The 137,762-nt window shown below is 50.6% G+C and overlaps 7 protein-coding genes across 12 annotated transcripts in view; 5 read left to right on the forward strand and 2 right to left on the reverse strand.

Annotated features, from left to right (window-relative positions):
* Positions 1-4,677: 4,677 nt before the first annotated feature.
* Positions 4,678-33,825, forward strand: ARPC2 (actin related protein 2/3 complex subunit 2). Its single transcript, XM_032354775.1, has 11 exons — positions 4,678-4,772; positions 4,990-5,071; positions 12,838-12,872; positions 14,197-14,309; positions 18,599-18,644; positions 22,199-22,385; positions 23,013-23,106; positions 28,575-28,701; positions 30,162-30,262; positions 30,694-30,794; positions 33,367-33,825. The coding sequence occupies exons 2-11, from the start codon at positions 4,998-5,000 to the stop codon at positions 33,389-33,391; spliced, it is 903 nt and encodes a 300-aa protein (XP_032210666.1). The 5' UTR covers positions 4,678-4,772; positions 4,990-4,997; the 3' UTR covers positions 33,392-33,825.
* A 1,344-nt stretch (positions 33,826-35,169) lies between these two features.
* Positions 35,170-40,941, forward strand: GPBAR1 (G protein-coupled bile acid receptor 1). The gene is made up of 2 exons (XM_032354781.1): positions 35,170-38,042; positions 39,696-40,941. The coding sequence occupies exon 2, from the start codon at positions 39,741-39,743 to the stop codon at positions 40,731-40,733; it is 993 nt and encodes a 330-aa protein (XP_032210672.1). The 5' UTR covers positions 35,170-38,042; positions 39,696-39,740; the 3' UTR covers positions 40,734-40,941.
* Positions 40,942-41,084: 143 nt separating this feature from the next.
* AAMP (angio associated migratory cell protein) lies at positions 41,085-46,029 on the reverse strand. 2 transcript variants are annotated; one of them, XM_032354777.1, is made up of 11 exons: positions 45,825-46,029; positions 45,212-45,367; positions 44,421-44,540; positions 43,765-43,904; positions 43,358-43,502; positions 42,992-43,075; positions 42,773-42,888; positions 42,530-42,633; positions 42,289-42,379; positions 41,981-42,135; positions 41,085-41,557 (listed from the first exon to the last, which is right to left on the reverse strand). In XM_032354777.1, exons 1-11 carry the CDS (start codon positions 45,943-45,945, stop codon positions 41,482-41,484), a joined length of 1,308 nt encoding a protein of 435 aa, XP_032210668.1. In that variant the 5' UTR covers positions 45,946-46,029; the 3' UTR covers positions 41,085-41,481. The 2 variants fall into 2 exon arrangements, with proteins under 2 accessions (XP_032210668.1, XP_032210667.1); XM_032354776.1 differs by having other exon boundaries at positions 45,212-45,370.
* A 210-nt stretch (positions 46,030-46,239) lies between these two features.
* PNKD (PNKD metallo-beta-lactamase domain containing) lies at positions 46,240-107,334 on the forward strand. 3 transcript variants are annotated; one of them, XM_032354778.1, is made up of 10 exons: positions 46,240-46,459; positions 47,188-47,356; positions 100,943-101,058; positions 101,234-101,346; positions 101,962-102,020; positions 102,753-102,845; positions 103,191-103,354; positions 104,054-104,140; positions 104,981-105,096; positions 105,398-107,334. In XM_032354778.1, exons 1-10 carry the CDS (start codon positions 46,393-46,395, stop codon positions 105,569-105,571), a joined length of 1,158 nt encoding a protein of 385 aa, XP_032210669.1. In that variant the 5' UTR covers positions 46,240-46,392; the 3' UTR covers positions 105,572-107,334. The 3 variants fall into 3 exon arrangements, with proteins under 3 accessions (XP_032210669.1, XP_032210671.1, XP_032210670.1); XM_032354779.1 differs by lacking the exons at positions 46,240-46,459; positions 47,188-47,356 and adding an exon at positions 86,057-86,420; XM_032354780.1 differs by lacking the exons at positions 100,943-101,058; positions 101,234-101,346; positions 101,962-102,020; ... (3 more) ...; positions 104,981-105,096; positions 105,398-107,334 and adding an exon at positions 48,472-48,869 and having other exon boundaries at positions 46,352-46,459.
* Positions 49,599-66,043, reverse strand: TMBIM1 (transmembrane BAX inhibitor motif containing 1). Its single transcript, XM_032354782.1, has 12 exons — positions 65,952-66,043; positions 57,170-57,411; positions 55,638-55,738; positions 54,778-54,842; positions 54,548-54,601; positions 53,978-54,028; positions 53,448-53,487; positions 53,176-53,213; positions 52,909-52,996; positions 52,486-52,581; positions 51,437-51,490; positions 49,599-51,016 (listed from the first exon to the last, which is right to left on the reverse strand). The coding sequence occupies exons 2-12, from the start codon at positions 57,369-57,371 to the stop codon at positions 50,870-50,872; spliced, it is 936 nt and encodes a 311-aa protein (XP_032210673.1). The 5' UTR covers positions 57,372-57,411; positions 65,952-66,043; the 3' UTR covers positions 49,599-50,869.
* Positions 107,335-117,577: 10,243 nt separating the features above from the next.
* On the forward strand, positions 117,578-124,150 carry CATIP (ciliogenesis associated TTC17 interacting protein). 2 transcript variants are annotated; one of them, XM_032354783.1, is made up of 10 exons: positions 117,578-117,866; positions 118,029-118,121; positions 119,158-119,358; positions 119,677-119,732; positions 120,404-120,490; positions 120,683-120,850; positions 121,919-122,043; positions 123,091-123,167; positions 123,452-123,540; positions 123,737-124,150. In XM_032354783.1, exons 1-10 carry the CDS (start codon positions 117,842-117,844, stop codon positions 123,965-123,967), a joined length of 1,152 nt encoding a protein of 383 aa, XP_032210674.1. In that variant the 5' UTR covers positions 117,578-117,841; the 3' UTR covers positions 123,968-124,150. The 2 variants fall into 2 exon arrangements, with proteins under 2 accessions (XP_032210674.1, XP_032210675.1); XM_032354784.1 differs by lacking the exon at positions 119,158-119,358.
* A 10,883-nt stretch (positions 124,151-135,033) lies between these two features.
* SLC11A1 (solute carrier family 11 member 1) overlaps positions 135,034-137,762 on the forward strand; it is a 9,178-nt gene continuing 6,449 nt past the window's right edge. The window contains exons 1-4 of one of the 2 annotated variants that reach the window (XM_032354786.1): positions 135,034-135,290; positions 136,056-136,192; positions 137,012-137,134; positions 137,456-137,575. In XM_032354786.1, coding sequence (XP_032210677.1) covers positions 135,284-135,290; positions 136,056-136,192; positions 137,012-137,134; positions 137,456-137,575 — 387 coding nt within the window. In that variant the 5' untranslated portion in view covers positions 135,034-135,283. The remainder of the gene's footprint in view (positions 135,291-136,055; positions 136,193-137,011; positions 137,135-137,455; positions 137,576-137,762) is intronic. The other variant, XM_032354785.1, reaches the window with a different exon arrangement.

The following is a 137,762-nucleotide window of genomic DNA, read 5'->3' on the forward strand; positions in this document are numbered from 1 at the left end:
ATTATAATTAAGATTCAAGAAAAGTGGGTGGTAGTACAAAGATGTATCACCTATTAGTCATAAATTTAAATAAACCAAAAGCGATAAAGAGATAAAGCAAATGGAAGAAAATCCATATCAAAAGTCTTTGGGGGACGCCTGGGTGGCTCAGTGGGTTAAACCTCTGCCTTCGGCTCAGGTCATGATCCCAGGGTCCTGGGATCAAGCCCTGGCATCCAGCTCTCTGCTCAGCAGGGAGCTTGCTTACTCCTCTCTCTCTGCCTGCCTCTCTGCCTACCTGTGATCTCTGTCCATCAAACAAATAAATAAAATATATATTTTTTAAAGTCTTTGGCATTCTAAGTCCACCAGCAATCAAGGGATTACCCCTTTCCCACCCCCATCCACCCCACTTCCACCTCGTCCTCTACTACCACCACTGAAGATTCATTTTCTATAGACTCTAACCCAGTGGAAGCCAGCGGGAAGGCACATGGTTAATAATGAGATTAAGGGGAAGTCAGCATTCTTCCCCATTCCCACACACTCTGGGAATGTTCACGGTCAAATTTATAACCCCCAACACAGCTGGAGGCTCCTTCTCTGGTGAAAAGACCTCCCAATATTAACTTTGTGGGCCTCCAGTGAAGTCTGGCACACCATTGGTGCACCTTATAACGAAACCCATTAATCTAGGGCTTCTCACAATACGTGCTTTTAAATTACCCGGTGATCTTGATAAAATGCAGATTCTAGAGGCTCTGGGTGGCTCAGTCGGTTAAGTGTCTGCCTTAGGCTCAGATCGTGATCCCAGGGTCCTGGAATCTAGTACCATATCAGGCTACCTGCCCAGCACAAGAGCCTGTTTCCCCCTCTCCCACTCTCTCTGCCTGTGCGCTCTCTTTCTCCCCTCTCCGTCAAATAAATAAATAAAATCTTTTTAAAAATGCAGATTCTAAATCTGTAGTGTTTAATGGGGACTTAAATTTTGCATTTCCAAAAAGTTCCCAGATGAAGCCAATTCTGGTGGTCCCTTCTGAGTAGCAAGGTGTTAGTGAACTCATCTTGCCCACACACTGAGTCTCCCTTTAGCTTCTTAGAGTCTCATTCTTAAATATAAACAGACTGCTAGAGTAGCCAGACTTTAGAGGATAGCCATTAGCATGAAACAAAGAGACTTAAATAAATGAGCATTAAAAATTACCCAAAGAAACATATTAAAGCAGAGAGCAGAAACAAACACACTATAACAGCTCAGAGAAATAGAAGATATTCCTGTCCATAAAACAAAGATAGAATAATATGAGTTTGGGTCAGTCATTAAAAAGGTCTTAGGAATTAAAGACAGAAAAGCTGAAACTTAAAATGGCTGAAGATAACGACAAGGAAAGAAATATCTCAGAAAAACAGGACAACAAAAACCAACAAACACTGGGTAGAGAGTTTCTGTTTTGCAGGATGAAATAAGTGGTTATACAACAATGTTAACATTCTTAACACTACTGAATAGTAAACTTAAAAATGGCCAAGACAACAGATTTTGTGTTATGTATATTTTACCACAACTAAAAATAAAAATCAGGGGCACCCCACTGCCTCAGTCAGAAGAGCATGTAATTCTTAATCTTGGGGTCATGAGTTCAAGGCTCACATGGGATGTAGAGATTACTTAAATAAATACAACTTAATAAATCAAGCAAACAAACAAAAACCAAGAATAGGAAATAGAAGAGAAAATTAAAGAATCAATCCAAAAATGGAACTTCTAAATAACAGACATTCCAGAAAGAGAACTAAAAAGATAGAGAAGAAATTATCAAAAAATAATGAAAGAAAATTTCCTCCCAACCTGAAGTACATGAGTTTCCAGTTTGAATGAGTGGTCAGCACAAAATTCACAGCAAAACACATCATTGTAAAATTTCCATCCAGTAGCCTAAAGAGAAAATTCTAATGCTTCCAGAGATGGAGATACCACATACAAAGGATCAGGAATAGGAAGAGGAATCAGACTTTTTAAATAGCACCCCTGGATGATTGAAGAAAATGGAGTAATACTTTCAAAATTATGAGGACAAAATTATTTTCAATTTGAAATCAATAACCAGCTGTTAAAAAACAAAATTTAGGGGTGCCTGGGTGGCTCAGTCAGTTGAATGTCTGCCTACAGCTCAGGTCATGATCTCAGGGTCCTGGGTCTCGAGCCCCACATAAGACTCCTTGCTCAGTGGGGAGTCTGCTTCTCCTTCTCCCTCTGCCCCTCCCTCCAGCTCGTCTGCACACCCTCTTTCTCTCTCTCAAATAAATAAATTTTTTTTTAAAAAATGTAACCAAGTTAAGTTAATTTGAAGATCTAATTGGCTTTATTAAATGACTCATGAATCAGGTAACATCCCATCCAGTAGAGGGGAGTTCTGAAGGGCTACAGAAAAGGAAAAGTTTTTTTTGCTTTTTTAAGTACGTTCCATGTCCAACGTGGGGCTTCAACTCATGGCCTTGAGATCAAGAGTCACATGATCTATACAGTGAGCCAGCCAGGCACCCCAGGAAAGGTTTATAAAGGCAGGACAAGGAAGTCAAAGAGAAAAAAATGGTTATTTCAGGTGATGTCACCTTCACTTGGGGATAAAGGGGTCTTAGTAGAGGATTAATTCATCTTCCTTTGGGGGATGGAGAGGGCCCATGAGATTGATAACCTTACTGGTGCTGACAAGAAAATTTCTGACTAATGGTTAAGACACTATTTCTGGAGGAGGCTGAAGGTATAATTTGATTAAGTATTAAGCCGAAGGTTGGTGAGTTGGCCTAAGCAACACCATTTTCAGTTTCTTTTTAACACAGTCCATATATAGTCCAAGTGTTAGAATAAAGACATTTTCATATATGAGGGCACCTGGCTAGCTCAGTCGGTAGAGCATGTGACCCTTGATCTCAGGGTCCTGAGTTAGAGCCACACTTTGGGTGTAGAGATTACTTTAAGGGGGGGGGGGGACATTTTCAAATATGCAGATTCCACTAACATATCCATTAAGTCTCTTCCTTAGGAAGTTACTAGAGAAGATACTTTAGTAAAACAAGGAAGTAAACCAAGAAAGGAAGCCCCTGGATCCAGGAAGTGGGCAAAATGGCCCAGAAAAGCAGTAAGGAAAATCCCCAAAAGACAACTGTACAGCAAGTCTAGGGAGCAGTCAATCCAGATTGAAACAAGAGATCTGGGACAAAGACTCCAGAGAAAACGTGCAACTTATGTATTTGAATATATGGAAAATATTGCTAGACTTTGACCGGGTCTTAGAGCACTTGGGAGAGGGGATGGGCAGGCAACTGTAGATAATACAGAAAATCTACAAGTAAGAGAGAAAAAAGGCAATAATTAAGTCTAAAAAAAAAAGGGTTGTGTAAGTTAGTTGGCATGATTGTAACGTACTTTGGGGCTTACTGGTAAGCAGCATTTGCACATGCAATAATTTAAATGCTGATTATTGGTTTCACCAAAAACCTCACGTAACTGCAGGAAGTCAACAGGTAATGCTTAAAATTAACAAATCGAGAATTAATATTACAAGCATTTGCTTCCATATATAGATCAAATCAGGAAGAACAGGTAAGAATTGAAGATACTGCCTTTACAAAGTAGGCCAGTGAACTGCTTTTTTCATTACAAGACATTTAGCTTGTTTTTGCACGGGGTATGTGCATTATTTTAGTTCAATAAACATTAATTCTAAAATATTAGCATGTAAGAATCTGTTTTAAAGAGCTATCTGGGCCTTGATGACAGGGGCTAGTTTTTCTTCATGTTTTGGATTCTCCCACTCCCGCCTCAAGAGTAAATAGCAGAAAATAAATCAATGCACGTAGAAGAAACTCAGCTAAGTTTATTAGATTCTGCCTGGAGGGAAAATACGGAACAAGGTTCACAGGCATCAGGTGCGGACTCCGCACCTTCAGGTATGAAGGTATGTCTCTGGCAGAGGTACTGAAACGCAAGGGTACCAAAGACAGAAATCAAATCATGTTCGTCGCACCCAGAGGCAACTCCCCAGGCACAGAGTGGAGGCATGACGAACCCAGGGAGGCCTATTCACCTAGGTGACTTATGCTTTCCTGCGTTGCTCCTTTAACTATTTGTAGTTCTGTAACTGAGACTCGGTTTTTTTTTCCTTTACCAGACTATAAGCTCCACGAGGGCAGGATGTCGTCAGTATCATTCTCCACTGCACTCCCAGCACAGAGCATGAGCCCGCTAAATATTTGTTGGAGAAATGAATTCGTGATGGTACCGCTAGACAGCCATCAGTGTGGCAGGAGTAAGGGGCACACGGACAAGCTGAGAGCCAAGGAGCCGGCTGGGAGAGGACAAGGGCGGGCTTCTCGCGGCGTCTCTGAAATGACACGACCGGAAGGGTGGAGCTGGACCTCTGCGACAAGCGGGAGGGAGGGGCTGGACAGTGAGGCAGGCATCGGAGAATGACAGCCAACAAGGAGACAAACTTGCAGGAGAGGGGGCTGAGGGGTGGAGGGGCTCTGCGAGAAAGTGAAATGGACCCAGGGTAGGGGTGGGGGTCGCGCATGCGCCAGCCCAGCCTCCGCGACGCCCCTGCGTGCGCGTGCACGAGGGGTCGAAGCGGAAATGGCGCCGCGGGGCCGCGCGTCCGGGCAGCGAGCGGAAGTGGGTGTGAGAGCGGAAGTGGCCGGCTGGAGCCGGGGGCTGGGCGGGGACCGGGCTTGTCGGTGAGGCGGCAGCGGCGGCGGCGGCGGCTCGGCAGGCGGGTTCAGGCTTCGGGGGCCAGGTCGGTCGGGTGGGTGGGTGTCTCCACAGCGAGTGCGTGCGAGGGCGAGCGCGCGTCTTCCCCTTCTCCCCCCACCCTGGTCCCTCTTCCCTTTCCCCTGACCTCCTACCCCACCCAACCCCCCTCTTTCACGGGGCAGCAGGGCCGCTCCCTCAAGTCCTTTCCTCCCTTACCCACCCTCACCCTCCCTTGTTTCTCCTTCCCCTGCCCGGGGCAGCCGCCGCCATGATCCTGCTGGAGGTGAACAACCGCATCATCGAGGAGACGCTCGCGCTCAAGTTCGAGAACGCGGCCGCCGGGTGAGCGCGCGCTTGGGGCCGGTGGGTGGCGGGGGAGGCAGAGTTGACCCCCGCTGGTCCTCAGTGTCGTTCAGTCCTCCAGACTTGAAGGGATGAGGTGGGAGACCTGGCCGGGTGTGGGGACGGACCCGGCCGGGTAAACGTGGGAGGCTACTGGGCGCGGTGGGGTGAGGGGCAGAGATGCGTGGGGAGAGGCTCGGAGGAAGGATGCGGAAGCGGCGAGTGGACCGGAGCGCGCGTGCCAAAGGGCAGGAGACCTGTGGGACGTGAGGGCAGCTGAGGCCGGAACTCCGGGAGGATCCCATTGCCTTCTGGAGGGAGCAGAGGATCCCTTCCCTCTGTATTCCCCGTCATTGTTCTGAACCCCAAGAAAGCCTGTTTGGGATTGGGTTGGAAGGAGTTTTCAGGAATTTCCAGGACTAGAGGAGGGAAGAAGATGCAGGCCCAGATCCCCACCAGCCTTCTCCCTCTCCAGCCCCACCCCCACCTCTTCATCTAAAGATGCTGGAGGCTAGACTGAAAGCACACCCAGTCTTGCAGCTCAGAAAAACGCGACTGGTCTGGTTTCCCTTCCCCGAAACCTGCTGTAAGACACTCTGGCCATTTTGTTAATATATTTCTCAAGCAAAGCTAAGTCTCCATATCCACACCCTTCCTTATCTCTCTCCTGAGGTTATAATTCTTTCTCCACCCTTTTATCTTTTAAACTCTTATACTATACAAGACCCCTGGTCTGTGATTTTTAATGTGGTAATCCTGGCCCAGGTACACATTTACAAGCATCCAAAGTCTATAAAGTTCTCAGATAACCTTTATTTACCATTGGCCTTTTTAAAGGTAGGTTAGCACATATTTCCAAGGCTGCCTTCTCTGTGAAACACAAGAATCGGTAGAAAACAACCTCCTACCCCAAAGCTGCTTTGCTTTTCTGATATTTAAAATGTGAGCCAGGGACCTGGTTTTAGCTTCTAATTTTTGGTGACCTGTAGCCAGTCCCTTTGCCTCGTTTCTCCGTTGCGAGGCTGGGGCTTTGCCTCTTGGTTGCACAGTTTAGGAAATGAATGCAAACTTTCTGGTGAACTGGGAACTAGTCATAGGAAAGTCACTGCTTGGAGATCTACAGAGGGGAAAGGATTGGTGCAGGGGAACTTCTAAGTGCTCATAATGAACTTGTGGTTTGGAGTCATTAAATAAAAATACTTCTAACCCACTGCCTGAATTGAACATATTTTGTCTCCGATCTCTTTTATAAGGACACAGATGTTAATCTGTAAAGTAAAGCATGGTTTTCGTTGAAGTAAGGCTTACAAGAAGCCTGTTTCCTGCTTGCAGTTGCTTATATTTTAAGCTAACTTACTTCTTCAGTCTCACTTACCAGTCCCTTTGCTTTTTAAATGTGTGAGTGAATCAGCTCAGAGTCTTATTTTGGGTGCTTGCTGGGTACTTTTTTTTGAGCAGTGTAGCATAGAGGAGGAAGTTAAATTAACTTCTGCATTTTCATAGCTGAACCTGTTAAGTGCATTCTCGAGTCCAGACTAGCAAAGAATGAGACCTCGGTGGTTATAAGCTGATCTACAAGATAAATGTCTGTTCATTTTCAAGTAGAAGCATGCCTTGTAGTGTAGAAGTATATTCATATCTATTTGTGATTCCAAATAAAGCCCATCATCCGGAACAACAGCTCTTTAACTTTTAGAAAATTAAATCTTACAAAGTACTGTTTCAGAGGAATTAAAATAAGCACTCAAGTCTGGAAGCGCAAGTTAGAACTTCTAGGACATTTTTTAACAAATATATGTTACAGCGATGTTGGTTATTGGGCAGGGCAGCAAGTTTCGGCTTTTACTGTGGCTGTCTTCCCTTTGAAGTGTGACTTTAAGTAAGGGGACTCAAAACATACTCTGCTGAAAAGCTCTCTGTAAATCTTTGAAGAGACCCTGATAGCAGGCCTGGAGGTAGGTGGGATTGCAGATCCCACCCATCAGAAACTGGCTTCTAGGCCTGCTGTGAGTTTCCAGGCATACAACGTGAGGCAGCAGTGAAGTAGTTAACGGATTTATTGAGGCGCATGCCTACTACACTAAAACTTCCAGCAAAAAATGACTAGTGTGATAATCACAAACATTTATAGGATTCTACCAGTGCTCAACACCAAGCAGAAACAGCGAAAGGAGGCTCAGAAGGGCACAGAGGAGCTAAAGGGTGAGGTGTGTGCCAGCCGAGATGGCAGAGAGACATTAATGAAGGGGAGTAGCTTGGAGGAGAAATCCTGGGAATTGGAAAGGCTTTGCCAGTGCGCGAACCTGCTGGGAGAGGGCAGCTGCCCCGGACTTTACGCTTCTCAGAGCAAACCTGTTGGGGGAAATCACGGTTCTGAGCAGCCTCTTCCAGAGTAAATCTCATAGCTCTGTGGTGTCCAGTATAATAGCCAGTGGCTACATGTAGCTAGTTAAGTTTAAAGAAGAAAGTAAAATAAAACTAAAATCCAGTTCCTCACACCAGGCACGATTCTAGTGCTCAGTTGCCACATGTCTCTGGTAGTGGCTATATTTGGACAGGACACATGTAGATCATTTGCATTATTGCAGAAAGTTCTGTTGAACAGCACTAGCACTGTTGCAGCTACTGAAAATGCAAGCGTGAGATAGTTTTAAAAATAGTTTTGTGGTATATGCTTCAGAATACAGTTGCAGTAATTTTCCTCCTGAGGGTTTTTTGTTTTTTTAAATGACACCTCAGACCATCCTGCTGAATCCTCTTGCCTGTGACATCCTACTAAGAGTCTAAACTTCTTTTGGGTAAACAGTTGTCAAAACTGTTGAACATTTAGGCATGATCACCTTTTAATTTGGAGGCAGTTCGGACAAAGCCTAAGATTCATTCCCAACAAATTGCTTTTTATTGTTTTCCTACCACACTCCTGGGAAAATGGCTTATTGGAACGGTTCATATATCGTCACAAAATGGTAATTATTGGTAAATTGTCTCATTAACAGCCTACATGCTAAGAGAATATGCTGATTAAGAAGCTGTGCTCGGCACTACCAATAAACTCGCACAGGTCTTGTCAACAGCATTGCCTTTTCATTTAGGAATTCTTACCCAGATGCCCAATTAAGACAGATGTAATCGGGCAAATTAATTTAATTTTTTTGTTACTGTGTACACTACAAGAACCTCAGCCTTAGAAGGTAGCCCATGAACTTAGAGCCTGGAGTCCAGAATTGAGGAAATGCTGTCACATGCGAATTGCTGTTGCTTTTAAGTGCATACTGGCTTCTTGCCACAGCTCTCCATGTTGTGGGGGCTCTGTGGTTATGTGAGGGGGAGTGAAGCTCAGTAAGCAAGAGGTGCCAGTTGGGGTGGGCAAGGACTGTGGGAGGAGAAATTTGAGAAAGGAATAAATTAAATCTTGCTGATACCTTGTTCTCATTCCTAAATATGCTGCATGTGTCCTCAGGGAGACAGACTGGTTTGAAGTGATTTGGAATTGGGACATTGTTCAAGAAGCATCTAGAAGAAATGGAACGGTCTGGTTGGTCTTTGTACAAGTAGTTACAGTTGTATAGGCTGTCTGCCTTCTGACCTTGGCACCACTTTGTGCGTGAAGCCCCAGAGCTACACTCCACGAAACGGATGACTCCTTAAGGGCAGGGCCTATCACTTTGGTCATCTTTCTTTCCCAGCATCCTCACTGTGTATATGGTTAGCTCAGGAACTAATTTCTTGAAGGAATGGATGAAGCCAGGTGGAATGAATCTTAATTTCTTTAGGTGCTTAATTTATCACTATTCTGATATTGCATGAATCAGCTTTTTAAAAAATCACTTTTTTTTTTTTTTACAAGAGATTTTATTTATTTATTTGACAGAAAGAAAGAGATCACAGGTAGGCAGAGAGGCAGGCAGAGAGAGAGGAGTAAGCAGGCTCCCTGCTGAGCAGAGAGCTCAGTGATGTAGGGGCTGGATCCCAGGACTCTGGGATCATGACCTGAGCCGAAGGCAGAGGCTTTAACCCACTGAGCCACCCAGGCACCCCATGAATTAGCTTTTAGATCATCTTTGTTCTCCATAGTTTGAGTCTGGCTTAGCAGAGAGTAGGGACCACATTTTTTAGTCTTTGCTCGAATAGGTTGATGGGAGCCCTATAGGGGAATTAACCGCAGAGTGATCAAAAACTTTTGGTGAGATAGCAGAATTCAGTAATTTTTCATTCAGCTCATAGAAGGGGAAAATAGAAGAGGCACATAAATTCCCAAATGGGGAATTGGATGCATTCAGGAGTAAAAACTCCGAAATCCTTAATGAGAAAAGAGGATTGGAAAATACAGTTGTCAGGAGTTCTTTATTGATTGGTGACATTCTAGAAACTTCCTTGGGAAAAGAAGAGAAGAAAATTTTTCCTAACGATTTTAAGAATAACTTTCAAAACCCATCTGAGTAAATTGAATATATTTTAGTGTTCTGTGCTATACAGTCAGTAACCCTGAGGACTTATCTAGCTGGTTTGTTCTAGGATTCTGGACATTACAGCACTGATACTCATGGGGTTCTCTCCTTGTAGTGCTGACCAGTTCCTGATTCTGGGAGTTAGCATAATCCCACAACTTCTCCCAGCTGTGACTTCAAAGTCTGGTGTTTTCTGACTCCACCTAAAAGAAAAACTAATTCATCAGTCACTGTCTGTGATATTAGACACTGTGCTCTAAGCTTTAATAACATAACTTCATTTGATTTCTGAATGTGCCTATGTGACAGCAGTTCCCATTTACAGTTGAGAAAACAAGGGCTTTTGGGAGCTATGGAGAGAGTAGACGTAATGCATTAAGCACTGTGCGGATACCCTTCACTGGTGACTTTTCTAACCTTACGATGGGTCACACACACAACATGGTATTTGTGTGGCACATTTGAGTGAATGGTCTAGCCTAGAGATCCTGCTATTGGACTGCCCTGAGGGCTGTGAGGATCATTATCTCAGCCTGTCTGTAGCTTAGTCACAAGACACTGGTTGGGAAACTGTCCTATACACATGTCATCTCAATTAGTCTTCACAACAACATTTTAATCTTCATTTTCTAGAAAAGGAACCTGAAGGCTCAGCAGTATCTGAGCAACATTGAGTGTGGTTTATAGCCAGTAAGTGACAGGACTTGAGCTGAATAGTCAACTCCGAAGAACTTGATTTTGTGCTTAAACTCATTCCCAGCATCTGAAACTTTAGCAGATGGTAAAATAACAACAACAAAAAATACTTAATCCGTTTATCTTTTCGTTTTGTTAAAGTGGTACACTTTCCCCCAGACCAGTCTTATTCCCTTCTAGCTCCAGGGTTTTAAAGTAAGTAACAAACACCTGGTCTTGGAATTGACACATCCTGTTTGGTATATTTCACTCTTGATCTGGTCTCTTTGTTGGGCACAGAGTTTGTAACTCCTACCTGATCTCCAGAAGACTCCTTTGGCCAAATGCGTTCCTCTACAGCCTGTCTTCTCTATAACCTACTGTGCAGCCATAAAACGTAAACTAAAGTATTAATGGTGGTGATTTGACAAATATTCCCAAGTCAGGCAACAAACCTTTTAGTATAGCTCTTCCTAAGCAACTTCTCCCAATGGGGATTTGTCCTTAGAGAACTTGACAACCTAGAGAAATTCAGAATTTCAGTTAAAATGTTTATAGATTGGGAGGGATGGGGCTGGGTATCTCAGTTGGTTAAGTATCCAGCTCTTGATCTCCACTCAGTTGTGACCTCAAGGTCATGCATTTAGGCTCTGGATTGGACTTCACGCTGGGCATGGAGCCTACTTTTAAAATTTTTTTTCTTTCAATGTTTACAGCTTAGAACCCTAAGGCTTTTTTATTTATACCTAATTTTTCTCCATCTTTGATGGAGTAGGAGAATGAAGAGCTCACTCCTTCCTTGGCTGAGTTAAAGCCTAAGGATTTAAAAAAAAAAAAAAAAAAACCCAAAACCCAGCAACCTACTAAGTGACGCCATGTGGACTTTCACAAGCCTCCACCCTGACGTTTTGGCATAGCCATCCTTCCCAGGGGAAACAGACTTCGGTGCTTCCTGCCATTGTGCAGCCTCTTCATGGTTCGTGCAAGTGAGCCTTAGATGAATGTTTATTCTGCTTCTTGCTTTGCTCTTGCTTTTTAGAGGTTGAGGAATTGTGGTTGGCCATTCATTGTCTTTGTCTCCTGGCTGTAGTTTCAGACAAAAGGTCAGAAGCAATGGAAGGTTTCATGTCGCTCTTTTCATTATATTCTGAACTCACTGATTCTCCATAAACCCATTCAGTGCTTTGATTCTTAGAGTCTCCCGGACTGGTTTTCCTAAACCGGACTGATTTTCCTAAATCACGCACGGATGGCTGTGCAGGAGTAGAGTGGAATCTGTATGTGACTTGTATCCGTTGATTTTTCAGCAGGGCTAGCACTTCATAAAAACCAGTTTCCTGGAAGAGTAACTGTGTAGCATCTGCAGCACTTTTTAACATGCATACACCACCCTGTGTTTTCCATTATTTCCCAGCAACCCGAGAGGGCAGCTCAGTTGTGGTTCCCTTACAGGTAAGGGAGCGGAGGTAGTATAAAAAAGATGTACTTGATGGTGAGGTCTTGAGCAAATTAGGCAAGGATAAATGTGGAAATGTGTGTGTCTTGTTTGTTGGTCCATAAAACAAAGTGGAATCATTGGAGTCCTAGGTCATTAGAGATAAAACCGTGGAGTCTTATTTTGTTTCCTACCATTGGGCTTTGAGGAGAAGTGGGGAAATCCCATAACGTTGCTTTCATGGGAGGTTAATTGACCATTATTGTTTATAGCTAGGATGTATGTCATGCCTTCTAGGTAATAACTCAGCAGCATTTATCAAGTGGAAGTTTCTGTACCAGGCTGAGCTGGGCGCTGCACAGAAAGTATCAGGCCATCGGTGTTGCCTTCCAGGATGAGTAGTTTGTATCTGTTCTCTTGCTTTATCTTTAGCAGTTCAGTGAGGTTGTATTCTCCAATTTTATAGATGAATTAAGACGTGAGAAATTCAGGCGTGCAGGTGTTAATTGGTCTGAAAACATGGTCCTGATGAAAAGCTAAGGCTGGAACCTTGGTGTCTTGACTGTCCCCAGCGATTTTGCAGTGTTATTTTGTGCTCCGCTTTCTATGTAAGTGCAGTGCAGGAATTTCAAAACAAAACTAGGGTAGAACCAGTCCGAGAGGGCTTCATGAAGGAGAGTGGTGAGAACTTTGGTGACGTTAAGGGAGAGGGAAAGACGTGTAGGAAGACTTACAGATTGTCTTTGAAATGGTATAGAACTTCCTGTTTTGTTTTATTGCCTGGAATTATCCCTTCTTTAGTGGATTAAAACCATTATGCATTCTGTTTAGCAGAATGTACTACCTCCACGTCCGTCACTACTGTCCTGTGGGAGAGACATTGATCAAAAGATGACATTTTATAGTTCACATATGCAAACATACATATCATAGTGTTAAGGAATTCTGAACTAAGCACCAGCTGTAGCAGAGATTTGACAGCAGCTAGAAAACAAAAACTGTCTGTCCTGCCGCTTTTCTGTGTCCTCTTAAGGAAGCCCAAAGGTTCAGGTACATGAGAAAATGAGTTGCAGTCTCAGGTCAGCAGTAAGCATAAGACTGGTCCTGAATGTTCTAATCTGGAACAGAGCTCAGGAGTCTGCAAGTCCCCTTGGGGACAAGCAGCAATACAGCTATCTTTATTGAAGGACTGTTCTTTTGTTTTGCAGTAACAAGCCAGAAGCAGTAGAAGTAACATTTGCAGGTAAGTGTCCTTACTTCATCCCTTTTAAGGCACAATATAAAAATAGAAAACTCATTCCTAAAATACGTTTGGAGATTTGGAGTACTGTCCCTTGATTGTCAAGTCTTCTCAAGGTCTTTGTTTTAGATGATCATTTTGTGGATTTATGGAGCTATGTGAAGTTACTTGCTGATATCTTAAAAGTTGGGGCTTAATGTTGTGTTATAAACTTCAGTTTAACTTGGAAATATTAAATTACTGCCTTCAAGTAGCCTTCATCTCAATTTGCCTAGCACTAGAGTAGTGGGGAAACATGGATAATACTAGAGGCCTGTTCAACAAGTCAGAGAGAGGTTACTGTTTTCTAGTCCCTATAAAAAATTAGCTGTTGATACTACTCACTTGCTTTGTGGACTTTAAGGAGTTAAACAATCACCCTCTGTAAAGTGAGGGTACCTGACTAGATTTTGGAAAACTTTTTGCAGCTCTGAAGTGCTGTGATTGGAGACCAGGCACCATCCTTGTCCCCTCCCACTAACCAGCAATGCCAGATCTCCCTAAAGCGATGGCCCTCAGCACCTGGTTTCAGGAACTACCCAGGGTTAAGTCCTCTCTGTACTGCAGGAAGATAGAAGCCAAAGAGAGGGGGGCCTGGATATAAATTAGAAGAAACTTAAGAAATAACCAAATGCAATGTGGGGGCCTTGTTTGGATCTAATTCAAATAACATGACAGTATTTTAAAACTTTTTTTTTTTTTTTTTTTTTTTGAGGCAGAATATTTGAACACTAGACTGGATATTTGACATTAAGAAGCTATTCTTAAACGTTTAGTCATGGCAGTGGTATTGTAGCTGTGTTGTTTTTTTTTGTTTTTTTTTTAATTCTTCCTTATCATCTGGAGATGCATTCTGAAATATTTATGGATGAAATGATGTGATGTCTCAGATTTACTTTAGAATAAATCATTGGGGTGACATCTAAATGAAAGATTGGCCATGTGTTGATAATTGTTGAAGTCACATGGAGCAGGCTAGGAGTCTATTCTATGTTCTATTACAGCTTCTTTAAAATATATCACAACAAAAGCTTTTTAAAAATATATATATATTTTTTCAACACCAAGCTGTAACAAAGGTAAGAATAGCTTTGTAATTTTAGAAGAGAACAAAGAGATCAGTACGTGACAGTTCTGTCCCAGTGTTTTTGCTGACTTTCTGCATGGATTTAAACATACACCTGCTTCCAAGGAAGACCTCCTTGTGGCCTATAACAAGGTTGGCAGTCACCTTGAGATCTTATTTCCCATTTCCAAGTTAAGCAGTTTTATTTACATTCCCTCATAGATTTCGATGGAGTCCTCTATCATATTTCAAATCCTAATGGAGATAAAACAAAAGTGATGGTCAGTATTTCTTTGAAATTCTACAAGGAACTTCAGGCACATGGTGCTGATGAGGTATGTTCCACATCATTTTCCTTGGGTCTCTTGTTTCCTCTTCACCTTACTGGCAGCTTGCCACTCCTAGAAGGTCTGTGGCAGTGACCACTCTGGACGGCTTGCTCACCTAACCAGGGACTCTCGACCCATATTACAGAGAAGGGTGTTTTTCAGAAAAAGCTTTGACTCTTTGCTTGTTGTTTATTACTCTAGAAAAATAAAGATGTTCCCTAACCAATGAAACCCAAAACAACTTTAGTTCCCAAAATATGCACCAAACAATACATTCTTAGACCAGTAAAAAAAATAGCTGTCACAGGGCACCTGGGGGGCTTAGTTGGTTAAGCATCCACCTCTTGATCTCAGCTCAGGTCTTGATCTCAGGGTCATGAGTTCAAACCCCACATTGGGCTCCACGTTGTGTAGCCTACTTTAAAAATAGCTATCTTGGGCGCCTGGGTGGCTCAGTTGGTAAAGCAACTGCCTTCGGCCCAGGTCATGATTCCAGGATCCTGGGATTGAGCCTGCTTCTCCCTCTGCTGCCACTCCCCTTGCTTGTGCTCTCTTTCTCTGTCAAATAAATAAATAAAATCTTTAAAAAAAAAAAAAAAAAAAAAAAGGCTGTCTCAAGACTGAGATGGGTTCCATTCTATTTCTGTAATATTGTGAAGTAGGTATATAGCTCTGGCCTTTGAAGTTTATGGTCTTAATTTCTCATTCTGGAAATTTAGGTACAAATCTACCCTTTAAATTTTTTGATTTAAACTTCCTTAGAGCTGGCTGCTTCAAGTTTCTCTTCTTCCTTATAACTACCATAGGGGAGATAAGAAAGGTTGTCCATGCATTTTGAAATTCTTGGTGGCCATGCCTTGTTTCACTAGCTTCTTTCTATAGCTTAAGTAGCAGGTTTGGTTCCTGTTGAACTGTATTTGCTCTGGGGAGAGCCATTTATGGAAGAAAGAAAATGCTGTTACACCAGTGTGCATACGTTGTGGTTGGGTCTCAAAGCAGGAAGTATGACTCAGTTCCTCAATCAGTTTTCAGATATCTTTTAGTTTTAACAAGCTAGGTTCTCCTAATCTGGTGAATGAAGATATGGTCATTTCTATTTTCTTTCTGATTAAGAGCTTTTGAAATAGTTAAAATTTATGCAAGAAAAGGCTGTTTGAGAAAAAAGATCAAAATCTATCTCAGTAATATTTTGGTATAAAAACTAAAATTGATATTAAACAACTGTGATCCCAAGGCCAAAAGCAGTCATTTCTTTTAGTTATTCCTATGCATTTGATCTGTCCCAGAAATTCAGGGGAAGAGCCAAAACCTTTTCTGAATTGCCTATTCAAGGGAAGAGGAAGTGTCTAGAGAATTTGTATTCGGGGTGATTTTACCTGAAAGAAAAGATTCTGGAGGAAGACCCAGTCTCATAAAACATAAGGATCATTCTAGAAAAGTAGCCAACTCCTCTCTTTACCAGATTAAAACCAAAAGGGAACAAGTGACTATTATAAAGTGGCCCCACTTCTGATTTACCATAAAATGACAACCTGAAAAGAATTGTTAAAGCTTTGAACAGACAACTCAAAATTGTGTAATTGTTCTCCACAAATAGTCCTCTCTTTTTAAGATGCAGGCCCAATGATAATAATCTTTGGAAGGGAAAGAAAGCGTTAGAGATAGATTTCTTAAATCTCCTTTCCAGTCTGTGCCTTCTGCACTCTGGAACTCCCCAACACAGTGCTATTCTGGTAGCTCCCACAGGGTCAGAGAACCAACCCCACCCGCCCACGTAGGTGGAGCAAGTAACACTCAGAGCTTTGGAGCAGAGTGCCCGGTGCATGGCTCTCTGGGTTGGTTAAACAGTGACCAGCCAGCGATAACCAGAGGAAACTTGCTGCTTTGCCCAGGCCCTTTTTCAAGGCAGAAAGCCTCTGCTGCTAGGGCGGAAAGGTCTGATGGTGAGGACCGATGGGCTCCACCCATCTCCTGGTGTCAGATTGGAAGAGGGGGCACTCGGTGGAAAATGAATCATGGTTAAAAGTGCAGGTGAAATCAACAGGGAAGCATTGGCTGGTTTTGCCAAGTGGAAGGAGCAGAGGAGTGAAACGGTGTAAGTTTGGCTCTTGATCTCAGAATATTAAGCTTGGAGTTAAACTAAATCTTCAGAGCTATATTTTTTTCTTCCACAATCTAATTTCCCCTTCCTCCAAGTACTCACAGTCCACCCAGTGCAGTACTGTAGCTCAGAGACCACATGCTAGTTCAAATTCTGCTGGGATGTGCCCATTATTCTTCCCGCCGCCTCAGAACTTTAGAAGTGGTATGTAGGACACCTGAAGGTGAGATCTCTCTGTGCCACCAACAAACTCTGTGACCTTAACCTCTCCCTTCAGTTCCTCTTCTGTAAAAGAGACAACCCTACAGCGGCATTATGGTCACCAGATCGGAACTGCGGGTGACATTACTTGTTGTTTGCCTGTATATGAACCAGTGTGCCCACACAGTCAGAACTGAGGCCTGTTCTCTTTCCATCGTTTGATATATAGATAGACAGAGAATTTCTTCCAGCTGTAGGAAAGTGGTGACATAAATGTGTGGAATATTAAAGAGTATTTAAGAACAGGAAGTAAAGAACTTCACTGTGTGATAATTTTTTCAAATAGGCCATACGTGGTTTGCTGCTGCATATTTATTTATTTATTTTTAAATACCTAGAGGGTGCATTGAAAGTAAGATTAGAAGAAAACCTCAGAATTCACTTGGCTCTGTTTACTCCCAATCCCCATACGCAGGCATGAGTGGGCTCAGGGCCTGCTCGCATGGGGCTCCCCTCTAGGCTGCCTACACTTGGCGCTGCTTTTCTCTGGTTGATGGAGTCCTGTAAAACCTGCATGTGTAACTCCTACAATTAAAACAAAAGTTCATGCTTCTGTTCACTTTTAATTTGGTAACTTGTCATTGATGAAGTATCCTTTTTTTTTTTTTTGGTATCCTAGAAAATTACAGAGGATCGTGAGTATGTTTGTGGTGAAGTAGTGTTGAGAAATTGACTAAGTATCTACAGACAAAGCTCGGTAGCCTGTTGTACTGCTGTCACATATATTGGCCTCTGTTTTCCTTTCTTGTGGAATAGCAATGACACCTTCCCTCCCTAAATGTGTTTTCAGTGAGGGTTAAGAATAAACCATGTCTGTTTTGCCTCTTAAACATATAAATACTACTAAATACCAAAAATGTGACTAAGTTCTGACGGCTCTAATGTTTACACATTTTCTATCCTCAGATAGCTGCTTTTTTACTGCTTACCATAGCCTGTATAACATTTAAATCTGAACTGGTCCTTCCAGAAGGTTTTTGTTTCTCAAACTGTCAGCCTAGGAGCAGTTTGTACCAGGTGAAGCAGTCACTCTGACAGAGAAACAGGAAGGTGTATAAAGGGCTCTTGTTTTATCATTTACTCCCCAAAGCTGGAGAGGAGCCAGTAGCAAGTATTTCAGGGTATAGGCAGGCATTTAGAGAGTACAGCCTTCTGTGGACCAACCAATATAAATAAATGGCTATGTGGTTCAGTGATCTCTTGTCTTTTGTCATAAAACCGATGAGCTAAATAATTTTAAGGCTTTCAAGATAAGCAGGCTGACTGGAATCTGTTCCCAGCAATTCTGCCTTTATCTCTTTACTTACCTGGGTTACTGGTTCGGCCTGTACTTGGTTGATAACTAACATAATCTATTCTCACTTGGGTTTGGCATCCTTTTGCATTCTTGAAAACAAAAGTGATTGTGTGTGATACATGGTCGGGAGGAGAATGGAGAACGTAAAACAGGTGTGACCAACTCCTAAAAGTTGAAAGATGAGCCTGGATTGAGAAACAGATCCTAGATTAACCTTCTGGATTTTTTTTTTAACAAGGTTTTGGTTTTTCTGTTTTGTTTCTAAGATTTTATTTATTTATTTGAAAGCGAGAGAAAGAGCATGAGTAGGAGGGAGAGGGAGAAACAGGACCCCCCCCCAGCTGAACAGGGAGCCTGGTGAGGGGCTCGATCCTAGGACCCTGAGATCGTGAACTGAGCTGAAGGCAGGTGCTTAACCAGCTGAGCCACCCAAGTGCCCCTAACCTTTTGGATTTAATCTTCACTCCGTGAGTGACTGGCTTGGTAGCTCAGATGTATCTGCTTCCCCTTGTATATCCAGTGTCCCATCCACCAAATGAAAAATTCTGATTTAGAAGGAGCTTGGCAAATATAGTGCTTTAAAAATAATGACATTATCATGACATTTGGATTAACATTTGTTTTTGTATTTTCTAGTTATTAAAGAGGGTGTACGGGAGCTTCTTGGTAAATCCCGAATCAGGTATGTAGTAATGCAACTAACTGTGGGGTGACATGGATAGAGACCTGTCCTGTTTGTACTCTGCTTTTTTTTAACCAAAGCATTTCATTTAAATACTGTGCATTCTACAAATATTTCTGCCTGAGCCCCGTTCGCACTTCAACTCTCTCCATAAAAATAGCTTGTAAGGGACTTTGCTTTGTCCAGTAATGGTACGCAGTGTGGTTTGCAAAACTGATGTGGGTCATTTTTAGTGTTTATGTGGTGGAGCCAAGTGACTTAGAACCAGTGGGCCCCTTTTGTTTGCTCATGGTGATTAAATGCCTTTGAGACTGAGCAAACATTGGTTTTTACCCCAGCCCCTAATAACACCATTTTCTGTACTCTGCACTTTTGGAGAAGGAAACATAACTGTTCTCACATTTTCCAGAAACAGAAATTTCAGTCCCTCCTTTTAATCTGTTCTTTTTAATAAAGAATAAATAGCCTCTTCACAGCCAGAGGAATTGAAAAGCACCATGGCCTTCCTTGATTACAACAGCTATGTTCCTGCTGTTTTACAGGAAATTTAAAGCAGAAAAACTGAACAGTATTTTCATCCTCGTGAATAAGTGCTGGGCTCAGATTCTGCATGTAGCTGGGCCCCCTGATGAGGACCAAGTAGTTAAGTTCTTTTGAACATATTACTCACATTTTGTTCCTGTGGTACTTCGATTAGCAAATTGTTCTAAGGAGAGTTCATCTGTCTATTCACAGCTGTTATTTTCACTAGCTTATTTCCTTCCCCAGCCTTTGTGTGGTTTTTGTTTGCTTATTTATTTTCATTTTTATAATGTGACATGCCTCACCAGTCCCAATAAAAGACCCTCCCCGGTCAGTCCCAATAGAAGACCTTCCCCAGTCTTCTGTATGCTGTGGAAACAAAATACCAAATACAGAATGATATCTTTGGGATATAACTTGTTACTAGGGATACTGTGGGTGGGAGCATTGACTACAGTCCATAAGGAATACTGGAATGTTTTCATCCCCAAATAGATGGTAGAAATATATCAAGAAATAAAAACAAAAAAAAACAAACAAACAAAATAACACTGTAGGCTTTAAGGGGATTCAAGGAATTTTAGAGAAGAAGAAAGAAAGGAAGACAGAAGCAGAACTAGACTAGAAAAAATCGTGTTGGAACTCATGGGCATGCTTGACATAGCTCAGATCTTACAGTCTCCCAGAACCACTGGAGTGTAACACAGAACTAATGTTTCTGTCCCTGAGCCTTTTCTTCTGCTTCCTGCTAAAAGCACAGGCCATTGCGAGATTGCAGACCTTGTGTTCATACAAGTGCAAAGTATAAATACATGTGAAAGTGATGTGTCTCCTCTTTTTCTGTGGGTTTATGTAGGCAACTTTGGGAGTCTTACCAGGCTCTACTAGATTTTTCCTTTTAATCTGTCCTCAGTATGTTCCTTTTCATCATATGAAAGCTTTACTTAGAGTCTGACTTGAGCTGTAGTTTTGTTTTATTTGGCTTCTTAAAACGAACAAAGCTCAACTTCATATATTTTCATTTTCTATCTAATTTTTAATCCTGTAGTCTGCTTCTCTGGTTTTCAGGTACCCAAAATGGAGTGATGACTGATATTACTTAATATTAGAGTGCCAGAAATATGCTCAGCACAATCTAGAACAGAGATTTAGATAGCCCATGTTCTCAGTGAAGCTCGATCCAACAAAAAACATACCTCCAGAATGCGCTTGGGGAAAAAATTAAATAGTGACAAAGTATAAATGTTCAGATACTCCATACGATTCTGGTAAAATTATTCCCAGCAGTTACCTAGAATATGAAATGACCCTCAGTGTTGTACAGATACTCTTGCAAAGCCACCTGTAGGCTTTTTGCCTTGTATTAATTGTTTGATTAGCTAATTAGTTTCCCCAGCCATGTTTGCTGGAACTCCTACTTGACATGCTGTAAAGAGGGAGAATAGTAGGCAGTGGTCAGCAGACTTGGCTTTGGGTCCCATTTATTGATGACCTACTGTGTTCTGGGTACTTTAAAATACTTACACGCTCTAAATATTCCCAAGGGCCTCCCTGGTATAGCCACCCTTTTTATTGTTATTTTTATTTTTTTTTTTTAAGGTTTTCTTTATTTATTTGAGAGAGAGAACAAGAGATAGCATGAGAGGGGAGAAGGTCAGAGGGAGAATCAGACTCCCCATGGAGCTGGGAGCCTGACGTGGGACTCAATCCTGGGACTCTGAGCCCAAGGCAGTCACTTACCCAGCTGAGCCACCCAAGAGCCCTAGCCCCCCTTTTTAAATAGATGTAGGAATTATAGAGGTTAGGTAGTTTGTCCAAGGTCTTGAAGTGGCAAGACCCAGGATTTGGACCCAGTTCTGTTCAGTTCCAAATAGAGTTGCCTGTACCTCTGTATCATGCTGCATTTAGCATGGCACTCTGCTCCTTTGAACTTGTTTTCCCTTTAAAATGAGAACAACTGTATCTGGCCTGCCTACTTCAAAGAATTCTTACAGAGATCAAATGAAGTAAAATATTTTAAAACACTGTGAAATTTTGGGGGGTGCCTGGGTGGCTCAGTTATTAAGCATCTGCCTTCGGCTCAGGCCATGATCCCAGGGTTCTGGGATCATCCCTGCTCAGTGGGGAGCCTGCTTATCCCTCTCCCACTCCCCCTGCTTGTGTTCACTTTCTCTCTGTGTCTCTCTCTGTCAAATAAATAAAACTAAAAAAAAAAAAAAAAAACCTGAAATTTTGATAGTATGTAGATATGAAAGCTTTTGGGGCAGTATATACATACACACACACACATTTAAATTTGTCCATACTTCACCACAAAAGGTTTGTGATGGTATGTAAAGGATTTTTTGTTTTGTTTTGTTTTTTGTTTTAATTAAAAAGCTACCCAGGGGGGTGCCTGGGTGGCTCAGCAGGTTGGGCCTCTGCCTTTGGCTTGGGTCATGACCCTGAGATCATGCAAGATCGAGTCCCACATCCCCACATCAGACTCTTTCCTCAGCGGGGAGCCTGCTTCCCCCTCTCTCTCTCAGCCTTCCTCTCTTCCTACTTGTGATTTCTCTCTCTGTCAAATAAATAAAATCTTTTAAAAAATAAAATAAAATATCTTAGTAAAGAAAAATAAAGCTACCCAGCTGCTGACTTTGTGTTAGCACTTGGCAGTTAAACCGTCAGAGAAAAATACATAACTCCTATTATTATAGCTTGATAGCATACACAGGTGCCCCCTTCATTCCTGTGTCTGGAACACTAAATTTCTACTCAAAGTTCTGAATTATGGCTGCTGCTTATTCCTTATTTGTAATCAGTCATCTTTGATATTGATTCAAATTTTTGCATAGCATTTGTTAATTAGATGTATATATTTACGGTGGTTATACAAGAATTAAAGTTTTATCTTAACCTTGAGAGTGGACAGCAATCTACCTGGGTTAAAAGTACAGACACTGAAACAAGATAAAATGTCATTAGAACCTGCAAAGTTTTTTGGTTTCCTTTTAAATATAACCACTTGTGGGTTTTTTTCCCCTCTCTAGGATACAATGTCTCTTTGCTATATGACCTTGAAAACCTGCCGGCATCCAAGGATTCCATTGTGCATCAGGCTGGCATGTTGAAACGAAATTGTTTTGCCTCTGTCTTTGAGAAATATTTCCAGTTCCAAGAAGAGGGCAAGGAAGGCGAGAACAGGGCAGTTATCCATTATAGGGATGATGAGACCATGTGAGTATAGAACCTGGTCCCAAAGCCGGGGCAAGGCTTACATGCCGTCACTGAAAGATACACATTAGGTCAGACCTTAAGCTCTACTGTGTGAATCCCCCTAACATGTCTTTCTCATAAAGTTCTTTAAGCCAGGTTGTAGATGACAGGGGGGAAAAGGGGGCCATTTTCTGCTCTTCTCCACAGATACCAGTAGTTGGCAAAAAAAGTGCTTTCCTTTAAGACACCACTATTGAAGGTCCCCTTTAGTCATATAGCCTGAGTGACAGGGAGAGGGGACCGTGTGTTCTCTGTGTTTGCAACTCTTGGATCATCTACATAGTAGGACTCTCCTAGTATATAAAGAAAGAAATGTTTTAAAGTGAAGATTCTGGAGTAACCCCAGATTCCATGTCCCACCACACAGACACGTCAGTACCAGCTCCTCAGGGTGATGGTCCTCTCTTGCCTCTCTGGGCGGGCATGTGTTACACTGACTCTGTTGGTCGGACATACTGAGTCTCCCTTGGCACACCTTGTTTTATGAACTAAGTGATTTAGGACTTACCGCCTCCTTCACTTGGAAATCAAGTTCTTGACAAAATCTCTTGCTGATTCTTCTTATCTCATGGGTTTTGTTCCCCTCAGGTACGTTGAATCTAAAAAGGACAGAGTCACGGTAGTCTTCAGCACAGTGTTTAAGGATGACGACGATGTGGTCATTGGAAAAGTGTTTATGCAGGTATGCAGCGGATGTCTTGTGGTGGGGCGGAGGGAGCACGGTGGCGTGCTGCTTTACACCTGGGCACCGAAAGCACACCGTGAGCATAGGAGAGAGAACGGGCCGCTCAGAGGGCGCCGACACTTGTCAGAGATTTCGTCAGATAGCCTCCACAGAACTCACTGCGTGTCGTTTTTCCCTAGTGCCTTTTGCCTTTTTAGCACTGGACTGGAGAGTGAATTGAGGATTAAACATACTAACAGTATGACTGAGTTTTAAGCACCCTTGCTGCCGTAGGGTCTTCATTTTAAAGCTTAGTCATGTTTCCTACCCTCTTGTGTTTCCTGCAGTTTCTGGCAAGGTCCGTTCTTGGCTTGGTTTAGTTCTTCTCAGAACTGAGTCTCTAGATTCCTGAGCAGCAGGTAGTGTATCAGTAGGGCAGAGTCGGGGGTCAGACAGGGAGGCAGATTGGCCAGGGTTTGTCCAAGGTCACCGCAGAGCGCCTCCCTCAGAAGGAGCTCACCTGCCAAGGAGAGGAATGGGGCTGAGAGGGACATTTGGTAATTGGATTTCTGGTACAGTTGGACTCTGGTCTGATACAATACCCCACTGTGGCTTTGTCCTGCTGTCTGCTAACCAGCTGCTCGCTCTGAGATAGGAGAGCTCATCGGTGAAGTGATATACTCAGGCTGATTTCTTCCAGGATGGCTCAGCATTCAGTAGCTAGTACGGCGGTTAGATTGTCAAACACCTTTTGTACATTCATCCTGTTCCTTGGCAGTGTGAGGAGATTTAAGAATTCTGAGACAGACTCTTTTTATTTTATGGGATATTTTATGGGTATCCTCTCTAAGCGGCTAGGGACATACTCAAAAGTAAGAGCCTCAATTTCATCCATCTCTGGTGGCTTTTTGTGTTTAGTTTAATTAATCAGAAACTCTAATTTTGCAGTCACTATGCAGAAAAAATTGGAATATTGACACTTTCAGCATTTGAGAGCACTAAACTTTGACACAGAGAGAGAGAGAGAGAGAGAGAGAGAGTGTGTGTGTGTGTGTGTGTGTACATACACACAGATGTATAGACCTATATCTTGGGTCCTAAATGTAAGCCTCCAGACAGGCATTTCATCTGTTTTTAGGCGTAATTGACAAGGGAATTAAATGCAGTAGCTTAGAAATTGGGCTGAATCCAGACTGACAAACTAATTTTAAAAGCTATGAAGTATATATTTAGATTTGGCTGGTTTTTTACCAGTCTTGTTCCATTTTATTCCCAACGACATCTTAACTTATTTTTATGCTTTAAACAGACCTTATCTTGGAGAGCTTACAGGAGATTTGTTCCTTAGGAGAATTTTGTGTGTTTTTTTGCTTGTGAATTTAAACTTCTCCCTCAAAGTACATGTGATAGGACACTGGTCTCAAAGGGAAGAGGGAGTCTCTGCATTTTTGCACTGCCAGTATCTCTAGTTAGTGACTGGCCTGGCACCAGGCAGCCCCATCTGGTGTCCAGGAATGTGGAAAGCCTGTGCTTGGGAAGCCATCTGCCTTTCTTCCATCTCCACAGAGTCAGAGGCTGGGACAGTTTATGTGAAATGACCTTAGAAACCTGGGCTTATTTTGCTGGATTTTGCTCCAAAATAAATTATCTGAGAATTTTCCTGGACATTGTTACTTTAAATTCCCAGAACAGCGGATGCCTAGCGCAGAATGCTGTGACTCTGGGATGCCGTTTGAAGTTCCTCCTGATAACTGACCTGCTTGCTGTGGGCCTTTGTGAGTCTCCCCCCTACCAGTGTGGACCTCCAACCTGGTTCAGAACATGATTGCTGTTTTTGTCCGTCAGCAGGCCAACTCTGACCGTTGCTGTCCTGCCTTTAAGAAGAAGACAGGAGCTTCCATTCCCCACTCACATGGATATTCTAGTGTTTGCCTTTGGTGCACTATCTTCATTGGCATGCAAGCTGAGCACTAGAGAAAGTCTGGTAGATATCATGTCACTGCTCATTCTGTGGCAAGCACAAGAACAGTACAGTTTTGGAGATTAGCGTATGGTGAACTAGAATATTTTTCATATTTTTAGATCTTAACATCAGCCCCCATAACCAAGAAAAGTTAAACATAGTCCACTGGTTTCTGTATGTTGGGGGACAAGACACAAGCTGTCTGCCTTCAAGGCAGGTGTGAAGGTAGGATGTTGAGGACCCTGTCTACCTGGATGCCTGTGTGGTCATAGCTGCAGGATATTTTCCTGAATTGGGAGCACGGAGTCCAAGGAACTCTAGTAGATATTGCCAGACCCTCCACGGAAGTTGTGCCCTTTTGCCTCCCACCTTCAATGCATGAGAGTGCTTGATTTCCAGAGTATGTTGACAGACATTCAGATTTCTGCCAGTCTGATGGATTAAAAATGATATTTATATACTCTTGGGAATGAGGTCCAAAATCTTTTCTTAATGTTGAAGGCTATTTATTTTTCTTCCCTTTGAGATGTCTCTATCCTTACCTATTTTTCTGTTGGGTTACTGATCTTCTCTATTTCTTTATATACTAGAGAGAATAGCCTTTTATCTATGTAGGAGTTGCAGATATTTTTTCCAGTTTGTCATTAGAGTTTGTGGGGGGGTTTTGCCCTCAACACAGAAGTTTATTTTCACAAAGTTCAGTCCATCCCTTCTGTGGCTCCTAGATTTTGAGTCATGGTTAGAAATGCCTTCCCTACTCCAGAATTTTAAAGAAATATACCTGTATCATTTCTTAGTATTTTTATAGTTTCATATTTTACACCTAATCTTTTGAAAGATGGATCCATCATTTTTTTCTGAATGGCTACCCCCTGGTCTCAATAGTCATTGTTTCAAGGCCTGTGTTTATACTACCAATTGAAGGTGCTACCTTTATCATATACTCCATTTTTGTATATATTTGGATATATGCTGTATTTGCTATCATAAATTGTGCTTTGGTGGAAGAGAGAAATAGTATTGTGGTACTCAAAAGACATCCTAGTTGGAGGAAAAAGAAAGGCATCATTGCTGACAGATACAGGACAAAGACCCTAACAAGAAAGGAGAGCTATTGGTGTGGGTTGGTTGATTGTTTCTGAAGTATTATTTAAGAGAACGCAGCAAGAAGAAACAAAGACGGGAGCGAGCCCCAAATCAGAAGTGCATTGTTAACCAGATAGAACGTGTGGTTTTCTGCACACAGAACCCAAGGAATCCGTGCTAATAAGTCACCATGGGTTTACATGCACCCCATCTGGGTTTGAATGCCAACAGGCACCAGTGATTTGGAGTCTTCGAGAAACTTAATAAACACAAGAAAATGCTGGCAGTTATTATCTGTTCTGTTTTCTCCCCATCCCCCAGGGGAGGGGCACTAAAGAGTGAAAAAAGAAGGGAGAAAACCTCCCAACCCTTTGCAGAATGAAAAGTAATGTTTTCTAGAGATGGGTAATCTCAGAAGCTTTGCTTTAGGAATTTCCATTTTAAATGATCTTGACTCCTTCCCTGCCTCTCCAAATATTTTTCATTTGAGGAACAAATTTAAGAGGGAGCTAATAACCTAATCTGGCTGTGGTAGTTATCTTTCACCAAGCTCTAGAAGCCAGGCAGTGCCGGCTCAGGAGGCAGCATAGGGAAACAGGCAAGATCCCAGACTGGGCATTAGAATGCCTCAGATGTTACCCTTCTTTTGCTGCTAATTTGTTGAGGGCTTGCTGCCCTGTGCACTTTCTTCCTGCCTACAGGTGGAAGCATAGTCCCTGTCCCTTCCTTTACAATGCAACAGCACTAAGTCAGCGAGGCTAGAAAGCGCTTGCTTTCATTCAGCAAGCCATGTGCTAGCCGGCCTCTTTGAAAGAGAAGTAATGGATACAGAGTAATAAAGGAGGATCCTTGGCATGTAGAACTTACAACCTGGTAGGGAAGCCAGACTGTTAGTGAATAATAAAGTGCCAAAGTAGAGACTTAGAAGACATGGGAACTGCTGACGAGACAGCAGCCAGCTGCCTGAGTATGCTGGAGATGGCAGGATAGAGGAGGTCATAGCTGAGCAGCAGCAGAGGAGCATCACAGACCGAACAGCCGTGGAAGCTGGTTTTTGGTCCTCCTGACACTCCGAGGCTTTACCTAGCCCTCGGTTCCATCCTTCTGCTATCATTCAGTGAATTTGGATCACCCTGTTCTGCCAGCATTGCTGGAAAATCTAGTTCTGTTTTTGCACATCTGGGTTGAGACAGGGATGCCTTGTATCACTTTGCTATGTACACGGGAATGTATGTGTTAGAAAAGCCTGTGGTTTGAAGATTAAAACATGTGAGGAATGACCTGGTTTTTACATCCTCATTTTCCTGTCCTTTGAAGAGGGTGGGGACGTTGTCTTAGGGATGATTTGCTCTTAGGCAGAGTGGTGGTGATTGAATTCATCCAAGACGAGAATTAACGGTCAGGCTTTAACTTCTCATGTTACATAGCCTTCTCTCAGGGATGAACCCTAAAACAACTCTGCTTCTTTAACTCCATTGTCTTCTGCCCCCAAGAAGGGCTTACATTTAGCCTGAAGTTCCATTTGGTGGATTCTAAACAGTAATGGTCTAAGATACCTCTGCAAAACAGGACTTAGGTGAAGGTCCAGAGCCCCGAAAAAGCCTGGTTTCAAGAAAGAGGAAGAAGCAGAGATGGGGCGGAAGGGGCGGTGGGGGTGGGTGAGAAATGGGCCAGCTCCTAACGGGCTTTCAGGCAAAGAGGAAAAGAGTTAAGATTTTATCTTGAGTCTTAAGCAAGCTAGAGCCTGGGTTCCATAGCACCCTGAGATTTTCAAGATTTCCTGATAAATACAGCCTCTCCACATGAAATCAAAAGAACCAAATCAGCAGTAGTCCTTAATCTCAATGTAAGCTGGTTCTCTCATGCTTTGCAGTTTGTCGTCTGTTTAGTCTCAGATGGACTTTTATTGCCTCTTTAATTGCCTCTGTCCCTGCAAAGCAAGAGAAAGGAAACGGGATTAAGAACGTTCTCATCAGAGGCGCCGTGGGTGGCTCAGGCGGTTGAGTGTCTGCCTTCGGCTTATTCAGGATCCCAGGGTCCTGGGATGGAGCCCTGCATCTGGCTCCCTGCTTGATGGGGAGTCTGCTTCTCCCTGTCCCTCTGCTCCTCCCCACTCTCTCTCTCTCTCTCCTTCCCCCTCCCTCCCTCCCTTCCTCCCTCTCTTTGTCTCAAGTAAATAAATAAAATCTTAAAAAAAATTTTTTTTTTAAATGCTCTCATCACATTTTGAAGATCAGCTTTGTTAAGGACTCCGTGGTCTCTGCTTTTTGAGTCCAGATCGTGTGGGTAGCAGGTGGCACTGTCCTACATCGTGCCAGGTGTTTCTTAGCCGTCTGCTGCTCTGGAGTGCTACAGAGGGCACACCCCATGGGGCCAGCCTTGTAGTGGAAGCTGCTGTTCTCCTTACGTCAGATTCTCTTCTGCTTGCTTTGTTCAGGAGCTCAAAGAAGGCCGCAGAGCCAGTCACACAGCCCCGCAGGTCCTCTTCAGCCACAGGGAACCGCCTTTGGAGCTGAAGGACACCGATGCTGCCGTGGGCGACAACATTGGCTACATTACCTTCGGTGAGCGGCGTGGGGGGTGCCTTCCCGCTGCAGGAGGCCTGAACAGCAGGGACAGGGCTTTGTTAAAATGTGGAAGGGGCAAAAGCAGGCATACCAGATCATTCTGTGCCAGTGCGTTAACTGTGGGAAGGAGTGCCATAGTCATCTTTTTTATTCCCCCTGTTTTTCTTAAATGCTGGGAGAAAAAAAAATCTAGCCCCTGGTGTCAGGTGTTAAGACTTGGGACCACAAAGCAGCTGGGTGGGAGGGAGTTCTCTGGCATTTGGCGTTTCTTGGTTTTTTGCTTCCTGAGCCAGCGCTCCAGCCATGATTCACTTATTCCACTGAAGAAATTCAAATCTTCCCTTATGGTTGTTCCAAACCAGTGAGCTGGCTCGGGATTATAGCTGACAGTTTGAAATAACCGCTTGTTCACACTTGGCACCGGATGCCACTGAGATGTTGCCTTTTGTGAGATTGAAGTCCCCTCACTCCTGATGGTGCACCTGTTGATTGGTGATGAGCCCACCAGTTTACCATGTTTCCTAAAATCCGAGCTACACATTTTCTGTCGTGTGACGTCTTTGAGGTTGGAATACAGCTTACAGTTCGCGTATGCCCCACGCTTTAGTTGGTAGCCTTTCTCTCTGTGGTGCATATAAACGGTCCGGTCGTTGGCATCTTAGATCCTAGGCCACATAGTTACCTCTGGTTCTGGTGTTTGTTTCTTCTCAGGGCAAATGGACACCGGGGTCCCACCCTTTCTTCTGAGGTATTCCTTTTCATGTTAGCAAAGCCACCTACTTGGAGGATTTTACTGTTACCGAGACCACTGAGTAGAGTAGGTGCAGGAGATGGGGAGGATTGCAGAAAGCTGAAAGGAGGGGTGAAGAGGGCAGAGTGGCTGCAGGGGGCTTCAGTGCATGGTGCCCTGGGAGGGGTTTTTCTCATGCCCGGCCAGAGCAGCTCCTGCTGCCTATTCTCATCAGGAAAGTTGAGGTCCTTGGAGCTTACAATGTTTAGTGTTCACAAGACCACTGAATCTTCTGGAACCAAGTGCCTCTGAAGGCCAAGTCACCATGGATGGAGGATAAGCAGGCTGTTTTCTCATGCTGATGTCAAAGATAAGGTGTTTTCTCCAAAGTCACCCCCACCCTCCCAGCCAGTGGTCCCACCTTCTCAAGAGATCATGACCTAGAGTGATGCCCGGCACTAAGCCCTTTCTCAGGGGAGCCCTGGTTTTCTGCCATCACCTCCTCCATTTTCCTTGACATAGCCTCCATTTGCACTCACTGGGACCCGCCCTGTTGTAGTACTTATCCCTTCCTTGTTGGAGGAGAACACCTTGTCAGAGCCTGGGCTTAGTGAAACAAGTGCATTCTCCTCAGGCAGGGAGAGATTGGAGTTGACTGTAGGCTCTGATCTTGCCGCCCTTTGGCCTTGATGTTACCCTGACGTCTTATCTGTGTCCCTGCCCGCAGTGCTGTTCCCTCGCCACACCAACGCCAGTGCTCGAGACAACACCATCAACCTGATCCACACGTTCCGGGACTATCTGCACTACCACATCAAGTGCTCTAAGGTGAGGCGGCACCTCGGGCCTGTGCTCCAGGTCATTCTCCACCGGAGTTAATGGCATAAAAAGTCATTTCTGCATGGGCTGCACCTGGCTGCCTCAGTTAGTAGGGCATGTGACGCGATTATGATTACGGTTGTGAGTAATACTGCAGGTAGAGTTTACTTTTTTAAAAAAAAGTTATTCCTATAGTCCAGGCTGTTGCTATGAACTCTAATGGTTCTGGAGACTTTAAGATACCATGGCCTTCCTTCCATCTCTCCCCACTACCTCTCTGCACAGTAGAGAGATGAACATATGTCTCCAGAAAGGGTTGCCCTCCGGCTTGTCTGCATGGACCTTTGTCAGGCCCAGGGCATATGTTCCTCGACCTTCCTGAAGGCAGAGCTGTCTTTCTAGGACATGACTGCTTCAGTACACATTGTGTTTGCTCCCAGGCCTATATCCACACACGTATGCGGGCGAAAACATCTGACTTCCTCAAGGTGCTGAACCGTGCACGTCCAGATGCCGAGAAAAAAGAAATGAAAACAATCACGTGAGTAGGGCGGTCTCACAGGCAGGACCACCCTCCTTTCCCGATTGCACCAAGAGGAAAATAGTGGATGTGGGTGACCTGGCCCTCCAGGTGTCTGGTAGCTGCTGCCTACATGGGAAAGGCAGGCAGGGTCGGGCCTGGAGCCACCTGACTGACCGAAAACGGGATGGACAGGTTTTCAGTCCTGAGTGGGCTGGGATGGATTCCGTTGTTTCCACATCTTTGTGAGCTAGCAAAATGTCAGCTAGGGAAGACAAAAAGGGACCTTTTTACTGAGATGCACTATGTTCTCTTTGGGCCTGAGTTAAGAGGTCAGTCCTCAGGGTCTTCCTGGTAAAGGGAAGAGATTTGCTTACAGACATTTAGCTGAGTTAACGGGCCTGCAGCCACCCCCTATTTTTATCCCCTGCTCTGCTGCTTGGCAGGAAGTTGCATGGAGACAGAGTTATCTTTCTCAGGGATGGAAATGCTGAATAGCACTCCCATGTGTGGCTCCGTGCAGGAGAGGCCAGCGTGGCCTGGAGCCTAGGTAGGGATTAAGGTCTTCAAGCAAAATGTCAGGTTTGGATGCCCCTTCTGGTGAAATTTAGGCGATCCTGTTCTCAAGGAATAAGTGCTTATCTGCCAGCTTCTGTGCCCATTAAACTCAGGTCTTGAGGTGAACTAAGCTTCTGCCCACCCCTCCCAGCCAGCGTATTTGCCAACACCAACTCCTCTCAGGGATGACTTTTGGCAGGTATGGTGTGCACAGGGCTCCGAGTTCTCCCCTGGCACATGAGGCCTCTCCTGCCAAGCTAGTTTATGCTGCCACTTGACAGGATAAGAGAGGCGCCTGACTCTTGGTACCGGAGCTGAGGGTTTTCAGTCTCGGGAACATCAGAGCAGTGAAAGTCACTCCCAATTTCCTTGGGTAGAGGCTTATAAAAGCAGTGGAAGTCATTCCCGATTTCCTTGGGCAAAGGCTTTAGAGGCTAGGTAGTAACTCGCTGTAGCTCCTGCCCAGAGCCTCAGGAGGGGTGTTCAGGCTGTAGTTGGGTCTTCTGCTTCCAGAGAGGTGTCCAGAAGCCATGGTGGTGAATTCACAGCGTCACCCCTTCTACTCCGCAGCTCTGTGGCAAGGCCAGACATGGGCAAAACCAACACTGTGGGGAGGGCATGTGTCCTGGGACACAAACGCTGTTTCCACCTCTTCTAGAACCTGGCCTCCCTCTTGGAGTTTCCAAGGTCCCCTGCCCCTCTGGCTTTCCATGGAACCGCTCTTGTCACTTTGGTGACCTCAAGCGTAAGGCAGCCAATGCTGTGCTGTTTCCAGGGCCAGTGGAGAGACTGGCTGGGAGGTGAACGGGCAGCTGGGCACAGCAGAAGGAAGCCTGACCCGTCAGTCCGTCACACACCAAATAGGAAGGCTGGCCTCGTAAATAGGCCATAAGGACCTGCCTGTGTCATCCTTAGCCCTGTAACTTCTCGTCTGTTCAGAAGAGCCCACCAAGGCAACCACCACCCAGTGTCTCCCCACAAGGGTTCTCCCCTGTCCTGGTAAGGAACTGGGGAAGGGTAGATCCTTAAATTGTCTGTAAACCTCCTTCCTGGGGCTTAAAAAGAGCAGCTCTGCCTTTTTCTGTTCTGTGACCTCTCTTTAGCAGAGATGGGCCCCAGAAAGGAGGAGGGGGAGGCAAACAACCATATCCAAGCTGAAAACCAGGTTGTGTTACTAAGGATGAGTAGGAGAAGCCAGGACCCCCACCCCCCACTCCCGGCAGCAGAAACGGGCTGCATGGAATAGGATGGTTTCCTGGCTTGGTGCCCTCTGCCGGAATCGAACACTCAGGAGCTTTGCATGGCGGGATGGGGCTGTGGGGGAAACACTACGGTTTCAGTCTGGGCTGGGTGAGACATTCAGGATAGGAAAATTTAGCCCCCAGTCTTTGCCCCAGTTTCCCATAGTTCTCAGCCCCAGCTTCCAGGCTGCTTTACCAAACGACCTCTGTCTTCAGGAGCTAGCCTGTTCCCAAAGCTGGCCCTTCCAGAGTAATACTGGATGGGACAGAAGGCCAAGATTCAGGAGCCTAAAGTCAGGCGAGTGTTCTGTAACCGAGTGTGTGGTCACTGCAAGGCAACACACAGCTCCTGTACTTGGAAGTTTCGAGCATCCTAATCCCTTGGGGACAGATTGAAGGAGCTGCTCTCTGTGAGCCTGAAGGGGTGTGAGCTGTGTAAGAGAGGCCCTGAGCTCTCGGCCTGGAAGAGGGTTGAGTCCTGACTGAAATTTGAGTAGGTCTAGGCCATCCAGACACCATGGGGCAGGGACTGTCCTGTCTAGCTTGGTACCTTGAATGTCCTTGCGGGCTTGGCACAGGTGCTCCCTGGTGTCCCCAAAGTGTTCAGCAGGAAGAAAGCTGATGAAGTCTCTCTGGGAGCTGGGGCTTATTCCAGGCCTAGAGTTCCCACAGCCTCTAAGGAACTTACTCACCTGTGTCTGCTGTCCCTGGGATCACATCCCCAGTCCAGGAGTGTGGGGCGGCAGGACAGGTGAGCCAGAAACTGGCCTTCACACTTCTCTCTGCTTTTGAAGGGGGAAGACGTTTTCATCCCGCTAACTCTCGGGAACAGGAAGAGGAGGCGGCTGGCAGCTGAAGGCGGGAACACTTGCTGCTGGATAATCGTAGCTTCTCAACGTTGCCCCTCTTCAGGTTCTTACGGGATTCTCCGTTTTGGTTCCATTTTTGTACACGTTTGGAAAATAATCTGCAGAAACGAGCTGTGCTTGCAAGGACTTCATAGTTCTCAAGAATTAAAAAAAGAAAAAAAGGATTTCCACTTGATCAACTTAATTCCTTTTCTTTACCTTCCCTCCCTCACTCCCTTGCCTTCCTCCCCTCTTCCGAGCTGTTGCGCTTTGCAATATGTTACTGGTAATGAGTTGCAGGATAATGCAATCTTAACTTGTTTTCTCCTAAGTATTTGAGTTCAAAACTCCTGTATCTAAAGAAATACGGTTGGGGTCATTAATAAAGAAAATCTTTCTATCTTACATGAGAATTTGCTGGGTTTCTAGACTGAATCCAAAAGGGGTGGGTGGAGAGTACACATGGCGCTGCCCTTAAACTACAGACCCAAATCTGGGAAACCTTAGACCACGAGTCCCTCAACCACCCTTTAGAAGAGAGGATGGCTGGTTAGTGAGCTCTTGGTTGGCGGTTCTGAGTAAATGTGAACGTGCTTCCTGTAAAGCCTGCTTGTTACCAAGTCTGGCTGGCTGTGGCCGAGAAGCTTCCGGGACTGCGATAGTCACGTAAGTGTTTTCTGGCTTTTTTTTTTTTTTTTTTTTTTTTTAAGATTTTATTCATTTATTTGACAGAGACAGCAAGAGAGAGTACAAGCAGAGGGATTGAGAGGGGGAGAAGCAGGCTTCCCACTGAGCAGGGAGCCCAGCTTAGGGCTCAATCCCAGGATTTGGGGATCATGACCTGAGCTGAAGGCAGATACTTAAGGACTGAGCCACCCAGGCTTCTCCTGGCTAGTTCTTTAATTATGGATAATACACAGGATTTCCCACAAGGAGTTCTGTGGCATGTGTTGTTCTGCAGGACATTGATGGGTGTTAGGGTGTGGGCCCAATGTAGACTAACTGGCCACCCTTTCTCTTCCCACACAGGATCCCATAAGACTGGCATTCCGCAAAATTTCCTTTGGAGAGATGCTTGCCTAACTACCAAGCCTAGAAATGTATGCTGGCCCCTAGCTAACACTGATCCCCAAAATAAAATCGTTCAGAATATTCAGTAGAGAATGTTAGGAGCACTTGAAATGGTCTAAGGGCCATCCTGGCAGTTTTTAGCTTCTTGTTTTCCCTTTTAACTTGTCTCCATCTAGTGCAGTGTGTTTCAGACTGGTTTTAAGACTCATTCGTGAACTGTGAGCTGTCATGATATTTTTGTTTCCTGAACTGTTATGAGATGACTGTAGGTTCATATGCAGCCGTTAAGAAATAATACAGAATTTCTGTGTGCCCTTCACCCAGCTCCCCCCAGTGGTAGCATCTCGAATGACTGTAGTATGGCATCTCAGCCAGGACCCTGTCCACAGTCTGCCCTGTGTGTGTGTGTGTGTGTGTGTGTGTGTGTGTGTGTGTGTGTTGGGGGGGCTATGTATTTCTGTATTCCTGTCACATGTGTAACTTCATCACTGGCCTTTTTTTTTTTTTAAGATTTTATTTCTTTGAGGAGAGAAAGAGCAAACACAGGTGGTGGGAGGAGAGTAGCAGTCCCCCCACCCCCACCACAGAGATAAGAGCTCAGTGCAGAGCTCAATCCCAGGACCCTGAGATCATGACCTGAGGTGAAGACAGAGGCCTAACCAACTGGGCCACCTGGTGCCCCAGCTTTTTTTTTTTTTTTTTTTTTTAATGGACTAGTATAGATGAGAGTGTATCACATTTCTCAAGGGTAAGTATTGATTTTGGAATGTGTTTTGGTTATGTATACACGTCTTGATTAGATTATTAAAAGCCCCCCCCCCTTTTACTGTGGGTCACAGTCAAGAAATCTGAAAGCTGTAGGTCATTCAGTCACCCAGTCATTTCAGACTCCACTGAAATGGGCTCTTAGTTGGGGACATAGCTCAGACCCCATCCCAGCAAACCTGTGCGCTGGGGAGGAGTGACCCCTTGTACCCCACTTCTGGTGGTGGCAGAGATGGAGAAGGCAGTGCTGGCCGCTGTGTCAGCCCTCTCCCACTACTTAGCAGTTGCCATCTCCACTCCCTTTGGTCTCATTGGAAGTGAAGACTCTTGGCTTCCTGAGGCCAAGGTCCCGGCTAGGCTTGTGCCCAGAGCCCTCCAGAGGCTCCCAAAGGCTTGTCTACTCTTGCCTAGGGGGGAGTGAAGAGTTGACAGTGGTCCCTGGAGGACAGCCAGGATCCAGAAAGCCCTGGAGCCACCTCCCTTCCACAGGTCCCATTAGCGAGTACCCCAGCCCCTGTACAGCACTCCCACCCAGCCCCAGGCCGCCAAAGTCAGCAAAGAGCTTCAAATAGGAGGCCCAGGAGGATTCCCTGGCAGGCCTGGGCCCCACAGTAGAGGCTCTGCAGGCGGAGAGGAGAATGGGGACCACAGAGGTCAGCCTGCAGCTAGAATGGAGGGTCTGGAAACTATCTGCACCACAGCCCTCCTATGGGCCAAGGGGAGAAGGCTGGGGTTGAGTCCACGCTAGAGATGGGTGAGGGAGCAGAGAAGGCCTGGATAGTCCAGTGAGGAGACAGGACCCAGGCTTCCTGGCCCCTGCTGCCTAAGCCACCCCCTTCGGACGTCATCCCACACACAGTGTTTAGACAAAGCAATGAAGAAGAAACACAGACATCCTGGATCCCTTAGGGAGGAGGCCAGGGCTGGGAACAGAAGGAGGTCTGTTTATTCCTGGCAGTCCTACATCTGAGGGGCCGCACACCCACTTCTGTCCAGGCCCCAGGCTGAACTCTCCCAGAGCCTCTGACTTCTGCCCGACCAGATAGCGTGGGTCCTCTGGCCGCCAGCTTGCTGGAGGAGGGGTTTGAGGCTGGATGCTTTCCTCTTCCCACTTGCTGTCCTAACAGAAGTCCTGTCTCCCCGGTTCCCCCAATCCTCTGCAGGATGGGCAGAGCTAGACCCTTCGGGTCCACAGCCTTCAGCTCAGGTCTCCTCTCCCTGCCCTTCCTCACCGAGGGCCCCGAAGTCCCCATCTCAGTCTACCTGCGCTCTTGAGCAGGGAAGTCTTTCCCCATGTCTCATCTCCAGCTTTCTTGCTGCAGTTGCTACCAGCTCCCTCACACTTCAATCTGCTTCTCTCTGGCACCCCAAGGCCTCACTTGATACAAGTGAAAATTGGAGCATCACACCTCTTGTCTCCCTAGCCTTGAACTTGCCCTTCTTCTCCTGTACCTACTCCACTCAGTGTCTCTGTGGAGCTGAAGTGCCCTTCTCCTCTTGCTTTTTGTGAGCTCTCGATCTGCCTTTCTCTACAGAGTTCTTAGAGGGGGCAGGTGGCTGGAGGGGAGCGACAGGCAGAGGGCAGGAATCCTAAAAATGTTAATAACAGCTGTCTGTGGGCCTAGTGTTCATCTAAGTCTTCACCACACATTAGCTTGGGGTTCGTCTCGCCATGGGTGAGCACAGTACAAGCCCCCTTCTACAGATGAGGAAACGAAGCAAAAGAACTTGAGTAATTTTCCCAAGTTCACACAAAAGGGGAAAAAAAAAAAAAAAGATTCCGCGATTCTAAGATTCATACCCAGGCTTTCTGCCTCCAACACTGGCTCACACCTCTTACTCATCACGGAGGCCTCCTGTTAAGTGTCAGGCTGTCAGGCACTGGGATATATAGAGTCACATGTTACTCTGTGATAGTCCCCAACACCCCAGAGAGGTGCTTTTACTTGTATTTTACACATGGGAAAATTGAGGCGCAGGAGTAGCTTGTCCAAATGCCACACCTCCTAGCCCAGAGCCACTTTTACCTCCTAGCCCAGAACCAGACTCAAAGCAGTTGAGAAAAGTATAGAATGACCCCAGATTCTAGAAGGAAGTTTGGCTTTATGAACCGGAAGGCCCACCAGGTGATAGGGTGGAAGGATCCTCAAGCTCCAAACAGCCCCACCCCTGCCACCATCAGATACTGCTTTTCCCAATTAACTTAACGGAGCTGGGTGTGCTGTTGGCTGGTCCGCAACCCCAGGGGTTTATAACTCATCAAATGTAAATGTATTCGTTGGGACAAGAAGCAGAAAGGAGTAGCTGAAACCCTGATTCCTCAAATTCTGATTCCTCGCTGACTGGATTGCATTTCTCAGATTAGCTAGGCGCGGCAGGTGACAGGGCTCCCCTGAGGTAAGGGATCTGCCACCTCGGTGGCAAGCTACATCTGGTGGCTGGGGAGGGGGCACACAGGTACAGGAGAGGGGGAGGGCACTGGACAAAGACCGGCCAGCCTCCTGACTCCTGCCGCCTAGCCAGTGCCAGGCTCCACCCCTGAGAGGCGGGGCCAGGCTGAGCCCCACCACCCCCAGCTCCAACCCTCCAGAGCCCAGGCTGGGGCAGAGCCTGGGCAGCAGAGAGCCTGGGGCCCTGCAGTACCCGCAGAGTGGAGGCACCATGCCCTCACCGGCCACAGGGACCACAGACCGCGCAGGAAGCCCTGCAGGCCCGCCTACAGCAACTCCCTGACCCCCAGGGGCAAGCCCAGGCTGGGCCAGCAACACCTGCCTTCCAAGAGCCATGTGAGTAGCTACGCCCTCTGCCCCCACCAAGCACCCAACCTCACCTGGAGACCTCAGCCCCAGGTCCTGAAGAGGCCATTGCAGCCAGCCCAAGCCACCAGAGCCTCCACGGTGTGCAGGTCACGGGCCAGCACACCACACAAGGTGGCCCAGGTGCCAGCCCTGCCTTTCATGCTGCTCCTGGGGAGGAGGGGTGGGTCTCCCACCAGGGGAGTGCTGGGACCTCCAGCCCCGGACAAGAGTCCAGGTTTGAAGTCAGGGCCCCTGAGGTCTCATGGGGTTTAATAAAGTTTGTGGCGCAGGGACAAAGGGAACAGAAACTAAAGGGCGTGCTAGAGAGGGAAGGATGTCCTGGGTAGAGGGCTCAGCGTGAGGGGTGGGGGAAGTTGAGGAAGAGGAAATAAGCTGAGGAGAGGGGAGAGGGGCAGTAGCTTGGCAGGCCTTGGTGGGCCGGGGGGAGCTGGAGAGAGGACGGTCCTGAGCTCAGGGACCTGAGCTCAGCCCTCAGATCCGATGACTTGGGGGTGGGGGCAGGTAGGAATCCTTTCCTTATTGACTTTAATCCTAGCAACAGGCGCTGCTCTCCTGCCGACAGTAGCAGGAGTTTCCCCCTGGGCCTGGACCCTTCCTCCTCCCCACCATGTGGCCTTGGGGCCAGGGTGCCGGAAGAACCGAGGAAGGAAAAGACAGGGCCAGATCAGAGTCACAGAACGGCCAGACCCTGCCCTCAGGCTCCTCCTGCCAGCTCCCAGAGGCGTGGGAGCTATCCTCCTTGCGGCTGGCATCCTCCTCCTCCCTGGCGATTCCTCTCTTCCTCCAGTTCCCAGGAAGGGCTCTGTTGCTAGTGTGGTGCAGATGAGTCAAGTTTATGGGCTGGAAGTCCTACCCAGAGGCTGCTCACTGAGCTGTAATCATTACGTACTGGGGGCGGGGTGGTGGGGGTAGGGGGCGGGTTAGGGGAACAAGGCAACCTTCCGTGGCTGTGGCCTGTCACTGACTCAGGTGTTCAGCCAGCCCTGCCCTTGCCTCTGCCTCACTCACTCCTGCCCTGACCCCCCCAATCCTTAGCAGCCTACCCTCTCCCAGGGCTCCGGTGCCAACCAGGCTGGGAGCATCCGAGGACAGGGACCCCTCCTTCATCAGAGCACCCACCCCTAGCCCTGGCCCCAGCCCAACCTGAAGGAGGCTCTCAACTGATCGATGGCCAGAAGCCACGACACACCAGCCAGACCCTGTTCTCCCTTTTGGCCAACGTGGGGGCCTTGTCTTGTGGAGGCCGGGATGGACAAAATGCTCTGGGGCTTTGGGGCTGGGTGGGTCCACCCTTTAGTCTAAACGGAGGCCTTAAAACGGCTGCCCAGAGAGGGTGGGACAGGTAATAGCACTGGCCAACACGGGTAGAGCCTGGGGAGTTGGGGGAATACAGCTGCCCCTCAGCTCCAGCCCATGGCCAGCACGCTGGGCATACTTGTTGCTAGAGGGGACCTCTTAAGAGAAGCCCAGAATATGAATTTTTATGTAAATTTCAATAGGCAGTTATTTGGCGGGGGGAAGTGTTCTCAGAAAACAAGATAAGGCCCACAGCCTGCTGCTGTGCGCCCTCTGGACAACTGCCCAGCGCCCCCTAATTCTGGCTGCCCATCTCTCATTCAGGCACGCTGGCTGCTGCTCCAGGCCTCCCCTGTCCCCAGGCCAAAGATGATCCCCAACAGCACCAGGGAGGCACCCAGCCCGGTTCCCACGGGGGCCCTGGGGCTCTCCCTGGCCCTGGCCATCCTCATCATCGCCGCCAACCTGCTCCTGGCCTTGGGCATCGCCAGGGATCGGCACCTGCGCCGCCCGCCCGCTGGCTGCTTCTTCCTGAGCCTGCTGCTGGCCGGGCTGCTCACAGGGCTGGCGCTACCCGTGCTGCCCGGCCTCTGGAGCCAGAGCCGCCTAGGCTACTGGTCCTGTTTCTTCCTCTATCTGGCGCCCAATTTCTCCTTCCTGTCCCTGCTCGCCAACCTCCTGCTGGTGCACGGCGAGCGCTACATGGCAGTGCGGCAGCCCCTGCGGCCCCGCGGGAGCACATGGCTGGCCCTGCTCCTCACCTGGGCCGGGCCCCTGCTCTTCACCAGCCTGCCAGCCCTGGGGTGGAACCATTGGGCCCCCGGCACCAACTGCAGCTCCCAGGCTGTCTTCCCGGCCCCCTACCTCTACCTTGAAGTCTACGGGCTCCTGCTGCCTGCCGTGGGGGCCGCCGCCCTGCTCTCTGCCCGTGTGCTGGCCATGGCTCACCGCCAGCTGCAGGACATCCGGCGGCTGGAGCGGGCAGTGTGCCGTGGCGCGCCATCGGCCCTGGCCCAGGCCCTCACCTGGAGGCAGGCAAGGGCACAGGCCGGGGCCACGCTGCTCTTCGGGCTGTGCTGGGGGCCCTATGTGGCCACCCTGCTCCTCTCAGTCCTGGCCTTTGAGCAGCGCCTGCCGCTGGGGCCAGGAACTCTGTTGTCCCTCATCTCACTGGGTAGTGCCAGCGCAGCAGCCGTGCCCGTGGCCATGGGGCTGGGGGATCAGCGCTACACAGCCCCCTGGAGGACGGCCGCCCGCAGGTGCCTGCGCATGCTGCCCAGAAGGACCCCCCGCACTGGGCCTGGCCCCCGCACAGCCTACCGCACCAGTAGCCAAAGCAGCGTGAACCTTGACTTGAACTAGGGGAAGGGCCTCTGCTGGCTCCTACTCGAAGCATCTGTCCATCTCCGCCAGGAAGGCAGTCTCCTCTTGTCTCCCCGGCCCTGCATCAGAGGCCCTGCCCTTATCTGACCCTACCCTGACCTAATAAACTCTGGCCAGGTCACGGTTATCTCATTCTGCTTCTCCGAAAGGGGGTGGGGAGAGAACTAAAGTCAGATGTGCATCCACAGAGATCCGACTCCCTCAGCATCAACCGTCAGGGAGAGCCAGCTGAGGGCTCTCAAAGCCTAGCAGATTCTGCGGGGCCCCTCACCCCGACATGCCCCTCCCTGGTTTCTCCTATCCAGATGCCACAAAACCACACACACACAGTCTCTGGGAAGTATATTTTATTTACATTTTTAAAATCTGTAACTAGTATCTCTTCCTCCTTTCCACCCCCAGAGACTTGGGAAGGGAAAGAACGGGAACCTCAAGGACCTACTCCCCACATACAAACACACAGCCCCGTGATCACACCAGCAAATGAAGGTGAATGAGAAAGAGGCCTGACCCCCCCACCCCGACTCTGAGGGACCCGCAGGTCTGGGCGAGGGTGGGGGCAGGCGCAAGAGGTGGGTCTCTTAAGAGAAGGGACAAAGGGGGCAAGTCAGTTTGAAGGGGTTGGAAAGTAGTCCAAGGCCCCCGCCTCCTCCTCCCCCATACCCTACCGCCTCTGCTGGTGGGGTTCTCCCTTCACCCCTCAACACCAGAGCAGAGGCTGCAGCCATTAGCGGTCAGGTCTCTGGACACAAAATACTTTTGCTTTGTGGTCTCCTGATGTAGTCACCACCAGGGAGGCATCTCTGTGGACAAAAAGCACAGGTCAATGGGACTGAGGGCCCTGAGGCCTGGCCTCAAGCCCACCGCCCTGAGGCCCTCAGGGGGCCTGGTGCCTAGCACCGGGCTGCCGTGTCCACGTCAAGTGAACATGCTGGAAACCTGCACCCCGTAGGGGGTCAGAAAAGAGCCACAGCGTGGAGGAGATGGTCCCAGCCCCTCGGTGCCAGAACAGAGATGTGAGCGCCCACGCAGGTTCCCAACCACTGGAAGCGACAACTCCCTCAGGTTTCCCTGCACTTCGGGCTCACAGGCTGCCAGCAGGCCTTGGGGCCCACCTTCTGTCTCTTAAGAAGTCCCTCCCACACCCCAAGGACCCTGCGGCCCCCCAGGGGCCCTTCCCATCCTCCAAATACTCAAAGAGACTCCAGCCCTTGCCAGATTCATACTTGCTGAGGGCGAAGTCCAGGATCTCGGCCGTGTGGCCCCGGTAGTCTGTGAGCAGGCGGCCAGTGCGGGCGTCCCAGAGGCGCACGATGCCGTCCAGGCTGCAAGTGTAAACCACGGCGGTGCCCGCCTCCCACAGCAGCTGCACAATGCCTGACTGCGCCGGTGCCAGGAGACAGAGTGGGCATCAGGGCCAGAGAAGTGGGGGGCCTGCCTCTGACTCTCAGGGAGGGAGGGGGAGGGTAGGGAGGGGCCGGGGCACGGGGGGAACCAGAGAGCAAGCCCTGCCAGGGCTCCAGGCTGCCCGTACCTGGTGCTGACACTGGTGCCTAAGGGTCTGTGTAGACAGGTCATAGATGGCCAAGGTCCCATCCAGGTAGCCAACAGCTGCCAGAGGCATCCTGGGCAGAGGAGAGGACCACTCAGACTAGGGGACAACCCTGGACTCCCATACCCTGCACTCCTCTCTGGTTCCCCAGCCCAGGCACCCCTCGCCAAATCCTCCTCCCCAGCTGGCTTCTGCTCCAGGCCAAGGCCCTCCTCACACTCACACGCTGCAGAAACCCAAAGACTCCACAGAGTTGGACTCGCTCTCCTCCCCTTCTCCCACACTGGGCTGGGACGCCACGGTCTCAGGTCTGAAAACACCCACCACCTAGAATCCCCGGGAGAGAAGCTGAGGATGAGAGCAGGGCTGATGACGGGGAGGAAAGGGGACCAGAAGAGTCCCGGGGTGGAGGTGGGGTGGGCATGGGAGGCCGCGGCTCAGCAGCCTGGCTCTGGGTTACACTCACCTTGCCGGTGGTGGCACTGACCAGCTTGGCCTGGCAGTCCACAGAGCCGGTGAGGATCAGGCTGCCGTCCTGATTGGTGGCGACACAGGTCAGAGGGCCCTGGTGACCCTCAGTCCCTAGGAAAGAGCAGACGATGAAGTCAGGCTTCGTCGTGGCCCCCGTAGCCCACCCCAGGCCTTCCGCACAGAGACCCAGGGAACCCCGTCCCGCCCTGGAGACCTTTTAGTACGTGGATCGGGCTTCCCTGCTTCAGGTCCCAGATCCTGATGGTGCCATCTTCATAGCCGACCACAGCTCTCTTCCCTGAAGGCCCACAGGCACAGATGGAGGGGAGGACAGACAACGCTCTCAGACACACCCAGCAAGGGAACGGCAGGGAGGGTAAGGGAGCAGACACTGCCCCTGGGACTCGCAGAAAGTCAGGGCAGGAGAGGGGAAGCCGTCTGCACTGGGGCCTGGGTCCACCTTCCAGACAGCAGACCTCAGAGCTGGCCGGCTCAGGCCGAGGAGGGAGCCCAAGACGCCACAGAAACCTGCAGCCCACCACCCAGCAGCCTGGCAGACAGCTAGGGGAGCAGCCCTCACCATCAGGGAGGACTCGGCCGCAGGTAGCTGGGCAGTTGGGGCCTTGGAAGGTCTTGCAGTCGCCATTTGGGACCTTCCACATCCAGGTGTTGCCGTCAGCTGTGCCAGCCAGGAGGACAGGTGCCCGAGGGTGCCACTCCATCCACTGGGCAGAGAGGAGGGGTCAGCAGGCAGGCCTTTCACCCCATTCCCCAAGGAGCCCTTCCATAAGCTCCACCCAAGCTGTCCTTGCTTCTGAGGGTGGCAGGGACTGGGCAAGAACAGAGCCAGACACTCGCGCTGCGCCTGGACAGCACACTGTCTTCAAGCCAGCGTGGTCTGGTAAAGGCAAGACTGGACCCCCCCACCCCCAGCTCTTGGCACCTACCAAGGCCCCACACAGCTCAACACCACTCTGAAGATCTCACCTCCAGATCTCCTGCTTCAAAGGACCAGACCTCCTCCTTGGTGTCCACCTGCCACACTTTCAAGAGGCCGCTCATGTCCCCTGTGGCCACGAGGGTAGAGTCGTGGCTGAAACCAGCACAAGTAACAGAGTCTTTATGGCCTGCAAAGTAAAGGAGGCAGAAAGAGAGGAGAACATCAGGAGAATAGGACCCAGGTGTCTGGCCTCCTGAAAGGACCAGCTGGGAAGAGAAAGGTCGGTCCCACCATAACAGGGGCCTCAAGCTCACTGCCACTCCAGGAGTCAATACTCAGCCAATCCCCCCAGGTCTCCCTAGGGAGATGCTAGCCTTTCACTCAACCATGCCTAGCTAGCCCAGGCCTGTGTCCTCCCCACTCGGTCTGCTCCATACCTCTGCCCAAAAAACCAGCTCCTCCTTTCTGTCTAAATAGCCTACGACAGCTGCTACCTCCTCCCAGACCTTCCCCAGACTCCTCGGGCCAATACTGGCTCCCTCCCCATGCCCAAGACAGTCTAGGTTATTCTGTTCTGATGTCCTTGGGTTCAGCACAGAGCTCACCCCAAATGGGGACCAGTAAATGGTGCTGGATGCACAACCATTGCAGGCTAGCCCCCAAGACCTCCAAAGTAACGTAACTACACCTGCCCCCCCCTCACCTGCACACTCAAAGAGCAGCTCCCCATCACTGAGCCTCCATACGAAAGCCTTGTCATCTTCACCCCCAGTCACTGCCAAGGTGTTGGTCTTGGGGTCCAGGCTCACACAAAACACAGACGCTGTCCCAAGAGATATTCCATGAGTAAGCGGACAGGGTTCCCCCACCCCCCCACCCTGGGTTCTGTCCTTCGGGACGTACAGGAAGCCCACCCCCTTCCACCCAAAGCAACATGTCTTTCCTCCTGGAAAAGAAGGGTGCATCCAAGTTCTAAGTTTCAAGCATCAAGTTGTTGGAGCAATCCCAGCCCACGCTTGCCAAGCTCCAATCCTTCCCCAGTGCTGCTGCCCTCACCGCCCCAGATAGACAAGGAGTGTACACATGCAGGCTTCCAGGTCTCAGCACATGGTGTCACCAGGCTGAGCACGGAGTGAGGAAAGCACCGTGTCACTTCCCTTATTAAGGGCTAATATTTGAGAGAATTATATAAAACATGTTCAAAAAGGTACAACTACCTCTAATTTACTACAAGGTAACCTTCTGAAAAGAAACTAAGACCCAGAAAGATTAATAAAGATCATAAATCGCTAAGGAACAAGAGGAGGCTTTGAAGCCAGCCGGCTCCAGGAGCCAAGCTCTCCCCCAGGCCCTCACAGTGCGAGCTCCTCCAGGGCAAGGCCAGCCTCTGTTTTCCCAACTCCCTGTCCCTCCAAAGGCTCCCTACACAGCAGGAGTCTGATGTTCCAATGCCCACGTGCACTGAGTTGATGGCGGATCCCCTCAGAGACCTACCTGAGTGCAATGCAAAGGTGACTTCACTATCGTCTGGGCCCTCCATGCTGCCGACCACCCCTTCCTGGGGTTCTAGAACCCAGCCCTCCTCGTTGCCCTCTTCCTCTTCTTCTTCTTCTTCAAAGTCCACATCTTCCATCTCCTGGGCCAGATCATCTGCTTTGGGGAGAGGGTTAAGAGATGCGGCTGGGCAGACAGTAAGAAAGAGGGAAGGGGAGAAGTGGTGGGGAGGTCTGAGGCGCTGGGGTGTAACGAGAGGGTCGGCTGAGGTCAGAGAGGGACAAGCAAGGGTAGAAGCGGCAGGGAGGCGGGGACACGGGGGACGGACAGGAGAAGTCTGAGGACCCGGGGTTGGCTAGAGACGGTGTGGGAAGGGAGGACCGAGGGGATGATGGGAAGGGGGTGTGTGAGGGGAAGGGCCAGAGGAGGCGTCAGGGGAACCCCCACCCCTGCCAGGCCTAAGAACTAAGTGTGGGGGCAGGGCAGGGGGGGAACGGCGAAATGGGTCGGGAGGAATGACCAGTGGGGAGAGGAAGGGAGGGGGGAGAAGCAGGGGTCAGAGGCCAGGGGTGAGCGCCTCCTGTCCCACGGCCCGAGGAGCGGCAGTTCTCACCTGGGTCCGGCGGACCAGGATCCAGTTCTACCACCTCGATAATCTCCTCATCACCATGGAAGCTCAGGGTCTCCAGTGGGGGGGTGTCAGCGGCGGCCCCGCTCTCGGATTCGGACTCCATGCGGCGCAAGCGGCCGATCCACTTCTCTGGGCCCAAACGCCTCCCAGAGTCAGCTCTGCGCGACGACGCGGAACTCGAGCCCCTCCTCCCGGGAGGAAGTAGGCGTAGGCAACTCCTCGGCAGAAAGAGCGACGGCCACTAGGCCAATAGTGAAGGGGGCTAACTGCCTGATCCACCAATCAGAGGTCAGAGTTGGGAGAAGGGGCCGGGACGTGGCGGGGAGAATCCAAACTCCGCCCGGCCTGACTCCGCCTCCAACAGGAGGGAAACAAGCGAGCGTGCGCGCCTCCGGCGTCTCCTGGGAAGAGTAGTTCTCCCAGGTCCCCTCGCAGGCTTCTGGGAGTTGTAGTTTCTGGTCTGTAGGCAGGACGGAAGGAGCGGGGGAGGCTCCTTACGCAAACTACAATTCCCGGCGGGGAGCGCGGCGAAAGGGGGTGGGATCTGAACATGGCGGCGGTGGTAGCTGCTACGGCGCTGAAGGGCCGGGGGGCGAGAAATGCCCGCGTCCTCCGGGGTAAGGAGAGGGACCCCGGGGAGGGCAGGACGGCAGGGGATCCCCTTTTTTATACATCCCGACCAGCGATAGCAGGAGATCGTGGCTGTCGATTCCTCCCCGCACCCCGCTCTGCAGGATCATAAAGAGTCTGGGGGCTAAAAGATGCTCTCTAGAGGTCACACAGTCCATCCCCCTGCTCTCAAGTTACGCGACACCTCTGGGGTCATGCTGCGAGAGCGAGCTCTGGGGAAGCCTTTTAGACTCCCGCGCTCCAGGTGTTTCACACTCACCGCAGTGCAGATGAAAGAGCCCTGGGCTTCTGGAGGCTTGGGTTCTAGCCCCGGATAATTAGCAGTTTGACCTTGGGCGAAGCAGCTCGTCTCTCGGGGCTTTGGTTTCCTCTTGTCTAAAATAAGGGGAGAAAGTAAGCTCCCAGTGCTAACATCCTGCAGTTTGAAAACCTTTCCTCGGATTTCCTTCATACGACTTATGTGAGCCCCACTGCAGTCCTTCACATCCTGTCGTCCGATCAGATGAAGAACAACGAAGCTCGCTCTCCTGGCACCAGGGTGATGAGCCCGCAGTGACGTGGAAGTGGCTTCCAGAGGTGCCACCTTGATGGCAATTTTCCCATTTCCCTTTGGATTCTCCCTGGCACTTGTAACTTCAAACTGCCATCACTCCCCTTCCTTCCCTGGGCTTTCTTCTCATCCTCTCTTACTGACCCTCCTTCTTTCGATCCACAGGAATTCTCTCAGGAGCCACAGCTAACAAGGCCTCCCAGAACAGGACCCGGGCACTGCAAAGCCACAGCTCCCCAGAGTGCAAGGAGGAGCCGGAGTCCCTTTCCCCTGAGCTGGAATACATTCCCAGAAAGAGGGGCAAGAACCCCATGAAAGCTGTGGGACTCGCCTGGTGAGTTTTAACTAAAACTCTTTGCCCACCAATGGGGAGTGGCACAGGGGAGGGCGGGACCCAGAAACTTCTCCAAGTTTCAGGTGGTGAGTTGAATCGAGGTTGTGGGGACAGAACTGCTTGGTTTGAGGACTGGAATCTCAGAGCAGGGGTGGAGGGGAGGTGGGAAAGTATGTGGAATTGGAGGCACAGTGGGTTTTGTAGTAAGCTGAGCTGATCTCATTTGAATTTGGGTCCCTGGCCGCCTTCTCTCTTTTGGGAGCTTGGGCTGAAAGCCCATTGAGCTCTTTCATTGAAATCATTGAGATCATGTGAGATTATGTTAGTTGTATAAGTAGCATCTAGATGTTCAGTATATCGTTATTTGGATCTGACTCTGACCTTAATGTGTATTGTTGATTGATAATAAAAGAAAGAAGGGGAAAATTAACACTTTTTTCCACACCTGAGGTGTGCCAGTACTTTACAATGTAATGTTTTAGTTTTTTCTGAGATAAATATTACATCCCCTAAATCCAAAAGACAAAAATTTTTTAAAAATTTCATCCCATTTCACAGAGGAGGGAACGAAGATTCAGAGGTGGGATTCCCACCAGGTCTCATGACTCCATGCGCTCTACCCCACACCACAGTGTCAAGCAGGTAGCGGTGGTTACTCAGATGAAGAAGGGGGTCTGGGAAGGGATGTGTGTGGGGCGGTTACAGCAGAGAGAACCTTTGCCAGCACTTGGGAGAGGGAAGGAGGATGGGCCGTCTGGAGAACCTTGCATGGTCGGTGTGGCAGGATCGCAGGGCTCACGTCGAGGGGCATGAAACTGTAGGGGACAGGAGTGAAAAGGTGGGCAGAGGACCAACCATACTGGGCCTTTTGTGCTGTGCCTAAGAGTTTGGATTTGGCTGGGAAGTGACGGAGAGCTGTTAGGGAGTTTAAAGCAGTGCGGTAGCCAGGATCTGATTTGCTTGGGGCCCTCCAGCAGCCAGTTGGAGGAGGCTGCCCAGAAATGAGAGGTATTGCAGTGTTCCTGCGACCGATGAAGCTGGAATGAGATTCCCCCAGCTCCTCTGGCTCAGGCTTGGCCCCTCCCCAAACCCCGTGCACATCTCCCCACCCCTAGGGCCATCGGCTTCCCCTGTGGTATCCTCCTCTTCATCCTCACCAAGCGGGAAGTGGACAAGGACCGTTTGAAGCAGATGAAGGCTCGGCAGAACATGCGGGCATCCAACACGGGCGAGTATGAGAGCCAGAGGTTCAGGGCCTCCTCCCAACACGCCCTGTCTCCTGAAGCTGGGTCAGGGGTGCAAGCCTGAGGAACACTGCAGCCCTCCCCTAGACTCTATTGACTGTGGCGTTCAAGACTGTGAAGTCCTTTGGGTTTGGCCAGGATCCCAGCCCTTGCCTGTGAGGGCCGCCAGAGGGCGCATGAAGCTCAGGCCGCTGCCAGCGCCTGCCCCCTTCTCCCCAGAAGCCAGCCAAAGGCAAATAAAGTCACAGAGTGTTTTGAGCGCCAAGGAACCAGGAGTGGGCTTGTGAATTCCTTGGGACGGGAGGGGCTGAGGGAGGGGTTGGTTACTTACTTGTGCTCCCTCTCACAGAAGCCCTCAGTGTTCCTGGCTGGCTGGTTGGGGAGACCAGAGACTTAAATACAACAAGCCTAGGCTTGGGCTCGGGGGACCAAGCCTTCAGAGCTGCTGGCCAGGAGGGTGGGGCCCCCTGAGCCTCTAACAAAAAATAAAGAGAATTCAAAAAGGGCATTCCGAGTGGGGGCGGGTGGGGTGGGGGTAACTCCTCCTCTTGGTCCAGTCCAAGAGACTGGGCCCTCTGGGCCTCAGTTTCCTTGTTTGTAACAGGGATTGGGCTAGTGATGTCTAAGACATGGGTTCTAAACTTGAACCTGTGGTTCATCTCCCCCCATCCCCACCTGTGAAATTGTGTGTATACATACAGCTTTGTGGGGAGGAGACTTCATAGCTCTCGTGTGCTTTTATAAAGGGTCCATGATGCAGAAAAGGTCATGTGCCACTGCTCCGACAGGTCCCTGCCAGACCCGATATTTCAAGGTTGAACCTTTACCAGTCTTTTGCATCCATCACCAAGAAGCAGTGGGGCAAAATGTACTTGGTTATCTTAGCAAAGGCAGAAGACGCCAAGCCGGAATGCAGAGGTTGGAAGTGGGTGCTTTGGGCAGAGCCAAACCAGCACTCCGAGAGCTCCCACCTTAAAGAAATCAGATCCAACTAGGGGTTTAACTTCTAAACATAAAACTTTATTACATTTCTAGTTATGTCCTTTTGCATGATATATTTAGGACCAAGTAGTTAAGAGAAGTCCTACTTCAGGCTGATACTCTCAGGCTGATTTGGTTTCCACCCCCCACCGAGTGACTCTTGTCCCCCTTCCCCATTTCAGCTTGAGGCACTTGATGTCATGAAAAAAGTGGCAGCTGGCTGGAGAGATAAGGCTCAGGTCTAAAATCCCCCAGCACAAACTGAGGGGAAGTCTCCTTTTGCTCAGGATCCTCCCCAGGTTATCGTAAGGAAAGAACACAGACATTTCCAGGGACACCACAGGAGGCTTTCATTTCCCTCAGACCAGGTGGAAGACGCAGAGCATTTCCCCTATCCCCACCCTGGCCTGTCTTCCTCCTCGTTACTTCCTGGCCACATTTACAGTCCACAAACCACCCCATTGCCTGACTTTTGCTCCTCACTTTCTGCTCTGAGCAGCTTAGGCACAGGAAGCCAGAGGTCTCTCTGACCAGAGATCTCAGAAGCACCCAGGGAGGCCCCAGGCAGCTGCGAACAGGCCTGTCCTCTCCACCACCAGAAGCCCTGCGGAAGCCCAGGGCAGATGCTGCTCTGTGCTTGGCCCCTGCGCTTGACTTTACTTACTCTCCTCTTCCTGCCCCGCTCCAAATAAACAGTATATGCCATTGAAAGAAGAGGGACTGAAGCGGGGGAAGACCATGGGCACAGATTTCTTCTACTTTCATGAGCTCGAAGGCACCAAGGGTTGTCAAAGGAGTACTGGATAATGGCCTAGCAGTCCGGGAGGCTGGGAACAAAGTTCTCTGGCCTTCTGGGGCATTGAGGGAGGAAATAGCTCTAGTTACAGACCCTGGAAGCCTATGGCAGAGGTGGGAGGGGACACCTCATCACCTTGAAGTCACTTCTACTGCTCGTATTCCTTTTTGGCTAGAGAATAGGCTCTCCTAGTCCCTCCCTGCAACCCCAGCTGTTGAGAAGAGTTTGGTGCCATGTAGCAGGTGGAGGAAGAAGGCACATCTGCCTCGTGCTGTCTGGGTCTGCCAAAGGCAAGTTAGTCCCCAGTTCCTCCAGCCCACCAGGTACCTGTGCGTCCCCCGCCAGAGAGGCCACCCGTCCCAGGACAGAAAAGAAATTGGGCATGTTACTGAAGGGAAAGGAAAGGGACGGATGTGAGGTCCAGACTCCAGCCACAGCCGCCCAGCCCTCGAGGGAAGGGAGAGCCCATGGAGGGGCGGAATGCGATGCTCCTTAATTGCGATCCCCAAGCAGCTGCAGCACAAAGGTGAAAATGTAAATGATGTCGGTGTAGATCTGCAGAGCGCCAGTGATGTAGTCCTCGGGGCTGATGGTGTGCTTCCGGTTCCCCAGGACCAGCTGCGTGTCATAAGCCAGGAACTGTAGGAACAGGGAAGGCACACGTGAGGACCCCGGGGCTCAGTGGCCAGAGGTCCTTTCTGGTTCTCGTTTCAGCTGTTCCCAGCAGATCTGTCCTGGGAGCCTCCGTGCTGCTTAGAGACACGCTAATGAACAGCACAGCACATGGTGTCTACTCGCAAGGGGCCCACCGTCTAGAAAGGGGAAGAGACCCACCCTCATCTGTGATCTGGCTTCCTGGGTGTGCTCCCTAGCTGGTAGTGAACAAGAGGGGGCAGGAATGCCCAGAAAAGCAGTCCCCTCTTGACAGTGGAGGGAGGGATGGGTAGCTGTGGCCCACCCCTGCCTCCAGCGCAGCCTAAAATCATGCTGTATCCTTCTGGTCACTCCCTGCCCAAGCCCCTCAGCTCCTCTCCCGAGAGGGAACAGGTCCTTACTCACCAATGTGAAGCAGATGGCCCCCAGAGCGGCATAGACCATGTGGAGCCAGTAAATCTAGGGAGAGGAGGCAGGGATGGTGTTAGAGATCTTAGCCAAGCACAAGCGCAGGCAGTTCCTCAGAACGGGCTTCTCCCCAACCCCTGACTTCTGGTACTTGAGTCGGGAGACCCAGGAAGGTAGCTACATGAAAGGACCAGTTCTGCCTTCTAGATCAAGGAAGAAATTAGGAGTAACATATTTGGGGTGCCCGGCTGGCTCAGTCAGTGGAGCATGCAACTCTTGATCTCGGGGTTTTGAGTTCGAGCCCCACATAGAGTGTAGAGATTACTTTAAAAAAAAAAAGAATAGTAACAAATTTGGACAGAGAAAACGGGCCATCCTTCAGTGCTTATATGACACCAGTCTCCAAAGTTAGGGTACAGAAGTGTCCCCTGTTCTTCTGGGAAAAAGCAGGTGGTTGTGTTATCACTCTGGGAGGGGCAGAGCCCGGCAGACACTGGTTGAAGAGCCCTGTCACCTCTCCCCCAGTCCTAGTCCACACTTAATCGTGGTTCTTGCAGCCAGCCTGGGAAGGAAGCCCCCAGGAACACTAAGGAATGCCAGAATCCTGGAGCCCTCCAGCTGCCTGTTCACAGAAGGCCAGGGCCGGCCACGGTCCGGTAGGCAGGTGCCCTCCCGGCACTGTGCTCCCCTCCTCGCAGGCCCCTTCCATCCAAGCCCAGCTTCTTAGTCCTGGGCACCTCTCCCATCTCCCTTCTAGAACCTAACCTCAGCTGTCAGGCACATCTCACCCACTACTTCCCACGGGAATTCTGCTATGCTGACCAGGGCTTCAGGTTCTAAGTCTCCCAGGGCCTTCTAACTCCAGATAGAGCTTACCCTAACCCAAAGGATGGTGCTCTGGTGTTGGTCCCTTTGCTAGCCAGTGGAGGGCTTCCAGAAGTCAGAGCCTGCCCAGAGGCCTGGGTGGGGCCTACTCCCAACACTTTATTCGGAAAGTCTCCTCTGAGAGCTAGGTTCACTGAGCCCAGCTCTCCCAGGACACTCACATATTTGAAGGACAGCACAATGGCAGTAACAATCCCAGTCACCATCATCACAATTCCCAGGACACAGAAGAGGCCTGTGCACGAGGTGAAGTCCACCTGCCGAGAAGGGAGGAGGAGGCACCCATCAGATGAGTGTTACAACCAGCAGCCCAGCCAGACTGCCCCAGCTCCCCAACCACGAAATCCCAGTGCTGCCTCCTAGAAGGCGCCGTAGTAACCATGACATTCTAGGGACCGCTGCAAGGAAGAGTTTCGCAGGTGCAGATAGGTGGGGAAGGGGATCGGGGTCTCTGAGGGAAATCCCTGGTGTAGAGCGGTCTGGGCCATGGCAGGCCTGCTGCAGGGCCAAGCCTGGAGGGCCAGGTTATATAAATAAAGGGGGTGTGGGGTGGTCAGGGAAGCCCCCAACCCCCATACCCTCACCTTGGTCTGAAAGCAGAAGATGGTGACTGAAATGGACACCACAGCAGTGATGATCATTGCAATGATCACGGCCTTGGTTTCATACACGCTGCGGGGGAAAAAGGAGTGTGGAGAGGCCAGAGGCATAAGTCATGCAGGAATGACTTCAAAACTCTCACTTCTAGAGGGATCCTGCCCAGCATCCCCCCCTCCACGCAGATGACTGCCAGCCCAGGGATGCCCCACTCCCCCATAATACTCCGCAAAAGTGTGGTGTCCCGAGTATACCTGGAAATGGTGCCCGTCATGAAGCCCATGGCAAGAGTCTGAGGGGAGGACAAAGACGAGAGTGGAACATGTAAGAAAGGCAGGCCCCTGGAGGCATGGCCATGGCAGACTGCCAGAGCTGGGGCCACGTGTGACCGAGTCCCAGGCAGCCAAGGGGAGACCGAGGTCGTGGGTCAGGCTAGGGTCGGAAGAGAGCACCAGGGACATCTTCCATGGTCATGTCTCCAGCCCTTCCCTGGGACCCACCCTCCCTCACGCCCTTCGTGACTTACAAAGATGGTCAGCAGGATGATGTTCCATGGGAAACGGCGTCTGAAGGGAAAGAGACGTGATTAAGTGACTTGGGGACCACCAGGTGTCAGAGGCTCCTTGAGCAGAAGGTAGTTCTTGGCTCAGGTGCTTGGAGAATGAGGCCTTGACCTGGGGGAGGGAGGCTGGCCTGGCCTTTGGTACCGGCGCAGGTGTTCTATGCAGGGACAACATGGGCCAGTGGGACAGACCCGGGTCCTTCTGCAGCTCATACACTGCCTGCCGGTGTGACTGTGAGGAAGTTACTCGGCCTCTATGAGCACTGGGTTCTTCCTACTTGTGAAATGGTTAAAGCGTTACCTACCGTGCAGAGGTACCATAAAAGCCGCAGCCACATGACAGACTCAATCCCACACAGGCAAGGGACTTTGAACACACCTGTACCTCAGCTGTGCCCATCACCACTCAGCTGCTGTCAAGATTCCCATTCTCCCCCAGACATCTGTCCCCCCTGCTCCCCACCGTCCCTTCTCATCATCTGTCTGGGACTCACCTGGGTCCCTGGCAGCAGGCGAGGGTCAGGTAGGTGGCCAGGAAGACAGCACTGGCAAGAAAGAGATGAGGAAGTCGTCTCCAGGCCCGTTCACCCCCCCCCAGCCCCCTCCGGGCCCCACCTGGCAGCACTTAGCAGGCCAGCAGACTGGGGGCTCTCAGAAGCTGGGCGTCCACAGAACCATCTGGAAGTCTGAGGGGAGGCTACCCAGGACAGGATTACCCCAGCCAAGACCCTGGAGATCCTCTGAGATGCAGGGTTTAGGCAGGAAGGAGGCTGAAGGAGACTGTGGCAGAGAAGCTAAGAGAACTTGGGGACCATCTGACAGTCTGCCCGTTGCCAACAGTCCCCCACCCCTGCTCTCAGGACCTCTGTGGTGCTGTCAGTCCTCACTGGGTCACTCCCACCCACCCACACTTCCCAGCACAGCTGGTAGTTTGAAGGGCCCCTCTCAGAACATATATTGATCCCTGCCCTGAAAGAAGCTGGTCCGAGGTACCCCCCTCATCTCCCTGCCCAGCCCCCCGCCCCCAGCACATGCACACACAGCAGAGGAGAGCAGAGACTCACTAGGACAGGTAGTAGACAAACAGGTTTCTCCTCACGAACTCACCAACCGGCTTCCTGTGGAGCAGGGGAGGAGGGGAGAGGAGTCACACAAGGCTTGGCTACCTCCTTCCCCAGGCCCTCCCAGCCACTGCATGCAAACTCCCCCTCGGGCCCATCTGAGCACAGGGTCCCCTCCAACCCACACTCCCCGCAGGGGACCCAGTAGAACTGGGTGGAGTCCTCAGACTCACACGAAGGTGAAGATAGCGATGATGGCCACCGTGATAAGCAACTGGATGGAGATGATGGAGTAAACCTGGAACGCAAGCCAGGGTGGGGGGGCAGCACGTGTCACACCATCCCCCCAGGAAGAAGCCAGCCCTCCCCCAGGAGCCCCAAAGACCGGCTCTGATGGTGGGGAAGGGACTCTTTCTTAATTTTGAAGGATCTAGTCTTACTTTGCTACCACCTGAGGGCCCTCCCCTGCTGCTGCCTGTCCTAAAGGCCACCCCAGAGTAAGGAGTCTGGCTCAGAGCCTACCCACACTCCCAACACTGACCCCCACCTCCAGCTGCTCCTTACTATCCCCTCACCTCTGCCCCCACCCCCACCTGTCCCGTGGCTAGCCTGGCTTCCCTTCTTCCCCCCACCCCCTGCACCCCGCCCCCCACTACCAGGCAGGCTCCTCCCAGCTCACACAGCACTCCTGTGCCCGCTCCTTTGCCCACCTAGAGTAGCGCATGCGCACATGGGGGCTGGGGAGGAGGAGGGTGACTGTTCTGGCTGCAAGCTGCTGCCAGTCTTACAGGAGAAAGAAGTTTGGGGAGGGTAGGACACTTCGGCAGAACCCACCTAGGTTTTCCCAGATTGAATCTGTCCCTGGCCACAAGGTCAAAGAAGAGAGGAGTGAGAGGCAGGGAACATGGGTCAGAGGAGATGCCCCCCGCCCCCCCACCCCCCGCCATGGCAGGGCAAAACTAGAAAGACACTGGAAGGCAGCAGCATATCTCCATTGGAATGAGTGCCCAGGGTTCGCAGTGCCTGGCCACCTGCACCCCATTCCCCCAGCCCAAGGGGCCCAGGGACAGTGGCCTCCCAGCCCGTGTCTCACCTTTCGGATGAAGGTGTGTCGGACTTTCCTATCATCCCACTCTCCGGGCCCGAAGCTTTCACTCACTGCTCGCTCCTCCCCATCATAGCCCTGGCCTGGGCCTGGGGGGACAGATCACATGTGACCAACAGGGAGGTGGGACAAGTGGCCTCAATCCCGAAGCCCGCATGACATTATGTCAGAGTCCCTAGTATCTCCAGCCAAAAGACAGGTGCCATATACTCAGGAGCTCCTGACCCCAGCCAGGTTTTCTAGACACCCTCAAGGTGACCCAGTGCTGGCCTGGACACCACACAGAGCCATGTGTCCCTGCCACGAGGGGCCTGAGGTATGAGCCCATCTGTCAGTGCATACTCATTTTTTTTTTTTAAGATTTTATTTATTTATTTGACAGAGAGATCACAAGCAGGCAGAGAGAGAGGCGGAAGCAGGTTCCCCACTGAGCAGAGAGCCCCATGCAGGGCTCGATCCCAGGACCCTGAGATCATGACCCAAGCTGAAGGCAGAAGCTTACTCTGAGTCACCTAGGCGCCCAGTGTGCACTCATTGAGGGCTCCCTGCGTGAGGGTGTCTGGCCCACACCTGGGTGCTCTGGGGTGTGAACACCCATGGTCCCTGTCATCTGGGGGTCACGACCTAGTGGGGAAGCTGGCAGGGACAGGCTCGGAGCCTCGTTGACAGGAGCTGGCAGCGGCAGGGCAGGAATGAAGAGAGGAAAGGCAGGTAGACACACGGAGTATACGTGGGGAGGATGGGGAACAGAGCAGGGGTCGTGTTCTCCATCTGGCAAACATGAGCATTCAGGGATGCTAGGGGTCTGCATGCCCAGGACAGGGCGTGACCATGAATGTGACTGGCGTGTGAATATCCCCGCCGGAACACGTATGAACAAGTGCAGGCGGCTGAGGGCTGGCCGTGGCCCGGCATTCCAGAGACTGCGGGGCTCAGAATGTTCCTTCAGTGCTTCCTTGAGAACCGCTTTCAAAATCCGCACATGAGCCATTCACCAAAAGTCGCCACATCTAATCTCTCATTTTGGACCCAACAGAGCAGTTACCTGCCGTGACATATACCAAACATCCAAACGGACTTCTAGACGTTTGCAAAACTCAGATGTTATCTTAACAGAGGAGGACCTGTTAGCACCAAGAATACTTTAAAAAAAAAAAAAAAAAAAAGTGCTTCCGGTTCCAAAGGAGGAGTCTGGGCGCAGAGGGGACAACTGTCTAATTAGGAAACAGTAACTAGTTACTTCAGCCTGCCACTTTCTCATCTGATGTGTAAGTTCTGGTGTGTGACTGTGGACTCAGTTTCCTTGCTGAATAAGGGGCTAGCAGGCATCTGGTGGGGGGGTGAGGTGCCGAGGGGGCAGGTGGGGGAGTTAACAAAGATGAGGAGACAGGAAGAGAGAACTAAAGAGGAAATGAAAAAAGGGATGAGACAGGAAGCTGAGAAGGAAGGAAAAGAGGTGTCCTGCGTGGGCCGGATGCTGCCCCGCCGTCCCCTCCCCCCAGCTCCCTTCAGGGACTCACCGTAGTGCATGGGCATCGGGTGGACAGGCGGCATCGGCTGCGGGTAGCCAGCGGGGTGACCGTAGCCAGGCTGGGGGTAGGCTGGGTAGGCAGGGTAGCCACCAGGCAGAACGGATGGCTGCCCGTAGCCCCCCTGGGGCGGAGAGCCAGGGTACAGGGGGTTGCGGTCCTCATATGGAGGGGGGGCGCTGGGGTGGGACATGGCCGCTCGAGGGCTGAGGGGAGACCCCAGCTGCTGTCACCTGAAATGGAGATGAGAAAAGCAATCAAGGGTGCCCAGAGCCGGCACACGGGGCACCAGTCCAGGCTGTCCCTGAGGAGGGGGGACCCTCATATTCTCTCTCTTAATCATGTTCCCAGTGCATCACACTCTGCCCTCAGGCCATCCTCCTGATCCCCACAGTGCCGCTGGCCCCACCAGCTCAGCCCCAGCCCCTCTGCCTTCATGCCAGCTTTCTGGCCATGGCACTACTTCGGTTCAGTTTCAGGCCCCAGGAAAGCAGAAGGGGAGGTTTGTGCTGGAGCCCAGAGCAGTCACTGGGCCCCGGTGGTGTGAGGGGCGGGGCGGGGCGGAAACTCCCTGTGCTCAGCTAAGCAAAGCTTCCAGGGACCAGCCAAGCCTCTGGGTGAGTCACAGGGCCAGCTGGGACCCATTGCAGGGGTCAGCCCAGCCCCCAGGGCAGCTGGCAGGAGCTTAGGGCCTGAAAGGCAGAGCTGGGGAGGAGCCAAGGCTCCAAGTGGAGGGGGAGGGGTGTGGACAACAAGTGAACCCCAGGGCTGAGCCACCAGGCACCAAGCCGGAGGGCAGCCAGCCCACGGCCAGTGGCTGAGTCAGGGGAGGCCAGTGGCTGAGTCAGGGGACGCTGGAGAGGTCTAGGTGAGTGGGTGCGCTGGGCTGGCCACTGGGAGCTGGGAAACTGCAGAAAAGGGCAGGCCAGAGACAGGGCTTTCTGGTTACTTCGGGTAATAGCTGAGCACATCCGCTGAGGCACATCCGATAGGTCTATAGCAGCCTCTGGCTGTGTTGTGTGGGGAGTGGACAGTGTCTGCAGGCCCCGAACCCCCCTGGAGGGACAGACACATGTCTTGAACCCCGGGGCCTCTGGTATCCCCATGTTCCCCAGCAGGGGCCGTGGCTAGGGGGGAAGGAGAGCGCCCTGAGGAGTCTGCCACCAGACCTGGCCCATACCTTCTTTGTAGCAGGAAGACTCCCATAGCCAGGGGAAGGCTGAAGAACGCTGGGAGCCCCCAAAACAGCTCAAAGCGACCTCCAGGTTGTTTGGCCCCAAATGCTCAGTTCAGATAAGGGAATCAAGGCGCCTAATAGTGAAGGGACGTATAACTCCCAGGGTCACGGAACTAGCAGAGGAAGGAAGGCACAAACAGCACCGAGGCCTTCAGGGGCCTGTATGCATGATCTGTGTTACACTGCATTCTCGGTGCCTCTTAGGCCAGATAAATGTCCTCCAGGCCTGGTGTTCCCTCTGAGGTAGCAAAGCTGGGGCTGGAGAAAAGCTAAGGAGGAGGTCCCAGAAAGGCCCTCCGTCCTTGGTAATGAGCCTTGACAGTGCCACAGCCTCCTCCTGCAGCATCTCCCAAGGGGCAGAACTTTAGGACCTCACAGGGAGGAAGCACCCCCGGATCCAGACAGGCAGACATCCCCAGAACTTCTGCTGGAAGGAAGAGGGAACTGGCTTCTCTTATTAGGGTACTCCAGAGAGTCCAGGGATCCGAGAAAGGACTGTGTTACCTCTTCTTTCTTAGAAGTGGGATAGCTCGGAGAGGGGTAGGGAGAGGCAGGGAGAAGGGATCGAGTAACAGGCCAGGCCTCTAAATGGGTTACTTTGAGGAAAGCTGTTCTCCATCCTCCCAGAGTAGACAGACCAGCACAACAAGAATGTGTCAGGTCAGAAATAAGAAAGACCTTTCTAGCAGTGAGGGTGCGACAGCGCCTCCACGCCAGGCTTGTGGTGAAGGTCTACACAGTGGAGGAGAGTGACCTGACGAGATAAGGAGCCAAAGAGAACAGAAAAAGACCAAACACTGAGTGCTGCGAGTTTCAGAAACAGGGAACCCAACTGCTGTGGCAATGTTCTGGTCTCCTGTAAGAGTAGGGAAATTAGCACAGGTAGCTGTAATATGTAAATTCTCACAGATTTTTCAAAAGGATGAAACACAAACTGGCTCTCATCCCAAGGCAAGAGGCTCCTTCTCTCTACAGCCCCTTGCCTGCCCATCTCCAGGAGCCCCTTCTAACTCCACCAAGAGAATGGCATCCTGTTTGTAGAGGTGTGAACAGGTCACCTTTGCAGTAGTGCTCTCTGTCTGTCATCATTACGGCCATCCCGGCCCCAGGTCCATGGGACGCCCAGCCATCTGGGTGGTGGTACACAGGTGAACAGGCTGAACGTGACCCAAGAGACCCTGGCAGGGAAGGCTCCATGGTTGAAAGTCCCAGTGGGGCTACCACAGGGATGTCACCATGACCCGGCCCTGTCTGCTGCTCAGGATCCACCTCTGTGAAATGACATGTCACAGGCCAGGTGATCTGTGAGCTCCAGCTCCAGCAGACTGAATTCTCAGAGGCACCCAGCTCTGTGGAGCTTGCCCTTTGTCCAGCCAAGCAGCTGGTCCTCCCTCCTTCCTCTAAGCCGAGCCAGGCCAACAGGTCCCTTCCCAGACCACAGGGGCTGTGGCCGCAGAGTGCGGGGTGAATCACCAAGGGCAAGGTCAGCCTTGAAAGGGCCCCCCAGGAGACTCCAGTGGCCAGTTTCCACTCAGAAGGCTACTGACGCATAAGGACTCCCTTGCTCCTCCCTTGCCCCTCCCTCTGACTCTTCTGGTTTCAGAGGAATTCACCAGTAGACCAGCCTGCTGGGACATAGCAGGTCATAGTCCAGGTGTCCAAGGGCTCAGCCACCAGCCCACGCTTACCAGAGACTGGCACTGGACCATTTGACCCCACTATGCCTCGTTTTCTCCACCTGGAAAATGGGTTTAACACTATACTAGTACCCTCCACAGAACTGAACAACTACACATAAAGCACTTAGAGGGGTACCTGACCCCCGATAAAAAGAGTAAATGGTGGCTGTTTTTAGTTATTATTTTATTAATCCTCATAGTAGTCCAGCAGGGTGGGTAATGTTATCCCATAGATGAAGAAAGGATTAAGTCACTGGCCCAAGGTTACTTAGCTAGGGTGAGATGAAGTCCACACCTGAGCTCAAGATGGACTCCAGAGGCCACACTCTAATCCCACAGCTGGACACCCTGTCCATCGAAGCCTCTTTTCACACCTCATGGCTCCCCATCTAAGACTCTAGCAATAACAGAAGGCTTACATGACAAGTAGACACCGAGCTGTTCAGCCCCCCTCTAAAATCCCCCCCCAATCCCAGTTCCCAAATAACCGCCAGGAGGTGAGGAGGGTGGTCAGAGATAGAGTCTTAACTGCCTGAGCTGAAAGCAAGTCCACTCATCTAAGACGAGCCAACCCCCTCGCTTTACCAACCGCACAGAAAGATAGAGTGACCCATCCATGGTCACAGTGCTAGGCGGGGGGCTGGGACCACATCCCAGCTTTCTGAGTCCTGGGCACAGGAGACAGTGTTCAGGCAAGTCAGGGAAGTGGCTAAGTTCAGCCTCACTCACCTCTGAGCAGGGCCGGGGTAGGGGGGTGGTGGGCTGCTGACTGCTGCCCAGCCTACATGAGGGGCCTGGCCGCTTCCATGGCCTCGAGGCCTCTCCTAAGGATGAGGCTTGAGGCTGGCCTCCGCCTGGGTAGTAGGGACAGGGGGAAGTAGTCAGTGTTTGCTTTTGTAGCTATGACTAAGGGCAGGAGCTGGAGAACGTGGAGTCGAAAGGGAATGAGGGGAAAGGGAAGGGAGACAATCCAGAGACCAGAAACCAGCAATCGGGTCATTTGAGTTCCACCAGGAGCTAGTGGAGGAGCTCACGGTCTCCATGGGCTAAAAGGGAACTTTAAGGCTCCCCACTGGAAGCCTGACTTTTCCTAAAACACCGCAGGTACTCAGCTTCTCCTGAACACACTCCAGTAACCGGGAGCCAGGTTGTTCCCTTGCCGGCAGCCTGAATCATTAGAACTTTCTTCCTCACCTTGCCTGTTCCCAAGACATTCTAACTCTGCCCCATCCCTGCCATGTTACAGAGCTAAGTTTGCTCCTTCACCCTCAGGACCCCAATGCCCCCGCAGGAAGTTGCCAGAAGCTCTCCTTTCTCCTCCAGACGCAGCCATCCTGGCAGCAGAAGCGGGTGGGCTCCAATGCAGAACTCGCTGGCTGTCAGGGATTTCAGATACAGCCGTGGGGTGGAACAGCCCCTTCCCCTGGAGCCAGCTCAGTGTGGCCACCACAGCCCAGCCAGCTGAGGCCCAGCCTCAGGCTCCCCTGGGGGCCCCTGAAGGGTTAAAGCTCTGGAATCTGCACAGAAGGGTGGAACCAAGAGGGGGTGTGTGTGTGTGTGTGTGTGTGTGTGTGTGTTCGCAGAAAGGAGCAGCTGACTGGTCCCAGGCAGCCTGCCCTCCTCTCTGCCAGGAACGGATGCCCAGAGTCAGAATGGAAAGAATAGCTCAAAGTGTGCATCTCAGGAAACCCCACCCAGCAGACGTAGGAGCACAGTCCTTCCCTCCCATTTCCTTTAACTACCCCAACACCCCCAGCTCTCCCCCAGCCCCAGGAACCGGCCCCCCACTCCCCTGCCCCGGTCCCAGCACAGAGCCACCAGGGCAGAGAAGTAAAAAGATACACCCAGAGGTGTCTGGGCAAGTCACCAGGCTGCCTGCACGCGGACCAACAGGCCCAGAATCAACTTATCCTTCTGTCTGCTTGGCTTCTGGGAATAACAGCATGACGCGGAATGGATCTAAAAAGAGCTAGAGTGCCTTTAGAAATCATCTGGTTGTCTGACACACCAGGAAACCCCAATACCAAGAAAGTTCCTGCCCAGCGCACAAAAGGCCCTGTGGGTCACAGGTTTGGAACTTCCATTCCCAGCCAGCCCTGCCCACTGTCTGAGAACCTAGAACAGATGTAAGCACACACACAGCTGAGGCGGAGCCAGGACAAGCCACCCGCCTTCGGTTCCGCCCCCCCCCCCCCGTGCCCCCACCCTGCTCAGAAACAGATAAGACTGCCAACCCTCGACTTCCCTCCCCGCCCGAGTCTCAAGCCCAGGGCAGCCTCTCCCATCCGAGCTGAGAGAGGTGGGGTGGGGAAGACGCCCTGGAGAGCAAAGGAGCCCCACAGCTCTGTCACCCTTCTTCACGGGGGGTGGGTGGGGAATATAAGTGTGTCACCAGTGTGGGTAAGCTCAGTGACTCCAACCACGTCACTGGTCCCAAAGGCCTGGAAGTGCAGATAAGGAAGGCGGACTCAGAAACACTGTGCCTAGCCACCTCCTCCCCTGCCTTTCATCTCCGGCTCCTCCTTGTGTCTTGAGATCAGGAGGGAGGAGAGGCAGATGTAATTAGCAACCCACGGTGGAGAGGGGACTAACCCTTCCCTCAGTGGGCAGGGCGGGCAGGAAGGAAGAGAGAGCCGCTTATAGCAGTGAGTATGGGTACCCGTCACTGGCTCCCAAGGCGGGCCTGAGCCTGACAACAGCCCTCTGAGGTGTGTTCTTATCCCCACTCTCCAGAGGAGAAAACTGAAATTCAGAGGAAAACAGATCTAGGGGCCCACAGCAGGCAAACATCAGAGATGTACTAGAACCCAGGCTAGACATCCGATTTTAGAGTCCAGGCCCTTTGCTTTTACACCTGCTTGGAACACGAGCCCCTCAGGCACCCCTATCAGCCACCTTCGTGCACAGACTCACACCCAGGATGGGCTGGTGTAATGAGGACCTTTCCCTTGGAGAGAGTCAGTCCACCACGCCAGAGCCGTGGGTTAGAAGGCAGGTGCAGAGTTCTTGTCTGGCTCCTAACACCTCTGTGAGTCCGGGTGGGCCACTCCCCATCCCTGGACTCTCTCTTCCCCACCATAAAACAGGTACACTGAGCCAAAAGATCAAGTCTGTTCCAACTCCAACAGCCTCTGCTTCTGAAGGAGCAACCCGACAGAGCACAGCAGGTCAGGGCAGACCGCCCTGCTTCCTAAAGAATCTACACCTGGGCTTACTCCCCATCTAGAACGGCTACAGAGGCAGAGACACATGGCATGTTCCAGGGATGGGAGTGGCCCTAACATCCTCCCTCCCAAACTGTCCCCATATTGCCCTCTGGCACCTTCGGCCAGCATTTCCAGGGCGCTCACTTACCCCGCAGCCGGCAGAGAAACAGTCTAACAGTGTAGACAAGAAAGACAACCAGGCAGGAGGGAGATCAGAGAACTGGGCTCCAGTTCTAAGCCTGCCACCAGGCAAGTGACCTCCCTTGGCCTCCTTTCTCCACCCCCCAACACCAGCCCCCATGGGGCAGTGGGGAGGGACCAGTTACCCAGAACCCTGGAGCTGACAGCTAAACTCATCCAACCAGGCATTTCCCAGACTGCTCTAAAGAACACCCCGGAGATGTTACTGGATGAGCTCTGAAACAGAGAACTCTGAAAAACAACCAGTACCCCTTTCAGAAATTCCCAAGGCACAACGGCGTATCCAGCCTCTGTGCAGTCCTGCAGGGGGCAAGAACTGTTCAGCTTTGTTGAACCCAGCTTCCCCCCAGACTTCCTTGAGCCTGAAACAGTTTTAATCAGGGCACACCTAATTAATATCCCGTGGGATCCTGACCGGTCCACCTTTGTTTTACAGAGACCCAACCCTGAGAATGATTCCTGTGCTAACCCTCGTATCTTAAAGCCCCTGTCCTCCTAGCCAGCCCTCGGAGCAGTCACGTGAAGTACAAGCGTGTCCCCTCACTCTGCGTCAAGTGGATCCTCCGGGATCCTTCCTCTCCCCCCCACCACCCGCCCCACAAGACAGCTGCTGTCATCTCCACAGTAGCCTTAACGCCAAGGGCTGGGCGACATCTTCAACCAGCACAGAACTAGGAGACTGGCGTCCCCTAACATCACCCTTATGGAATGGGAAAAACACCAGTCATTAAATACAAAGACTCATCCGTCCTCCTCCCTGACCAGTGTACTGAGGACTCTCAGCAGCCGGGACTGTGGCCTGTGGACTTCCGAACATCTCTACTTCCAAACAACACCCAGGTTTTGGTCTAGAAACCCAGACTCTTAGGGTTGGAGGATCCGGTCAAGGCCATCCCCTCCACGGCATTCCCAGCAGAATATTCAAGAAGGCCCACATCAGTGTTAACCATATTGTCAGCAGAGGCCTCCTTCCCAGAGAGCTGTCTGAGCGTGCCCGCTCTGGCCCTCCCACTCCAGCCCTGTGAAGACACGAGCATGTGTTTCTTCTCTGGGGCTTCTGCTCTTTCTGAAGGAGCCAGGGTGAGAAGTTTGGGGGTGGATGTGCTCTGAGGAGGACAGCTTCCAGCCGAGGCCCCCGTCCCCAGGGAAGTGTTGTAGCTGAAGCGGCTGTTACCCCAGCTCCTGATATGACGCACTCCCCACACTTTCAGTGTATCCCATCATTACCTCTCTGACGTGCCCATTTTTACAAGTGAGGCCCTGAGGTCATGGCACCAGAAGACAGAGGAAGTCAGTGCCCTCGACACTGTGGTCCCACCACTTGTTCTTAAGTTACAAACTGGCTCTCTGTTTGGGTCCCCAGCCTAGAGGGCCAGGGACAGCAACCAGGTGAAGAGAAAATATGGCTGCCACTTTGCCCCCAGACAAAGCAGACCCAAGGCAGCACCTGGCTTTCGCTGCCACCACTGGCCAGGCCAAAGGCACCAGCTTTGAAACCAAAGCTCACCAGTGAGATGAATATTTCAGAGCCCCAGAGAACTGGACACCCCAGGGACCTGCCCTGACATCTGGCTCTGACCCTAGTTCCCAGGCCTTCCTTCACTTATCTCACATCCTAAGTTGGCATCAAGTAGAACCTCACCCCCCCCCATACCACACCCAGGCCACAGTGGGGTGAGGGGGGATGGAGGACCCCCCCCCACAAGGACAGGAGCTGACGCAGGACCTCCGGATCAGGGCCAAGCCTCCCAAAAGCCTTCCCCGGCTTGCCCTGCCACCGTCTGCTGGCTCCTTGTCCGGCTCCACTTGTTTTCCCCTTTCCCAGGCTCCAGTTGGGTTTTTATGCTGACCCAGAGAGGGCACGAGGCAGACAGCACTTCCTTGTTGCTTTCTCAACCCAGCCTAGGGACAGTGGCTGGAAGCAGGCGGGCCGAGGCAAAGTCACGGTAACAGGGGTGGCCACTTCTCCACTCTAAGGACAGTGGGCCGCTGGCTGCTCCCACCCCAAGAGCCAGGCCCCCTCCCCCCATTCCCATACTCAATTCACCTGGCTGCGCCGAGGCTAGCACCAGCCTCCCGGCCGCTCCCCTCCCCCTCCCGCCGGCCCAGGGCCCTGACAGCCCTCCTCCCGCGCGCAGCAGGCCACTCTGGGGGCTCGTATGGTGGACACACCCTGCGACACGCGCCATTAGGAGGGAGACATGACACCCTCTGACCCTGGCCCGCTCGCCCGGGCCCACAACCCACTGCTCGCTCCCAACGCGAAACAGGCGCCCCTCGGCCGCCCGGACGCCGCGGGAAAGAGAAACTCCAAGGGCGAGGGCCACAGATTGTCATCCGGCGCCGCCTCCCCGGGCCGAGCACTCGGAGAAAGTTCGGGGCGTCACCCCCGCCCCGTCCCCGCCGGCCCGCGGTCTCCCACTCCCGCCGGCCCCGGCCCCCTGACTTGCCTGACCGCTCCGACGGTGCGCTCCCGGCCTCACTCCCGGCCTCCCTCCAGGCGCAGCTAGTCCAGCACGGAGCGCGCGGGCCTGCCCTGGGCTGGGCGGGCCTGGGCTGGGCTGGGCTGGGGTTCCGCGCCCCGCCCCGTCGCGTCGGCCCCCCGTGGGGCGGGGCCTCTGGATGCCGCCAGGGGGCGCTGGGGGCTGCCCGGGGTCCCGCCAGCGTCTGGCGGCTCCGCGCGCGCCTCGGGAGGCCGGAACGACCGTCTAGGGTTCTCGGATATAAAGGCAATGCGTGATCATTGATGGAAACTTAGAAAACACAAACATACAGGAGGAAAATCTGTTCGCTACATGCCTCCCGACTTCCTGCGGAAAGCGCGTGTTTTTTACTTGTCTTTCCAGAGTGGGGCGCATTGTATGATGTTTTATCCATTGCTTTTATTTTACTTAACATTTTATCATGAACATTTTTCTTGTCACTAGATAATTCTTCAAAAGCATCATTTTAATGCCGCAAAGTATTCTATCACATAGCTATGCTGATTTATTAAATTAATTTCCTACCGGAAGACACTTAAATTGTTTCCTATTTCTCATTATCAGACACAAATCTGTGCTGAACATCCTTGACAATTCTCTTCTTTTAAAACCGAACGCACTTCACAGGTTTAAAACATCAAATGTCCAAACATAAAGATGGAACTTGGAATCTCTCTGTCCCTGGGAACTAGGACATTTCCTGCTTGAAGTTACTTCAACCTGGAAAGCAGGTGTTTTGGACTCAGAAATCCTGACTTGGGTTGTAGGTTACCAGTATTCCTGGCCCTGTCATCTCAGCCTGCCCAGCCCCTAATGCAAGGATGCCCTCCGAGTGCTATTTTGCAGAACAGGAAACGGGTTCTGGGAATTTTTGAAACATCGCCCGAGTGTGTATAGTTGCAAAGTCCATGTTTTTTTCCATTACGCCAAAGCTGCCGGTTGTTGAACAGCTTTACTTCAGGCCCTTATCTAGTGCTAATAGCCACAAATCAACACTACCGCTGGATGTCTTTCTCAGCCTCTAGGGCGCTAACTTCTTGAATGGCAGCAGTGGGACCCTTAGACTTGACAAAATGCAGCTAGAACCCCTCCTGATTCCAGAGCCATCTCTAAGCACTTATCCTTCCATGATTCTCTCTGGTGACCAGTCTAGCTTTGTCACAGGCCAAGACTTGGGAAGGATTTAATCTGCGAGCCCATGAGTGAAAGCAGTGTGCCTATGAGTAAACATAGTAAGCAGGATTACCACTCAGATTGTATATTTCAAACCAATTAAAATAGAAATGTTTTTTCAAATTGCCTATTTGAAAGTTCCTATGTTTATTCATATAGATACAAGTAACAGGAGTTACTTACCGGGACTGGTGGACATTTTGGCAGGCTAACCACCCCCTCCCCCAGCCACCCCAGCTCTCAATGTGAATTCAGATCTTAGAAGCCATAGACTTCATTTTAGGAAGTCCCCTCCCAACATGTGACCTTCCAAGCAAGAAGGTCACACTACTCTAGCCCCAGGTGAAAGGCACAGCCCCAGATGTCTGGACACCTCTTCGCATTCTCTACACTTAGGCCTCCTCTCCAGAAGGCACCCTCCAGGGGATATAGCTCAGGGGTAGAGCATTTGACTGCAGAAGGCGCCCTCCACTTTCTGGAACTGCTAGGGCAGTCTCCAGGGAGATTCGTTTAACAGCCAGCATTCACATCCGACTCATGGGAAAGCGGAATGTGGGGACACACACTGACCAAACTCCACACCAGCCTCACTGCATGCTTTCCTCTGAGCCCGTTTTCTGATCACGGAATCACGATTATAATCCTAAAAGAATCCTAAAGGGAGCACCTGGCCCAGGGCATGCCATGGGCATTCAGCAAGTGATGTCTCTTTCTCTTGACCCCCTTTTATCCCTGGATAAAAGGGATAAAGGCCTAATTTATAAGACTCTTAGCAGATTACTGAGCCCCTGCTGTCCGTCAAGCGGACAGGAATTTCTGGTTGCCGAGATGACAAACTGAAGGACGCAGCCCAGCCCCGTCCTCAAGAAACTCAGAGTCTCTCGGGAAGATTGTAAAAGAGTATATCGTTTTAGTTTTGATAGTTTGACAAGTGCCGGGATGAGGAAGGTTTCACTTGGGAACAGCATCTTAAGCAGGCGGTTTAGGACCCCTACATACCAGCAGTCTCGGGTTAAGCGGGTGGAGTGATAAGAAATGGCCCAGGGAGCCACCTGGGTGGCTCGGTCAGTTAAGCACAGGACTCTTTTTTTTTTTTTAAATAATATTTTATTTATTTATTTGACAGAGAGAGAGAGATCACAAGTAGGCAGAGAGGCAGGCAGAGAGAGGAGGAAGCAGGCTCCCCTCTGAGCAGAGAGCCCAACATGGGGCTCAATCTCAGGACCCTGAGATCATGACCTAAGCTGAAGGCAGAGGCTTAACCCTCTGAGCCACCCAGGCGCCCCAAGCACAGGATTCTTGATCTCAGCTCAGGTCTTGATCTCAGGGTCATGAGTTTAAGCCCCATGTTGGCATGGAGTCTGCTTTAAAAAAAAAAAAAAAAAAAGATGGGACTGAGCAAGGATGCAGGGGGTCAGAATTGAGATTTCACCTTTAGGACAATGGGAGGCCTGTGACTGTCAACAGGCATCTAGAAAAAAGTCGGGAAGGGGGTGGGAGTCATGATAGTGCCCTTGGAGTCAGGGTACAAGCTTTGACAAATAAAGACGCAGAATGACCAGTTATATTTGAACTTCAGACAAACAACAAATAATTTTTTTTGCCTAAGTATGTGTCATTGTCTCATATAATATTTGGGAACACACTAAAAAGTGTTCATTGCTTATCTGAAATGCACATTTAACTGGGCGTTTGGTATTCTTCTGGCAACCCTGCCCCAGGAGGAGAGTTGAGTAAAGTTGAGTCAAATCAGAGGCAGCAGGAGATGGAGTAAAAGGAACGAAAGGAATCAGGCAGATAGTTGTTTTAGGGTTGGGACAGCCAGAGCTTAGTGATTGGAGAGGGGAGGTTGACAGGAGTGGGCCCCTGGGGTGGTTTCCCTGGAGCCCGGGGGTGGGGTGGGGGGAACCAGGAGGGAGTGGGCCAGGAACTCAGCTTTCTCTGCAGCCAGCCCCAGGGCTCCAGTAATCTGTCCTACAGATTTCTCCTGCCAGGTGCCTGGTCACTTAATTCTCCTGAGAAAGGTCTTTTCATTTATCACTCACTTTATCCAAATAGCGCCCTTTTGTTTTTCAGAGGTAAATATGGGGGTAAATATGCCTCTTTCTCGCCACTGGAGGGTAAGGACAAAGTCATTCATCCCCAGCCTCAGACAGCCCTGTCCCATCATCTGTTGAGTTAAAGGGACTCTGTTGCACCAAGCCAGGGTCGGGGAGTGCATTAGAGCTCATGACCTGAAAATTAGTCTTATTACCTATAAACATCAGTGAGCACTTTCTTTTTTTTTTTTTTTTTTTTTAAAGATTTTATTTATTTATTTGACAGAGAGAAATCACAAGTAGATGGAGAGGCAGGCAGAGAGAGAGAGAGAGGGAAGCAGACTCCCTGCTGAGCAGAGAGCCCGATGCGGGACTCGATCCCAGGACCCTGAGATCATGACCTGAGCTGAAGGCAGCGGCTTAACCCACTGAGCCACCCAGGCGCCCCTCAGTGAGCACTTTCATAAAGAAATCAGGAGTAGAAAGAATAGTGGATTTGAACATCCCAGGAACAAGAGTTTTGTCCTGCCTTTGTCCCTGAGTGGCTGTGAGGCCTGGGGCCCCATCTTTCCTTAGAAATGAATCTAATCATACCATTCTTTCCTTCCTCCTACACTTTTGAAGCCTCAGATGAAGTCACCTACATGAAAAGTACTAAAAAAGGCTTGCACGTGGGTCTGTTGTTAGTGATCTTGCCAGTGAAGTGGAACTGGAAACAGGTTAGGTGAGAGGGCTCCCCCTTTCCTGGAGGTGTCGCCTTGTGACGTGGCCAGGGTACGGGGCCATGCCTTCCAGTCCTCCCTGACCGTCAGAATCACCGAAAGGCTTGTGAAAATATGTCTATTCCTCGGGGCATACCTCTTTCTAGAATCAGAAATGTGAATCAGAATCTTCAGGGGAGGCTGGAAGAAACACCCCCTGCTGAATCTAATTCTCCACCGGCTTTGGTGCTAGACAGACCTGGGCTCTTTTCAAATCGTGTTAGTGGTTGCGTGACGCCGGGGCCAGGTGTATTACTTAACCTCTCGGAGCCTTGTGTCCTTTTCTGTAGAAAAGGAGGTAATAATGCAGGGTGTGAGGTTTAAAAATAGCAGTTTCCAAGTGCTTGGGGCCTAGCAAATATTGTCGGCTATTACGGTTGGTGGTGAGAGAGAAGCCCAGTGACTCAGTGATGAGTTCACACCTCTGATCTGCTGGCAGCGTGGTTGCATTTGGAAGGCTAAGCGGGACCAGAAGAGAGGAGTTTGCGGCGGCTAAGGTGTGCCCTCTTGCCCTGCCCACTGACGCCTGTGGACCTTGGCCTCCTCGGTCACCCTGACCTGCTTGGGGAATTCCCAGCTCTGCATACCTCTCCGGCACAGGAAGGCCCTCCCGTGTTTTACCTGCATTTGTCTAAACAGCGCCACACTCCACAAAGCCAACAGCTATTTCCTCTTCTCTTATTCCAGCCCAAGATAATAGCTGCCCTAGGACCTCTCATTGCCGGTAACTGTGTCCCCTCCGTAATCTCAATGTCAGGCGCCCACACTCTGATCCCCATCGGTCTGCCCAGCTCAACAACCCCAACTGCGACAACTCTGTGACCACACCAGGATTGACAGCTTCTTTGTCTCATCTCCTTTGCCCTGTCCCTCCCTGTTTCACTTCCTTCTTAACCGGCCTCAAACTCTGATCCCCCCAGGGAATCCCCATACCCCTCCCCCCTCCCAGCCAGGTGGAGCTCAGCACGACACCCAGCTGAAAGGGAGAAGGAAAGCATGCAAGGTGCTGACAGATCTCACTGAGTTCATCAAGACTTGGGTTTTTCTCGGCATTCATCTTGACCTTCCCACCCTAGGTAATTACTCCACACTTCCCCACCAATTTCTTCAAAGCTCCCAACTCCTCCACAGCCTCACTCTCAGGCTTAACCTTGCTTCCCTGTGTCACTGAGCGGGCTAAAGCTGTCAGAGAACTGCCACCTGGATCTCCACCGAGCTCTCTCAAACTTCTGTGTGCAAACAAATGATGTGGGAATCTTATCTAAATGCAAATTTTACTTCCTGCGGTGGGGCCTGAGAATCTGCATTGCTAATGAGCTCCAGGTGAGGCTGCTGCCTGGTGACTTTCTCTCTTCCTCGTGAGGTCAGAAGCTTCTCAAGCTTAATTTGACCAACGCTTAACTCCTAATCCCCATCCCCATCCCCATCCCCACCCAGTCTGATTGAGGATTCTAGCATCTTCCCTCATCTCCATCAAGGATGCAAGATACACAGGTTGGGGGTAGAAGGAGCGATGTCAGAAGGCACTCCAGCCTTGCAGGTGCTGTCTGATAGAAACATGACTTAAGCAGCGTAAGTACTTTAACATTTTCGAGGAGGCCCATTTAAAAAGTAAAAATGGGGCATCTGGGTGGCTCAGTCAGTTAAGCGTCTGCCTTCAGCTCGTGTCATGATCCTGGAGTCCCAAAATCAAGCCCTGCATTGGACTCCCTGCTCAGTGGGGAGTCTGCTTCTCCCTCTGCCCCTCACCCTGCTTGTGTTCTCTCTCTCTTCCTCACTCTCTCTCTCAAATAAACACATAAAATCTTTTTTAAAAATAAAATAAACAGGTACGATGAATTTTAATAATTTATTTCCTTAAGCCAACATTTGTCTAAAAGTGCCATTTCAACATTTAACCAAATATAAAAGATTCTTGACAGGATTTCTTTTCATGCTAGGACTTCAACATCTGGTGCGTAGTTTACACTTACAGTACACCTCGATGTGGATGCTAAATTTTCATCAGAAATACTGACTCTTTATCTAGATTTTATAAAAAATGTATAGTTGACAATGTTGATTCACATACCCAGGTTGTTCCGAACATATTTGAGGAACTGAAATCAGTGTTAATTTTTATATTTAACTTTAAATAAATTGAAATAAGATAAAAATTAAAATTCAGTTTCTCCGTTGCACTAGCCACAATTCAAGTACTCGCTGGCCACATGTGGCTGGTGGCTACAGTATTGGACCACACGGACGTATAGCAGTTAAGCTGGTCATCAACTGGAGGTAGATTCTGGGGGTCAAGGTCTATGCTGTAATTCATCTCAGCACCCCCCCCCCGCCACACTTCTCCCTAGATGCCTGGCCTAGGACCTGAACTCAGTACTTTTTATGGAAAGAAATTTATCCCCAAGTCAAAAATTGATGTCTAGGAACACACGCTTCGTTCCCAAATATGACCACTAGGGGGCAGGAGCTGGCTATCATCTCTTGGCAAGAAAAAGGAGATGGCTAACAATTTTCTACACAGGTGGAAGGTCATTGGGGCAGGGTTTTATTGCTTCTCATGACCCATTAGCGATTTCAATTGAGTCATACTGACATTTAAAAAAAAAGAGACCAGAGGGGCTCCTGGGTGGCTTAGTGGGTTAAAGCCTCTGCCTTTGGCTCAGATCATGATCCTAGAGTTCTGGGATCAAGCCCCACATCGGGCTCTCTGCTCAGTGGGGAGCATGCTTCCCCCTCTCTGTCTGCCTGCCTCTCTGCCTACTTGTGATCTCTGTCTGTCAAATAAATAAATAAATAAATAAATAAATAAAATCTTAAAAAAAAAAAAAAAAAGAAAGATACCCAACTTGGCTAGACTTTATGGCCACCTCTTCTTTAAAGAAAAAAAAAAAAAAGGAGAGACCAGAAAAAAATACGAACATAAGCTCTATTATTGTTATGTGTAACATTGTGTATGAGTCTTTTTTTAGGTTTATTTATTTTAGAGAGAGAGCATGCACAAGTGAAGGGAGGGGCAAAGGGAGAGGAAGAGGGTCCAAAGCAGACTCCCTGCTGAGTGTGGAGCCAGGCACCGAGCTCCATCCCACAACCACGAGATCATGACCTGAGCTAAAATCAAGGGTGGGATACATCACCAGCTGAGCCCCCCAGGCACCCTGAGTATGAGTCCTGATGTAAAATGTTCTTATTGTGAGTCATGGTCAAAAAAGTTTGAAAGTCGCTTGAATTTCCCATACCTACAGATAAAGAAACCAAACCCACACGCTAACCAGTGTTGTAGGAAATGGGACTAGGAGAGCTCCTGATGCGGTCTCCTCTTTGATTTAGCTGTTGTAAATCCTCTGAAGTTAATTTGAAAGGAAGCTGAGCTCAGAGCAGCTGAATGGCATACCCAGGCTCAGGGCTAGGAGCTATGGAGCCAGGCCTCACGCCCAGTGCTTTCATACCGACTCAGCAAGGGTTGCTGGTGGGCTGCGGGGCCAACGGTGTGCTAAGGTCGCCCACAAGGCGCAGACAGACAGGAGGGAAAAGCATAAACACAGCTCCTGCCCCCTGGGAGCTCACAGTCCAGTGGGCAAGACAGACATTAGCAACTAATCTCACACGTAAATATATCATTAGAAACAGTAATACCTGCTCTGAAGGAAAATGGACACGGGGTCCTAAAAGAGTAATGCATGGGAATGCGCTGAGCTTGGAGAGACCACGGCGGCTGCCTTGAGAGGACGGTATTGAAGAGCAGCCCAAGTCAGATGAGTCAGATGAGCTCTGTGTGTGTGTGTGTGTGTATGTGTGTGTATGTGTGTATGTGCAGAGATGTGTGGGCCGTGTGTGGATGTGTGTGGTGTTTGTGTGTGTGTGGATGTGTGTGGTGTTTGTGTGTGTATGGGCGTGTGTGGAGTTTGTGTGTATGTGTATGTGTGTGTGTGTAGTGTGTGGTGGGTATTTGTGTATGTGGATGGTATGTGGTATGTGTGTGCAGATGTGGCTGTATGTGGTCCATATGTATATGTGTATGGTATGGATGTATGTGGATGGTGTGTGAGGTGTGTGTGTGTGTGTGCACGTGGATATGGATGTGTATGGTGTCTGTGTATCATATGTGATGTATGGGTGTGTGTGCATGTGTGTGTGTGCGTGGATATGGATGTGTATGGCATGTGGTATGTGGTGTGGATGTGTGCGTGGATGGTGTGTGATATGTGTTTCTGTGTATCGTATGTGATGTATGGGCTGTGTATGGTGGGTGTGTGTGTGTGTGTGTGTGTGGCAGTGGCAGTGGCAGGCATGCTGCGATCGTTCTCCACTGAAGGAGCAAGCTGTGTGGAGGCAGCAAAGGCTGCCCCGAGGCTGAAAGTGTCTGGAGTGCTGGGGAACTCGGAGGTGAGGTGAGCCCCGGGGCGCAGCCTGAGAGGAGACTGGGGAGCTGGTTGGGGCCAGACCTGCAGGACCTCTTGGGACTTGTGACAGATTTTGAATTTTACTTCAAAGGGAACCATTGAATGGTTATTGAGCAGAGGAGAGACTTGATTTGGTTTTCGCTTTAAGAAGATGCCCTGGCTCTGTGTGGACAGTGGGCGGGGATGGGAGCATGAGGGCAGGGCGGCCAGTCAGGAGCTCTCTCGGCATCGGAGGGAAGATGGCGGACTTCCACCCCCCAGAGCTACCTCAAACCACATATCTTCTTCGGCCTCCCTTGGCCGGCTATCCTTCAAGTGCCCCCACAACTATCTCTGCCCTTCCCTGTGCTCAGAGCTGGCTTGGTTGGACACATCAGTGGGCCCTTTGTCCTCCAGCTTCAGTTGGGTTTGGTCACTGGAGGAGGGGAGTCAAGGAGCCTGAACTCTGGGTATTTGCCCTCCTTCTCCTTCCCGAAAGGTCTCCATGGACAGGCTCATCCTTCAACCAAAGACCAGGTGGTCCTGTCCACTCACCTCTTTCCCTTCAAGTTCTACACCTGCTCCGTGCCGTCACCCATCAAGCCTAGAGGTGGTCCAGGGCCCCACTGTCATGGTACTGGGGTACGGCCACTATCCCTTGGGCTCTCTGTACCCCGCCCATCGCCTTGTCATCAGTCCATAATGCTCCCCTCCAGTCCTCAGTTTGGGTGGGTCCTCCATTTCCTGGCCGACTCTGCCTCATCTGCCTTCTTGCCCCCACCCCACACCCCGCTGGCAACACAGCATCAGTGGGAGGAGCCTGGACATTGGGGTCAGATAAAACTGGGACCAAATTCTGGCTCTCTCCCTTACTAGCTGTGTGATGGGGTGCATCGCTTAGCCCACCCGAGCCTCCATCTGTTCATCTCTAACACAAGGACACTGTCACCTGCCTCACACAGTGGCTAGGACTGCGAAGGAACACATGCAAGGGTGTGGCTCAGGCCCTGTGCACAGCAGACCACCTTCTGCGCTCTGTTTTTCCTTCCCCGGCCACCAAGTGAGCATTTGCCGCTCTGCACAGGGTCTGGCGCCGTAATGGGCGCTGGGATGAGGGGGACACTGGGGAGGCTGCAGTCCTGGGAACAAGCTACAGTGACCCCCCCGTTGGACTCCACCACAGTTCAAGGTAGAAAATCATGAGGCTCACTTTCCAAACCATTCATTTCATTGTTTACAACTCTGTGGCAGGTGTTTTTCCGAAGTCTGGGGATAGAGTAGTGACCAGGCATAAAATGTGATCAGAAGGGGCTTCGAAGGGGAGATTGAATTCACTTTTAGCTTTAAAGGAGCTGTGCTCCAAGGTAAGCCATCTCAGTCTCCCCGGGGACTGACCTCACTTTCCTCCCTCCCCCTGGGAGAGCCTGCAGAACTCCCCAGACTGACAATCAGCCTTAATTAGTCACAGCCACTTCAGGAATGTATTAGATCACCTTGACCATGTGGGGGCAGAAAGTACCCAGAGAAGAGTGCCTGGGGGATTTCTCCAGACCCGGCGGGGCAGATGTAGGGAACAAAATATCCAGGACAGTGACCAGGGCAGACCTACTGAAGGGGTGTGGGGCACATGGAAGGGAGCGGCGGGAGCATAAAATGCTGAAAAACTGGGTTGAAGCCATATTGCTAAATCAAGCAACGTGAATTTAATGGTGTAGGCACTGGCTTTAAGAGGGGAGGGGGCAGACCTGATTGAGAGTTGGGCTTCCAAAGGCTTTGTCTGATAGCCTTTGTGAGTTGGGTGGGGGCCAGGGGTGTCTGTGGTGGGCTGGGTGCTAGGACCCCGGCCCAAATTGGGGTGATGGCAGTGGGAAATGGAGAAGGATCACCCCCTCTGCACCCATTCCTAAAATGTGTATTGGCGTGCCCATAAGGACCAGGCGTCAATGTTGCAAGAAAGACAAAAGATTCAGTAACATCAGTGAATGAACTGGAAAGAACCCCACACTGCGAGCTTTACTTGGGTAATCAAGGTTAGTGGTCAGAAAAGCTCCATGCGGGTCCTCAGTCCCTTCTGCCAAGAAAGGGATTGGGGATCCCCTATACCTGCCCAGCCACACCTGGAAATGACAAGAAAGAGGATGGGCGTTTCAGTTTGGAACTCGAGAGGGACACAGGAGTGGACATTCTCCACGAGCAATGCTTTCTATGTCAAACGGAGGCAAGGGAAGCAGTGAATGTGACTCTGGAAGTAAAAGGGCCAGGTCATGAGCTCTGGGGAACCGGAACATTGGCAGCAGAAGGGGCTGCCTGTGGGAGGACAGTCAGAAGATTTTTTAATTTTTAAGTAATCTCTATGCCTAATGTGGGGCTCCAGCATACAACCCCGAGATCAAGGGTCACACACTGTCTGGACCGAGTTGGCCAGGTGCCCCAAGGGGTTCAGAGCCGAATTAGGATGGAATGATGGGAGCAGAAGCTCAGTTGAGTGGCCTAAGATCGGTGCAAAGTGAAAAGTAAAGGCAGGAAGGAGGACTGCTTTCTTTGTTTTAATAAAATTTATAGATATCTTAATTATATATATAATTATATATATTAATAAAATTATATATATATATTTTTTTAAAGTAAACTCTACCCCCAATATGGGGCTCAAACTCATGACCCTGAGATCAAGCGTCACATGCTCTACTGACTGAGCCAGCCACCCGCTAAAATACTTTTTTTATTAAAATAGTAATATCTTCTCATTGTAGTAAGACAGAAAATATTTTTAAAATATAAGAAAAAGAAAACAAGGGGCACCTGGGCGGCTCAGTTGCTAAACATCCACCTTTGGCCCAGGTCATGATCTGGGGATCTGGGTTCTGGGATCAAGCCCCACATCGGGCTCCCTGCTCAGAAGAGAATCTGCTTCTTGGCGTTCCTCTCCCTCTGTCCCTCTCCCCATGCTCAAGTTCCCTCTTTCTCTGTCTCAAATAAATAAATAAATAAAATCTTTAAAAAGAAAGAAAGAAAGAAAAAGACAACAAATGATACCCCATAAGTTCATCAATCAACAATCATCACTGGTAGCATCTTAGATTTTCTTCTGTGCATTTTGTTTACAGCAATCTCACCAATGATAAAAAATTTACACATGCTTGTATCCTGTTTTCCTCCCACTTTATGTTAAAATGGACACCCACAGTATTAGCTTGAATGTTTTCGGCTGCAGTTATCAAAGCAGAACGAAACGACTAAATGTGGCTTAAACAATAAGGACTATTTTTATTTCACGTAATGAGAAGTCCAGGGGCAAGGTAATCTGGACTGGTTAATTCAGGGACTTGGTTATGTCTTCAAGGACAATGGTTCCATCCTCACTTTTACTCTGCCCTCTCCAGCATGTTACAGTATCCTCCTAATCCTAAAGTGGCTGCTGCAGTTCCAGGCATCACAGGCAGATGACAGCATCCTGGACAAGAAAAGAGCACAGTGCTATTGTATTCCTCTTCAACAATTAGGAAAACCTTCCTAGAAGGTCTGCAGCCTATTTCCTACCCCATCTCACAGCTATGCATCGTGGAGCAATTGATCTCTCCGTGCCTCAATGTTTTAATCTGTGCAATGGAAATTATAACTATTTGACTTACAAGGCTATTGTGGGGAGCTGAGAGTTTTTCTGCATAAAACACTTAGAGCAGTGCCTGGCATATGATTTGTACTATATAAATACTTGTTATTATTATCTAATGGCAGGAATTTCATCCCATTCCTGGGTCTAACTAATTATGTGGCAGGGCAAAGAATGTACCAATTGGCTTGGACCAGTCAAGATGCACCCACCCCAGAGATGGGGAGGGGCTCATTCAGAGGCTATGGCAATTTGGGGTGCTGGGCAGCTCAGTGGATTAAAGCCTCTGTCTTCAGTTCACGTCATGATCCCAGGGTTCTGGGATGGAGCCCCGCATCGGGCTCTCTGCTCACCAGGGAGCCTGCTTCCTCCTCTCTCTCTGTCTGCTTCTCTGCCTACTTGTGATCTCTGTCTGTCAAATAAATAAATAAAATTGGAAAAAAAAAAAAAAAAGCTATGGCAATTCATAGCAGAGCTGGCAAAATATAGGTTAACAAGGGAAAAGGAGGGGGGTGGCGAATGGGCATTAATCAATGGGCAGGATCAGCCACACCTGTGTTGCTTTGCCTGCACGTGTTTTGTTTTGTTTTTTTAAGTAGGCTCCACGCCCAATGTGGGGTTTAAACTCTTGACCCTGAGATCCAGAGAGCCCTGTGACTGAGCCAAGTAGGCACCCCACCGCTGTATTAATTAAAAAAAAAAAAAATCTAGGGGCACCTGGATGGCTCAGTTGGTTAAGCATCCAACTCTCGATCTCAGGATATCACCACAAGTGGTGTATGAATACCCATCTTCCCATAGTCTTTCCAACATTCAGATTTTATTAGTTTGTTTTGTTTTGTTGTGGAGAAGGGGCAGAGAGAGAGAGAGAGTGAGAGAATCCCAAGCAAGCTCCATGCTCAGCGCAAGCCTGAGGTGGGACTTGATCTCATGACCTGAGCCAAAATCATGACCCTAGATTTTATTAGTTTTAATCTTCTCTATTTAAAAAAATATTTTATTTATTTATTTCAGACAAACAGAAAGAGCGTGTGCACAAGCGTGGGGGAGGAGCAGAGGATGAAGCAAGCTCCGCCACTGAGCAGGGAGGGTGATGAGGGGCTCCATCCTAGGACCTTAGGAGCATGCCTTGAGCTGAAGGCAGACACTTAAACGACTGAGTCACCCAGGAACCTCCCTTTTTTAAAATTATTTTTAAGATTTATTTATTTGAGAGGGAGTGACGAGAAAGAGTAGCTTACATTTTCTCGGTTTTTTAAAAAATATTTTATTTATTGGACTGAGAGAGAGCGAGAGAGGGCGCCTGCGCACAAGCAGGGGGGAGGGGCACACAGGCGAGAAGCAGGCTCCCCATGGAGCAGGGAGCCCCGATTTGGGGCTTGATTTAGATTCTGGGACTCTGGGATCATGACCTGAGCCAAAGGCAGCTGCTTAACCAACTGAGCCACCCAGGTGCCCCGGGATGTCTTTAAAAAATTTAATTTAACTCTTAGATGTTAAGAGTTTAACATTTTTTCATGTACCCATTTATCCCTTTGTTAATTGGGCTCTTAGTGTCCTCTTATTTATTAAGGTCTTTATATTATAAAGGTCTTTATTATTTAATAGGTAGCTTAACTCTGTGACAAATTTGAGGCAAATATTTTCCATGTTTTTTTGTTTTGGGCTTTTTCTTTTGTGCATGCATGGTTTTTCTTTTCTTTTAAAGATTTTGCAGAGAGAGAGCATGAGCATGAGCACAAACAGGGAACGGCAGGCAGAGGGAGAAGCAGGCTCCCCTTGGAGCAGGGAACCCATGTGTGGGGCTGGATCCCAGGGCCCTGGAATCATGACCTGAGCTGAAGGCAGACGCTTAACCGACTGAGCCACCCAGGCATCCCATGGTTTTTCTTTTAATATATGAAAAGCTTAATATTTTTTTAAGTACCTAAAAGGGTAATTGTTTCCCTTGTTAGATCTTAAGTTGCTTTTCGTCTAAGAGTAATAGATGCCTACTAAAAAAATTAGAAGAACTCTTCAATTGCTTTTTGCCGTAGAAAGTCTTCCACTGTCCAGACATTGAACATGCATTTAAATTTCCTCTAATTGTATATGGTTTAATTTTATGTCCTTAACACTTTCATTCACTCAGTTCATTTTGCTGCACTCTGCCATGCACAGATCTAAATTGCTCTTTTCCAAGTAGCTCCAAGCATTGTGTTTCCAGCACTGTTACTAACTAACCTTTTTGCTTCCCTCTGGCTCCACCGCTAGTGTTGCAATCATGCTGCATAAGGAGCAAATCCAAAACTGAGAAGCATACAACAAGCACTACTCTCTCATGCATCCATGGGTAGGTGGAGTTTCAGCTGATCTAGGCTGGGCTCTGCTAAGCTGGCTTCTAAGCTGTGAGTGGGGTCAAGCGGGCTCCATGTGTTTTCCATCTTCTTAGACCAGCAACTGCCAGAGGGATGGTCTCCTGGAAAAAGGCATTAAGAGACCAGATTCAATCACCATCACATATTTAATACCTCTGCTTATATCATTGTCTGCTAACATTCCACTGGCGGAAACAAATCATAAGACCAAGCCCAATATCAGTGGTATGGGAAAATAAATACACTTCACCTTTATTCAAATGTGCATAGTCACATGACAAAGGATGTGTTTACAGGGAGAGATTAATTAAGAACTGGGGTTGGGGGAAGAACTGAGAACTGAAATACAATCTACTAAACCCATGGAGACCAACTTTCAGGAAGCTCAGTCGTGTCATGATAAATGGCAGAACAGAATCCAGAAAGGGACCCAAAGTCAAGGGAGTTTTTTTTAAGGCAACGAGATACTCACATTTGCTCATAGGTTGAGGAAAAGCAGTGGTCAGGAGGAACACCCCTTGAAGGTATGAGCAAGGCTAATAGCATGTCCTTTAAGAATGCATATGGAAACAGCAAAATTTGTAGAGGGGGTGGGCAGGCACAGAACTTATTTCCTCTGAGAAGGATGTTGGCTGGAAGCAAGAGAACTGGAGGTGGGCCTGAGGTTTCCAATGGCAACTGGGGGTCATGAGCAGGCATCCCAGCAAAGTCAAAGCTGTGTCAAGCATTCCTGTTGGAGGATCCCAGTGAAGCCTGAGCGGTAGAGACCCTCATTCACATGGGATGGCCATTTGTCTCCAGTCCTGTCCATGAGGGTGGAGCAGTCCATGGGCTGTCAGGCTGGTCTAGGCAGGCTGGAGCCTGGCAGGCCAAAGATGGAGGGCCCGGGTTGGGCAGCGAGTGGTTCCTCAGCTTCCTTCCTCAGCTGGTGAGTGGTTCAAGGGACTGAACCCAGGTTCTCACTGGGAAGGAAATGTGGGCAGGAGGAGCGGAGGGGCTGGGAGAAAACACAAGGTTTGAGGGGCTAGAGTTAAAGGAGTAGAGGATGTGGGGCTGAGGGGTCAAAGGGAAGGACACCGGACTTGAGATGTTCAGAGGGCAACAAGTTCCAGGGGCGTCCAGGCTGGGACCACATGAGGAGGCTGTTCTATTGAACCGAAGGCCTCAGAAGTGAGGTCAGAACTGAGGCCAAGGCAGAGTTCAGAGTTACCCGTGCTAAATGCAGATTCCTAGGCCCTGGCCAGACCTACGAAGTTGGAATCTTTTGAGGAGAGGCCCAGGATTCTGTATTTTCACAATCTCCCCCGAGGGGTTCTTAGACTCCCTGAAGTTTGAGAACAGCTGAGCTGAAAGTACCAATGGGCCACGCTTGCTGTAGGTTCCCCCTCCAGAAGGCAGGGCAGCCAGAGGGAGGAAGGAAATGGAAGCCACACAAACCGGGGTTCCAGAATGTACAGCACAGCTGGTGGGAGGTCTACGGTGGGAGGGCGGGATCGGCGTGGGGGCAGCACGTATGAGGCTGGGCTGAGGCGGGGACAGAAAATCCTAGCCGCCACTCCTGTGTCCGGCTGTCTTTTCCACGCTGAACTCACTTCCCCACCCCCATCCAACAAGATGTCTCTTTTCTCTAACATTCAGACAGTGCCAACCATCTCCGCTCCTTCATGACCACTCATCGCCATCGGCGTCATCATCACCATCACCACCATTAATTCCCTGATTTCCTGACCACCAGCCAAGCGCCAGGCCCCAAGCCTGAGGTATGATGCAAGACGAAGGCAGGCTCTCGATCCTAATGGAAAGTCCCAGGCCAGTTGGGAAGACAGGATTCAGACACCAGGGACAGGCAAACCAAGATGGCAAGTGGACAAGGGGCAGAGTTGAGAAACCCAGGAACCTGTGGGGAGGCTTGCTCTTCATGAGTTAAACTCTAAAACCCCCCCATCAAAAAAATAAAATAAAACAAAATAAAAAATAAAACCCCCCATCACAGGCCGGAATGACATGCTGCCCATTGTCTGACCCAGGTGATTAATGGGTTCCCTCCCAGGAGAGTCGCAGAGGCAAACCTTAGCCTTGGCAGTGCACCCCAAGCTGCTCGAGGTGGGGGGAGGAGGTCATGGGCAAAGAGGGTTTCCTCAGACTTGGCTCTCCTGCAGCCTTCCCTCATAGTAGGAAACACGGGCAGTCCCCAGGCTTGTCCCACCTCTCGTTCACTAGCGACCCTCCCGAGTGGGGAATGGCTTCTGCACATCCGTCCTGCTGGGACGCAGCCCACTTGGTCAGGACGCTCGTCTTCGGATGGTCACAGGTTCAGCAGCAATAACCAAATTATCATTCATTCATTCTTTGTTTCTCTCATTCACTCCTTCACTCACCGGATGTTTGTCACCTACTTTGAGCCAGGCATTGTGCACCCCCCTGAGAATACCGTGGTGCAAAGACAGACAGACCCTTCCCTGCCTTCACGGGGCTTATATTCCAGCAGGGGGACAGATGAGATCACAGAATAATGTCAGTGTGAAGGCGTGATGAAGGAAGTGAGCAGGATGGAGGGGTCAATGAGGGCCTCTCAGAGAGGGTCGCATTTTTTCTTTAATTGGATGGATAGCCTACATATGGTAAGTGCACACATTTTTAGGGCACTGTCTGGTGAATTTTCCCATTTGCGTAAGCCATGGTTTGTCCATCTCTGAACTATTGACATTTAAGGCTGGAAAATTCTTTGTGGTGGGGCCATCCTGTTCAGTGCAGGATGTTTTGCAGTATCCCCTGGCCTCTACTTACCAGATGTCAGTAGCACACCTCCCCCTCCCTTTTGTGACCATCAGAAATGTCTCCAGACTTGGCCGCATGTCTTCTGCGAGGCAGTGTTTCCCCGTGGGGGGCTCCTGGGCTAAGCCATGTAATCGCCAGTCAGCTCAGGATACAGGCTGTTCCCATCACAGAGGGGCTGGTCTTTGAGCTCCGACCCAGTGGATGAGAAGCTGCTACCCGTTCAAAGAACTGAGGGAAGAGCGTTCCAAGAGGGAGCATGAGCAAAGGCCCTGGGGTGGGAACAAGCTTGGTCCATCTGAGAAACAGTGTGCCTGGTCCATCTGAGGAACAGTGTGGCTGGTCCGTGGTGACAGGGGAGGAATGGCATCTGAGAAGGTGGAAGAGATAGGCTTGGCATCACTAAGCAGGGGCTTTGGCGTTAGGACATTACAAAGAACATTTGTCCGTATTTAGTATGCATCTGGTACCACGCCAGACACTGGAGATTCAAAGATGAATCAATTAAATTATACTCCCTACTCTTCTGGAAGAGAGTAAAGTCTTCTAGACTCTAGACTCTTGAAATAGACATGTAAACAAATACACACACACACACACACACACACACAGAGCATGAAGCACTGTATTGAAAGATAAACTTACGGACAAGACCTAGAGCTGGCAAAAGGGGCGTCATGCGTAAGCCCATGCTGGGGTGGGAGGGTTCAAGAAGAACTTTCTTGAAGAGAGTGCATCTGATCTGAGTCTTTGGGGGAACAGAGGATGAATGATACTCCAGGCAGAAGGCACAGCAGGTCAAAATCTCAAGGGTGTGGATTCAGGGAATGACAAATGATGGATTCAGGGAAAGACAAGTAGGTGATATAAGATGTAAGATCAGTAGGAGGTGCATACTGAGGCATCAGTCTGGCTGGGACAGATTTCCATGGAGCAGAGATGACACTAGGCAGATTTTGGGGCACCTGGCTGGCTCAGTGAGAGGAGCACGAGACTCTCCATCTTGGGGTTGTAAATTCAAGCCCCGCCCCCTGCATTGGGTGTAAAGATTACTTAAAAAATAAAAAGTAAATAAATAAATAAATATATAATAAAAGCAGATTCAGAGCAGACGTTGGAAGTCTTCCAGAACAGTCCAGGGGAGGAAAGGAGGCCTTCCTGAGCCCACGTGAGACCTCTAAAACACCCACCCTCGCTCCTTATGCCCAGCCCTGTCCTGGCTCCATATATTTCATAAAATGCATCTTGGATGATTATCTAATCTTGTCAGTGTGTGTGTGGCTGGAGATGAAGGCTTGGATCATCTTGTATTCTAAGCAGGCTCAGGCCTGAGCCTGCATTTCCTGTTTCAGATGACAGAGACTGTGTTAATTTCCCAATATAATGCCTTACCTGCAGAAAGGTGTGTTCACAATGTCTTTTGATGAAGCTTCATAATTCTTCACTTTGCATGTACAGACCCAGACTTAGAGACATATGAAGTCCCCTGGCCTGGAAGGGACTTCTACAAGGTAGCCTGCTGGTCTTGCCCAGTACTCACAGGTGGGGAGCTAATCACAGTTGGGAGCCTAATGCCATTCTATCTGACACTTGTTTATTCAGACTCTTGGTGGGCCAGGCCCCCCAAGAAGGAGCTGAACTATGGGCAAGGAGACAGAAAGGGAGCAGGCCATAGGTTCTGGCCCTCAGGATGTATCCATGTAAGAGAAAGTCCACATCTGGGGTTTCTGAATGAAACCAGGATTATGTGTTGGGATTACAGTTCCATTTAGGGATAAATCAACCCACCTCCTGGCTTTTTGGAAGGATGATGATGACGCCTCCAATTCATTGTGCATGATGAGCCCATCCGTCTATGCTCTCCACGCTGGGGCCCCAGACATGTCCATCAGAGAGAGACAGTTCATGACTCGGGGGTCAGTTTAGCCAGCTTCTTGGGCCCATGGGCAGGCTGCAGGGAAGAAAACAAGAGCACTGCCTCACCTGCTTCCCTCCCCAACCCCTCCCAGCAGGAGAGAGAGCTCACTTGACTGTTGGCAACATTTCTTTCCCTTCTCCAGCTGGGCCAGCCCTAGGGCTGGAGCCAGAAAGTTTTGCCAAATTTGTCGATGTCACCATGCCTGCCCTTGCATCCACTTCCCTCCCACTGACCTCAACAATTTCTGGAACCCATCAGGAAGGCAGCAGTGCAGGGGGCAGGAGGGGGGAGGGAAGGGGGAGGAATGGTGTGGAAATCCCACTGGGCTTGGAAGGCAGGATACCAAGGTCTTTCTCCTGTCTCTGCCACCCGGTTGTTGCCTAATCCTGGTTGAATCACGCCCTCTGACCTTTGTCGTCTCTTCTTATCCTTAATGGCGCGTGGTTTACAGGTCACCAGCTTAAGGAGGCCCTGGCCCATCTAAATTGGTCCTCTTTCCTCCTTATCATTGCCCCCTGTGCTCGATCCCTTTATCAGAGCACAGTTTGTAATCACACACAGGTATGTACATATGTGTGTGGTGTATATATGTGTGTATATAGATATAAATAAATGCGTATATAATTATGTTTGTTGGCTTATTTGGTTTGTTTCCCTGCCAGATTCTAGATTGCAGGCTCCAGGAATATAGTGGCTGTGTGTCTTTGACCCTTGCATCCCCAGTGCTTGGCGCAAAGGAGGGCACAGAATAGTAATTTAGTGAACAAATAAATGAATGAATGCCGTTAACCCACAGGATCTTCCAGGTTTCTTCCACCTGAAAAAGTTCGGTCTAGGGTTTCCTGCCAAGAGGACCATTCCGGGGCCTCTCCCAGAGTCCTCTTGTTGGGGGAAGGTGGGAGGATGTCGGGGGTGGGGGTGCGGAGGAGACGTGGGTGCGCGGGCACCCGGCGAGCCCTCAAATCCCTGTAGGTCCGACGCCCCACGGGCCCCGCCCCCGGGTCAGCCGGCGGGGGCGGGGCCAGGCCGCCTCCAGCGGGTGGCATTCCGGGCTTGCGCCGAGAGTAGCGAGGGGGAGGGTTCGAACGCGAGTCGCAGAGTGGGGCGGGGCCAAAATGCCCCTCCTCGCCCCCCGGCTGGCAGTGCAGGGGGCGGGGCCCCAACCCCGCAGATCCCCCGAGAAGGGGCCTGGGCCGAGCCGTCGCCTAGCAACGCCCCGCCCCGCCCGCCCCCAGTCAGCCGCGGGCGCCTGCCCCCAGCATGGCCTGGCAGGGCTGGTCTGCGCCTTGGCTGTGGGTCTCCGGCTGCGGGCTGCTGCTCCTTGTCCTCGTCCTGCTGGTGAGCCCCCGCAGCTGCCGAGCGCGGCGGACCCTCCGCGGCCTCTTTATGGCGCGCAGCAAGCGGCTGCTCTTCCGAATCGGGTTAGTGCCGAGCTCCGGCGACGGGATGCGGGGCTCGGGAAGGCGCGCGCGCAGGGGAGAGGGGACCGAGAGGCAGGGGTCGGGGGTCGGGGGGCGGCCCGAGGGTTTGGACGGAGCGAGGGCTGGGGCATCCAGAGCCAGAGAAGAGAGAGCGAAGAGGCGGGCTGGAGAAGCCACTGACTTGGGGGAACTGAGCAGAGCAGGAGTCGGGGGCGGGGGGGCCGGGGGGGGAGGCGCTGGAAAATTGAATGGGCTGGGGAGGTATTGGAGGGGCAGGCTAGGGTGGCCAGGGAAAGGGGGCATCTGGGGAAAAGAGCCAGCTGAGGGGCCGGAGACAGGGAGCTGGAAAAGGAGGGCAGGTGCAGGAGAGAAGGAATGCCTCAGACCATCAGTGTCACTTGAAACTGCCAGCTGCTTCCATGTGTCCCTGTCTTTCTCCCCATCACCCAGCCCCCCCCCCCCCCATTCTGTCAGCTCTTCTCTCCCAAGCAAGAATCCCAACTCTGCAGGTCTGTCTCTTTCCTTCTACTCCCCTACCCTGGCCCGTGTCGGAAGGCCAGGCTGTGAAATCCAACCCTCCTCAATCAGCTTGGGGAAGTTCATCGACCTCCAATGACTTTTTCCTATCCCCTTCCCCCAGTCCTCACTCTTTCCTTCTCCCTACTTTTCCCCTTTCCTGGGCTAGACTAGGGGGCTAACCAGCTCTGATCTGCCATGGAGACACTAAGAGGCAGGAGGGGAACCACAAGAAGGCTTCCTAGGGCCCCAATCCTTTCCCGCAGCCAGCAGGCCTAGGGGACAGGACCTCAAGCTTGAGGACAACTATGATGGTGATGGGAACTGTGGGAGCCCTGGCCACTGGCCAGGTTTGGGGGAGGGCCTAAGGCTGGGAATTTCCTGAGCTTCAGAGAGGGTACATTGTACAATTTATCCCTCCTCCCCAGACCACCTCTGGGGCTCCCTGGTGGCTTAGTGGGTTAAAGCCTCTGCCTTTGGCTCAGGTCATGAGCTCAGGGTCCTGGGATCAAGTCCCGAATCTGGCTCTCTGCTCAGTGGGGAGCCTGCCCCCCCCACCTCTCTGCCTACTTGTGATCTCTGTCAACTAAATAAATAAAATCTTAAAAAAAAAAAAATGAAGAAAGAAGCTTCAGCCCTAGGGTTCTACTGAAACTCAGTCTAAGGGGTACAGATACAAGGGCTAATTGGAGGAAAAGTGGAAGAACATGAGGGGAGACAGAATCTTGCATGGGTGCGGCTTTGGGGCATTCACATCTCTAAACTCTTGAACACTGGTTGCATTTTCTTATAAGATTTTTTTTCTTTCTTTCTTTTTTTTTTTAAGTAATCTCTACACCCAACATAGGGCTTGGTGCTCAAACTCACAACCCAAGATCCATAGTCACATGCTCTACCCACTCAGCCAACCAGGCATCCCAACACTGGTCACATTCTTGATAATGCTCCAAGTCACCATTGCTCTGCAAAAAGCATTAAATAATGAGATTTACAGGTATTTAAATAATTTCATGTTTGGGACCTAAAAAAAATTTCCCGATAAAATTTCTGGGAATTTCACAGCTCTGTGTGGAGATAAATTTTTAAATTTTCTTCTTGTTTTCAAAACTAGTCACATTGAAGTCATACAAATGGCCTGAGGAAGTGGAAAAGAAAGGTTTCCACAAAGAACTGGAATCAAAAGTTCTGGAATAAGAATTTCCAAGATCGCCTTCTCCGAATCCTGAGGGTCTGAGTATTCCTAGAACTTAGGATCTGGAAGTTTCCAAATCTCAAAACTTGGAATTCTCAGAGAACTTCTTCGGAATTCTGTTTCCCTATTGGACTTTCCTGTCTGGATCTCCTTATTGCCTTGGAATCAACTCCCCAAATTTGCAGAGCAGAAGGGCGTGCCTGGAATCAGAATTCCAGATCCTGCCCCTCCATGGTCTGGGAAACAATCAGTTCAGTCCCTTGGGGGAGAGGCTGTTGGCTGCTGGGAGGGACAAGGGAGAGTGAGCAGGAAATGGTCTGGGGGAAATGGGCAGGTGTTGTTACTGGGGGTGGCCTCCAGGAAGGATGGAGAGGAGGGGAGGTGTGGGATGGGATGGGACAGGCTGTGATGGGAAGGGGCAGAGTGCAGGGGCACACTCCACCCTAAGCATGTGGTTGGGAGGACCCCAAATGGAGGGTTCCTTTGGGGGTTGGAAAGCAGGTGATGGAAATACTAAGAGAGGAGCAATTATTATCATTAATAACAATCATCACTGGTGTTGGACGATTTTATAAAGGGCTTTCCTCAAACATAATTACAGTTGTCTTGGGGCACCTGGGTGGCTCAGTGGGTTAAAGCCTCTGCCTTAGGCTCAGGTCATGATCCCAGGGTCCTGGGATCAAACCCTGCATTGGGCTCTCCGCTCAGCAGGGAGCTTGCTACCCCCACCCCACCCCACCCCCCACCCCCCACCGCCCGCCCCACCCTCTGCCTCTCTGCCTACTTGTGATCTCTGTCAAATAAATTTTTTAAAAATCTTTAAAAAAATTACCGTTGTCTTGGGATGGGGATGGATGGGCATCATGGATTGTATATCTAAGCTAACCTGAGATAGACACGCACACTTGGGGACTCGGCAGGGCAGGGGAGACAGGTAGTACATGGCATGTGGGGTTGGACAAATCTGCTTTTGAGTCCTAGGTTTGTTGTGTAGCAGCCATTGGACCTTGAACAGATAACTCAACCTCTCTGTGCCTCGGTTGTCTGCATTTGTAAAATGGGCATGGTGATGGTACCATCCTCATGGGCATCCCATGAGGATCAAATGAAAGTATGCATAGAAATGCACAGGGTTTGGCTCATAGTAAGTGCTCGGAAATGTTAGCAATGGCTCATTCTCTAGCATGGAGCATGGCTGGGGGGTGGGGGCGGCAGGCATTGGCCAGGCTCCTTCAAGAGCTTCCTTTCTTACTTCTCTTTTCCAAGACTGTCCTGTCCACCCAACCCTCAGGAGATCCCACATCCCTCCATTCCTCCAGTGAACTCCTAACTCTTCTGGGTTGGGATTGTGGTATCACAGATAGGAACAGAGTCTGGGTGCTGCCCTCAAGAAAGAGGGGAAAGGAGCAGGGACAGGGACCCAAACCATGGTGGGAGGCAGGACAGGACAAGTTCCCCAGGAGTGTCAGGGGGTGCCTGAGGAGGCTGGGATCGGGAGCGTGGGACCCTCCCATATGTGCCCCCTGCTTTGTGCCTCTGTTTCCCTTTTGCCCCTTTGCCTTCTCAGTGGTAGTCAAGAAGGTATTGCAGAATCGGGGCCTGAGCAGAGCCTCCTCAGAGGCAGGGGTGAATAGGACACAAAACTGAGCTCATCCAGGGCTTGGGACATCTTGCACAACTGGGAAAGCAGATGGCACCCAGCCTTTGGGGGTAGACAGTCCTAGCTGCCAGAGCCCTTCTGCACTCCCTGACTAAACCCTTCTTCATTCCTACCTAGGCCGAGGGGGTCTTTCTTTTTTTTTCTTTTTTTCTTTTTTTTTTTTAAGATTTTTATTTATTTATTTGACAGAGATCACGAGTAGGCAGAGAGGCAGGCAGAGAGAGAGGAAGGAGAGCAGGCTCCCTGCTGAGCAGAGAGCCCGATTCAGGGCTCGATCCCAGAATCCTGGGATCATGACCTGAGCCAAAGGCAGAGGCTTTAACCCACTGAGCCACCCAGGTGCCCCCGAGGGGGTCTTTCTTGACTCTCCTGAACCAACTGTCCCTGGGACAAATCTTGTTTGCTCTATTTCCGCAAGAGGAACCTGCTTCTCTGGGGCCTGTGAGGCCCACTGGCTTGATTTCAAGGAAAGGCAAGAATCCCGAGCTGAGGGCCTCAGGGTAAATGACCCACCGCTTGTGACAGGAATGAAGGCTTCGTGGAGGCAGTGGGCTGGGCCGTCCCCAATATGGCCTGTCCTTTTCCTTTCGGCCGGCCTTTGGGACCTTGGGGAGCTACAGCCCCAGCATCCACAGTGGCCCCTCTGCCGCAAGGTAGTTTCCAAAGCGTGGCTCTGAGTGGGAACCCTCATCCCCAAGCCACATTGCCTACAAAATGGAGTTGACACCCCGACCTAGGCCTTTGGGACCCTCCTTCACCCCTGCAGACCTACCCAGTGCCATCTTCCGCAGGCCCTGAGCTCTTTCTACACTTCCTTCTGGGGCCAGTCAGACCTTCCTTCCTCTGTCTGTCTCTACCTGTCAGACGCTGTTGCTCGCTCAAAGCTCACCTTCAGAAGATATCCAGGCACACCTGTTGGCTCAGTCTGTAGAGCATACGACTCTCGATCTTGGGCCCCGTGTTGGGTATAGAGTACACTTAAAATAAATAAATAAATAAATAATAAAATATCATCCCAAATCTGAACACACCTATCCCTGCTTCCGCTGTTGTCTCCCTGGGCCAGCCCGGGGTCCTCTCCTGCCTGGCCTCGTAAACTGCTACCTTTGGCGTTTGTACCCCAAAGTGTTCTCAGCACAGCAATTAGAACGAAACCATTAAGATTTAAGTCAGAAGTGTGCCATTCTCTGCTCAGATCCTTCCAGAATAGCTGAAGTCCTGTGTGACCAGCCAATCCCCAGCCCACATTTTGTGCTCTCTCCCTGGCGCATTCTGCAGTGCCTCCTTGGGCCACTTGGCTCTTCCCCCAAACCCTCTAAGACAGTCTTACCTCTGAGTTCTTTCATTGCTGTTGTCTCTTTCCAGAACCTTCTTACCCCAGATGGCCACATGGCTTGCTGCCCTGCTCCCTTCAGGTCTCTGCTCAAATTTCACCCTACTGGGGAGTCTTACCCTGACCACCCCATATAAAAAAAAACAACGCTCACACTCCTGGGTTCTATCCCGGGGAACCTGCTTCATTGTTCTCCGTGATACATAGCACCATAGGGCATCCTATGTACTGATTCGTCTGTTGGTTTATTGGTTTCCTCGCCCAACCAGAATATGAGCCACAGGAGGGGAGAAATTTCTTCCAGTAATGTATCCCAGTGTCCAGAACAGTTCCAGGCACACAGCTGGCCCTTGTTAAATGTTTTCTGAGTGAATGAAAAGCTTGGCACAGGTGCCATTTCCTCCGTGAAGCCTGCCCAGGCTCCCCAGTCCAAGTTCATCTCTGCCTCCAGCGTGCCCTTGGCTCTGGCTTTCCCCTTAGAGCTTTCACTGCCCATCCTGGTTTGTTCTTCCATTAGGTTTCCACAGGTCTGATTCCTCGCTCCCCCCACCCGCCGTCAGACTCCTAGCCTAGGGAACAGGACCCAATCAAGAGGGCTGGCATTGGGGGAGGGACAGTAGGGGAAAACTGGATGGAGTCCAGGGAGGGCTGTGAGGGCTGCGGACAGGCATGGAGACTGGAGAAAGGCCCCCATGGTCCCCCGGGGCAGGCCCGTTTCGACCACGCAGGCACTGCCCCTCTCCGGGGCGTGGGGAAGTGCCCCCCTACTCCAGCCCTGCTGGCAGCTTCAGGAAACTCCCTCCCTAGGGCCTTTTTAGCTGTCTCATTATCTTCTTTGGTTTCCTCAGTTTTGAGAAAACGTCAAACACTGAGTCTCCTTCTGTTCCTAAGGGTCCTGGGAGCAGGCCCCGTCCCAGTAGCACTCCAGGCCCCTCGGCCCTCAGACAGGCCTTTCTGGGTTGGATTTCATAAAGAGCTCCCTATCCGGTGCAAAGCCTGGGTAAGGCTGTGTCCTGGGGGAGAATGAGGGGAGATGGTGAAAGTACCCCCTGACCAGAGGCCTCTGCAACCTGGGCCTGCCTGTTGGGGCCCAGTGGAGGTCAGGGCCCAGAGCGAGCTTGGTCTGACACTTGAGAGCCCTCAGGCCTCTCTCGCCCAGATGGGGAGACTGCCTGAGGGAGGAGGGGAAGAAGAACTCCATTGTGTGCTCCGCACTGGGTGTCTGGGAGGGGGAGGGGCTGTGTCTCAGTCCCCAGCTGGCCCACAGGCCTCCCACGGGACTAGAAGTTCAGACTCACAAGCCAGAGAACCCATGCTCTGTTCAGTGAAGCTGGGAGCGAAAGGTGTGCCTGTGACCCCTCACTGGGGTGACCCGGGCTGTGTCCCAGCTCTAACCCCTCAGGGAGGGCCCCTGAGGACAACTGCAGGGGATCACCCCAGGCAGTCTGCCCCAATTCCCTCCCAAACCTGCACTGTGGTTTTTCTGAGTCCCAGGAGACCAATTAAGAAACTTACTTTTGTTTTTGGTGAAGTGACAGTGGGTATTCTGGGCCCCAGAACTGCTGAATCAGAATTCAGGCGAGGGGCCAGGGCATGGGGTCTAGGGATGGGGTGGGGGTGGGGAGTGTGCGTGCAGGGAGAGCAGGCAGAAGAGGAGAAGGTACAAATCTTCCTGTTTAACTAGCACCTCCAGATTTCTGCTGATGCCTGGGAACCCCAGGGCAGGGAGTTTGAATCCCACATTAGGCCCTGGGGTGTCAGCTGCATCTTATAAATCATGTGGCCTTTCCAGGCCAAGCTGCCCCTTCACAGGGGAGGAGCACCTGGTTTCACAGGGAGGGAAATTGAGGCAGGGAGTGCATTCCTGCTTCTTGCCTCTGGCAACAGAAGAAAGGAAGCCACAGGGGCCCATTTGATGGGGCAGTGACTCCCAGCAAGGTTTGGGGGTGGGGGAGCTAGCAGATGAGACAGATTCTTCTTCCCAGTGACTCCTTCCCTTTCACATGTTCCTCCTGGCTGGGATCTGTTCTATTTTCCTGCTCTTCTGCCCAGGGAACCATCAACGCCGTCATAAACCCAGGATTAGGAATCAGAGCCCTGAATTGAAAGGGACCTTCAAGATTCTCCAGTTCAGGGTTTCTTCCCCGGAGGGCTGTGGGGTCTCTGAGCCTCCATTCATCAGCGAAATGTGGCACGTGTAATGAGGTCGGCTCAAGTCTGGTCTCGAAAAGACCAAAATCAGTGACCTAAGAGGTCCCAGCAGCCAGATCCGGGCTGTGTGTCTGGGTCCCTGAAACCACCGTGATGGAGCATTTTTCTCAACAGAGGCCCTCAGAGGAGGTGGGTCGACCTGAAAATACTTCAGGCCCACTCATGTCATCCTCTGCCCTCCTTCAGGATTTGGGGAGGATGTCAGCAGTCACACATGTGACCTCCAGGATCAGGGTGCCGGGGTTGAATCTCTGCCCCTCGCTCGCTTTGCTGTGATCTGGGTGGACACTTTCCCACATTTCTGGGCTTCCGTGTCCTTGTCTAGACCATGGAGGAACGAATAGTAGCTGCCTCCAGGTTGTTTGGAGGGGGACAGGAGATGACTGATGGGAGACTTTGAGCTCAGGGCTGCCCGGGGGTGTGGCTGGGGAGAGATAAGCCCATGAGCTGCGGAGGCACGCTCTAACCTGCGTGGACAGACCCCCCCCTTCCCGTCCAGGGCTCCCTCCATCTCCTCCATTTAGTGGCCCTGGGCCCCCGACCCCAGAGCCTGGGAGGTTGGGATTTTGTGCCCTGTGACACAGCCCCACCCATGCCCTTGGTTCTAGGTGACCTGGTTATCAGAGCACCCGGCTGGGCCGGGTGTGTGGGTGCTGCAGGGAGAGGGAGGGACTTGGACAGCCAGTGGGTGAGCAGGGGAGGGGAGAGCAGGGGCAGAGGTGGTTGCAACTTGGGCCTCCCAAGCCCCCACCAGACTTCACAAGGTCCACAGGCGGACGTGGGGCCCACTGAGTGGATAGAGCCTTCTCTCCTCCAGGTTGCTGCTTCCCACCTGCATACTGGCCTCCCCTGCCCCACAACCCCAGCCTTTCCTGGCCACTAAGCCAGCATTCTCTGAGAGCCAGTTTGTGTTGTGCTGGTGCTGGGGTACTCCGGGGGGGGGGGTGTGTGCAGAGGAGCCACGCGGAGCAGACTGGGTCACCAGCCGAGTCCATCTACCCCGTGCATGGCACTGATTAGACACCTGGTAGAAGTGGATAAGGCCCTACCACTGGGGGCCTCAGCTCCTGCCCCCCCCCCGGGTAGGGGAGGGGGGGTAGGGGGAGGCCGAGGGCTCCAGATGGAGCAGAAGAGGGTGGCTTTCTGCGGCGGCCATCAGGAGGGGGGCTTGAGCCGAGCTCTGAAGGATACTTAGGGGTCTAGTTAATGGAGAAGGCCTGGAGGGTATTCGAGGCCAGAGAGCAGGAGCCAGGCACAATGGTAGTACGAGGCTGGTGGGAGGTGTCTGAGGCGTGCAAAAGCAGGTAGAGAATATAGCAACTCCCCGACCTCCTAGCTTCGGCAACAAAATATCACGGACCGGTGAAGTCTCTGTGCCCACCTCCTAGCCAACCTCCTCCCTGCCTGCGTGGGAACCCTGCTGAGCTGTACAGTGACTGTCCGCTCAGCCACCTTGGTTCTTTCCCTACACCCGATTGTATCCCCAGGCAATCTGCATAGTGGTTTTGCGTACTTTGACATTTTTATTTATCTTGTATTATTTTTTTAAAGATTTTATGTATGTATTTGAGAGCAAGCGCATAGGCACAGGAGTGGGGGAGGGGCAGAGGGAGAGGAAGAAGCAGACTCCCCCTGAGCATGGAGTAGGACCCCTGGGATCATGACCTGAGCCAAAGGCAGACACTTAACCGACTGAGCCCCCAGGCGCCCTGCTTTGACAGTTTTAATAACTACTCTCAGATTGTCTGTTTCCCTGGTAGCATGTCTGTTAGCTTAATGTGTATTTGAGTTTCGTGCACGTTGAGACCTGGTGCTCTAGACCATTCTGGTTGTGGGACACACTCCTGTCACCAGCGGGGAGCCCCTGGAGGCTCCCAAGCAAGAGCGGGGCTCATTCAGGTGTCGATCTGAGAACTTCAAGTTTTCCATTGGTTTGCGGTTTGGGCGGAGAGCTGAGGAAAGGCTTTCGCAAGGGCCTGCTGAAGAGCTCCCAGGGCCTGTTCCCAAGCGAGACCCATGCTGAGGCTTGGGGGAGGGGAAACTGAGAGGATTCGGTTTTGGTAGCGTGTGTGTCAGGGGAGAGAGTTAAATGCCAGCTCAAGTTTGTGTCCCTGGGAGAGTGACAAGGCCTTTCCCAGAGAGAGAGAGGCTGTAGGGGGTAAGGGGAGGAGCTGACAAGCATGGATTTGGGCTCCTGGCAGTTGAGCCAGTCAGCCTGCAGCACAGCAGGCGGAGGAAGGAGCCACAGCTCTGAGACTGGAGAGAGTCACACAGAAGTCTTTGTCAGGGAAAAAGCAGGCCTAGGGACAGGGTCCCAGGGTCCCTGCGTCCTCGCCCCTGCCTCTCACCCAAGCCAGCCGTCCCCTGCTCTGTATAGTGACCCAGACTTCAGGCCCATGAGGCCACCTCGTGCCTTCCCCCACAGCCAAGCAGCGCACCCATCTCAGGTCTGGCATCCGTTCCCACCTACCTCCACCTGACCCCTCCAGTCCAAGCCCTGGTCAGGTCCCCCACTGGCAACTCAGTTCCTCTTGCCACCTGCCACTCTGCTGCCTTTCACCGCTCCCTCCAACACGGCAGGCCAGCAAACTCTTAGAAAGGGAGTCAAAGCATGTGCCTCCTGCTTTAAAACCTACCAGCAATTTCTGTCCGCCCCACCATGGCCTGGCCCCTGACCACTCCGCTGACCCCTTCCCTGGGACTCTCCATCCCTCCAGCCCTGCCTGGCAACTTCTAGAATATGCCTTCCTGCTTCGGGGCCTGAGGACTGCTCGGACAGTCTGCACTCCTTCTCTCCTTTGGGCTCCCGGCTCCAGTGTGACCCTCAGGGAAGAGCCAGGCCTTCCACAGTCAGACTCTCCTCCCTCGCCAGCTGCACTCTACCACTTGCCTCTCATTAATGCATTTCCTAGTTTGGCTCTGTCAGCCCCCCAGAGTTGCCTTGCTCTCTGCTGTCTGCCCGGCGCCCAGCACGTGAAGCAAGGTTTGCAGAAGACAGTGAATGCATGAAGGGGGCCTTGTTAACTGCAGCCTCCCAGTGCACGGCCCCTGTCCTCATGGACTTGACCTTCTCTTGGGGAGAAAGCACTCCTAAGAAGCATCCAGTAAGGGAAGACAGGCAACAACTATCAGTCCCTCCTGAATGTGGACAGCCATTTCCAACAGCCGTGATGGGGGCCTAGCTGAATTCGGGAAGGAAGTGACAGTTGCTAAACCTTCCACCCACCCGGCCCTTGGCAGACTATTCACACTTGTTATCTCGTTGTATGTCTCTGAATGTTCACACAGTCCTGCAGGACTAAGTCTTGGTGTCGCCACTTTGTAGATGAGGAAGCCGATCTAAGAGACCAGTAACTCACTCAAGGAGACAGGGCTGGGAGCACCAAGCCATAACTGGCACCCAGAGTTTTCTGTTGCTGGGGCCCGGGCCCTTCCCATAAGTCTAAGTCGGAAGGAGTGAGGTCAGGAGCGGGACTCCGAGCATGGATGCGAGGTGGTGTCGGGGCACAGAGGAAAATGATTTAATTGACTTATTTGTGATCTTTTGAGTTTTCATTCTGAAATAATTTCAGACTTGTGGAAACAGTACACAGGATCCCCCAAAGACCTCTCACCCAGCTCCCCTGAATGTTCTGTCTCCCATAACCACAGACAGCAAAACCAAGATGTTAAATTAACGTCCATATAAACTCTTTTTTTTTTTTTTTAAGATTTTATTTATTTATTTGACAGACAGAGATCACAAGTAGGCAGAGAGGCAGGCAGAGAGAGAGAGAGAGAGAGAGGGAAGCAGGCTTCCTGCGGAGCAGGGAGCCCGATGCGGGGCTCGATCCCAGGACCCTGAGATCATGACCCGAGCCGAAGGCAGCAGCCCAAACCACTGAGCCACCCAGGCGCCCCTCCATATAAACTCTTAACTATTCTCCAGACCTTACTGACATTTTTCCAGTTGTCCCACTAACATTCCTCTTCTGGTCTAAAGTGCAGTCCAGAATATTTATGTTGTCCCAACCAGTCCCTTCCTGTTGGGCATGTCTGTCCTGCCGACTCTGTGATTACAACAGCATAGAACAGGGAGTCAGCAGCCCCTGCCAGCTGGCTCCCTTCCTCCCCGTGGGGACTTTTATACTTCCTGTCAGTCCAGTTCTTGGTAAGCCTTCCCCAGATTCTGGCCCCGAGTGCTCCCTTGCTTCTTGGAAATGTCACCTCCAGAGCAGCCTTCCTTGAGGTCACCGTTCTCTGTTCTGTTGCCCAATTTGGTTTTATCCTCTTGACTTGACAATGTATTTGTCATCCTGTCTGTCCCACTAGCCTATAAGCTGCCAGAGGGCAGTGACTCTGCCTTACTCCGCCCAAAGCAAAGCCAGGCCTCACTAAATACCGTTGAATGGGTGAAAGTGGGAAGATCTGGAACTGATTTGAAAATGAAAACAGAGGGGCGCCTGGGTGGCTCAGTTTAAGTGACTGCCTCTGGCTGAGATTATGATCCCAGCATCTTGGGATTGAGCCCCACATCAGGCTCCCTGCTCAGTGGGAAGCCTGCTTTCCCCTCTCCTGCTTCCCCTGCTTGGTTTCCTGAGAGTCTCACTGTCTCTCTCTCTCTCCGTCAAATAAATAAATAAAATCTTAAAAAAAAAAAAAAAGAAAAGAAAAGAAAAGAAAAAGAAAATGAAACAGAAAGAGGGCTGGGCCTCCTGGATGGCTCAGTTGGTTGGGCATCTGCCTTCAGCTGGGGTCCTAATTCCTGGGTCCTGCTCAGTGGGGAGCCTGTTTCTCCCCTTCCCACTGTTGCTCCCCCTGGTTGTACTCTCTATCTCTGTCAAATATATAAATAAAGTCTGAAGGAAGGGAGGGAGGGAGGAAAGAGGAAGGGAGGTTAGGAGCCTATGGAAACTGGACATAAAGACACAGAAAGCATGGCAAAACCCTGCCACAGGGTATCCAAATTCCCCACACACACAGGTGCACAGGCACCTGGAGCAGGAACGGCAATGATTAATCTCTAATGCAGTCATGGAAACCTGCTCATTTTTGACCAACTTATTTGTAGACAAATGAGCTAGCTCTTCCCAGAGGGGCCTCAAGAGCTGCTGTCCCTGCCCCCTCCGCCCCAAGACAGACAAAGCAAATCTCCGTCGACCTTTAGGGTCCACCATCTACCCCCAACCCTGCACCTCGACTCGTCTCAGCCTTTTTTTTTTTTTTTTTAAGATTTTTTTTATTTGAGAGAGAGAGAGTGAGCTGGAGAGTGAGCAAGCAGGGAGGAGGGGCAGAGGGAGAAGAAGAAGCGGATTCCACGCTGAGCAAGGAGCCCAACATGGGGCTCCATCCCAGCATCCTGAGATCATGACCTGAGGTGAAGGCAGACACTTAACCAACGGAGCCACCGAGATGCCCCTTCTTTGTCTCAGTCTTAATCAGCCAGATTTTTTTCTGACTGACTTGCTGGATAACCTTAAACATGGACACAGGAGGCTTTTGTAAGCCCCCCGCTCCTGGCCCAGCACCCCACCCTGGTCTCATTTTTCCTTCTGAGAGGCTGAGGTGTGAGACAGCTTGAGGTGGCTGGTCCTGTGCTGGCTGGGCTGCGCACAGTATTCGCAGGGCCCAGTGGAAAATGGAATCCGGAGCCTCTTCCTCAAAGAGCAGGAAAAAGTTGCCATGAAACATTCAAAATATCGGGGCGCCTGGGTGGATCAGTGGGTTAAAGCCTCTGCTTTCGGCTGAGGTCATGATCCCAGAGTCTTGGGATCGAGCCCCACATCGGGCTCTCCGCTCAGCAGGGAGCCTGCTTCCTCCTCTCTCTCTGCCTGCCTCTCTGCCTACTCGTGATCTCTGTCTGTCAAATAAATAAATAAAATCTTTAAAAAAAAAATTCTAAAATATAAGTTTTTCCTTTCTTCTACAATTTCTTGTCCTGATGTTTTTCATTTGCTACTTAACATCAGCCTAGGTAAAGAAAATTTAAAAATCTAAATTATCAGCATTAATTTTGCCTTTTGCTTTATTATTATACAATCCCAGTTTTTTGTTTTTGTTTAAGAGGGAGAGGATCCCAAGCAGGCCTCATCCCCAGCACAGGGCGCTATTCCCTGACGCTGAAGCCAGGACCTGAGCTGAAATGAGTGGGAGGCTCAACCCGCTGAGCCACCCAGGCACCCTTGTACAATCCGTTTCAAATGCAAATATAAGACATTTAAGTCACATATGAAATCACCGAAACTGCAATTCACCTTCCTAGCTTGTATGCAGATATGTATTTAGTTCTTACCCAAGCAGTGGAAATGCTGCACAGAACGGAATTACCTGTTTCTATTTTCACTTTTGGTACGCCCACATTCTGCAGCCCCATCCGCCTTTGGATTACTAATGAGCCAGGGTGGACGGAAGGGACAGGACAGTCGGGCTACCCTCTATCCCTTGCCTCCTGTAGCAAGGTTTGCAGCCAAAATGGATCTTACAGGGAAGTAACACAAGTGAAAGGATGGGGCAGGATTTCTTGGTCATTTGTGTTTCTTAGAACACCTTCTTCCTGCATTTGAAACAAGTTCTGGTTTGGACCAAAGGAGTGGCCTCTCGGGCCCTCACCCAGTCATAGGTGTGTAGTCACCTTGGAACCCATTTGAGTCTTGAATTCCCACCATGGTGGGGCCACCATATTCCTGTGATCCTTGGCACCGTGAATGGGGGAGGGGGGCATCAGGGACCAAGCATGCGCAAATTGTGTGGCCTCCGACTTCACTTTCTTCACTTCCGGGACACACAGCCAAGGGCAAAATCATTAAGAATTTCAAGATGGTGGCAGTGGAGCGTTGAGCCCACCGTGGGGCCCTGCGCGACTGCGCTTCTCACACATGCCCCTGCGGCTCTCCTTGCATGCTGCCGTCCTGTGTTTGGAGGACTCTGTTAGTCATAAGACCCCTCTTTGTGTCGGGTTTTTCCGCCTTTTCCATATGTAGCCTGGGACGGCCTGACATGGTGAGAAGACGGAGAGCGGTCAGGCCATCCCGCTTCATTACTCCCTACTTCCTCCTCCAACCGGCCAGACTGCACTTTCTATAGTTTCCCCAAACACGGCCCTGCTGTCTGCTGCCTCTGGGCCTTGCCTGTTTCCTCCGCCCCAGAGGCTCTCGGAGTTTGGGGCTCCCGGGCCCCAGCAACCAGCATCACCTGGAGCTTGTTAGAAATGCAAATTCCCGGGCCCCACCCCAGCCGGGCTGAGGAGCGCAGACGGGGTGATGGGGCAAAGAATCTGGCTCAGCAGCTCCTCGCGTGATGTGATGCTCTCCTGCTCTTTGAAACTACTTTTTTACACCTCGTTTCAGCTGCGTAACTCCTACACCGTTTGTGGAATAAACCCCTCACCCTCTCGAGTCCCTTCCGTGAATCCCTGCGTTCCCATCTCCGCGGATGGCCCTGGGGCTTTGGGTGTGTCTGTCCCATTCTCTATCTTGGCCTGACGACTAAGCAGGGCAAACAGTAGGCACACAGTGACCGGAGAGACGCGGGGACTGGGGGTGTGGCCAAGGGTGTGGGGGCGGGACCTTTGCGCCGGGGGCGGGGCCGAGCGTGCGGGGGGCGGAGCTGAGCGCAGATTTCCCGCCCTGCAGGTACAGTCTGTACACCCGCACCTGGTTGGGGTACCTCTTCTATCGCCAGCAGCTGCGCAGGGCTCGGAATCGCTACCCCAAAGGCCACTCCAGAACCCAGCCCCGCCTCTTCAACGGTGAGCTCTGGCTGCCCCGGGCCGCGTGGCCCCAAGCTGTGCCCACCCACCCTCCCCGCATCGTATACCGCCCACTCACCACCACCACCACCACCACCCCCCCGCAACCTCCCCCACCGCCAATCGCTGGGCTCCTTGGCCGGAACCCCGCCCACAGCCCATCTCTGTCCTCCAGGAGTGAAGGTGCTTCCCATCCCTGTCCTCTCAGACAACTACAGCTACCTCATCATCGACACCCAGGCCCGGCTGGCTGTGGCTGTGGACCCCTCAGACCCTCAGGCCGTACAGGTGAGGGGAGGATTGGGGGACAGTGGTAATTTGGGTCACCTTGGGGACTGGCAGCTTTCCCTCACTGGAGAGGGGCTGTTCCTGATCCCTCTGCCAGTGGGATGTGCCCCCTCCTTGTGCCCTCACAGACCCCAACATGCAAGAACACACAGAGCCCCCCAAAACCACAATATGGGGGAGGGGCCAGAGTCCAGGGCATGGCCTGGGGAGTGGGGGACCTACAGCTTTGGGGGAACTGGAGCCAGAGGGAAGGGGATGCAGATTCAGGACCGTGGTCTGAGGTTTCTTGTGTGTCTCACTCTCTGCGGTGCCTTTCTGACCCTCTAACTTCTCTCCTCATCTGTGCCTGTTGGTGTCTGGGTCTCTCCATCTTTCCTTCCCATTTCTTATTTCTCTGTGGATGTGTGTACCTGTGTGTTCCCCTGCCCCTCGAGCCTTCCTCCACCCACCTCCCCATGATCTCCCCTGTGCTGTGGCTCAGCTTCAGCTGACCCCCTTCTCCCCAGTCTCCTCCCTACCCTCTCATTCTCCCTGCGCTCTGCTCTCACCCGGCACCTGTGCCCCCGCCCCCGCTACATACCACCCATCCATCTCAGTGCCTCCTCTCTCCCCCAGGCTTCCATTGAAAAGGAGGGCGTTAATTTGGTTGCCATCCTCTGCACCCACAAGCACTGGTAAGGGGCTGGGGTGGGGGCCTGGGTCCAGAAGATCTTCCCTGGCCAACCCTTGCCCCTGTGGGCTTGGCAGAACTAGACCCAGGGAGGAGAGGCTGGGCTGGGGAGGGGGGGCAGGGAGTCGGGATGCGAGGAACCTACCTTCTTCATAAAGTCTCGGGGGGCACCAGCAGAAAAGGAGGGAAGGGGCAGGTCTCCCACCGTGGGGCTTATCAGGCTCCTGGAGCCCTAGAGGAGGACAGGACAGGCATTTATCTTTCATTCCTGAGGCACGTATTAGATATCCACTGTGTCTGGGACATGGGCAAACCCTGTGAGTTCTTTCCTTGAGGAGATTATAGTCGGGTAGGGGAGATAGCCCTGCGTGATCAGGTACAACAATGACAGACATTTAGATGGCATTTGGCACAAGGTACAGGAGGTGGGGGGGCTCTTGGTGAAGTGTGACCAGATCCACTTGGAGGACTTACAGGCTGATGGCCCTGAAGCTGAGAAAATCCAAAAAGATCGGCGGGCACTGGCTGGGCGATGGAGGGGAGGGGTGGCAGGTCGTGGAGATGACATTGCGAGCAGGGGAGCAGCTCGAACAAAGGCCTAGAGGTGTGGACAGCTTGGCTCAGTTCAGAAGCCTGGGGCTCAAGGCTTGAAGGCCTAGAGATCTGGAACAAGGAAGGCAAGGAGGCCTAGTACTGTTGCCCCTTAAAGTTCCTTCCTGTCTCTGCTATCCTCCAGGGACCACAGTGGAGGGAACCGTGACCTCAGCCGGCGGCACCAGGACTGTCGGGTGTACGGGAGCCCTCAGGACGGCATCCCCTACCTCACCCAGTAAGTCCCTGTCCTGGGGTGGGTGGCCCTTCCATTCGCCCCTTCCCACACCCTGTCCTGTAGTCGAGTACTGTAGGAGTGTCAGCAGCTGGATCTTTGCTGACCCCCTTCCTGGCCCTTGGAGGGCAGATCACAGCCCACTCCCCAACTCATCCAGCCATGGTCCCCGAGAGTGGGAGAGGCAAGAGTTTGGATCTGAAGCCCTGGGCACTGTCAGTGCCTTCCCTTTCCGGTGTGGAAGCCCTGCCTCCTTCAATTCACTAAACTCCTTGGGCATCGGGTGGGGCAAGGCCCAGCACAGCCCAGGCTCTAGCACCTTCTCTCCCCTGCTGCCTTGCTTCTCAGCCCCCTGTGTCATCAAGATGTGGTTAGCGTGGGACGACTTCAGATCCGGGCTCTGGCCACCCCAGGCCACACGCAAGGCCATCTGGTCTACCTGCTGGACGGGGAGCCCTACAAGGGTCCCTCCTGTCTCTTCTCAGGGGACCTCCTCTTCCTCTCTGGCTGTGGTGAGTTCCCCCCCACCAAAAGGGAAGTGGGAGCGGGGGTGGATAGAAAGGAGGGAGAGGTCAGGGCTGAAACCCAAAGACGGCACAGCTCCATGCAGTGCATGAAAACTTTGCTTTCAGTGCAGACACTGCCTTGCTGTTATTCCCGTCCGGGTGAGCCCGTGGTTTTTAATACCCTTGCAACTTCCCACAGAGGATGCACAGAACGAGATGATGCTTGTCACAGAGTACAGACCTGGCAGGGCGTGGGTTTCCACTGGGCGGAGCCTAGTTCTTCGTACCTGGAGAGACTCGGTTACAAAAAGTAGAGAAGCCCTGAATGCGAGGGTGACCTGTGGGTAGGGAAGGATCACAGTCCCAGGCTGTGTGGAGTCTCAGAGGGCAGCCATGGAAAAGAGTCACCCCACACCAACTGTGCTTGGGGCCCTGGGCACTCAGCCTGATGCTTCCGTCCCCCTCTCCATCCACATGTCAGTATGTGCAGTGCAGGCCTTGCCACAGGCTTGGTTGGGGAGTGAGCATGTGGGCTCAGCAACCAGTGGGAAGGAGGGTGTGGATGCCTGGGGGTGGGGGTGGCAGGGGCCAGGATGAGAGCTGGTGGCCAGTCCCAGCTATGCACGCTGGTCCCCAGCCCACTCCCTGTACCTTACACCGAGCTGTGTTCTTGTACCTTGTGACACACCCGCCGCCCCTCGCCAGGACGGACCTTTGAGGGCACCGCAGAGACCATGCTGAGCTCCCTGGACACGGTGCTGGGGCTAGGGGATGACACTCTGCTGTGGCCTGGTGAGGTCCCCTTCCTCCTCCTCCCTCACTCCCTTACAGCCCCAGCTGCCCCTGCAACTGGCCCAGAGGGGATACCACTCCACCTCCAGTGGCTCCTCGGAGCCAGCTCGAGCCATGAGGGCAGAGCCCCCTTCATTCTGGAATACTGGCTTGGAACGCGCCTCTACTTCTCATGCCAGCTGCCCCTGACAGCCAGCCCTCGGCCTCCGGGGAGCCCTGTAGGCCCCGGGGCAGCCCAGAGATGGCTGATATTTTACAGCCAGAGCCAAGAACAGAAAATCACCTTTGCTTATCAGAGAAGTCAGTAAACCCAACTCTGCGCATGTCCACTGCAGGCACCCATACCCCACATTGCATGTGCATCCGTCCCCAGGTGTGTATGTGGCATGTCCGTCCATCCGTCCGTCCAGACACTGCACATCCCTACATATGTCCACAAACATTGGATAGCTGTAGATTCTCAAGCACACCACTGAGATGTCAGCTAATCCTCAGAACATATATTTACCTATCCATTCATTTGACAAATACTTGATGGAATGCCGAACGCATGCCAGCCTCTGTCCTAGGCACTGGGGACACATCTGTGTTCTGGTAGTGTTATCTGCTCCACGTGCCAGACGACAAAACTGCGGCTCAGGTGCCATGACTCTGCTGAGGTTGCACAGCAGTGCAGGGGCAGCGTGAGGGCTAGGAGGCAGGGCTCCCGGGCGGCTGGGGCTCTCCCAGCCCTCCCCCTGGCCATCAGGTGCCTGGGGGGAAGGAGGACTTTTTCTAACCGCACTGCTCTCTCTGTGCCTGGCATCTTGGTCCCTCCCCTCCCCGCCCCTTGGGCCTCAGGTCACGAGTACGCAGAAGAGAACCTGGGCTTTGCAGGTGTGGTGGAGCCTGAGAACCTGGCCCGGGAGAGGAAGATGCAGTGGGTCCAGAGACAGCGAATGGAGCGCAAGAGCACGGTGCGGGCGGGTGGGGCCTGGGGTGGGGGTGGGGGATGGGGGACATGGGGGGAGGGGGAGGTAAGGTGGGGGCAGGGGGAGGTAAGGGTGGGGGGACCCCCCCCAGGGCACGCCCCAGCAGGAACCCCTTCATGCTGAGCTGTGGCCTGCAGACCTGTCCCTAGAGCCCCGACATGTTTGGTGCACAGGCCTTCAAGGGAGGCCCCCTGAACCCTGAAACAGGGTCCTGGGCGGATGGCTTCCCTGATTGGGTCTGTCTCCCAGACTGTCTCCACCAAACCTGGTGCCTCTTGTCCCGCAGTGCCCATCCACGCTGGGAGAGGAGCGCTCCTACAATCCGTTCCTGAGGACCCACTGCCTGGTGCTGCAGGAGGCTCTGGGGCCAGGCCCAGGCCCCACTGGGGATGATGACTATTCCCGGGCCCAGCTCCTGGAGAAGCTCCGCCAGCTGAAGGACCTGCACAAGAGCAAGTGACAGCCCCCCGCCCACGCCAGCCCATCCCCCATGGCGGGGAGTCCACCCACCGCCCGCACCATGCCATCCCCCTCATTGCTGCCACCACCACCTCCATCGGCACCCACGGGGGGCCTCAGGGTCCAGCACTGTCACGGGAGGAGGGACAAGGGGACGAGGCCATGAGACCGAAAGGAGAGAGGCTGGTTGAAAGCTTGGAGACCCCACGGGGGGAGGCGGAGATATCCAGGGCAAGAGGAAAGGGAGAGCCTTGGGACCTCTCCAGACCCTGCTGGGAGGGGGCCTCCTCCCTGGCCCCACTCCTGCCCCTGTCAAGGACGTGGAGAGTGCTGGTCACCCCTCCCTCAGGAGGGCCTCACTCTCACCTAGGGCGGCAGGAGCCAGGAGCAGGTTGAGTCCTCTTCCCCCTTCTCCCTTCCCGGCTTGGGAAAGACACTCAGGCCCCCAAAATGGCCTGAGGTGTGGTGCCTTGGAAAAGCGGTCACTCAGAGGGGCAGCTGGGCTCCGGCGCCCTGAGACACTGGCCCTCCTCCCCAAGCCTCCCCCCTGCCCGCCCCCTTGTCCCCCACCCATGAAGGCATTTTTCAAACAGAGCCATTTCTGAGAACGCTGAAAGGGCTGGACGTCCGCATGTCTGGACAATCTCGGCCTCAGTGATCCCCCTGCAGCCTGGAAGGGGGAGGGTCCTGGTTGCCCCCGACACCGCGCCCTCAGGCTGAGGAGACAGGGGATGCTGGACTGCAGCCTGGCCAGTCAGGCTCCCTGTGCAGCTGGCCTCTGCCCTTGCCTGGGGCCCAAAGGACTCTGCTTCCCAGGGCCGAGAGCCATCCTGCACCCTGGCGCGGCAGTTTTCTCCTCATGGCCCTTGTTCTTAGGAACTTCTGCCTTGTTCTCACTCCTGCTTTACCCTCCTCAGTCCCTCTCCTCTTTTGGTTATAAAACCCTTCCTCTGGCCCTCTAAAGTTTGCCAAGAACCTCCTCACGTCATCTTTCATTCGATCCTTGATCCCATCCTGGCCAGGGAAGGGGGTCCACGCAGCAGAGCGCAGAAATCAAGCCTGGGAGCAGAGAGCTATCCGCTCTCCACCGAGTGGCAGCCTCCAGGACCCCAGGCCTGAGCCCTGCCCTCTAGCTTAGCCTCTCCTCTGGTCCAGGTCCCTTTGAGGCCTCAGAGAGGATTCCTGAGGTCCCCGAGGAGGAGGCATACCTCGGGAGCCTTTGCTTCCTGTGTTCAAGCTTTCCCTCAGGCTATGCTCGCCTCTAGTGAGCTTCTGAGATGCCCCCTGCCCTCGGTTTCCCCTCATCATCCCGCCTCTGCCTCTCTCTCCAGCCGTAGTGTCTGGTACCAACTCTAGCAATACCACCAGAATACAGTCCCCACTCCCCCAACAGACACGCAGTTTCATGCCGCTGTGCCTTTGCTCATGCTGTTCCTTCAGACTGGAATGCCTTTCCCCTGCTCCTCCAGCCTTATCTGCCTGGCAAACACCCATTCATCTCTCACAATGCCCCTCAAAGTCCCCCTCCTCCAGGAAGACAACCCCATGCTCCTCACCCTCCAGGCTACCTCTGCTCTTTGTAAATGCTTCTCTCGTGGCACTTCTCACATTGTATTTTACTTGTTTACATGTTTGTCTCCCCTTCTAGACTGTGAACCCTTCAGGGCATGGACTGTATCTTATGCATCTCTGTAATTCTGCGCCTAGCACGGTGCCTGGCACACAGGAGGCGCTCAATAAATCTTGAATGAATGAATAATTTAACTGGGGCTTGATCACTCCATGAGACCATCTTTATTTCTGGTTCCAGGCTGCTAACTGGGAGTTACTTAGCTCCAAGAGCCTTGGCCAGAAACAGTGCTGTAAATAACGTCCTTGCATGCCTGTGTGGGCTTGGTCAGAATTACAACTTGCTTGCCTCAGTGTCCCCCAAAGCGTGGGAGGCACAGGTGCACCTCCAGCCACAGGGAGAGGACTAGCACTGAGAGGAGAGGTCTTGGTCCTGACCTCTCTTCAACGCGTCTCTAACAGAGCCAGACTCCAGGTGGCACCTTAGTTGGTCAACTATCTTGAGTTAAACTTTAACACCCTGGTTTTGTTTTCATTGTATTTATCTTTGAGGTCCATATCTTTTTAATAATTTATTATTTATTTTAGAGGGAGCACACGGGTGCATGCAGAGGGACAGGCAGACTCCCCGCTGAGAATGGAGCCCAATGTGGGGCTCGGGGCCCCCACCCTGTGATCATGACCTGCTCTGGAATCCCAACAGTCAGAGACTCAACTGACTGAGTCATCCGGGCACCCCTGGGTTAATATTTTTGACACATGATAGCAGTGTTCTTTTTTCTTTTGTTTCCACAAAGTGATCGCAGTTTTCAATACATGAAAGTAATTAAGGATATTTATTGAAATAGGAATGAAGTAAAGGAGACCCTGGGCCCTGGCAGAACCCCCTTTTTTATTTATTTGAGAGAAAGACAGTGTGAGCGGTTGTGGGTTGTGCAGAAGGAAAGGGAGACAGAGAATTGCAAGCAGACTCCCCACTGAGTGCAGAGTCCAACTCTGGGCTCGATCCCACAACCCTGAGATCACAACCTTTGCCAAACTCGAGAACCAGCCTCTCTTCTGACTGAGCCACTCAGGCTCCCCCATAGCAGAACTCTTAAAGGTCGCTTTGATGTGCCTGAAGACTGGGCAACACTGGCCTAATTCCACATTTCCTTGGGGCCAGACCAAAGCATAGTTTTCCCACCCCTGGGCACAATTCAGCCTACTCCTCACCCTAGGAGCCTTGCCATGGGCCCCCAGATTAGGGCCGCGCTTAGGGTGGGCATGGAGTAAGGGGCCATGGTCCTCACCTTCCAGAAGAGCAAGCTCTCCTTGCTCTCTTGCTCTGGGTTACTCCTGTCTTGAATGGGCAAGTCCCAGGGCTAGGTCTCTTTGGGGATGCCCAGCTACAAGGGTCATTTGGCGATGGTTCTCTAGGGCTGGTGAAGCATTTTCCTAGAGTCTTAGGTGATCCGCCCACTGGGACATCGCCGTGAATGATGGCCCAGGCCTTCCGTGCTGCTGGCACTGACCAGCAACAACCAGGCTACCTGCCCTTTGCTTATAAGCCAGCAGGTGTCATTGGCCCTAGAGACTTGGGTTCCATTCCCAACTCTTAAATGCAACATCCAAGTGACCTTGGGCAAATTTCACTTCTCTGACCAACATGTTCCCTCACCTTCCACGGAGATGACACCCTTGAATGTGTCAGGACATTTTCAGGTGCCAGTGACATACTCAACACTAAGGAGCTTAAACCAAGAGGAAAATTTATCAGCCGGTGAAATAAAGAAGTGGGAGATTATGTCCTGGTGAGTGCAGGCATTGCTGGATCCACGGATTCCAAGGGCAGTCTTATCATTGAGCTCAGCTTTCTTTTGCAGTGGTATCGTTGTTTGTCAGGTGTTGTCCCTGCAGTGGAAAAGACCAAGTCTGCAAGTTCCAGGCTTACAGGCTACTAGTTGGTTCATCAAGTCTAGCCGAACTTCCCCTAGTCCCAGGGGCTAAGTTTCATTGGTTCAGCTTGGGTCATGTGCCCAATCCTGAGCCAATCAGGAATTAGGGAATGGGCCCCTCTCACTGGCCAGGTTAGGTCACATGACCACACTTGGCAGGCGGTGTCAAACCCAGCGGGAAGCTCCGCTGGGAGTGTCGAAAATGTCACCCAGAGTAGAAGGGGTCTGATACCAGAAGCGATATAAGGCAACAAAATCATTGACAGTCACCAACAAGTCCACTTATTAGAAGCTGTTAGGAGAGTCCGATGAGCAAGGGCACATGAAGTCACTTTGGAAAATGCTACATCAGATTCTTAGGGCTATAATACCTTATATAGAAGAAATGGAGGTAGACAGGTGGCCCCAAAAGTATTTGAATAATACCTAGTTTAAAAAATAACCAGCAAGCTGTTCATTTTTTCCTGAATCTCAGGCTGGCTGTCTCTAGGCGCAGGAAAGGAGAAGGGGAGGGAACACTAAGCAGGCAGCCATCAGCGCTCCGGAGAGGAACAGAGACCCGGGAAGCCACCATGTGATCGGAGTAGCCCTCTGCCTACCTGTGTGTGCTGTGGGTGGTCTTAGTCCTCCAAGGCCCTGACCACACAAGGAGACTTTGAAAGTGGGTAGGAACCTAACCCAGGTGGTCAATAAACCCTAGGCAATGACACTGAGTTCTTAACCAGAGGCAAAGCCCCATCACAGATGCAGAGAAAAACACCTGTCTTAGGGTTCTTCAGAGGAACAGAACCAACAGAAAGTGAAATGATAGATGATAGATAGGTGGGTAGACAGATAATAAGTGGGACAGGGTGGCAGGGAGAGGACTCAGAGAGGGACGGGTCTGGATACGAACATAGGTTCTACCTCTGGTTGACCATTGGTGATGCCAGACAGGTATCTCATGTCACCGAGCCTCATTCTGGAACAACTGGGAGGACTAAGTGAGATGCACAGTGCTGTTCAGTGAAGAACACCTTCCCCTCAACACACACTGTTACTAATAAACATAGGGCCAGTCCCTCAAGGACAATAGGACAAACTGAGAACATGGATTCTGGAGAAAGCCCATCTGGGCTGGGGTCCATACTTCCATTTTTTTAAAGATTTTATTTATTAAAGAGAGAGCACGAGCCGGGGGTGGGGGGCAGCAAAATGAGAGAGAGAAGCAGACTCCCCACTAAAAAGGGAGCCAGACCCAGCGGCTCCATCCCAGGACCGCGGGATCATGACCTGAGCCAAAGGCAGACACTTAACCAACTGAGCCACCCAGGTGCCCCCATGCTTTCCATTTATTAGCTGGGTGAACTTGGGCAAGTTACTTAACCTTTCTGTGCCTCCCTCTCTCCTGCATCCACTGAGGGTGTGGCTAGCACTGCCACAGAAGCTGATTGTGAGGACCTAGTGAGTTGATACCTGCAGAGCTGAGCACAGAGTGAGCCCCTCTTCACGTTAGTGGCTGTGGTTCCTTAGATGCCCGATCCCCGTGACTCAGAGGATACAGGCTGTCCCTGTCATAGATTCAGAGAGGCCAACCTGCCCAACACTGCCGCACAACTAGTAGGTCAACCTGCTACAGAGCATCCTTCCACTGGGGAACCTCCACTAGGAGGCGCTAAGGGGCGGGGGACGGTGACAAGGGTCTGTGGCAGATCTCTTTCAGACGTTTTAAAATCCGACGAACGAACTGAATGTTGATCCTTCTGTGAACCACTTTGTCACATTTCTTTCTCTGCTAGCAGGAAACGGCCAGCACAAATGGAAAGAAATGGCCGGGGCGGGGGGATGAGAACGTTGTGGACAGACTGGCGGGAGCTCTGTGCAGCTCCAGGGGCCTGACCAAGGAGAGGGGACGGGGGAGGAGGGAAACTCTAAACAGTAAAGGGCTTGGAGAACAAATCTGCCTTCAGGCCAGGAGTGGGGGGTGCACAGTAGGGAGAGAACTACATGGGCACCCCTTCAAGAGCATCTACACCATAACTGGCTTCTTTTTTTTCCAACTTTGTCTTAATAAGCAAAAATATTTTTTCCAACTTTATGTCATTTACGTATGAAAGCAACAGGGTTTGCTTTTGTAGATCTTATTTAAATCTCCTTTTATTAACAACTCTCTTGATCTATCATGGACGTGGCACAAAATTCATCCTTTTAAAGTGTACAATTCAGTGATTTTTAGTATATGTACTGTTTTGTGATCATCACAATCTAATTTAAATTTTTTTAAGATTTATTTATTGATTTGAGAAAGAGAGCACGCATGTGGGGGTGGGGAAGGAGGGGCAGAAGAGGAGAGAGAAACCCAAGCCGACTCTTTGCTGATCCAGGAGCCCCACATGCGGCTTTATCCCATGATCCCGAGAGCATGACCTGAGCCAAGAGTCAGTCACTTAGTCTACTGCGCCACCCGGGGACCTCACAATCTAACTTTAGAACATTTTCATTTATCCCCAGAAGAACGCCAGTGCCCATTGGATTTCACTCCCTGCCTCTCCGGACCCACACCAGACAGCTACTGATGAGCTTTCTGTCCCCACAGGTTTATACAAATCACAAACATGGCATCAGACAGTACGTGGTCTTTCGTGACCAGCTCCTCTCGCTCAGGCTGTTCTCAAGGCTCGTGTTCCAGCACCTGTGCATACTTTACTCTTCTTACGGTTGAATAATATTGCATTGTGTGTATATACACCATATTTTGTTTATCCGTTAGTCAGTTGACAGACAGCTGGGTTCTTTCCACTTTTTGGCTGTCATGAATAATGGTGCTATGAACATCTGTGTACGGGTTTTTGTGCCAACAGATGTTTTCAGTTCTCTTGCGATAGACCTAGGAGTGGAATTGCTGAGTCATATAGTAACTCCACATTCAACTTTTTGAGGAACTAACAGACTACCTTGTAAAGTCGTTGTGAGTTTTCTTAATGCCGCTGACAGTTGCTTATGTGCAGAGAAAGGCTTCTTCAGAATGCACTGTGGCTTTTAAAAATTAACACTCAAAATAAAATTTAAAAAACAATTAAAATTAGGGGCACCTGTCTGGCTCAGTCGGTTAGGGCTTGAGACTCTTGCTCTTGAGGTCATGAGTTCAAGCCCCACATTGTGGGTAAAGCTTACAAAAAAGAAAAAAACCTAGTAAAAATAAAATTTAAAAATCTAATAGTCAGTTTCTTAAATTGCAAATTTTAAAACATAAGCATTTTAAAACTTTTAAGTTCAACTTATCAGTCCTATTTTCATCATAAATCCAGTATGTTAATGTTAATAATATAACAATAATAATGTTAATAATAACTTTTAAGGGGACTTTGATTAATAATTGGTCCTCTTGGGGTACCTGGGTGACTCAGTGGGTTAAAGCTTCTGCCTTCAGCTCAGGTCATGATCCCAGAGTCCTGGGCATCGGGCTCTCTGCTCAGCAGGGAGCCTGCTTCCTCCTCTCTCTCTGCCTGCCTCTCTGCCTACTTGTGATTTCTGTCTGTCAAATAAATAAATAAAATCTTTTTTAAAAAATTAGTCCTCTTTTCAAAATTGCAGCTGCTCTCGGCAGTTTATGTTATATTTATTCATCCCAGATATTCTTCCTTTTTAAAGAGAACTGATTATTATATGTCAGTTATATCTCATAAAGCTGGAAAAAATAAAGTAAAATAAAAAGAATCCAGTTATCTTAAAAAAAGAGAAACAAGCCTCCCAAGTACTTTGGTTGTAATCTAATAAAAATAAACATATAAATATGGTAAATTTGGGGGCACCTGGGTGGCTTGGTTCAGTGTCCAACTCTTGATATTAGCTCAGGTCTTAATCTTAGGGTCATGAGTTTGGGTCCAGCATTGGACTCCATGTTGTATGTGGAGCCTACTTATAAATACATACATATGGAACCCCCTGGGCGCCTGTGAGGTTAATAAAACATAATAATAATAATAATAATACATACATACATACATACATACAGCAAAATTAAAGGTTTTTCATTTTATTTTATTTTTAAAATTTTGATGTTTTTTAAAAATGTTTTGGTTCTATTTACAATTCCAGTAAGAATTTTTTCCATTTTACTTTTTTTAAATTAATTTCTTGTCAGCATAACAGAATTCATTGTTTATGCACCACACCCAGTGCTCCATGCCATATGTGCCCTCCATAATACCCACCACCTGGATCCCCCAACCTCCCACCCCCCGCCCCTTCAAAACCCTCAGATTGTTTTTCAGAGTCCATAGTCTCTCATGGCTCATCTCCCCTTCCAATTTCCCTCAATTCCCTTCTGCTCTCCATCTCCCTATGTCCTCCATGCTATTTGTTATGCTCCACAAATAAGTGAAACCATATGATAATTGACTCTCTCTGCTTGACTTATTTCACTCAGCATAATCTCTTCCAGTCCCATCCATGTCAATACAAAAGTGGGGCATTCATCCTTTCTGATGGAGGCATAATACTCCGTAGTGTATATGGACCACATCTTCCTTATCCATTCGTCCATTGAAGGGCATCTTGGTTCTTTCCACATTGATGCTATGCCATTATAGCATCAATGGCGACTGTGACCATTGCTGCTATAAACATTGGGGTACAGATGGCCCTTCTTTTCACTACATCTGTATCTTTGGGGTAAATACCCAGTAGTGCAATTGCAGGGTCATAGGGAAGCTCTATTTTTAACTCTTTAAGAAATCTCCACACTGTTCTCCAAAATGGCTGCACCAACTTGCATTCCCATCCAGTAAGAATTTAACTTCAGAGTTCAGTCTAAATCAATTATTCAGCTGCCCTATTTATTTATTTATTTATTTATTAAGAGTATTTATTTATTTATTTGACAGACAGAGATCACAAGTAGGCAGAGAGGCAGGCAGTGAGAGAGGAGGAAGCAGGCTCCCCGCTGAGCAGAGAGCCCGATGCATCACTCTATCCCAGAACCCTGGGATCATGACCTGAGCTGAAGGCAGAGGCTTAACCCACTGAGCCACGCAGGTGCCCCCAATTTATTTATTTTTTAAAGTTTTTTTGTTTTTTTAAGTGCTCTCTATACTCAATGTGATGCTCGAACCCACAACCACCAAGGTCAAGAGTCCCACCCTCTATTGACTGACCCAGCCAGGTGCCACTCAACTGCCTGATGTAAATTAGAATCTCAAGACTTCTCTTTTTTTATTTTTATTATTTTTTAAAGATTTTATTTATTTATTTGTCAGAGAGAGATGAGCGAGAGCGAGCACAGGCAGACAGAGTAGCAGGCAGAGGCAGAGGGAGAAGCAGGCTCCCTGCCGAGCAAGGAGCCTGATGCGAGACTCGATCCCAGGACGCTGGGATCATGACCCAAGCTGAAGGCAGCTTAACCAACTGAGCCACCTAGGCGTCCCTCTTTTTTAATTTTTTTAAAGATTTTTTTTATTTATTCATATGAAAGAGAGAGAGTGTGCAAGAGTATGAGCAAAGGGGGAGGGACAGAGAGAGAGGGAGAAACAGGCTCCCCGCTGAGCAGGGAGCCCAATGTGGGGCTTGATCCTGGGACCCTAAGATCATGACCTGAGCTGAAGTCAAACACTTAACAGACTGAGCCACCCAAGTGCCCCTCAAGACTTATCTTTTAAGCATCCTTCTATGCCAAATTATTTTAAAGAACTTGAAATACCAAATAGGCACAATATGACACACACAAAAATTAACATTGTTAGTTCAATTGCTCAAGCAATTCTACTCATAATTCTTTCTTTTTAGTCTTTTTAAAAATTTTTTTATAAGTACATAATGTATTATTAGCCCCAGTGGTACAGGCCTGTGAATCGCCAGGTTTATACACTTCACAGCACTCGCCATAGCACATACCCTCCCCAGTGTCCATAACCCCACCCCCCTTCTCCCAACCCCCGTCCCCCCAGCAACCCTCAGTTTGTTTTGTGACATTAAGAGTCTCTTATGGTTTGTCTCCTTCCTGATCCCATCTTGTTTCATTTATTCTTTTCCTACACCCCAAACCTCCCACATTGCATCTCCACTTCCTCATATCAGGGAGATCATATGATAGTTGTCTTTCTCCAATTGATTTATTTCGCTCAGCATAATATCCTCTAGTTCCATCCACGTCATTGCAAATGGCAAGATTTCATTTCTTTTGATGGCTGCATAGTATTCCATTGTGTATATACACCACATCTTCTTTATCCATTCATCTGTTGATGGACATCTAGGTTCTTTCCATAGTTTGGCTATTGTGGACATTGCTGCTATAAATATTTGGGTGCATGTGTACCTTCGGATCACTATGTTTTTATCTTTAGGGTAATACCCAGTAGTGCAGTTGTTGGGTCATAAGGTAGCTCTATTTTCAACTTTTTGAGGAACCTCCATGCTATTTTCCAGAGTGGTTGCACCAGATTGCATTCCCACCAACAGTGTAGGAGGGTTCCCCTTTCTCCGCATCCTCGCCAGCATCTGTCATGTCCTGATTTGTTAATTTAAGCCATTCTGACTGGTGTGAGGTGGTATCTCACTGTGGTTTTGATTTGTATTTCCCTGATGCCGAGTGATGTGGAGCACTTTTTCATGCGTCTGTTGGCCATCTGGATGTCTTTTTTGCAGAAATGTCTGTTCATGTCCTCTGCCCATTTCCTGATTGGATTATTTGTTCTTTGGGTGTTGAGTTTGCTAAGCTGTTTATAGATTTTGGATACTAGCCCTTTATCTGATATGTCATTTGCAAATAGCTTCTCCCATTCTTTCAGTTGTCTTTAGTTTTGTTAACTGTTTCCTTTGCTTACACATAATTCTAAATCTTCCTGAAGCTGGTAATTACCTAATGAGAAGACATTGGAAGATTACCTTCCTGAGGACTATGGTGGGGGTCGGGGGTGGGTGGCCAACTCCTTTGGTGATGGAGGTTTCAGAGAAGATTTGTGTGTGTGATTCTTTCAGGCTGAGCCCCTTTTTGTAGCCACTATGATGCAGACTCAGACACTTACAAGGTGGGGACCAGATCGGCCACAGCCTGGGGTCTGAGTCCTATCATAACACAGTTTTTGTCTTTGTCACCAATCACTACCCGTTCTGTGGCACTTGTTTGGATTCAACCTATTGTCTATTTGCTGCTTCATTTTTCTTCGAATTCTCTCTAGGAGCCAGACTGGCTTGAGTCGTGGCTCTGCCAATTACAGTTGCCCCTTGAACAACATGGCGGCTGGGCCCACCAACACTGCCCCGCCCTTTCGGACACCGTTGAAAATCTGGGCATGGGTCACCTGGCTGGTTCAGTGGGAGGAGCATGTGACTTGATCTCAAGGTCATGAGTTAGAGGCCCACATTGGGTGTAGATATTATTTAAATAAATAAACAAACTTAAAAAAATAAAACTGAAATTTGTGTTTGTTTTTTTTTAAAGATTTTATTTATTTATTTGACAGAGAGAGATCACAAGTAGGCAGAGAGGCAGGCAGAGAGAGAGAGGAGGAAGAAGGCTCCCTGCTGAGCAGAGAGCCCGATGCGGGACTCGATCCCAGGACTCTGAGATCATGACCTGAGCCGAAGGCAGCGGCTTAACCCACTGAGCCACCCAGGCACCCTGAAATTTGTGTTTTAAAAAAAAGGGAAAACTTAAAAAAAAAAAGAAAAGCCAAATATAACTTTGACTCTCTCCAAACTTAACTATTAATAGCCTACTATTGACCCAAAGTCTTACAGATAACATAAAATGTTGATTGACACACATTTTGTACCTTCTGTTATTATATATGGTGTTCTTCCAATAAAGTAAGTGAGAGAAAAATGTTATTAAGAAGTCATAAGGAAAAGGGCTGCCTGGGTGGCTCAGTCGACTAAGCATCGCACTCTTGATTTCGGCTCAGGTCATGATCTCAGGGTGGTGGGATAGAGCCCTATGTCTGCTTGAGATTCTCTCTCTCCCCCTCTCCTCCTGCCACTACCCCCCCCTCATCTAAGTAAATAAAATCCTTAAGAAGAAGGAAAAAGAAAACATTAGGAAGAGAAAATATATTTACATTACTGTACCATATTTACTGAAAAACATCTGCCTATAAGTGGACCCAGGGAGCTCAAACCCATGCCGCGCGAGGATCAACTCTATCAGCCCTGTGACCTTGGGAAGACATTTAACCTCTCAGTGCCTCAGGTTTCTCAGCCATAAAGTGCAGGGGGAAAAAGGACCTGCTCAGAGGGTTGGTCTGAATATTGAATGAGATCACCTGTGTCCAGCCCTCCAGAACAGTGCCAGGTCTACAGTAAGCATAGCTTAAGGGTTTGCTGTGACTGTCATTGTTATCACCATCATTCTCACATAGGGCACTATTCACGGGGCATCTAAGGGGGGTCTACGCATGTGAGGTCATGTCTGACTCAGGGCCACAGCTTCCAAGGTCATTCTTTTTTTTTTTATGTTTACTGTTATTATTATTTTTTAGTAATCTCTACACCCAACATGGGGATAGAACTCATGAACCCGAGATCAAGAGTCACATGCTCCTCCAGCTGAGCCAGCCAGGCACTCCCTAAGGTGATTCTAATGACCCATGTCATCCCTCTGCTATGTCAAATGTTCCCTCTGCAGGACAATGCTTCAGGCATCGCCTGAGTTACAAAGCCCACAGTTCCTACCATTGTGTCCAGGTCTGGGTGTTTTGTAAGATGTGTTGATGGCCCTTTAAGAGGCGGTAGCTGGCTTCCGGTTGCCGTGGAGACAGCTGGACGCAGCCTGGGTAGCAGAAGGCAGCATGTCCTCTAAACTTCAATCCACAGGTGGGAAGGGGGCTGTTGGCACTAGAAATTGAAGAAGCATCTTCTCCTCTTCTCCCCCACCATCCTCCTTGAGGTGGCCTTGGGGATTTTGCTTTGGGGACTCGTGTCCCATCCCTGTCCCTCTCCCCAAGATTGCCACCTCAGCCTCTCCTCCTTCCCTAGTGCCCAAAGCCAAGGACCACCAGCCCTCAGCTGAAGAGAGTCTGCCAGCCCCAAAGGCCAATGCTGAAGCCATCCACTTCCTCAGCACCCTCGGTAAGCCTGGACAGTGGGGGCGGTGGGGGCACAGATGTGGAGAGGAGGGAAGAGAGAAGGCCCAGACCTGGCACTGTCTCTCTCAGCCTTGATTCCCCTGGGACTCAGAAAGGGTTCAAGGGTTATTGATTTTTTTTTTTAAACACAGAAAATTTTTTGTTTTAATTTTTTTGTGTGTGTGTGTTTTTAAGATTTTATTTATTTATTAGAGAGAGAGAGAGAGAGCATGAGCAGTGGGGAGAGGGGGAAGCAGACTCCCCACTGAGCAGGGAGCCTTACATGGGCTCCATCCCAGGACCCTGGGATCATGACCTGAGCTGAAGGCAGCTGCTTAACTGACTGAGCCACCCAGGTGCCCCAATAATTGTTTGTAAAGATTTGTTTATTTGGAGCACCTAGGTGGTTCAGTCAGTTAAACCTCTGACTCTTGCTTTCAGCTCAGGTTATGATCTCAGAGTCCTGAGATCGAGCCCCATGTCAGGCTCCCTGCTCAGCCAGGGAGTTTGCTTGAGATTCTCTCTCTCCCTCTCCCTCTGCCCCTCCTCACCCAGCTCCTGGGCTCAGGCTTTCTCCCTCTCTTTCTCTAAAATAATAAATAAATAAGTCTTTTAAAAAAATAAATAAAATAAAAGATTTATTTATTTATTTGAGAGAGAGAGCACAGAAGGAGAGGGAAAAGCAGACTCCCGCTGAGCAGAGAGCCCGACATGGGGCTCCATCCCAGGATCCCGAGATTATGACCTGAGCCAAAGGCAGAGGCTTAACCCACTGAGCCACCAGGTGCCCCTATTTGTTGATAATTGTCAAGAGAAGACCCCCAAGGACCTGGGGACTCGGGGTGGTGGCAGGGTCTTCACCTGCTGTCTGTTGTACGGGCTAACGGAGGGAAGGCAGGAGCTGCCTGGGACCCAGGAGATGAGGAAGGGGTGGGTGGAGATGGTGGGGCCCTGCCAGGGCGGGGGTGGGGGGTGGTCTGAGAGTTGAGACCCAGGAGCTGGGGCTTTATCTGTGCCCATGGGAACCCCCACGCCCCCAGAGCAGGAGGAGCTGCAGATGCTGCTGTTCTCTGAGACTCTGGCCATGGTCTCGGACACGGGGGAGCCTCAGGGAGAGCTGACCATTGAGGTGCAGAGACGGCAAAACAAAGATGAATTTGGAGTGATGTCACACTGCCTCTTCGTGCACGCCTTTAGCCGTGGCTTCATGGACAAGATACTCTGCGGAAACTCCCTCCTGGGTAGACTTGTTGCTGCCTGAGGCTTCACCTCCGTCCTTCCTCCCTCCCCCTCCACCCCCATTCCTAGGATCTTCACTCAGGACCCACCCTGGACTTCACCTTGGGACCAGAAGGCAGCAAGGAGGGTGTGTAGGAGGTGGGGGTGACAGGGACGTTAATCACAACTGCAGACTTAGGACAAGAGCGCCTCTTAGTTTCCCTGCAGTCACAGTCCCCCTGCATCCTCCAGCCTGGGCCCCCACCCTTCCGCCCTGCTGTCTCCCGGCCTGTCACCTGCGATGAGGTCGTAGTGACGGCAGCCTTCCCCTCCTGCTCCAGGCTACCTCTCATGGACACTGCATGTCATGGAGCAACATAGTCAAGAGTTCATCAAGGTACCCCCTGGGGCCCCAAGCCTAGACCCCAAACCAGGGAGAAAGAATGGAGACCCTGGGAGGGCGGGGGAGAAGAATGGGGGGACTCAGGGGGATGTCACCCCCAGCTCTCTCCAAGTTACCCTGTAATCCCCATCACACTTGGAAGCCAATCCATCCGGGGCAACAGGTTGTGTCTCGTGACCTTCTAATACACGAACCCTGAGTCCAGTCCACCCGGGGGCTCCCCAGGCCAAGAGCCCAGTACCTCCCTGAGGACCATTCGGGCCAGCCTTTCCCAGAGCCTGGCCTTTTCTAAGGGCCCTTCACCCCCTCACCTCCAAATTCTCCTGCTCTGTGCCTCCCACACCCAGCCGCAGCCACTTCATTAAATTCTGGAACAGGACCAGTTTTACATGCTGGAAAGCACTTGTGCCTAAGAAGTTTCCCACAGAAACCATTCCCTTCTTTTAAAACCCGTGTTCTGAAGGGCATTTGCTTCTTAACTTTCTATTACACCATCATATGCCTTCTGGTCTTGAACTTCACTACAAAGATATTTCTATCCAAATTTCCCTCAGTTTTCTCATTTCTAAAGGAGAACGGGGCAAGGCGACCTGTGGGGGTGCTGTTCATGTTCACTCGGGACCCAGGCCAGCTCCTGCTTCTCCCCTCCCTGCTCTGGCCCTTAGTTCCGTGTCCTCCCCATGGAGAGGAAGATGACTTTGGTGAAGCAGGATGACCAGCTGACCATGACCAGAAGTGTCAAGGAGGGGGAGGTAAGGGCGAGAGACAGGTAGGGGCTGTTTTCCACATCCTCTTCGAAGCCAAGAGCAGGGGCCAGATTGTGTTAGGACGGGAGCCGGGCGTGGAGACTCAGCAAGGACCCTATATGAGCCCAATACCTGGCTTTCCTGTCCTCCCCACCCCTTCCCAGATGGAAGTCCCTGACCCAGACTTTTCCTGAACAGGAAGTCAAGACCGAAGTGACTTTTATCCCAGGGAGCTCAACCATGGGCTTCATCTCCGAGGCTGCCAACCTGGTGTTGCTGAGGGTGATGGCCTGGCGGCAGACGGTGCCCAGCAACGCCCGTTTCCTGGCCTTGGACACGGAGGGCAAACTCTGCTACTCCACTTACGTGAGGGGTCTCCCTGGGTGGGGGACTTGGCCTTGGCGAAAGCCAGGAGGGGCACAGAGGTCGCTGAAGCAGGGGAAAAGACAGTTTCAGGTGTGGAAGAGCTGGTGGGCTGGGGCCCTGCCGGTGGGACTTCCAAGGGCAAGAGAAAGCAAGTCTTCATGTGTTCAAAGATCACGTAGGGGCAGGTGGTATGATAAAGAGGAACCAAAGCGGGGAGCAGTTGAGAAGCAATGCTTCTTGCCCAGAAGTCAGTCCAGGAAAAATAAACATAGCGGAGGGCTGCTTTTAAAAGAAGTATTTTTTTAACATCAGGAAATGCACCTTTTCCAACTGCATTTTTATTATGTCTCAGACCTGAAGGGTTCCTTTTTTTTTTTCATTTTCTTTTCTTGTGGCTAAAACTTCGTGATCAGCAAACCTAGGGCTTTCTGCCATGTGCAATTTTAAAGCTATGCTTCTAAGCACACATTTTGAGGGCTGATTTGACCAACTTTGTAAATGACATTCCAGTCTTTTCTATCGCAAACATGACAAACAGGCCCATGTCACTTCCCCCACCTTCTCTGAAACACAGTTCCTGCATTAGCTCCTTTCGGCCCCCTGTCCGCAGCTGCTCCCAGCGTTTTAAATTGTAACGACAACAGGGAGGACTGCGGGCAGCAGCAGGGGCCACAGATCTCAATCTAGCCCCCTTCTCAGAGCATCGCGGACCCCGCCCTCAAAGAGCCTCCCCATGCTCCCCGCCCCCACCTCCTCAGGCTCACACCTGTTGGATGACCTCATCCCGTAACTGAATCTGCCAACCAGGAGAACTTGGTCATCAAGATGAGGAGGGGAGGGTGGGGCGAGTGCAGCATGGAACTGGCCTTCTACAAGGGGACGCGCACTTAACTTGGGGGTGCGATTCAAATCCTGTGGTGGCTGAAGGCCTGGACAGCCAAGGGTTGTTTGTCACTGATAAACAAGGAACGAAGCAGTAAGGTGGAGAAAAGCGCCAGGGTGAGATTTGGGGGAGATGCTGGTGGGCATCCACATCACCTCCCTCCCTCTTATCTTGGCTGCTTCCAGCAAGACCTGGGCTTCCAGAAGATCCAGGTGGACCGCCAGCAGGTAGAGGTGTTCATCGTGGAGCAGACGGTCCACTCAGTGAAAGGCATCCCCAATTCCTGCCAGTTCTATCTGCTGTCGGATGGGTGAGCTACTGACAGTGGGGGCTAGGGGGCAGTGTGGAGCACAAGCCTGGGAGCTGGATCCTGGGGGCGGGCATGAGGCCAAGGAAGACTACTGACTCTGGGGACACGACCAGGAGGAGCGCCCCTCTGCTTTATCCACATCATTCATTCTTTTCCACATCATTCACACATTTTCTCCTTATTCGTACCATGTCCAATTCGTGCCCAATGGGCACGCTTTCCCTGATGCAGTCACGTCCAAACCTCACCAAGGAGCCCTGCCTGAATGGCTGAGAAAGTCAATACTAACCTCACAAAGCCTAAGGCATGGTAGCTAAAGCAGCTGCCACCGCTGGGTATAATACCAAAAAGCACCAGGGTCTGAACAAGGACACTGGGTAGAATCAATGTGCATTGGGGGGAGAGGGGGACATCCCGGCACATTGTCAAGCTGTCACTAGCCCAGCACAGGAGTGAAATCGTTAGAAAATTGGGGAGGGAGGTGGGGGAAGAATTTGTTTCTTGAAATTTCCAAAGAGGTATTGATAGAATAATTATATAGGGAAAACAAATAATCAGAACATCGTTGGCTTTCCTTATTTGATAACTTAGCATGTTGTTTCGATTTGGGGGGGTCACAAAGCAGGAGGCTCGTGAGGTTTTTTCTTTTAAGATTTTATTTATTTGACAGACAGAGATCGTAAGTAGGCAGAGAGGCAGACAGAGTGAGAGGGGGAAGCAGGCTCCCTGCTGAGCAGAGAGCCTGATGCGGGGCTCCATCCCAGAACCCTGAGATCATGACCTGAGCCCAAGGCAGAGAGGCTTAACCCACTGAGCCACCCATCGTGAGTGTTTTAGTGCACACCAGCACACATCTCCAAGCGCACAGACAAGACCCAGTTTGAAATGCGGTGCCGTTATCTGGGGACCTAGGAATGAACATGACCCTAGAACTCAGAGATAAGTGGTGTTGGGGAAGCAGCAGCAAAGGAAGGCCCCCAGGACCGCGGTCAGAGGGGTGGGCTGGTGTAGGAAGACTCCCACTCTCACACCTGCGTTGTATTCCAGGCACCTGGCCAAGAGAATCCAGGTGGGTTCCCCGGGGTACTGCCTGGTCACCCAGATGCCTATCTTGAGGGAGAAGGGTGAGTGAAGCCGCAGGCTGGTGAAGACTTCACGAAGGAGAGGTGGGGAAAACAGGGACCTTCCGGGGTGCAGAGGCTGGACTGAGTGGAGACGGGGAAGTTTTGCCCTCCAGCCTCTGACTCCAAGGCAATTAGGGGAGGATCACTTTGCAAGGACCCCCTTCCAGCAACTCTGGCCATCTGAGCAGAACCTGGGACTGCAATTTGAGTATTCTTGGGCATCCCCCTGTATCTGGGGAAGGTTCTGGCGTGAGAGAGTGCCGCCTTCCTCCCTCCGCACCCAGATGAGATTGAGACTCGCCCCGTATTTGAGAAGAAGCCCCTGGTGTGGGAGGAGGATATGGAGCTCTACTCGAGGTTCGTGGACCGGAAGGTGAGGAGAGGCTGCAGCCAGCCTGGGGTCCCCATTCCCCCCTGCGCATGAATTCCACCATTACCGATGCCTCTTTGTGCCTGCTTGAGAGGCACACCTGGACGGTTGGAGGGCCCTCCTTGGGGCGAAGGGGGCGGCGGAAGGGTGCTCCCGGGGCGCGGGGTCCCGGGCCCCGCTCAGGCTCGGTCCCCGCCAGGAGGAGCTCCGTCTCAGCCACAGCAGCTATCTGCGACAGCACCCCGAGGCCCAGGCGCTCATCTCAGACTTCCTGCTCTTCCTGTTGCTGCGCCAGCCCGAAGACGTGGTCACCTTCGCCGCGGAGTACTTCGGCCCCTTCGCGAAGCGCCACCCCCCGACCCCCGCCTTGCGCTCCTCCCACCGGCCCAGCCCTTTCCGCTCGCTGGACCCCCGGGACCTCTTCCACTAGGCGGGGCGCGGCGGGCGGGGACCTGCAGGAAGTCGGGCGGTCGCCGGGGACGCAGCGGGGAACCGGAGGGACTCACCCCAGAGGCGCGCCTTGCGAGCTGCGGGTTTTTTTTGGGGGGGGGCGGAATAAATTGGCCCTATCCCCGCAGTTCCGCTGTGGGCGCGGGAACCTTCCCTGGCCAGAGTCTTGTGTCTTGGCTAAAAAGAGGAACTGTGAGCAGAGTTTATCCAGCGAATTTCACGCTTCTTCCAAGATGCTATAATCAATACTCCTATTTCACGGGTAAGAAAAGAGAGGCGCGGGAAGGTTGAGTTACTTAACCTTAACAGAATTAGTACGAGGAAGCGGGAGTCAAACCCGGACGTTGGATGCTAACGTTAGATGCCACACTCTTAGTCCTTAGGTTTGTAGGGATAAAGGGGCAGGGCTTCTTGGTGCCCCGAAGCATAAACCAAATTACCCTTCTTCCCGCTCCCACCCCCCAGAAAAAGAGCAGGGGCTGGTGGGGGATCCGGACCACCATGGGCCTCGCTCATCACCTCTGAAGCCTCCCAAGACATGTGGGCCGCCAGCTCTCACACTCCACCTTCTTTTCCACTGACAGGAACCCCTAAGCTGCGTGCAGGGTCCCCAGTTACCGACTCCCTGAGAAAAAAGGATAGGCAGGGAATCATCGGCTCCAGTCTGGCCAATGGCTTTTTTCTGCCCAGGGCTGGCCACGGCTCATCTGCAAATATCAGGCAAGCTTCTCCGGGACAGCTGGTAACGGGCATGCAGGCCGCATCCCCCCACTTACCCACTCATGGGCCTGCCTCTTCCAGCTGAGGGAACCCCCCCACTTCCCCGACCCCCCCAACCTTTGCCCTGCGATGAGGGCAGCCATGACTCCAGTCTCGGGGCAACAAGGCTTCATGAACTACCACTTGAATTGAGCCTTAAATAATTTTTCTTAAATACTTTCTTTGTCCTCATCCCTTGTCTCAAAAGGAATGCATGTTCATTAGAGGAAACTGAGAAAAGGGTACTAAACCAAAAGAAGAAAGTGAATTCACCCCAGTTTCTCAGCCTAGAGGCAGCTTCTCTTAACATTTGGCAAATATGCTCTTTACTCTTTTTTTCTGATGCATAAAAGTGGCCCATGTTCGTTCAGCATTTACTCTGTGAAGTAGTTTGTTTACTGTCTTAACATTACCATTTTTTATTATTGAAGTATAGTTGCGATACAATGTTATATTAGCTTTGTGTTCAGAATGTTCTTAAAATTCCTTTTTCTAAAGACAGTTTGACTTTAGGGGTGCCTGGGTGGCTCAGTGGGTTAAGCCTCTGCCTTCGGCTCAGGTCGTGATCCCAGGGTCCTGGGATTGAGCCTCCCATGGGGCTCTCTGCTCAGCAGGGAGCCTATTTCCCCTTCTCTTTTTGCCTACTTGTGATCTCTCTCTCTGTCAAATAAATAAATAAAGTCTTTAAATAAATAAATAAGCAAAGCAAAGATTACTTTGCTTAAAAAAAATTAAATAAAGACTGTCTGACTTTAAAGATTTTATTTATTTGCCAGAGAGAGAGAGAGAACAAGCACAAGCAGGGGGAGCAGCAGACAGAGGAAGAAGCAGGTTTCCCGCTGAGCAGGGAGCCCCATATGGGACTCAATCCTAGGACTCTGGGATCACGACCTGAGCTGACGGCAGACACTTAAAGACTTAGCCACCCTGGTGCCCCCATGTCAAGCACTTCTACATAGAATGTTTAATCTGGTCTTCAAAACTCCAAGGGACTTTTTTTTTTTTTTTGAACAAAAATGAAATCATACAGTAATACATGCTCACTGACTGATAATTACATACTTAATTATATTCTTTAAAAGTTTCAAACTTTACAGATAAGGCTGGAAACTTCTGGTCCCAATTTCTTCATGTTTTGTAACTTTTTTCCTGCATTATAACTGGCTTTCTTTTGTTTAGCAGTGTATTTTGAAAGAGTTCCATGACATTATACAGTCTTCTGTTTTTGATGGCTCTACCATAATTTTTTTAAAGGTTTTTAAAATCCATTTTGAGAGAGAGAGAGAGAGAACAAGAAGGGGGAAGGAGCAGAGGGAGAGGTAGAGAGAGAATCCTCAAGCAGATTCCACACTGAATACAAAGCCCAATGTGGGACTCCATCCCAGGACCCTGAGATCATGACCTGAGCTGAAATCAACAGCCTATGGTTTAACTGACTGAGCCACCCTGGTGCTCCAAAGGCTCTACCATAATTTAACCAATCTCTCCCCACTGCCTGCTTTTTGTCTTTGTTTTGCTGTAGGGGCGGGGGTTTGGCTACTATAGACAGTGCTGCATTGAACATTTCTCTAGCAAAATCTTCACACGGATCATTATTTACCAAAGGATACGTTCTGAGAGGTGTAATTGTTGAATTGATCTTAAGGCTTCTGTTTCACGTTCCCAAATTCTACATGGGTAGGATTTCTATTAAGGATCAGTTAACGCACTCCAGGCAGAGAAAATGACCTGAGTAAAGAATAAAAGTAGGAAAGTGCCATGTGTGATTACGGTCTAGAGCAGCGGGGGGCCACAGATCTTCCCGAAGTGATGAAAATGGTCTGTACCTGCCACATCCAATATGGTAGCCACTAGTCATATGTGGCCACTGAGTGCTGGAGATATGGTTCATATGACTGGGGAACTGGAGTCTTACTTTAATTTCAATTTGGCCACACATGGCCAGTGGCTGCCATATTGGACAGCGACAGCTCTCAAGCATAAGGTGTCTCCATTCAACCTGACACTCAGCTCATCAAATAGTGGGTCCCTTCCACGTGCCAGGTTTATTCTGGGCAGTAGGAAATCATCAGTGACAGGACAAAGTTCTTGTCCTCATGATGCTTACAGTTTCCACAGGGAAAGAGAGAATAAACACAAGAAGTCATTTCATATGTGCAATTCAGACATTTGTGGAAAAAAAAAAAAAAAGCCAAGTCCTGGGTAGACAGGGACTCAGGGTTGGGGGCTTGACTTCAGAGAGGACCCTCCCCAGCATCTCAGTTTAGCTGGGATCTGAACGAATTCCATGGAGTCCAATCTGCGGAGAGCTGTGATGGGAAAAGCATTCTAGGCAGAAGGAAGGGCAAGCAAGGACTCTTGAGCATGTTGCTGTCAAGCCGGGAAGGCTGGAGCACGACAGGGCAGGAGAGGCTAGAGTACCAGAATGCTCAGTCACCATGATGCAGGCAGGGCTGGGTCGCAGAGGGCCTCCCCATCCCAGCGCCAGCCCCGCAAGTTCACTTCATGTGTGGAGAACTGAAACCAAAGCTGCTTGGCCCAGTGCACCCAGAACACTCTACAGAGATCTAGACAGTCATCTCCAGTGCCTGATGTTCTGCAAGAAGGAGGGCAGTGACATTTGACCCACTGAGATCCTTCCTCTGTTGAGCTCCCTTGTATCCGGCGGCTTGCTGTGGGAGAGTATCAAGTCCAGGCCCTACCTGCATGACACACAGCCAGCCTAGAAGAGAAGCGACATCAGTCAAGGGTCCCGTGAGTGAATGTGTGAGTGCAGAACATGGAAAGTGCTAAGAAGGGGCACCTGGGTGGCTCAGTGGGTAAAAGCCTCTGCCTTCGGCTCAGGTCATGATCCCGAGGTCCTGGGATCAAGCCCCACATCGGGCTCTCTGCTCAGCAGGGAGCCTGCTTCCTCCTCTCTCTCTGCCTGTCTCTCTGCCTACTTGTGATCTCTGTCTGTCAAAGGAAGAAAGAAAGAAAGAAAGAAAGAAAGAAAGAAAGAAAGAAAGAAAGAAAGAAAGAAAAAGTGCTAAGAAGGAAACGTATACACACCGCAGTGGAGTGTTAAGTGTGCACTTGACCTGGCGTGGGAGCCCCAGGAGGCAGAGGGAAAGGAACAACTATAATGAGAGCAAAGGCTAGATGGCACTTATTATTTTAATCCCTCTACACATGGTAATTCATGTGATTCTCACAACACCCCTGTGAGGTCAGTTCTATTATTGTACCCATTTCACAGATGAGGGAAATGTTAAGGCCAAGACCATGCAACTGGTTAGTGACAGAGCCAGGATTTAGACCCAGGGACTCTGCCTTGAGTGCATGTGTCCATTCACTCTGATAAACAGATCAGATGTGACTCTCTGGAGACAGATCCCGGAACAAAGACGAGGCATTTTCCTGTTTTACATATTTCTAAAGTAGGCTTGACTATACACTGTCTTTCTCCTTCCCTGAATACCCAGAGACTGCCCGTTCCCTACTGCACTCCCCCTGACAGCAGCCTCACAGCTGAGCTGCTTGGGAAGGACACTGTGCCTCATGAGGGAGCACAGAGCCTGGACCTGGCAAAATCAAAGAAGGCTTCCTGGAAGAGGTCACATGGGAGCTGCATCCCGAAGGACAAAAGGCTATTTGCCAGGCAAAGGGTGTGGGGGACGTTTGAGGAGGAAGCAGCATGTGCAGAGTCCTAGAGGTGAGAGGGAGAGAACTTGGAAAGTTTTAGCTACTGCAAGAGGTTCAGGATGGGCTGGTGGAGGCTCTGGGAACCCAAATGAAGCACTGCCTGCCCTCCGGAGACTGACAGAGCCCAGAAGTGGGGCAGGCAAATGCCCGCATGCCTGCCTGTTTGTGTGTTTTTCTTTCCTCCCTCAAGAAGCCACAGGTGAGCAGATAGACTAAGAGGGATGCTACAGATGGAGCCCCACAAGAAAAGTCTTACATTTAGGCGCTGGACAACAGACTCTCAGGCCAATGTTGGTGACGTCCTTGGAATGTGCAGACATGGCCTCCTGAATCTCTATGCCAAGCCTCCTGACCTTTGATTGAATCTGCTGTTCCCCCCAAACCAGCATTTGTGATAAAACCTGTTCTTGTTCCGTTTGATGGTCTCCTCATTTTGTTTTATGATCTATTGCGTGGAGTTGTCTGCCATTATTCCATTCTCACAAATTTCCCATGTTTGAGCTCTGCTGAATCCCAAGGTTTGGGTGGGCAAGTGTGGGCACCCAACCACCAGAGGCAGCAATGTCACTAGCAGAAAATGCGTCTGGGGTTCTGAAGGACTGACGGTGGTCAGTGACATTTTGGAAACCCATTTACAAAAGCAACCAGGTGTGGAGTGCTAGATGCATTTCTTGGGCTTCACAAACACCCTTTGGGGTAAATACTTCTATTATCCCCACTTTCCAGGTGAGGAAACTGAGGCCCTAGGAAATTGCCTGAGTCACAGAGCTGGTAAAAGTAAGATTCAAGGGACGCCTGGGTGGCTCAGTCAGTTAAGCCACTGCCTTCGGCTCAGGTCATGATCCCAGAGTCCTGGTATTGAGTCCTGCATCGGGCTCCTTGCTTGGCAGGGAGCCTGCTTCTCTCTCTGCCTCTGCCTGCTGTGTGCTTGTGCTCTCTCTCTCTCATTCTCTCTTTGACAAATAAAAATCTTTTAAAAAAACTTTTTTAAAAAGTAAGATTCAAACCCAGACCATTTTTTAAATTAATTAATTTATTTATTTATTAAAGAGAGAGAGAGAGCGACCACAGGCAGACAGAGTGGCAGGCAGAGGCAGAGGGAGAAGCAGGTTCCCTGCTGAGCAAGGAGCCCGATGTGGGACTCGATCCCAGGATCCTGGGATCATGACCTGAGCCAAAAGCAGCCACTCAACCAACTGAGCCACCCAGGAGTCCCGGTCACATTTTTAAATCAATGTTATTGAAGTATAATATTCATTCAATAAAACCCATCCTTTTCCTCCATTTTAAATACTGAAATAATTGCAGATTCATGCTTAACTGTGGGGAAAAAATTGAGAGAGACCTCAGGTACACATTGCCTACTCCCCCCAGTGCTAACATCTTGCAAACCTGTTACACAATATTATAGCCAGGATTTTTTTTTTTCACTTTTTGGTGGGTGGCAAAATGTACATGAAATGTATCCATTTAACCATCTTTGGGTGTATTAATTCAGTGACATTCAGGATGTTCACACTGTTGTGCAACTATCACCACCATCTACTTCCGGAACACTATTATCGTCCTAGAATAAACTTTAGACCCACTGAACAGTCAGTTCCCCTTCCCCCTTCCCCTAGATCCTGGAAACCATCCTTATACTTTCTGTTTCTATAAATTTGTCAATTCTGAGAAACTCATGGAAGTGGATATGCATACAATATTTGTCCTTTGGCTTATTTCGCTTACCATAAAGTTTTTAAGACTCATCCATATTATAGTATGTATCAGATGTACATTCCTTTTTTTTTTTTTTTTAGATTTTATTTATTTATTTGACAGAGAGAAATCACAGGTAAGCAGAGAGGCAGGCAGAGAGAGGAGGAAGCAGGCTTCTCGCGGAGCAGAGAGCCCGATGCGGGGCTCGATCCCAGGACGCTGGGATCATGACCTGAGCTGAAAGCAGAGGCCTTAACCCACTGAGCCACCCAGGCGCCCCTACACTCCTTTTTTTAGAAAGATTTATTTTTATTACTTTCGAGAGAGTGGGGGAGGGGCAGAAGGAGAGAGAGAATCCCAAGCAGACTCCCTGCTGAGCACGGAACCCAATCTGGGGCTCCATCCCACAACCCTGAGGTCATGACCTGAGCTGAAACCAAGGGTCAGATGCTCAGCTGACTGAGCCACCCAGGAGCCCCCAGACTCTCATTCCTATTTGACGCTGAATAATAGTCCATTGTATGAATAGACCACGTATTGTTTATTTATCTCTTGATGAATATTTGGTCTGTTGTTGCCTTTTGGCTTTTGTGGAAAATGTTGCTATGAACGTGGGTGTCAAGTGTCTATTTAAATCCCTGCTTTCAATACAACCAGGATATTGACATTGACATAATCTACTCATCTTTTTCAGATTTCCTGTTTCATTTGTACTCATTTGTGTGTGTGTGTGTGTGTGTGAAGTTCTATACAATTTTATCACGTGTGTAGGCTTGTGGATCCACCACGAAGGTCAAGATACTTGAATAGCTCCAACACTAAAAGGATCCTTCAAGTCACCCTTCCATAATCACTCTCCACCCTCTCCACCCTCCACCATACCCACTGGGGGCCACTAATCTGACCTTCACTTCCAAAACTTTGTCCTTGCACAAATGTTCTGTACATGGAACAATACGGTACGTAACCTTCTGAGATAGGCTTTTTTCACTCAGCATAATTTCTGGGAGATTCCTCCAAATAATTGTGTATTTCGGGGCGCCTGGGTGGCTCAGTGGGTTGAGCCGCTGCCTTCGGCTCAGGTCATGATCTCAGAGTCCTGGGATCGAGTCCCGCATCGGGCTCTCTGCTCAGCGGAGAGCCTGCTTCCCTCTCTCTCTCTCTGCCTGCCTCTCCATCTACTTGTGATTTCTCTCTGTCAAATAAATAAATAAAATCTTTAAAAAAATTTAAAAAAAAAAAAAATTGTGTATTTCAATAGTTTGTTTCTCTTATCGAGGCATTACAATCCATAGCCTGTAGAACAGTTAGTGTAATCATTCTTCTGTTGAAGGACCTCTGGACTAATTCTAGTTTTTGACTATTACAAATGAAGTTGCAACTTATATACAGATTTCTGTGTGAACATAGTCTTAGTTTCTCTGGGATAAATGCCAGGAGTACATTCTCTGGTATAGATATACTATAGTTTGCCTAACCATTCATCTAGTAAAGGATGACAATGTGGGTTGCTTCCAGTTTGGGCTATTATGAATAAAGCTGCTATAAAAATCCATGTGCAGATTTTTGCATGAATATGAACCATTTCTCTGGGGGAAAATGCCTAGGAGTGCAGCTGATAGATCATATGGTAGTTGCATCTCAGGTTTTTTAAAGAAATTCCCAAACTATTTCCAGAGTGGCTGTACCATTTTACCTTCCAGCCAGCAACATATGAGTGATCTAGTTTCTCCACCTCTTTGTTAATATTTGGTATTGTGACCATTTTTTCTTTTAACTACTCTGATAGGAGTGTAGCAATATCCCATTAGGATTCTAATTTGCATTTCTCTGATGGCAATGATGCAGAACATCTTTCCATGTACACAGGATGTCCATCTGTACATCCTATTTGGTGAAATGTCTGTTCATGATTTTTGCCCATTTTTAAATGTATTACTTGATTTTTCACTGTTAAGTGGTAAGAGATTTTTCTCTTTGTAGAAAGATCCTGGTCCTTTGTCAGATATGTGGTTTGCAAACATTTTCTCTGAGTCTTTAGCTTGTCTTTTCATCCTCTTAAAAGAGTCCTTCACAGAACAAATGGTGGTAATTTTGATGAGGTCCGGTTTATCGATTTTCTCCCTTATGGATCATGCTTTTGGTGTTGAGTCTAACAAGTCTTTGTCTAGTCCTAGATCCTGAAGATTTTCTCCGACTTTTTTTCCTAAACATTTTATAGTTTTATATTTACTTTTAACTCTGTGATCCATTTTGAGTGACTCGGGCTTCATGAAAGCTCACTGTGCATGGGCAGGCTTTGGTATTCTGCAACAGCTCCAGATCCAAGGGGGTCACTATGCAGATTTCTGGAGCCCTAGCTCAGTAGCTCCGCTCTTGTTGATACTCTACAAGGAAGCTCTGCTCTTAACCATTACACTGTACTGCCTCTTCTGTAAGGTACAGGTTGTGCAGGTACAGATCAGTCATTAGTCAATTATACTCACTGAGTCCAGGTAAAACTCCACAAAAGATGTGAAGAAGAAGACCTCTGACTTAGGATTCTCCAGAAAAACAGAACCAATAGAAAATATAGACGGATAGACAGATAGCTATTAAGGAATTGGTTCACATGAGTACGGAGGCTGAGGAGCCCCAAGATCTGTAAGCTGGAGCCCTGGGAGAGCTGATGTAGTGTAATTCCAGTCCGAGTCAGAAGGCCTGAGAACCAGGAGAGTCTATGGTCTAAGTTCCAGTCCAAGCTAAGCTTGAAGGTAAGAGAAGTCCAATATCTCAGTTCAAAGACAGGCAGAGAGAGTGAAATTTCCCTTCCTCAGCCCTTTGTTCTGTTCAATTGGGTGGACGAGGCCCACCCTCATCAGGGAGAGAAATCCGCTTTACTCAGCGTATGGATTCCACTGCTAATCTCCTCCAAAAATACCCTCCCTCACCAACACACCCTGAATATTTGACCAAGTATCTGGGCACACTATGACCCTGCCAAGTTGACAATAAAATTAACCCTCACAACATCCTACCCCAGCCACCCCCACATGAGCCCAAGGTAGGGATTGGGAAATTTGAGACAGTGGCAGCATGTTGAGCAAAAGGATTGCACAGGGACAAACCATGACGTCCCTCTCTTCCACGTGACCTATCATTCCCTCTTCTTCCTGCACCCCCACCTCTCCAGTCCCTCCGACCTCCTCCATCCATGAGGAGCCAGGAAATCAGTTGCCAACACCCCCAACCCAGCTCCCAAGCTTTGGCTAAAATGTTTGAGCCCAAATGGGGATATCATATCCTGGTTCATGGCTGGGCCCCAGAGCTTGCACCTGTTTTCTCTGGATCTTGAGGTCTCAGATCTTGGAGTTGGAGACCCCAAAGATTGGTTTTGAATCTTTCTTGGCAGAAAACGAAGGCCACAGGATAGAGGATGGGAGTGGGCACAGGAAGAAGAAGACCTTGAGGGAGGAAGTGTCGGGGGCACAGGACAGACAAGGAAAAACAATCAGGAACTGAAAAGAGTCTTAACCCCCTTCATCCAGAGGATACAGACTGATAACTCTCAAGTGGAAGCTAGCCTAAAGGAACATTTTGTTTAAATTATACAATATCTTCAATTTGGGGGGCCTACGATTCAAGAAGTATATGTTGCCTACAACTCAACATCTTCCAATATCCTTGACAGATCAGAAGACGTGGTGACGGCGGACACACATTCTCACAGGACAACTGGTTAGAATTCTGTAGGCATGGCCCCCTTTGGACAGAGTATGTGTCTTTGGTTTTATTGCAGTCTCCCCACTCCGATCACCCACCGACACTGAGTCTCAGCATCATTCCTCATTGAACTCTGAACCAGCACTGTTTTTCTTTTTTCTTTTTTCTTCTTCTTCTTCTTCTTTTTTTTTTTTTTTTTTTTTTTTTTTTTTTTTTTTTAAGATTCTATTGATTTAGGGGTGCCTGGGTGGTTCAATGGGTTAAGCTTCTGCCTTCGGCTCAGGTCATGATCTCAGGGTCCTGGGATCAAGCCCCTCATCGGGCTCTCTGCTCAGCAGGGAGCCTGCTTCCCCCTCTCTCTCTGCCTGCCTCTCTGCCTACTTGTAATCTCTCTGTCAAATAAATCAATAGCATCTTTTCTTTTAAAGAAAAGAATCTTTTCTTTTAAAGAAAGGAATCTTTTCTTTTAAAGAAAAGAATCTTTTCTTTTAAAGAAAAGAATCTTTTCTTTTAAAGAAAAGATGCTATTGATTTATTTGACATAAAGAGAGCAGGGGGAGCAGCAGGCAGATGGAGAGAGAGAAGCAGGCTCCCCGCTGAGTAGGGAGCCTGAAGTGGGGCTCGATCCCAGGACCCTGAGGTCATGACTTGAGCTGAAAACAAGAGCTGGACGCTTAACCGTCTGAGCCACCCATTCGCCCCCCAGGCACTGTTTTTCTGACTCCCTACCTGTGTCATATTTTATCTGACCTGCCTGGCCTTCTTGGGCCCCTACTCTTTTGACCTCTTCGCAAGTCTGAGTCCTTCATGTAACAGAAGAAACAAGTTCAGAGAAAGGTACGGCCTGCTGATGACCTTGAGTGACTCAGTGGCAGAATCAGAACCAGAATCAGGACCAGAGTTCCAGTGCCTCATTCTTCTGAGGCTCTCCTTGGCCTGAGTCTTCAACGCCTGTCCCCAGGCAGTGCCCGAAGCTCTTCTCCTCTGAGGCACTCAATGGGAAACTGAGGCCTGCTAGCCATCAGGACTCCCACTGCTGGGGACTCCAGACTGAAGAGAAGGGCCTGACTGCTTGTGTGGGCAGGGAGTCATGTGATCTGGACAGGAACGTCCGAGTAGCAGGAACTGTCTTGAAATCAGAGCTACGTTGGGAGATGCAGACTGAACGGCACTTGGAAGGGGGCCCAAAGTGTGTGGTGGGCCTCAGGCCAGGAGGGGAAAATAAGTTCCTGCATTTCGGTCAACGAGACTCTTCCGCCAGAGCTCGCCACTTCTGCCTTTGGAAAGTGTTTCACAATGTGTGTGAGGACAGCTGAGATCAGCTGAGGGTGGAGAGGAGGTGTGGGCTTGCACACGGACGGGCAGGCACCAGCCCTCAGAGAGAGAGTGTGTGTGCTGAGTGGCCGCGAGCATCCCACTCGCACGCACAGTGCCTGAGTCTGCCATCCTCATGACAGGTGAGTAGCCCCCTCCAGGGCCAGAGTCCTAAAAGGGGGTTGGGAGTAGGGGAGAGTCAGGGACTGCCATGGGTATCCTGGCCTCGACCCAATGCCAGACAGTAGCCGGGGGTTGGGCTCTTTTCATCCTCAAGTGCTGAATGTCCCGTTTGTCTGTTCTCTGAGGATTTGGAGCTCCTGGAGCTTACCTGTCTGATGGAGGAGGCAGGGTGAGGCCATGGGGCTTACACATTGGCATCAGTGTGCCCTCCTCAGAGCCCAGTGTCCCCCTTTGTGGCAGGAGAGACCTGGATTTGAGAATCTCTCTGCCCACATGGAAGGAGAGTAATTCTAGCATCTTCTGAAATATTTGGTTGGTCGGAGCACCTGGGTGACTCAGTAGGGTAAGCGTCCAGCTCTTGTTTTCAGCTCAGGTCATGATCTCAGGGTAGTGACACTGACCCCCAGATTGGGCTCCATGCTCCGCGTGGAATCTGCTGGAGATTCTCTCCATGTCTCCCTCTTCTTCCCCCTTGCATGCACTTGCTCTTTCTCTCAATCAATTAAACAAACAAACAAACAAACAAATAAATAAAATCTTGAGACATTTGGCCAATGGTTGGAGGTGATGGACCCAAGATGGGAATCAAGGGTCCCTGTTCACATGGGTCTTAATCTCTCCCCTTTGTCAGGAAGCTACTGTAGGGGGGAACAACAGAGAGCTTTACACCTGGGCCACCAGAAAGAAACCAGGCACTCACCACCCCTCCTTGGGGCCCTTTGCAGGTGACAAGGACCCTCAAAGGCCAAGCAGGCCCAACTATGGCTCCATCTCCAGCCCACCCAGCTCGGAGCCACACGAGCAAGAAGCTCTTAGAACAACATACCTGAGTGAGAAGATCCCCATCCCTGACACAGAACCGGTAAGAAGGCTGGAAACGTCCTGGGGTCTTTCAGGATTGACAGGATGCTATAGGATCTCACAGGCCAGGGGAAAGAGATCTTTTGAAGACCATGGGAAGTCCCTTCCAGCTCTGAGCAGCAGTGACTGACAGTGGCGACTGGTCCTCTTCTGTTTCCGTCCTTAGCACTTACCTAGGGGGCTCACATTTTGTCTAAAAATGATCGAGTGGATTTCTGAGCGAATCCCAGCTTTCTTACGGACAGAAAGGGATCTGGGGCGAGTTGAGGCTGGAGCCTAGAGCATCTCTTGTGGTACTAGAGAAAAGGACCAGGGCGAGGACACCGGGAGAAATGACGGAAGCTGACAGGATGCTTTCTAGAGTGCTGTCAGCCTGCACTTCCAGAATCTTCAGCAGATCCTTAGGCTGCCAGGCCTCGCCCTGGAATGGGATGGGGAGATCTTAGGCTCAGTGGACTCCAGAAAGGAGGGACTGTGGTTTGAAAAGGGACTGGGGAAGGAGGAGCAGGACCAGGGAGGCCTGACCCCAGAAAAGACACCCTCTGGGCTCTGAGGATCTGCTGAGTCAGGGCAAGCATGAGGCAGACTGGTCAGTCGTAGGCCGGCTGCCAAACTGGACAGATCCAGAAAGCAAATCCAGTATGACTCAGCAAATCCTGCTGCTTTCTCCCACTCCATGCCCTCCACCCCAGGGTGGCAGCTCCAGGAATGGGGGAAAGGAGGGGACAGGGCTAGATAGCCTGGGGCTGATGAGCTCAGAGGGGTTCAGCGGGGGGCACCCCACGGCACCAACATCTCCTCCCTTTACTCCCACCTGCAGGGCACATTCAGCCTGAGGAAGCTGTGGGCCTTCACAGGGCCCGGCTTCCTCATGAGCATCGCTTTCCTGGATCCAGGAAACATTGAGTCGGATCTTCAGGCTGGCGCTGTGGCTGGATTCAAAGTGATTGAGTTGGGGCACCCTTGGGAGGGCAGATCCTCCCCCACCCCGCAACTTGACACACTTCCCCAGAGTGGACTCCATGGCTGGTGTTGGAGGGAGCAGGCATCAAGTTCAAATGGACCCAAAAAGGGCCCCCAGGGCTGCCCTGCCAGTGTGGGATGTATGGGGGAAAGGTGCTGGTCTTCTGGCTCCATCTCCTCTATTCCCTCCCCAAGGGGTGTCCTTAGAGGATTAGAGGGTACCAGCAGCAGCTTGGGTTGCCAAAGGGTTCCCCACCCCCCCAACCCCCACCACGGAAGGCCTCTCCCTATCTTCTCACAGCTGCTCTGGGTGCTGCTATGGGCCACAGTGCTGGGCCTGCTCTGCCAGCGGCTTGCTGCCCGGCTGGGCGTGGTGACAGGCAAGGACTTGGGTGAGGTCTGCCATCTCTACTACCCTAAGGTGAGCTTGGTGCACCTGGACAGGGAGCACTCACAGACCCCAAGCCCCAAACAGCTATTTACAGCTTCCATGGTCAAATAAACACATCATCTCAAGCGAGGCATCACAAGTCCATTTGATAGATGGGAAGACTGAGGCTCAAACTAATAGCGCACAGACTGAGAGGGATGTTAGAGATACCTGCTCA

The sequence above is a fragment of the Mustela erminea genome, chromosome 8 (assembly GCF_009829155.1).
Source record: "Mustela erminea isolate mMusErm1 chromosome 8, mMusErm1.Pri, whole genome shotgun sequence".
Classification (NCBI taxonomy): Eukaryota; Metazoa; Chordata; class Mammalia; order Carnivora; family Mustelidae; genus Mustela; species Mustela erminea.

Excerpts from the sequence above, each read along its gene's own strand:
- ARPC2 (XM_032354775.1), top strand. The coding sequence starts at position 4,998 with ATGATCCTGCTGGAGGTGAACAACCGCATCATCGAGGAGACGCTCGCG. Across the intron at positions 18,645-22,198 it reads CTTGGTAAATCCCGAATCAG|GATACAATGTCTCTTTGCTA; the intron begins GTATGTAGTAAT and ends TCCCCTCTCTAG. Across the intron at positions 28,702-30,161 it reads CATTGGCTACATTACCTTCG|TGCTGTTCCCTCGCCACACC; the intron begins GTGAGCGGCGTG and ends CCCTGCCCGCAG.
- AAMP (XM_032354776.1), bottom strand. The coding sequence starts at position 45,945 with ATGGAGTCCGAATCCGAGAGCGGGGCCGCCGCTGACACCCCCCCACTG. Across the intron at positions 44,541-45,211 it reads CACCTTTGCATTGCACTCAG|CGTCTGTGTTTTGTGTGAGC; the intron begins GTAGGTCTCTGA and ends CTCTTGGGACAG. Across the intron at positions 43,503-43,764 it reads TTGAAGCAGGAGATCTGGAG|TGGATGGAGTGGCACCCTCG; the intron begins GTGAGATCTTCA and ends CTCTCTGCCCAG.
- PNKD (XM_032354778.1), top strand. The coding sequence starts at position 46,393 with ATGGCGGCGGTGGTAGCTGCTACGGCGCTGAAGGGCCGGGGGGCGAGA. Across the intron at positions 101,059-101,233 it reads CCAGCCCCGCCTCTTCAACG|GAGTGAAGGTGCTTCCCATC; the intron begins GTGAGCTCTGGC and ends TCTGTCCTCCAG. Across the intron at positions 103,355-104,053 it reads CCTCTTCCTCTCTGGCTGTG|GACGGACCTTTGAGGGCACC; the intron begins GTGAGTTCCCCC and ends GCCCCTCGCCAG.
- TMBIM1 (XM_032354782.1), bottom strand. The coding sequence starts at position 57,371 with ATGTCCCACCCCAGCGCCCCCCCTCCATATGAGGACCGCAACCCCCTG. Across the intron at positions 54,843-55,637 it reads GACACACCTTCATCCGAAAG|GTTTACTCCATCATCTCCAT; the intron begins GTGAGACACGGG and ends CTTGCGTTCCAG. Across the intron at positions 53,488-53,977 it reads GCCTGCTGCCAGGGACCCAG|ACGCCGTTTCCCATGGAACA; the intron begins GTGAGTCCCAGA and ends CTTTCCCTTCAG.
- GPBAR1 (XM_032354781.1), top strand. The coding sequence starts at position 39,741 with ATGATCCCCAACAGCACCAGGGAGGCACCCAGCCCGGTTCCCACGGGG.
- CATIP (XM_032354783.1), top strand. The coding sequence starts at position 117,842 with ATGTCCTCTAAACTTCAATCCACAG. Across the intron at positions 118,122-119,157 it reads CCACTTCCTCAGCACCCTCG|AGCAGGAGGAGCTGCAGATG; the intron begins GTAAGCCTGGAC and ends CCACGCCCCCAG. Across the intron at positions 123,541-123,736 it reads CGAGGTTCGTGGACCGGAAG|GAGGAGCTCCGTCTCAGCCA; the intron begins GTGAGGAGAGGC and ends GGTCCCCGCCAG.